Source organism: Peromyscus maniculatus, chromosome 20 (genome assembly GCF_049852395.1).
Source record: "Peromyscus maniculatus bairdii isolate BWxNUB_F1_BW_parent chromosome 20, HU_Pman_BW_mat_3.1, whole genome shotgun sequence".
Taxonomy (NCBI): Eukaryota; Metazoa; Chordata; class Mammalia; order Rodentia; family Cricetidae; genus Peromyscus; species Peromyscus maniculatus.
This window is the reverse complement of record NC_134871.1, coordinates 72,380,771-72,491,168: the sequence shown is the minus strand read 5'-3', so window position 1 is coordinate 72,491,168 and position 110,398 is coordinate 72,380,771. Positions and strand designations below refer to the sequence as shown.

At 41.5% G+C, this 110,398-nt stretch overlaps 1 protein-coding gene across 10 annotated transcripts; it reads left to right on the top strand.

Moving 5' to 3' along the window:
* Positions 1-6,435: 6,435 nt before the first annotated feature.
* On the top strand, positions 6,436-107,981 carry LOC102906308 (cyclic AMP-dependent transcription factor ATF-7). Of its 10 annotated transcripts, none has more exons than XR_013046601.1 (13): positions 6,436-6,562; positions 34,960-35,028; positions 76,373-76,469; positions 81,962-82,080; positions 86,117-86,254; positions 89,743-89,900; positions 90,994-91,093; positions 91,595-91,708; positions 92,289-92,441; positions 95,137-95,334; positions 97,810-97,918; positions 101,960-104,320; positions 107,341-107,981. XR_013046601.1 is itself a non-coding variant. In XM_006981819.4 (12 exons), exons 2-12 carry the CDS (start codon positions 34,981-34,983, stop codon positions 102,175-102,177), a joined length of 1,452 nt encoding a protein of 483 aa, XP_006981881.1. In that variant the 5' UTR covers positions 6,436-6,562; positions 34,960-34,980; the 3' UTR covers positions 102,178-107,981. The 10 variants fall into 10 exon arrangements, 7 of the variants coding, with proteins under 7 accessions (XP_006981881.1, XP_006981882.1, XP_076413034.1 ...); XR_013046600.1 differs by having other exon boundaries at positions 6,461-6,887; positions 101,960-104,304; XR_013046599.1 differs by having other exon boundaries at positions 6,461-6,887.
* Positions 107,982-110,398: the final 2,417 nt, after the last annotated feature.

Here is a 110,398-nt window from a genome sequence, read left to right as displayed (position 1 = left end):
GAGTGAGTACCAGGGCAGCTAGGACTGCTTCACAGAGAAACCCTGTCTCAAAAAACGAAAAATTAAGTTAAATTAATTTAAAAGCTCCATCTTGGAAAAGTCAGGGTCACAGCTGAGAAAGAATTTGACTTGGTATGATGTACATCCCAAAGGTTCTCATCCTTTGGGTTGGTCATGTTTCTGTTGCCATGACAGGATGCCTGAGGTAGACAATGTAAAGAAGGAGTAGTTTGTTTTGACTTCCTACCTCTCAACACTGCTGTACTGGGGACCAAGCCTTCAACACATGAGCATTACAGAGACTGTCCACATTGAAGTGTATGTCTACATGATTCAGATGAGACTCTGAACTTGGAATTTTTGAATAAATGCAGAAACGAGTCATTATTTGAATTGAGTAATTTTGTGAGAAATGTATGAATAGTTGGAGGTCAGGACACAATGCTGTTATTTAGATACTTAGGACATTAAGGTAGGAGGATTATAAATTTGAGGTCATCCTGGGCTATATAGTGAAACCCTGTATGAAAAACCCAGAGAAATAATCACAACCATGAATGGAAACTAGGAAGGTAATTGAAAAGAGTATATTGTGTCCATGTGTAGTTATGTATGCCTATAGACTTGTAACTACTTGGGAAGCTGAAGAAGCAAGATGCTATGAGCCCAGGAGTTTGTGGCCACCCTGGGCAACGTTGCCTATCTCAAAAAAGAAGCACAAGAGTCAGAAGTGGAGCACATGACTGTCATCTTAGCTCTTGGGGAGTAGATGTAAGAGGACCAAGAATTCAAGGTCATTCTCTGCTACAGATAGTGTTCAAGGCTATCCTGGGATAACCGAGGGACCATGTCTCAAAAACCACAATAAAAAGAGTCCACAGGAGCTGGAGAGATTACTCAGTAGTTAAGAATGCTTTCTTCTCTTCCAAAGGATTCAAGTTTGTTTTCCAAAACCCGTATCAACTGCCCTTGACTCCATCTATAGGGGATCAGATGCAGCCTTCTGACCTCTGCAGACACCCTTACATATGTGTTCTTTATTCACACAGACATAAGTAAAAATAACTCTTTCTTTTTTTTAAGACAGAGTTTCTCTGTGTAGCCCTGGCTGTCCTGGAACTTACTCTGTACCTCAGGCTGGCCTCCAACTCAAAGATCCACCTGTCTCTGCCTCCCAAGTGTTGAGAGTAAAGGCATGTGCCACCATGCCCAGCTAAGTAAAAGTAAATCTTAAAAAAGAGTACATAGTAAACAGAAATGGCAAAAGAGTTTAAAGGTAAATAGAAAAAAAATCTAGTACAAAAGACAACAGTATGGTGGACTAAATGTGAAGAAAAATTCAAGAAACAGCGAACACATAGCAGGACCATAGATATAAAATACTGTCTTACCAGCAACTACATTAAATGCCAATGATATTAAAAAAGCAGAGACTGGCTTTTTAGTTGATTCAATGGGTAGATACTTGCTGCCAACCTAGTGACCTGAATTTTGTCCCCAGAACCAAACACACATGGTGGAAGGAGAGAACCAACTCCTGTATCTTGTCTGCTGACCTCCATGAAGGCTGTGGTGCTCACGTGCACACACACACACACACACACACACACACGAAAAAATAAACAAACAAATAAAATATAAAAAGTACTTTGCCGTCTGTGGTGGTTAGAATAGAAATGGCCGCCGGGTGGTGGTGGCACACACCTTTAATCCCAGTACTCGGGAGGCAGAGCCAAGTGGATCTCTGTGAGTTTGAGGCCAGTCTGGTCTACAGAGTGAGATCCAGGAAAGGCATCAAAACTACATGGAGAAACCCTGTCTCAAAAAACAAACAAAAGGAATGGCCCCCATAGGCTCAAATATTTGAACGCTTGGTCATTAGGGAGTGGTGCTACTTGAGATACATTAGGAGGCGTGGCCTTGTTGGAGGAAGAGTGTCACTGGGGGTGGACTTTGGGGTTTCATCTTGATCCACAAGTACCAGGCAGATAAAGCTAACTGGGAATGGTATGGGCTTCTGAAACTTGGCCTGCCTCCAGGGACACATCTTCTTTGACAAGGCCATCCCTCCTAATCCTTCCCAAACAGTTCCACCAAGTGGGGACCAGGTATTCAAACATATGAGCCTATGGGGGTGGAGGGACATTCCCATTTAGACCACTGCAAGTACAGATTTATTATATGACCCAGCAACTATACTCCTAGGTATTAGAAGCAAACATAGTAAGTTGCACATGAATGTTCAAAGCAATGTTCATAATAGGCCAGAAGTGGGAGCAATCCAAAAGTCTATCACCTAGTGAATGAATGAATAGTCAGACTATGGCATATCCATCCAGTGGAATATTATTCAGTCATTAAATAAATGAGATACCAAGAAACACTATCATATGAACTTTCAAATATCATGTCAAGAGAAGTCAACTTCAAAAGGCCACATATTACAAGATTTGATTCATATATAAAAAGTGCTTAAAAGGTAAACAGAGACAGAAAGTAGACTAGTGGTGGCCTGGAGTTGATGGGGCTAAAGAGGAAGTGACTATTAGGTCACTAGGGTTTCCTTTTGAGCAATGAAAATATTTTGGAATGAGAACGTGTAATAAGTTATTGGCTACTTTAAAATGAGGGTCTACCTGAGAGGTAGGTGTTCTTGGTTGTCAAGGTTAGTTTGGGAGGTGCCGAGCTTACTGTAAGGATTCCTGGGGCCATCATTCAGTGAAGTTTCCTCAAGGTAAAAATGATTGCTATCAGTTAGTTCCATGGCACTCTGGAATTTAGTACTAGAAAGAAAGTGTCTTGGAAGACTTCATCCCACTCCATCTTCTGATGCAGAGAATGGCAGTGTTCTCACCAGCACTCCAAAGACAGAGACAGGAGGATCAGATATTCAAGGCCCTCCTTGGACACATAGTGAGTTTGGGGCCAGCCTGGGATACATAAGACTCTGTTTCAGTCAGGTGGTGGTGGCACGTTCCTTTAATCCCAGTACTTGGAAGGTGGAGGCAGGTGGATCTCTGAGTCAGAGGCCAGCCTGGTCTACATAGTGAGCTCCAGGATAGCCAGGGCTACACAGAGAAAACTTGTCTTGAAAAACACAAAACAAAAAACAAGATTCTGTCTTACAAACAAAGAAAGAGCAAATAAAATGGCTTGTTAGGTAAGTATGCTTGCTGCCAAGCCTAATCAGTTCATTTTGAGCTCCAAGACCCACATGGTAGAAGGATAAAATTGATTAGATGTCCTCTGATGTCACATGCATGTAGTGGCATGCATAAACCTGCCAGCACATATGCACATCACATACACTAATAATAAAATTAAAAGAGAACAGTGACTTATTTTTACACCAGCTTTGGGAAAAGGCATGTGTGGGAGGGAAAGGAGGAATTTTGTTTTAGACATGGTAAGTGTGACATAATTGTGGACATCTTCATGGGTTTGTTAAGTGGGCAGTTGGCGATATCAGTCTGCAGTTCAAAGGAGAGCTATAGATTGATGATATAAAATTGGAGGGAAATGAATACACATAAAATATTTAGAATAGGACATGGAACATAGTATTCATAAATGTTAGCTATTATATGTCCAAGTGTTTGAGTACAACTTGTAAAATCCCTTCCCTTCTGATTTGTGATGCCATTTCTGTTATACACAATTTTCCTTATCTAATGAACACCAGTTTCTACATCGGCATTCTGTAATCTAAAGATTAGGAGAGGATAGCTTAGAAGCTAACAATCTCTCGTTTCTCAGTTTACAAGGATAATAGTATTTTTAAAAAACTATTTCCCTGCTTTTGCTGTCTAGGGAGATCACCTGGATTAGTCTGCCATTCTGAGGATGCTAAGAGGCTAGATAAGATCACAGACAGGAAGTTCAGAAAGCCGAGTAACAAAAAAACTGCAGGTCTGGTGAGGAGTGTCTGCAGTCCTAGCACTCTGGACAGAGGCAAGGCATGAGGAGCACATGTTCTAGATCACCTAGATAGCCAGATCCTGTCTCAAAAAATAAGGGTGGGGGGCAGTGCGGTAGATGTCGGGATTCAGCTCCGTGGTATACTGTAAGGCCCTGGGTGCAGTGCCTAGCACTAAGTGGGGGAAAGCATCAAAAGAAGAACAGAGTCCACCACTACCTGACTCTTCTGCCCTGCTCTAGCCACGTGCTGAGCAGACCATGGCCATGATGATGGCACTGTTGACTATAAGGAAGAAAACGCAACTAGTCATCTGTCTGGAGCCCTGGAATCCCTTCACTTGTCAACTCTACTTACAATCTGTTCAATTCTTACGTTTTTTATCTACAGTAAAACACACAAAAAATTACCATCTCAACCATATAATTGTGTGTGTGTGTGTGTTTATGTGTATTCCAGGCTGGTCTCAAACTCACAGAGATCCGTTTGCCTCATGATAATTTTTTTATTATTTATTTTATTTTATTTATTTATTTTTCAAGACAGGGTTTCTCTGTGTAGACTTGGCTGTCCTGGAACTCTCTCTGTACACCAGGCTGGCCTCAAACTCAGAGATCCTCCCGCCTCTGCTCTCTGAGTGCTGGGGTTAAAGGCATGCACCACCACTGCCTGGCTATGATAATTTCCTAATGTAGCTTTTTACATTTGGTATTTTCCTAAAAATCTCCTCAAGGTTGTCTCTTCATAATTAAACTCCTCAGGCTGGAGAGATGGCTCAGCAGTTAACAGGACTGGCTGTTCTTCCACCTGGTTTCTATCGAGGCCTCCACAGGCAGGTGTCAGGTATGTACATGGTGCACAGACAAAACCTGTGGCTCAGTGACTAAGTCAAGTTCTTAGGAGGAGGCTGAAGCAGGAAAATGAGTTCCAGGACCCATCTCAAAACACAGAAACAAAATAAAACAAAAACCCTGCTTTCTCAAGAGGCCTTCTCTTAAAACCAGCAGTAGTTTCTTCCCCTCTTGGAGCTGCTTTCTGCCTATTACCCTGAAGCACTCTTCACTTTCTGAAGTAAGTGCACTTACTGACTTATGACCTATCTCCCCCTCAACTCTAAAATAAAAATTCTGTCAGAGAAGGACCAGGCCTGTCTACACTTCTCCACATGACTGGGGGTGTTTTGTGTGTGTGTTTATATATACATTTATGTATATTGAATTTAAATATATATATTTAAAAATTATATTTTATACACACACAATAGTATGTGCTGATGGTGCTTTAGTAAAAATACTTGCTGGGTGATAAATACAGAATTAAAAGAAAATCTGCCATGCTGTGCAAACTCCAACCGCAGGCTTCCCACTGAGCTACACTGAGTTCTACAGTGCTTTGTGTGTGTGTGTGTGTGTGTGTTGTTCATAGATCCATGTGTGTGTGTGGTTGTCCAAGAGACCAGAGGACAACTTCAGGTGTGGTTCCTCAGAGCTCTCCCCCTTATTTTTGTTGTTCATTTGTTCAACACAGGATTTCTCACTGGCCGGCTGCAAGTAGGCTAGGCCAGTGAGCACCCATGTTTTTAACATGGGCTCTGGAGATGGAATTTAGATCTTATGCTTACGGGATAAGCACTCCACTGGTTGTTATCTTTTCCGTCTTTGCTTTGTGTCATTAGAAATATGAGTAAAATGGAGTTGCTAGCCCATTGTATAGTCTCGGAGAAACAGCTCACCACAGGCATTGACCTGTAGAAGAGAAGCAGCGCTGACAGTGTGGGGCAGGTGGATTGCCTTTTTCCAACGGATTCCCTCCAGTTTCAGGGCTAAGGGCATTTAAACTACTTTGATGTCAAGCAAATACTGACCCTGAAGACTAGTAGTATCAACTGGTACTTTAAAAACTGTTTCTGACCCTACGAGATGGCGCATAACATACCAGTCTTAGCTGGACGACCTAAATTCGATCTCCCGAAGAGGCTCCCCACTCCACCCCCTACTAATGGACAAGCGTAAAAAAATTTTATATGTATTTTTAAAGTCGTCTCTGGAGTTGAACTCTTATCACCAGCTCCCCCTCACACTCCCATCCCATGGCATACAGCCAGACGCCGGACAGAAGTTAGGACCGGTGATGACCCTGTGCAATGTGAAGAAGTCAACCCGAAGGAGCCACCTGCTTGGATCGCTGACACCCGGGTTAACGCGCTCCGGGCAACGCGTCACCGGCGTGGAGCCCTGCAGACCGACCCTGGGTCTGCTTGGCCCCGCCGAGCCCCATGAGCGGGGCGCCGGAGGGCGTCTCGCCGCCTCCCTTTGCCTGGCCGCCGGACCTCCACTCGCTCCCGGACGCGGCCTCCCGCCCTCCCGGCCTCCCCGGCCCCGACTCCGCGGGCGAACACGTGCGGGTCGTGTGTACAGCCCTCGGCCAGCCTTCCACTCACGCCACGCTCGCAGCAGGCCCCGCCCCCGGGGCCCTGTCCAACGCAGCCCCCACGAATCGCGCCCTCACCCCCGCTTCTCGCGAGAAGTGAGCACGCCTGGCCGGACGGGAGGAAAGTGTCTGCTCGGCCGAGGGGGGAAAGGAGGAGCAGGAGGCAGATTGTGGGACCGAGCGCGGGCGGGCGGGAGGCGCCGGAGCTACCAGCGGGTGAGTCCTGTTAACCTTAGCCGGTCCGCGGTCCGACAGGAGGCTCCCCTTCCGCTCCGGCCCGCCCCAGCGTCCCGGGCCGGGGTCTCCCCTCCCAGTCTGTGTTGGACGGGGGCGCTGAGGCGGTGGCCGGGCCTGTCTGAGGAAGAGGGTGGGGCGTAGTCGAAAGACAACCAATAAGCGAGAAGGAAGCCACAATTGGCGGCCATGAGCGCTAATGGGAGATCGCCTTTGCCTTGTGGAGTGCCGCCCCCTTCTCTTCTCCCGCCCCCTTCCTTTTGGAGGGAGGCGGGGCCAGAGGACTGAAGTGTGGGGAGAACTTGGGGTAAGTAGCCCCGGGGGGCGCAGGGCGTGGCGAGGAAAAGGGGGGCTGAATCCTGGGGGAAGCGGAGTCTAGTGCAAGTCCGAGGGAAGGACCCAGGAATAGAAGCAAGAGGAGGACCGCTCAACTAGGTTGAAGACTCGAGATTTCCCTAAAAGTGGGGTTAGGGCTTGGCCCTGCGAAAGGCAGAGGTAATGGGCAGTAGGTAGGTCCGGGTGACCACGGGAGCCCTGCTCAGGTGAAAGCATGCGTGGTGTGGCCGCAAGGCACGGCGAGCTGGAGCATTGGAGCCCAGGGTCCTGGCGTTTCCGTGGAGTTCCTGAGACTTAGCAGAGACCTGGTCTCAGAAAGTCTGAGTTTAGCGAGAGGACAGTGCCAGTGGGCTGGGTTGCTATGCTAGAAGGCATCGCTCCGGTGGTAGTCTGGAAGTCCAGAGGTAAGGGGGCTGTTTGGAGAGGAGACAGCGGCTGGCACACACAGGTCTTTCAGGCTGGTCTTGAGTCGCAAGGCGGTCGGGATATTGCTCGGTGTTTTTGGTGGATATGGCACCTAGACTAGTGACCAGCCAGTCAGAATGCTGGCATAGGGGGCCGAGAAGAAGAAAGTAGTACACTGCTCTTCTTTTCCTTTTTCCAGCATTCCCCTTTCCAAGTTTCATTTCTTTCAAAACACAGGGATGTGGGCCTGGGACTTTGGCCGCCCAAGTTGGAGACCCGTAGGGACTTATATGTTGCTCTGAAATGCTTGTTATGTTCTCTCGCTGGGGTGTTGACTACCCAGGCACCTCCTACCCAGATTCCCGTGTTACTACTTTCCTAACTTTGTGTTCTGCTTAGCAGAGGGTCTTTTAATATCTCTCAGGGTTCATATGAAGTATAGATTTGTGGAGATGTGCAGATTTTTCTCAGAAAACTTGTTTACTATGTTTAAAAATTTTCGGCAGTATGATTTCTGTAGAACCTGTGTAGATCTCTATAAACACTAACAAATAAAGTTTGTTTCCTTAAATGTGGCTTTTCCCTTTCATTCATTAAGAGTTATTTAATGGATGATTGAACTTAGTCTTACTTATCTTTTATATATTCTTAGTTATTAATTGAGATTAGGGTCGCATGCAGCCCAGGTACACCTCAAACTGAGGTAACTGAGGATGACCTTGAACTCCTGATCCTCCTTTGCCCATCTCCCAAGTGCTGGGATTATAGGTGTGTGCCACCACATCCATTGTGTATGGTACTAGGGACTGACTACTCAGGGTCTTCTGTATGCTAGGTAAGCACTCTGTCATCTAGGCTACATGCTTAGCCGGTGTGTGTGTGTGTGTGTGTGTGTGTGTGTGTGTGTGTGTGTGTGTGTGTGTGTGTGTGTGTTATGTAGCCCATACTGGCTTTGAACTCATAACCTTGAATTTCTGATTTCTGGTCCTTCTGTCTCTACCTCCCATGTGTGGGAATTACAGGCATTCACTCCCATGCCCAGTTTATCAGTTTATGTGGTGCTGGGGATTGAACCCAAGGCTTTCTTTGAGCATGCTAGGCAAACACTGTACTAACTGAGCTACACCCCCAGTATCCTCTTAATATTTTAAATGGTGTAAATAAAACAGACTCATAGTGTTTAGGAAATTGAACATTTTCCCATGCTTTCTTTACATCCAGACTTAGAAACTAAAGAACTATCATAATATTTTAAGGCAAGAGTTGAGGAACTCCAACACAATTTGTTTTTAAACATGGGGGATGTAAAGTAAGTGGAAGCTATTGCGAAATTTAACATGACTGTAAGAAAAGAAGCTAAAGAAAAGTTTGGCAGCTGTATGAAGTCGTCTTACCAGTTTGTTCTTAATTCTGTGCAGAAAGGGGACAGGACATTGCCCTTTGTTTAGTAATTGTATATCATTTATAATGAGTTAGACTTATATATTTAACTAATAACTTCTTTGCTAATGCACAGATTACATTCCTTCTGCCTGTCTGTGTCTGTCCCCGCTCCATTTTTGGCACGTGCTCGAAAATATTGTGTGTGTGTGTGTGTGTGTGTGTGTGTGTGTGTGTGTGTGTGTGTTGGGGGGTTGTGAGGTTGCTGGAGTTGGAACTTTGACTTGGGCTTTGTGCATGCCAGGCAAGTACTCTACCACTGAGTTATAACCCAGACTTTTTTTTGGTTTTTGGAGACAAAGTTTCTCTGTGTAGCTTTAGAGCCTGTCTTGGAACTCACTCTGTAGCCCAGATCGGCCTGCCTCTGCCTCCCGAGTGCTGGGGGTAAAGGTGTGTGCGCCAACACTGCCCAGTGCCTCCTTTACTTTTGGGAATTGAAGTACTACTGATGAAGAAAACCCAGACCTGTGCTTTTGTATTGCCCTTTGTTTTTCAGCAAACAGTTGAGGCATTTTCCCTGGTTAGAAATTGTCCCAATAAAAACGTTGAGACCAATTAGCGACCCTTTAGTATTAACTACTGAATAGGGACTGAATTGGGTTCCAGCTGGGAGCATTTGCTACTGGACATTCAGAAGAATTTTCAGGTAGTAGTCTTCCCCTCCCTCCCTCAAAAAAAAAAAAAAAAAAAAAAATCCAGTGAGAAAGCTGAGTCCCGGTCTTCCAGTCTAGAATTTGTGGTGGCTTTAACTTTAACTTGAATACTCTTAGTGCAGGATTTGTTTTTTCTCCCTTGGGCAGTGTTCTCACCTGGGAGAAAGACAGACTTTGGGGCCTGGATATGCAGCTCAGTAGGTAGAATGCTTGCTTAGCATGTGTGAGCCCTGTTACTGCATAAAACTGGGCATGGTAGTGAGCACCTGTAATCCCATCATGAGAAGTGAAGGCAGGAGCCAGAATCATTCTTGTCTGTGTGGCCAGTATAAGGCTAGCTTGGGCAACATGAGACCCTGTCTCAAAGAAAAGAAAAAGAAGAAGAAAAAAATTGATAATAATTTGTTAATTGATAATAAATTGTTAAGTTATGACTTTTAAATTTAAAGTCACACTAGTCAGCAAAATTGAGATTTTTTTTTTCCCCTTAATATTGAACTGGGCAGGTATAGGTGTGTAGAGAAGACGAATTGTTGGATTTAAATGGCTTTTTTTTTTTTCTGGCCTGGAACATTTGATAGAGGCAGAGGAAGTCAACAGTATCTTGAACTTTATAGTGTATCTAAGTTTTTATAATTTATAGAATTTTTTAAAATACTTTTGCTTACCAGGGATAAAACGTTAATGTTGTTGTATCTTGCTCTTTTTCCTTTCCTAACTTATTCTTTTTTTAGTTGTTGTTGGTTTTTGTTTTTTTCAAGACAGGGTTTCTCTGTGTAGCCCTGGCTGTCCTGGAACTTGCTGTGTAGACCACAAACTCACAGAGATCCGCCTGCTTCTGCCTCCCAAGTGCTGGGATTAAAGGCGTGCACCGCCACTTGCTGTTCCTTGCTTAACTTCAAAACAAAAGTCATTTTTTTCAATCAATTCTTAGACTACTCTTTTGCCTTGAGTAAAGTCCCTGGCTCAGCCTGAATGCAGCTGCTCTGAAGCTCTCAGCAGATTGTTTTGTGAATGTTAAGACTGAGTTTTCCCTGGGCTGTGGAGGGGAGAGTCAGTGTTACCACTGTCTCCTACCCAGGCCTGGTAAGGAGGACCTTTCCTTACAAGGAAGTTTTAGGCGGAGCAAATAGCACTGTGTTTCAAGTGTTGAACCAGACAGCTCTTTTCTGGGGACAGCCTAGACTGTAACTGCACCTGCTCCTTGTTGAATGTGCTGACACGAAAGTGCATGTTTTGTTTCTTTGAGAAAAACAAATGAGACTTTTGCCAAAAAAGAAAAATGCTTAATCATTCTTTAAATGTTAACTTCTTTAGATTTTTTTAAATGTTTCTTTGATATCGGAGTTCATGAAAAAGTCCTTTTAATTTAAAAACATGCTGAAGATGGGCTAGTGAGATGTCTTCAGAGGGTAAAGTTGCCTGCTGCCTGGCCATGCAAGCCTGATGGCCTAAGTCACATCAATTCTCAGACCTCACCTTAAGATAAGGCAAAAGGAGAACACTGACTGCACAAAGTTGTCCTCCGACCTCTGTGTGCGCTGTGGCACTTGTGCCTGTGCATACGCCTCACACATCCAGATCACAATAATAATAAATACATACAAAATACCAAAGCAACAATTCTTGAAGATTTACTTTTATTTTTTATAAATTTTAAAAGGTATTTATTTCTGTTTCATATGTGTTGGTGTTTTGCCTGCATGTATGTCTGTGTGAGGGTGTCGGATCCTCCAGAACTGGAGTTACAGACACTTGCGAGTCTTGAGAATTGAACCTAGGTCCTCTGGAAGAGCAGCCAGTGCTCTTAACTGCTGAGCCAACTCTCCAGCCCCAAAGCAACAGTTTTTAAGATTCTCTGATATGTCCTTATTTTTAAATGTTGCCTTCTCCTTAATACACTTGTTTGGTAATATATTCATATGTGAAAACACCTCATATTAGAAATCCTTAATAGGTGATCATTTTTTTTTTTTTTTTGGTTTTTCGAGACAGGGTTTCTCTGTGTAGTTTTGCGCCTTTCCTGGAGCTCACTTGGTAGTCCAGGCTGGCCTCGAACTCACAGCGATTCGCCTGGCTCTGCCTCCCGAGTGCTGGGATTAAAGGCGTGCGCCACCACCGCCCGGCTCATTTTTTAATTTTTAATTTTTTTGTGTATATGTGTGGTGCATGTGTGTATGTGGTGGGGGGTGTGCCCAAGGCCAGAGAGGGGCACTGGGTGTTTGTTCTATCACTTTCTTCTTTATTCCTTTAGACTGGGTCCTCTGAGTCTGGAGATCACCAATTGGTTAGGCTGAGTGGCCAGTGAGCTCCAGGAATCTGACTCTTCTCAGTGCTGGGATTCTAGAGACATGATTCCATATCAGGCCTGTTAAAGGGGTACTGAGAATCTCAACTCAGGTTTATTTGTTTGTTTGGTTGGTTGGCTGGTTGGTTGGTTGGTTTTTTGAGACCGGGTTTCTCTGTGTAATATCCTTGGTTGTTCTGGAACTCACTTTGTAGACCAGGCTGGCCTTGAATTCACAGGCATCCCTCTGTCTCTGCCTCTGGAGAACTGAGATTAAAGGCGTGAGCCACTACTGCCAACTCTCAGCCAGTATTCTTTTTTTTTTTTTTTTAATATTTTATTTATTTACTTATGTGTACATTTGTCTGTGTGAGGGTGTCAGATTCCCTGGAACTGGAGTTACAGACAGCTGTGAACTGCCATGTGGGTGTTGGGAATTGAACCCAGGTCCTCTGGAAGAGCAGCCAGTGCTCTTAATCCACTGCACCATCTCTCCAGCCCAGCCAGTATTCTTAAAGTCTAAGGTGTAGTTGACTTCCTCTGTTCCCCAGCACTGGGAATTGAACCTAGGGCAAATGAAAGCATTTTACCACTGAGCTATATAAATAGCCTTAGACCTCTTGAGTTGATTTTTTTTTTTTAAAGGTTTATTTGTATTTATTATATATACAATATTCTGTCTGCATGTGTCCCTGCAGGCCAGAAGAGGGCACCAGATCTCATTACAGATGGTTGGCAGCCACCATGTGGTTGCTGGGAATTGAACTCAGGACCTCTGGGAGAACAGTCAGTGCTCTTAACCTCTGAGCCATCTTTCCAGCCCCGATTTTTTTTTTTAATGTAAATGAAAACTTTACTTTTTTTTTTTTTTTGTAGCTATCATCCTACTGGTTATGACTTTTTATTTAATAGCTTGAAATATGTTTTAATTTCTTGGCCATTACTCGTGTGTGTGTGTGTGTGTGTGTGTGTGTGTGTGTGTGTGTGCGTGCGCGCGCGCTTTTTGCATGCACTGTCTGCATGTACAGATCCCATTAGAGATTGTTGTAAACTACCATGTGGTTCCTATGAATTGAACTCAGGACTTCTAGAAAAGCAGCCAGTGCTCTTAAACACTGAGCCATCTCACCAGCCGCCACTACTCATTTTCATATTATTGATAAATTTGATAAACATGATGACTATTTTCATTTTAGGTCACTGTTAAAATGTATAAGGATAGGACTGTATTAGGTCATGCAACCTACCCTTTTCTCTTTTCCCTCTTCCTTCTTTTCTCTTCTTTCATTTTTCCCCCTCTTCTTTCTCTCCTTCCCTTCCTCCTTTCCCTTTCTGACTGGAGATTGAATCCAGAGCCTCTGATATGGTAGGCAAGTGAGTAATATCCCCATGAAACCACTGAGTTAACATCCCACCTCATAACCTTTATGTCCTATGAAATATCAAGAAATGTCTTGTTGAAATTCAAATATGTTCTATCTCAGACATCCTTGAATTCCTAGGCTAATGACCATTGGATGGGGGTAGAGAATGAGAATATAAAGTTAGATATTGTAATTATTGTTTACTTTTGTTTGTTAGTTGGTTTTGGTCCCCCACCCCCACCCCCTTTTTGGTCTTTTGAGGCAGGATTTGGCCTCCCAACTCCAATCCTCCTGCCTTTGCCTTCTAACTGCTGGGATTACAGGCACATATACCATCACTCCCGATTTTAACCATCTTACTTTTTTCTTTTTTTGAGACAGGGTCTCAAGATGTAGTTCTGGCTGGCCTGGAACTCATAGAGATCCACCTGCTCTGTGTACTGAGTACTAGGATTAAAGCTGTCTATGTGCCACCATGCCTGGCTTTATACTAGTGTCTGTAGATGACTGTATGACTTGCTGATAGATCGTAAACAATCTATTCAGTTCTTTTTAGACTCTTCCTGGGAAATAGTACCTATTCCGTCAGTCTGCAGTTTCTTTATTTTACCTCCCTTGTGTCAGTTTCTTTTTGATTGTGTAATGATTGAAAGTGTTAATTATAGCAGTTTTTAAAATCCCCCCCTTGTCATTAAATGTAACTCTTGAAGCAAAGATTTCCCCAGACATTTTAAGTTAGAAAGCAGAAAATTAAAACTCTTTGTCTATGGAACAGTTAGTTACTTGCAATTTCTAGTTTAGACCTCTTGTCATCTTTTTTTTTTTTTTTTTGGAATATAAACTAACACCAACTGTGTACACAAACATACATAGTTTCCATTTACAGTTAAAGTTTCAAGGTGTGGTAGTTCTAGAGGAGAATGGTGCTGCACACCAGCTGTGCCATCAGAGGCTACCTAGAGAATAAAATCTTTATATTGGCAGCCAACAACTTTTCTGCTTGTTAATTTTAGATTTGACAGTTGAATTTATGTTTGAGCAATTTTAGTTGATGAATACATCTTTAAAGTACCTTCCTCTTTTGGGTTTTAATTTTCACTTTCATTATTTAAAACTGCAAATGGTACTGGGGAATGTAGCACAGTTGGTAGAGTGCTTGCCTAGCATGCAGGAGTCCCTGAGTTAACTTCCCCACACCTCATGAACTGAGAGTATGGTGGTGCACACCTATGATGATGGTACACACCTATGACGCTAGCACTCGAGGTAGAGCAGGAAGATCTGAAATTCAAGGTTATCTTAACCTACATATCAAGTTCCAGGCCAGCCTGGGCTAGGTAAGACCTTGTCTTTAAAAAAAAAAAAAGTGAACTGAAATGTTTATGCTAATTAAAATAGCATACTACAAGGGATGGGAAAGTTTTCAGAAAATATGCTTCCTTTTCATCCTTTGGATACAGTTAGCTCTGGATTCTCCTGGAAAACATGGTAATCTGGATCACCCTTCAGGTCTTCTCTAATCCAGACATAGAAATAGAAGCTCAGATCAAAGAACTGTTAAAGAATCAGGAAGAAAAATGGATTGTAAAGAAAATGAAATTGACATGGTTCTGCTAATCCAGTGGGAGTGGTTAAAAAAAAGGAACATAAATAATAAGGAATAATCGTGTCTTTGAACTAAAAACAAAACAAACAACAAAGATTTTGCATTGGATCATTTGATGTCTTAAAAATATTTCATCATGATATTTTCTCTTCAGTATTTCCTTGGTGGACATTTTTGTTTTGAAAGGATGTTTGGTGGTTTTATTTTTCTCTTAAATGGTATTTTGTTTCCTTCCCTTACTTGTTCTTTTATTTAAAAACTTGTGATATATGTTATATATATATATATATATATATATATATATATATATACTGCCTGTATATGATAAAGCAAAAACCAGCTCAGTTTTGAAAGTAAACATTTTCTATCTTGCTTCCTTGGGGAGGGATATGATGAATGTTAAAAATTCAAGAAGGATGTTCAGTTAGTAGAGTGTTTACATGCATGCACGAAGTCCTGAGTCCCATCTTCAGCACTGCATGGTACACATGCCTATAATCCCTGAATCTGAGAGGTGTAGGCAGAAGATCAAGGTCATTCTTAGAGAGTACATCCTGGGCTAAATGAGACCCTATGTCAAAACAAAACAGAATTGCTATATGAGAAGATTATCATTTTATTCTTAAAACTTTGTAAACTGGGGCTGGAGAGATGGCTCAACTGGTTAAGAGCACTGACTACTCTTGCAGAGGACCCAGGTTCAATTCCCAGCACCCACATGGCAGCTCACAACTGTCTGTAAGTACAGTTCCAGGGGACACAATAGCCTTCCACAAGCAAAACAAACACCAATGCACATAAAAATAAATAATTAATTAAAAAAAAAAAAAGAGAAAGCTTTGTAAGCTGACGTTTAGGAAAGGTTCCTAACTAAACTCAAGGTCAGTATACTAGTCTTATGAAATGTTGTATTTAGGGCAAAACTCACTACACATTTACAATTCTGTTGCTTTTTCTCATCTTTTGGCAACTTCAACCCTACATGTTATCATATGTTTGAAAGCAGACTTTGGAGAAGTTTTTTTTTTTTTTTTTCTCCTCAGCATTGCATTTCCTCCTAATAAGTGCCTTTTTATGAAACTAATAGAAGCCAAGATTTAGCTTAAGAAGCTAAAAGTTAGTTGTTGAGCTTGTGATTTGGGCCTCTGTGGTAACAATATTCTTCCATAGTGTCTCCTAACAAAACCTAACTTGCCTTTGAGGTGAATTGCTTGCTGTGATCTTCTTGTTAGGTGCAGTGCTTCTTTCTGAGGTAGACAAATAAGGTTTATATGCTAGGCTGGTCACATTTTATTTGGACTATATGATACAGTAGAATCAATGCATTTTTTCCAGATTAAACAAAAAAAGAAAAGGCTGGGAATGTATCTCAGTAGAAGAACCCATTGCTTGGCATATACAAGGCCCCAATCTCTAGCACCAAAAACCACCACCACCACAAGCCATCTTTTAAGTTGTGTGTGCATGATGTATGTGTGTAAGCATCAGATGTCCTCCTCTATGGCTCTTTGCCTTATTCCTTTCAGACAGAGCCTCACTGTACTAGGAGCTCACCAGCAAGCCTTGGGTATCTCCCTGTCTCTCCCTTCTCCAGCCTAGTTTGTCTCCTCACCACTCTCTTTGTATAGGAGTTACAGGCTCATGGCCACACCCAGCTTTTTGCCTGGGTGCCAAAGATCCAAACTTAGGTCCTCATGCTTAAGGAGTTTTTCTTTCTTTCCTCCTGCTCCTCCTCCTCCTTTTTCTTTGTTTTTGTTTGTTTGTTTTGTTTTTTCGAGACAGGGTTTCTCTGTGTAGCTTGGAGCCTGTCCTGGATCTCACGCTGTAGACCAGGCTGGCCTAGAACTCACAGAGATCCGCCTGCCTCTGCCTCCCGAGTGCTGGAATCAAAGGTGTGTGCCACTGCCACCACCACCTGGCTAAAGATTTATTCTTTTATTTTATTTTGTGTCCATTGGTGTTTTGTCTGCATGCATGTTTGTGTGGAGGAGCCAGATCCCGTGGATCTGGAGTTACAGACAGTTGTGAGTTGCCATATAGGTGCTGGGGATTGAACCTAGGAGCATCCAGTGCCCTTAACCAATGAGCCATCTTTCCAGTCTCTCTTCTTTTATATATATATATATATATATAATTTATTTTATTTTATTTTATTTTATGTGCATTGGTGTGAAGGTGTCATCTCTTGGAATTGGAGATATTCGTGAGCTGCCACATGGGTGCTGAGAATTGAACCTGGGTCCTCTGGAAGAGCAGTCAGTGCTCTTAACCACTGAGCCATGTCTTCAGCCCCCGATTATACTGTTCTTATCCACTGAAGCTTCTCAGCTTAACAACCTTTCTTTTTGGAACAAGAACGTGCTTGACTATATAAAATCAAGCTTTATTGAATAAAACATAGGGTTGCTAAAAATGGTTTTATGTTGAAACCAGATTTCCTGCCACTATTATTTATTAAACCATCAAACTGGAGTAATATTTCATTGGTTTTACTTTAATAAATTTCTGGTACCAACATAGATTCAATGACACCATTTTTAATGAACTTACTTTTTAAAGTTTTGCTCAAGGAGTGGTTTGCTAATACTGTGTGAAACTTGTACATGCCAGTCAGTGAGTATTGGAATACCCCCAGATAGACCCTGTGCTACAAATGAGTGTGTAGACTTAGAGACTATTATTAGATCATTTTCTCTAGAACTTCTGATCTTCCCCATAATTATTATTGTGCAATATTATTACTTTTTCCTACCCAGAACAAAACTTATACTGAGGTCTTAAAGTCCAGGCCAGCACGATGGCTCAAGCCTGTAATTTTAACTCAGGAAACAAACAGGAAGAATTCTGTGGGTTTTGAGGCAGCCTGGGCTAGCTGTGTAGTGAGTGCAAAATCATCCTGTGTTACAGATTGGGACCTTGTCATAAAAAAAAAAAGCCCCCCCCCCAAAAAAAAAAACAACTCACAAAGGGCTAGAAAGATGGTAAGCGATTAAGAGCATTGGCTACATGTCCAGAATACCCAGGTTTGATTCCTAGCACCCACATGGCAACTTAAAACAATCTGTAACTCTAGTTTCAGGGGATCTGATGTCCTTTTTTGGCCTCTGTTGACACCGGCACACATGTAGTACACAAACATACATGTAGGGAAAACACCCACATGGGGCTAAAGAGATGGCTCATCTGTTAGGAGCACTTGCTCTTGCAGAGGACCTGGGTTTGATTCCCAGCACCTGGGCTTACAACCAAATGTAACTCCAGTTTTAGGGGATCCAATGGGCCCCTCTGGTGTACATACATACATGCATGCAAAACACACATACACTAAATAAATAGAAATTAAGAAAAACATATATACATAATAATAAATCTTTTTAAAAAAACCCTACATCTGGCAGTGGTGATGCATGTCTTTAATCTCAGCACTTGGGAAGTAGAGGCAGGTGGATCGCTATAAATTTGAAGCTGGCCTAGTCTACAGTGTGAGTTCCAGGACAGTCAGGGCTACACAGAAAAACCCTGTCTTAAAAAAACTAAAAAGAAAACAAAACAAACAAAAACTTTATAAAACAAACAACCCCTACATAAAACAACCCAAAAACTGTTTTTGTTTGTTGTGGTTTTTCAAGTCTGGGCTTCTCTGTGTAGTTTTGGTTGGTGCCTGTCCTGGAACTTGCTCTGTAGACCAGACTGATCTCAAACTCACAGAGATCTGCCTGCCTCTGCCTCCCAAGTGCTAGGATTAAAGGCGTGTGTCTGTTTGTTTTTTCTAAATCATAAGAATTTTAAATTGGCCCTTAAAGATCAATGTTTTGATCCTGGCACAGTGGTCCATGCATATAATCCCAGCTACTTGGGAGGCTGATGCTTCAAGAGGAGGAGCTGATGCTTCAAGAGGAATGGAAGTTCAAGTCTAGTCTAGAAAATATAGCAAAACCCAGTCTAAAAAAGGGAATGGAGGGAGGCATTAGGAATGTAGTTTAGTTGGTGGAGTGATGGTTTATCATGCTTACAGTCCTGGGTTTGGTCTCCAACATGGAATGGTAATGATAACTGTAATCTCAGGTGGTAGAGGCAGGTTTGAGGCCACCCAGGGCTTTGTAATGATTTTGAGGCCAGTATGGGATACATGACCCTGTCATGAACAGATAAACTACTAAATAACTAAAAAGGAAAAAAAAAATCTGTGTTGATCGTTGTTTTAGGGATCATACTTTATCTGAAAATGGGCAGCAAAATAAATTTTACTTGTTTATTATTTATTTAAATAGGATCATGTTGTGGAGCCAGCTCAAGCTAGTCTGGAACCTCCTATGTATTGCAGGCTGGACTCTTCAATTGGGATCCTTCTGCTTTTGTCTCCCTAGTGCTGGGGTTAGTCATGTTCTGCCGTACCTGGACAGGACAAAGCTTCTGTATGGTTTTTATTTGTGTTTTGTCTGTATATGTGGTGTATGTTTATGTTCCTATGTTTGGATATGTGCATGTGGAGGTCAAAAGTCAATGTCCTTTATATATATATATATATATATAAAGGTAATATATACACCCCCCACCCTACCCCCGCTGAGGACCGAACCCAGGGCCTTGCACTTGCTAGGCAAGTGCTCTACCACTGAGCTAAATCCCCAACCTCTTCACTTTATATTTTGAGGAGGAATGTGTCTCACTGAAACTGGAGCTCGACAATTGTCTAGACTGGCTGGCCAGTGAGCTCCAGGAATCTGTTGTCCCCAGTTACCCCTTCTCCCATGCTCCCAGAACTCTGGTTACAGACATGTACTGCTTCATCCTGCTTTTATGTGGGCGCTCAAGTCCACACGCTTGCCCAGCATGTACCTTACCAACTGAGCCATCTCCCCAGCCTGTTTGTTTTTGAGAAGGGATTTCACTGTGTAGCCCAATCTTGCATTGAACTTATGATCCTCTTGCCTCCACCTCCACTTAGGATTATAGGCTGTGCCATCACACTTTGCTTTGTATTTTCTTTATTAACATTTTACCAGTTTCCAGGAATTCTTCTACTTCTCAATGCACATTGAGAGAACTAGAAGTATAGCTAAACAATGGGTACTTGCTGAGTATGCTTGAGACCCTGGGTTTGTACTTTAGCACTGAAAAAAAATTAGAAATTAAAACTGGGAACTGGACAGATGGCTTGGTGGTTAAGAGCACTAGTTCCTCTTCTGGCAGACCTGGGTTTGGTTTCCAGCACTAGCATGGTGGCTCACAACCATCTGTAACTCTAGGTCCAGGGGAGCTGATGCCCTCTTCTGGCTTCTGAAGGCACCAGGCATGCAAATGGTGCACCAAATGTACATGCATGCAAAATACCTATATGCATTAAAAAAAAAGAAAAGTCAAACCACATTTTAAAAAACAAACCCAAAACACTAAAATATACATTGAAATCAAAGATGTGATCATATAACCCTGGCTGGCCTGGAACTTACTATGTAGACAAAGCTGGCCTTGAACTCAAAGAGATTTGCCTTTTTCTGCCTCCCAAGTGCTGGAATTAAAGTGTGTGCCACCACATCATGTTTATTTCTACTTTCGCTTCTTGCTGTTATTTTTAAATTACTATTTTTGAGACGGTCTCACTATATGGTCTGGAACTTGCTATTGCTATGTAGACCACATGTGTGTCACCAGGCCCTGCTGTCACTTTAACAAGGTGTAGCCCCGCTCCCATGATCGTTTCTGAGAATAGCTCAAAGTGGTTTCTTGAATCTTTTAACGTTCTAGTTAGGGCTAGAGAAATGGCTTGGAGGTTAAGAGCACTGGTTCACAACCATCCGTAACACCGGTTCCAGGGAGTCCAGTGACCTCTTCTGATCTTTGCAGATACTAAAGACACATGGGGCACAGACATATACACTCAGACAAAATACTCATATACGTAAAATAAATGTGTTTTTAAAGATTAAATTTGAAAACTTAAAAAAACTAAAAAACCTTGATTCAGGTTGTTGACTTTTATAAACTGCTTCCAGATCAGCTATAAGCATCGGCCATGAATTTTATAACTTCTGATTCAGCCTAGTTCTTGTGAGCATCTGTTTTCTGTCATTTGCTACAAAACTGTTTGGTCCACTTAGCTGGCTGTTGTTGAAACCTGTCCCTTCATGTCTGAAAACCAAATGCAGACATTAACTTAAACATTCTGTTGAGTCTGTCAGTACTGCACTACTCTTGTGTTTTAAAATTACATTTTAATTTATTTAGTGTGTATGTGCCATGGCACAAGTGTGGATGTCAAAGGACAGCTTGGGGAAATCCTCTTCTTCCACCATGCGGGTCCTGGGGATTGAACTCAGCTTGTCAGGCTTGGTGACAAGTACAGTTTCCTGTTGAGCCACCTTGGGAGACTTCTGTATTTTGTATAGCAGTGTATCGGCAACTTTTTTTTTTTTGTCTCAGCACTGTCTGGTAAACTCTCAAAAGTTACTAATTGTTCTTCACTTGGGCATGGTGGTACATGCCTATAATGCTGGCACTTGGGAGACTGAGGCAGTATAAGCCTCAAGAACTAAAGGCTGTCAGTGATGGTGCATGCCTTAAATCCCAGCACTTGGGAGGCAGAGGCAGGCAGATCTCAGGTTCTAGGTCAGCCTGGTCTACATAGTGAATTCTAGGACAGCCAGTACTACACAGAGAAACCCTGTCTTAAAGAACACCCCCTTCCAAAAAAAAAAAAAAAAAAAAAGAGCTGAAGGCTAGCATGGGATATGCAGTAAGTTCCAGGCCATCATGGGCTATAGAGTGAGACTTTGTCTTAGTCATGTCCCCGTCCCTGTCCCTGCCCTCCCCAAAAAAGAGTTATTGAGGATTTTAAACAACTTTGGCTCATCTGAATTAATATCTATTAATGTTAACCTTATTAGAGATTAAAATATAATTTTTAAAAATAATAGCAAACTCATTATATTATAACAAAAATAATTGCATCTGTATTGTCAGAAAAAAAAAAAAGGCTGGAGATGAAGCTCAATAAAGTGCTTGCCTAGCATGCACTAGGCCCTAGGTTAGTTCCATAGCACTGCATAAACCAAGTTGATGGCATATACCTGTAATCTGCACTTGAGAGGTGTCAACCTGGGCTAGAGACTGTCTCAAAAAAAAAGAAAAAGAAAAAGCTGGGCATGGTATCATACATCTTTAATTCCAGCATTTGGGAGGTAGAGGAAGGTGGATCTCTGTGAGTTCAAGACTAGCCTGGTTTACATAGTGAATTCCAGGTCAGCCAGGGTTACATAGAGAGACCCTGTTTCCAAAAAAGGGGGTGAGGCAGAAGATGATTAGACTGGTAAAGGTGCCTACCACAGAAGCTTGATGACCTGAGTGTGATTCCTGGTGCCCACAAGGTAGAAGATTGTCCTCCAACCTCCATCTGCTGCTGTGGCAGATGCATACGCCATATACCCATACACAAAAAGAAAAATCTAAGAGAGAACCTTCAAGTTGCTTTAATATCTAGCTTCACAGAAAACAGTGCATTCAGTCTGTTAAAGATATGTTGTTTTGCTTTAAGTATATGAATGACATGATCTTACATACGTGTGACAGAAAAAGGAAAGATTATTTTTAGGTAGTTGTAACCTCCTTGGATATGGTACCAAAATCTAGAAACTGATTTCTTAAATTTCTTAAAAGTTACAGTGTGTGACCTGAGACCACTTTTGTGAACTTTTAATACTGTTACATTGAAATGTGTTGGTCTGTAAGTAGATCTTTTACTTCTAAGTAATTTTTTTTTTTTTTTAACTTCCATGAGCCCTCTGAAAGGGTCTTGGAGATCTATAAGTGACCCTGGAGCCACTTGGAGAATTGCTGCCGTACAGATTTGAGAATATAGCTGCTTTCTAAAGGGAAAAGTTAGGAGCTTTCCAACTTGCTTAATGATTCTCAAATGGTGGTCATCAGAATTTCCCAAAGTATTTTTTATTTTTATTCTAATGAATTAATTTTTGTTTTTGGGTAATCCCAGGCCATCCTCAAGTCCCCATATGTAGTTGAGGATGAACTTGAACTTTCTGTTCCTCCTGCCTCCAACTCTCAGGGCTGTGCCACCACATCTGGTTTGTGGTTTTATGGGGTTCAAATCCAGGGCTTTTGGTATGCTAGGCAAGCACTTTGCCAGTTGACTATCCCTGTTTCATCTTTTTTTGGGGGGGTGGGGGTGGAGTTGGGTCTTTTTCAAAACAGGGTTTAATGAGCTAGGGCCCATCCTAATTAGAGCTCATTAGCCACATTGAAATCATGTATGATTTTATTTTAATTTGTATGTTGTTGGTGATTGAATTCAGCACCTTATTAGTGCTAGGCAAGTGCAACTGAGTCCCATTTCTCAACAGCACTCCTCACTGTGTGTGTGCATGTAAGAGAGACAGACAGACTCACCAGTTTGGGTTTTGGATATGAAGGTGTATTTATTATGATGCTGTGTATGTACATGCATGTACTAGAGTGCATTTATGAAGGTCAGTGGACAACTTTGGGGAGTTGGTTCTCTCTGTTATGTGTTCTAGGGATTGAACTCAGGTTGTCAAACTTACTCTGTGTTTTAGTTTAATTTCTGTTGCTGTGATAGATACTTTGACTGCATGCAACTTAGGGGAAGATAACATAGTCATTCGTTGAGGTAAGTCAAGGCAGGAACTTGAAGGCAGGCCTGTTTGCTATTTCACAGAGCATTATCTCTAGTCAAGCAACTTACTTCACAGCCAGAGAAGTGAAGCAGGAACCATGGAGAACACTGCTTGCTATCTGGCTTGCAGGCCAGCTTACACTCGGGTAATTTTCTTACGTAGTTCAGGGCTACTTGCCAAGGGATGATACAGCACACAATGAGCTATTTAATTAACAGTTGAGATAACCCCCACCCCAGACATACCCAAAGGCCATTCTGATCTATTCAATTCCTCAGTTAAAGCTGTCTTTTCAGATTATTCTAGGTTCTGTCCAGTTCATAGTTAAAACTAACCAGAATACCTGTCAATTGCTTTTGCCCACAGAAGCATCTCATGGGCCCTGAAGTCTCACTTTGTAATGCAGGCTGGTCTCAAACTTTTAATTCTCCCGCCTCAGGTTCCCTCCTAAATGTTGGAATTGCCATGTAAGTTCTTGGGCTTCAGTGCTAACAGCAATCCGGGAAGCCTAGGAATCTGTATTTCTGTACAAGTTGCTCAAGTGATTCTGCAAGGCTTAAAAGTGATTGCGCTACTGTAACTTTATTTATCTGGTTATTTTTAGATTTATTTTATGTATGTGAGTATTTTCCCTGCATCTATATATGTGCATCATGTGCATGTCTAGCTAGTGCCCATGGAGTTGAGAAAATGGTGTCATCTTATGGCACTGGAGTCACAGATGGCTGTGAGCCACTATGTGGGTGCTGGGAACTGAACCTAGGACCTCTACAAGAGCAGCAAACGCTCTTAACTGCTGAGCCGTATTCCAGCCCCCTTAACCTTACAGAATAAAAACAAACATGGAATTATAAAATTTGGAAATTGAAACAAAAAGAAGTTAATACTTAGATAAATTATAAATGACTTAGTATTTATGTATTAATAATTAACATAAATTCTGATATTCTCCCTAGTTAGACTATGTTACTTAACCATGTATTTTGGGATTGAATGACAAAGGTCAGACAATAAATATGGTAGACTATGTGGCATGAGGTCTGTGTTATACTTACTCAACTCTGCCATTCTAACACAAAAGTAGACATGGATGATATATTGATGAATAAGCACAGATATGTTCTAATATAATTTGTGGGAGGGGCTTCTAGGGATCAAATATAGAGCATTATGTAGGCTGGGCAATTTTCTACCACTAAGATATGTCCCCAGGTCTATGACTTTTTTATAGGCACTAAAATTGAATTTCATATAAATTTCATGTGTTATAAAACAGTCTTTCTTTCTGATTTTTCAACCATTTAAAAATTATTCTTGGCTTACAGGCCATACAAAGGTAGGTGGCAGACTGAAATATTTGGTCCATGAGCTGAAATTTCCTGATGTTTAATATATACTATTGTAGCGGGAATTTTAAAAGTTCTTATTAATAAAATCAAACCTGAGGCGAGTTATTGGGGTCCATGCTGGTAGATCAGAGAGACAGAACAAGCCACAGCTATCTCACCTTGCCAGTTCCTCAGCTGGTCCTGTTTCCTCGGACTGGAAGCTTCTGTGTCCTCATCCCAATGGATCTCAGCTGAACTGCTGCTTCAAAGCTTGAATGCTTAACCAGCCAAGTCTGAACCAGCCCAATGCTTAACCAGCCAAAAGCCTCTAGTTTCTGGTCCTCACGCCTTATATATCTTTCTACTTTCTACCACCACTCCCTGGGATTAAAGGCTGGCTTTCTGGGATTAAAGGCGTGTGTCACCATGCTTGGCTGTTTCCAATGTGGCCTTGAACTCACAGAGATCCAGAGGGATTTCTATCTCTGGAATGCTAGGATTAAAGGTGTGAGTGCCACCATTTTCTAGCCTTTGTATCTAGTGGCTGTCTGTTCTCTGACCCCAGATAAATTTATTAAGGTACACAATATTCTGGGGAACACAATACCACCACATCTCCTCTCTTTTTGTCTAAAATTAAAGAAAGCTTATAACTAATACAAGAAAATAAGTATATCTAATAAGTATATACAATATATACAGACAAAAATTACATTAATGATGTCTAGTCCATTAACATTTGACAGATTCAGATAAAAACTCCATTATATATATTAACAATGTCCTGTCCAGTAACATCTGATAAACTTAGACCAAAAAATTTTCATTACTTATCTTATTTAAAACAAGTACTTCCTTTTTAAAAGTAGATTCCATAATCTCCCTTTTTATCTTATCATACCCATATTTTCTCTTTTTTCTTTTCATAATATATTCATTAGTCTACCTTTTGTCATTTTTATATCTTCCCCTTTTTCTTCAGTGTAGATTCAATGATCTACCTATTTATCCTATTATTTCTTTACCTTTTTTCTCAGAGTAGATTCGATGATCTATCTCATATCTATATTCTCTTTTTCTTTTTGCTTTCTAGGGGTGAAGATATCTTTAGGGAATCTTGAAAAGAAAATTTTTGGGTTAATTATCAAGTCCTGTATCATTTGTCCAGTCTCTGAATAATAGGAAAGTTCAGGGCTTGTTTCAAGTCCTTGTTCAAGTAGTCTGTCAGGCTGGATCATCTCAGCTAGCCATCTCAAAATTGTTCTGACCAGTTTGTAGTCCAAAGTCGATTTTTCCATGGTGTTAATTGGCTTAATGGCTTTATCATAGTCCATGTGGAATCATCGTTGTAGGATCCTGTCATCTTTTTGAAGATTTCAAAGTCACTGTTAGGCGAGATCATGGTTTCCTGCAGACTTTTTTTTTTTGCCTCTGTGGTTTGGAGCAATCATAGTCTGATAAATGTCTGTCTCTCGGAACCATGAACATTCTTCCCTAGAACAGAAAATCTTCACAGCAATTTTTTCCCAACATTTGTCTTGCCAAACGTTTCCAGACTGACCTTTGCCGATGCTTTCTTGTAACACGATGGTCCTGGCAATTCTTCTCTGAAACAGCAGTGGTAAACCCTTCGTCCCAGGTAGCAGCATCACCGCAGTCACAAACATGATGAGAAGGAGCTGGCAATGTGGAGCAGTAGCCACTGCTTCCATGGTCCCACTACTGTTTGTGGCTCAGTCCGGGCCAAAGCTTCTCCCAAGCCTCCTAGGCCGGCCTCAAACTCGGGATCCTCCTGCCTCTGCCTCCTTCAGCAAATCCAACCGGCGTGCGCCACCACAACCGGCTGAGTGTAGCTTAGGCCTGAGCTGGGGCTCACAAGGCAAACAGCTTTTTCATGAATTTGTAACACGAACGTTGGGCGCCAGATGTAGCAGGAATCTTAAAGGTTCTTATTAATAAAATCAAACCCGAGGCCAGTTATTGGGGTCAATGCTGGTAGATCAGAGAGACAGAACAAGCCACAGCTATCTCACCTTGCCAATTCCTCAGCTGGTCCTGTTTCCTCAAACTGGAGGCCTCTGAGTCCTCATCCGGAATGGGTCTCAGCTGAATTACTGCTCAAAAGCCTGAATGCTTAACCAGCCAAAATCTTCTACTTTCTGGTCCTCACGCCTTATATATCTTTTTGCTTTCTACCACCACTCCCTGGGATTAAAGGCTGGCTTTCTGGGATTAAAGGCGTGTGTCACCATGCTTGGCTGTTTCCAATGTGGCCTTGAACTCACAGAGATCCAGAGGGATTTCTATCTCTGGAATGCTAGGATTAAAGGTGTGAGTGCCACCATTTTCTAGCCTTTGTATCTAGTGGCTGTCTGTTCTCTGACCCCAGATAAATTTATTAAGGTACACAATATTCTGGGGAACACAATACCACCACATACTATAGCTGGATTTTGAATTTAAAAATCATTACAAGAAAATATTATGCTTAATCTTAAAGTGGAACATTATGGTATCTGTTTCCTTATTCATAATTTTGATTTTTTGCTGTTTCAGTTACCTCTGTCAACTGAGATTTGAATATATTAAGAAAAATTCCAGAAATAATTTATTAATTTTAAATCACATGCTATTATTAATAGTGTGAGGAAACCTATGCCTGTCCTACTCCATTCCTGTGTAGGACCCTGGGATGTGAATTATCCCTTTGGCTACCCAGTCTTCAATCCCATATTGTATGCTGCCTGTTGGCCAGTCAGTAGCCTTAAATATCGTATTTACGTTGCCATGCTATTGCAATGTAAATGTAAATTTAAATTAAGTAAGCCTTATTTTACTTAATAATAGTCTCAAAGTGCAAGGGGTTTGAAAAAGCTGCAGCAGGACATTACCCACTGAAGAGTGGGCTGAGGCCAAGGCTGAAGCTCACTTGGTAGAATACTTGCCTAGTAAGTCCTGGTTTCCATCCCCAGCACCACATCAGGGTACTCCAAAGGCAGAAGCAGGAGGATAAAAAGTTCAAGGTTATCCTTGGCTACATAGCAAATTTAAGGCCAGCCTGGGATGCTTGAGACCTTGTCTCAAAAGAAAACTACAGGCTAGGTGTGGTGACGCACACCTTTGACTTTAATCCCCAGTACTCTAGGAAGAGTCAGGAAGATATGGGTTCAAGACCAGGCTGATCTACATAGTGAGTTCCAGGCCAGCCAAGACTGTAATGAGACCTTGTCTCAAAAACCAACCACTACCACCACCAGACATGCCCCACCCCAACCCCGTGTGCCCTCCTCCCAAAAAAAGAAACCCAATAAAAACATGGAAGAAAAGGCGCCGCTGGTCCTCTGGCCATGCTGCAGAACATACAGAAAAGCAACGTATGCAGCATTTGGTGCTGTTATAGTTGGGCGTCCTCCACTGTGAGTCTTGGAATCTTTTCCTATAAGGGAGAACGGTTGTATTTAATTTTCTTAATACTTCAAGGTGTTTGGTGGTAGTGGGGCATGGTTGTTATCCTAGCACTTGGTGGGGCTGAGGCAGGGGTAGCAAGAGTTTGAGCTGAACCTGGGCTTCAGAGTAAGTCCAGACCAGCTTGGGTTACATAGTGATATCCTGTCAAAAAAAGAAAAGAAAGGAGGTAGAGAAAAAAGAAATCTAAGAACTTGTCCTCAAATTCATGTTTCTGGATATTCACTTTGTATACCAAGCATATAAGAACCCCTGTTAGGTGCTAAATTGATGAAATACACAATTCAGCTGTAAATAGTTGTATACCATGCACGTTTTATATATCTTTCAGAAGGTATAAATAATTCTGTTCTTGTTTGGAGTGTGTGCAAACAAATAACTAGAATTTATACTAGCCTCAACATCTTTGTTCCTTATTTGCCAATTTCTTTTATAACTCTGCTTCCCCCACTTAGCAAAGAATTTCACAAAACCCTGATATAGGAAGGATGTGGTGGTGCAAGCCTGTAATCCCAGCAAATGGGAGGCAGAGTCAGGACAGATTGCAAGTTTGGGGCCAAATGGGGAGACCCTATCTCAAACAAATACAAGGCTAGGGAGATGGCTCATTTGGTGAAGTGCCTGCTGTGTACCCAGAAACTGAAAAGCCAGGCAAGGCGGCACACATCTGTATCCTGGATGAGGGTGTCGGGGAGGACAGGGACAGAGGGAACTGGTAGATCCCTGGTGTTCACTGGCACTGAAATCTGGCTTCACACATGCGCACACACACCCCACAAGTGCCATACACATACATACACAACTGCCATACACATACATACATACAAATGCAAAACTTTGATATGAAACAATAAGGCTAATTTGTTTAAGATTGTAGTAGTATTTGTGGTTTTACACAATCTGGGTGATTTACCTACTAGTGAGATAATGTATGGTGAACTATGGTAGTGCTAAATAATACAATGGAAAATTGACTTAGAATTAATAAGCTGAGATTCCAACTCCTGAATAATGGACTGTCTGGTAAAACTTAAGTCTACTTTGTTTTTTGAGGTTCACATAACCTGCATTATAATTTCACAGTTTATATATGTTTACTGGAATCTTTTCCTTATACGGTTTTCTAGATACCATGCAAACCAGAGCATCAGTGAGTGTCCTTTTGGAGGATAAATTGTTGAGACTGGAGCTGGAAAGATGGTTCGGTGGGTAGAAAAACTTGCCACCAAGCCTAATAATCTGAGTTCTGTCCTCAGGACCCACGTGGAAGGAGAAGAGAACCTACTCCCAAAAGTTGTCCTCTAACCCCCCACACACATTGTGGCATATGTATGTAATTTAAAAAAGACTGTTGAGACTGGTTGAGAATGTCAGTGTTGTATGCTCTGTTTACTAGCAGCTAAGTTCTCTATTGTCTGAAACGTAGTATACTGTTGTATTTTTCAGAGGACTGTTTGCATATATACTTTTCTGTATTAATGTCATAAAGGGATGGAGGTGCAGAGTTGGAGCCTTTTTTAAAATTTCCATCTTGTTTAAAGCTAAACTAAATGGTGCTCACTCAGTAACTGTTAGGCTTAGTTTTAGCTTCCTTCATTCCCTTAGAGATGCATGTTAGGGACAGTTTCTAATCATTTCTTATTAGTTATTACTATAAATAATATTTCTTGCCAGGGATTCTGAAAATGGGTAATAAAGGGAAGAGCTGCCTGGAACTGCTTGGTTGATTTCTGTATGAAACTGGGAGTATATAATTTTAAACTTTTTTATGGTCCTTTTGAACTTATTTTTCCAGTTGAAACTGATGCTTTATAGAACTTATATGACTCTTTAATTTACTCTTCAGTGCTTTAGAATAGTTTAAAAGGTAACAGCCCTCTTTTTCTTTTTAACTCAAAGACATACTTTTTACTCGGTCATGCAGATCAGCATTCTTTTATTATTAGATTACATTATACATTTTAATTTTATTTCCATTTCACTTACCATTATTATGTGTATGTATGATATGTGTTGAGGGGGCCCATGTGCCATGGTACACATGTGGAGGTCTGAGAACAACTATAAAGTTGGTTTTCTCCTCCCGCCTTTACATGGGTTCCAGGATTCAAACTCAGGTTTCAGGCTTGTGTGGCAAACAGTTTACCTGTTAGCCCATTTTTTTTATTTATTAAAAGCAATTTCTGATCATTATAGACTTGGAATACTAATAGTACAAAGAAGAAAATAAAGTAATCTAGAATACAATGATCTTAGACATAATGATAATTCATTTTGTATTTAGTATTGTGTCGATTCCTTCGTCTTTTTTTGTTGTTGTTGTTTTTTTGTTTGTGTTTTGAGACAGGGTTTCTCTGTGTAGCTTTGGAGCCTGTCCTGGAACTCACTCTGTAGCTCAGGCTAGCCTCAAACTCACAGAGATCCACCTGGCTCTGCCTCCCGAGTGCTGGGATTAAAGGCGTACGCCACCACTGCCCGGCCTTCATCTATTTTTTTAAAGGATTATTTATTTTATATATGTGAATGTTTTCCCTGTGTGTATGTTTGTGTACCATGTACATGCATGCCTAGTGCCTAAGGAGTTCTGAAGGTGTCAGACTATTGGAACTAGAGTTATGGGTGGTTGTGAGGTACCATGTGGATGCTGGGACCTCTGCAAACAAGTCCCCATCCTTTATCTAGTTTTAATCATTATTTTTTTGCTTACTTCTTTTTATACATTTAGAATCACAATTCATATGAAATTTTATTTATCTAAATTTTTATTCATTTATTCATTTTGTGTGTATGTGTGAGTGCTGGCCCTTGCATGTCACAGCACACCGTGGAAGTCAGAGTTTACCTTCAACCTTGTTGAGGCTGATTCTCTTCTGTTGTGTAGGTGTCCTCCAGGCTAGTTGGCCTTTGAGCTTCTGTTTTTCTGTTACTGCTTTCCATCTTATGAAGGGATGGATTATGGATGTGTGCCACCCCCCCTCTTTTTACATGAGTTCTAGGGATTGAACTCAAGTTGTCAAGCTTGTGTGCCAAATACTTTTACCTGCTACAAGCCATATCCCTGGCCCCATAATTTTATATTATTGTTTTTCATTTAATGAGCACTACTTTCTCATGTCATTAAATAGTTGTCAAAATGTTATTCTTAACATCTTCAATATAGTCTGTTGTAACATAGTGTCTTAATTTATATTTCTTTTCCTTCAGCATTTAATTCCTATTCTTTGTTAGTCATAAATATTATTATGACAAACATTTTAGAATGTAAATATCCCAGCACCCATGTTGGGTGGGTTATAACTGCTCATTCCTCCACCTGCAGTGGGATCTAACACCTCTGGTCTCTGAGGACACCTGTACTAACATGCAAACACACACACACACACACACACACACACACATACACACACACACACACACACACACACACACACACACGCACACACACACACACACACACAAAATATTATAAAAATTTAATTCTCTAAACCTTGGCTTTAAAATTTTTTATTTATTTATTTTTTTTACTAACTTGTGTATTTGAGTATGGATGTCCATAGTGTGCATATGGTGGTCAGAGGACAACTTTCAGGAGTTGATTCTTTCCATCTACCTTTGAGTTTTAGGGATTGAGTTCAGATTAAGTACTTCTACTTGCTGGACCATCTCACTGGCCCTAAACCTTGATTTTTCTTAATTAGTCTTCAGCATTCAGATGAGTTTCACTTTTAGGCAAATGCTAATTGTATCATTTACGTATTTGGTTGCTCTGAGTACATGAGCCTTTTCCCTGTAGACCTAGGCATCTAAGGACAGCCTTTTAATGCATCTTTGTTTTCTTGTTTTAGGCATCTCACTTACTCTTGGTAGTATCTCTCATTTTGTATATTCCTCTCATCATTTATCGTTTAGTCCTATAAAGTCCTTACATTTCATCTAAAAAATAGATCAGGAAGGAGACAATACACTGTGAGTGTCATGCCTAGACACATGATCTGCTTGTCAAGCAGTAGAATTACAGATGAGCTATGAGTTAAGTTCACATTGAGTGGCAGCAGCATCATTCAAGATTTCACTTTTTGTCTCCATCTGTTCATACTATAGAAATGTGTTGCTTTTTGTTTGTCATATAGAAATAACCAAAAGCATTCTTTGCGTGTCACAACTGATGTAGCAGATGGAGAATGAAGGAAGAATTAAAAAGGTGTGAGTGGAAATTTTTAAATGGAGAGAGAGATTATTCTTAATTGTTAAATATTTAAATTTTCTTGGATGCAAAAATGATGGAAATGACAAGGGACCTGAGAATAGGAGATGATTTAAGAATAACTAGGCATTTAAAGAAAGACTTCTTCCTCCCATTGTGATCTCTGTTTGGTAAAAATGGTAAAACAAAGGCTTACAAATTGGGACAGAGGCAGGAAATCCTATTAGTGGCTGCCAGTGTAACATTCAAGACCAAAGAAAAGCTTACTTCTGTTAGGTTTTTAATGCTTTTTCTCCCGAAGTTTTTCTTTTTCTTTTTTAGCAAGGCACAATTTTGTTATTATACAATTCTTAATAAAGATTCCAAATTATAATCATCCTCATTTTTTGAAGGTTTGAAATTTATGGCTTGATGAAAATTGTTCCAGAATTTATGTAATCACTTTCTACTCCCCTATCTTACCAGAAAGAACCTTTTCCTTCTAATAATCAATAAAGGAGAAAATTTAGCCCGAAGTACCAGAATCAATATAAAAGTAAGGACTTCTGCCTAATTCTTTTGTCCACGTCTACCTTGATAGAAGTAGACACAAAGAACCCTTCAAGCCAAGTTCTGATCTGTGGTTATGTTAGGAAAACAAGCTCTGGAGGTAGGAGTGAAATTATCAACAGCACAGCAGTTAGGGATTCCCATATAGGAATGATTTGCTTTCCAAAGATGATCTGCGTTTTCAGCCATAATGATCATAGTTTTTATATTTACTTGCTTTTATTTACTTATTTTTGATAATGTGTTATTGTTCTAGAAAGTACTAAAAAATAATTTATTTGTTTGTTTTTTTAAAATGTGTTTAAAACAAACCAACCAACCAGAAAACCTTGTTGTCCTGGGGCTATGTGAGGAAGAATGAAGCTCTCATTTCCCAGTATCCAATCATCGGCTTGAGCTGGCCTCTCCTAGGAGCAGAATTTATTGAAGCAATTTATCCTGGCTAAATGTGGTATAAATCTGTGTATACGTATGTACATACAGCGTCTATTCCATTACAGCAGGACTGAAGCATCAGTTTCCTTCATAGTTAGACCGTGTCCCCATCACACTGAAAGATGACCAAGCAGCCCCTTCTGTTTTATGGGGCACCTCACACCTTTAAACACCGATTAGTTGTGGAATTACTGATTATATAACCAGAAATACTGGTTTCTAACCCAAATGTAATTCCTAAGAGAATAGGAAAGATATTACCTTATTGCCCTCTATTTTAAGCTGGGTTTTCTGTTACTAGATTCATTCTAGCATGTTAGCATTTTATTTTAATGCAGGCCTGACTGAGATTGAGCTGACATTTTGGTTTATCTGCAGTATGAAATTTGAGATTTGGTTACAGTTCTGAAGTTATTTCCAGATGTAGTTCAACGATCATCCCTCACTGATCTTCCTTGTCCACATTCTTTGATGTATTGTTCTGTGTTGTGGATAGTCGTGTGAAATGTCCTTAGAACCTTGTTCTATAAGACTGCTTTTATCCTCCCTCCCACTTTTCTCTTTGACCCTTCCAAAGTATTGTTTATATATTTTTAGGATATTTTTACTGTGATTTGCATTTCTAGTCATTATTCATTTCTGCCTGGTTTTCGTTCTTAGTTGGAATATGAGAAATTTCCCCGACACATTCAGATTGCATTTGTTGTTTGACAAAGAATTTTGATAGACAGTTCAAGAGATTAGCTTTAGTCATTTAAAAAAACAGTATAAATTCTGTTAAATTCTTTAGAGAAATGGGGGGGGGGTGGATGGTGGTGCCTTTAAGTGCATTTCTTTGATCCCCTGCAGCAGCACACATCTGTTGGCTGCAGCAGAGCAGCCCAAGAACTCTGGCCGAGAGCAGCACAAACAGCCGGAACATATTCACCCAGTAAACCCCAAGGAGTCGACATTTGTTTTATTGCTGCTTTTAAAAACCTAGCCATAAATAGAACCAGAGGGGGAAGGGCACTGATATTTCTTCATTTGCCACAGACGATTGGTGGGGGGAGGAAGAAGAGGCTCCCAGTGGGGAGGGGAAGTTTTTATTTTTATTTTTTTATTAATGAAAATAATTTCCCATGTAGTCCAATAGGATGGGTGCTTTGTTTTCTTTGGCAATAATCTGGGATAAATGACCCTTGCCAGCAGTCTCGTAGTTTATACACCAGGGAGCCAGATTATAGCCCTGTAAAATGGAGCACCCCTCCTATAATCCCTTAATTAATTAAATGACAAATTTTGGTCTTCTCTAGTTCAGAAATATGGCTTCCGCATCGAGCGTTCGGTGAATTTATTGACACAGAGAGCCGCGCTGGTTGTAATTCAGTAGACTGGAGAAATGTGTTATATACTGTAACAGAAAGAGGGAAAACCCAGCAAAGGCTTAAAATTCCTGGACTATTTGAGTCTGAATTTTCCTAATTAAAAGTTTCAATTGAGGCACAGTAGATCATATGCCACCTGTCTAATGATTCTCCCCAAAGTAGCCTGTGTTTACAGCTTTGATAGATGGCATTCTTGGAACACCTGTTTCTAGGCTTGATATTTTTGAAGCCCATTTTTTTTCTCCAGCGTATTTAACATAACTTTTCCCCTACTCCTTCCCCCCCTCAGCTCTGCTCTGCTTTATGAAATATGGGAGACGACAGACCGTTTGTGTGCAATGCCCCGGGCTGTGGACAGGTACGTTTACAATATACTTTATTGTGAATGTCTTGTTGTGAATCAAAGTGGCTGTTTTATCACTAAGGCAAAGAGTTTAAAGCTGGTATTTTACGTGATCACTGGAGGTAATCAGATCAGAGGATTTGCAGTGTGTAAATCCAAGTTATGAGGAAGTGTAGGCACTCCACCGTAATGAAATCTGCCTTGCTTTCTTCCATCTTGTTATTCTACTGATGTTTGTTCTCCAACACACAGTGTTAAAGAATACGTGTTACTTGCTCTTCCTTTCTAAAGCTATCCATCTAAACACAAAGCAAGTTTAAAAATACCTTCTTCTTGACCTTCAGGTATATAAAAGTCTGCTTAACATATTTAGACAGTCAGCTAAGAATGTTTCCATTTATTGTAAGCCTCCAGTTCCTGAGTCTCTGTGGATTTCTCAAATATGAAAAAGCAATGTTTCTTTTGATTGCTGATCAGAAAAATCGAGTTAACAGTTAAGGCAGGTGTCACTCCATCAGGAACAGACAAACCCAACACAGACTGGAGACTCTTCCAGTAGTGTCCTCAAACATGTCCCCTGTCTGACACCATCACATGTGTTGTTCTGCAGGTGAGCTCCCACCTAATTGTTTGCATGTGTGTGCTTCCTATGTCAGATGTGTTTCATACACTTTTCATAAAATAATTCTGTTGAAATTGCCTTGTTTTTCATTTTGTATATTAACTTTCCCCCTAGATCTTTTTCTAATGCTTCTACAAATGATGAAAAATGGATAAAAATTTTATTTGCCTTCATTTTATAGAATCTCTACTATATTCAGTTAGGAATATGTCGTGTAACTGTCCAGTGACACTTACTGGTGGTATATGAGATCACAGACTGGTTTCATTACACGTTGTAAATACTTAAAAAAAAAAAAAAAAAAAAAGAGCTAAGTCTTAAGCATTTCTAAGAATTGGGATTTGAGAGGTAGATGAGATGGTGATGGGACAAGACATAGAAGATTCCGGATTTCAAAAAAGGCTGAAATGTTCTGGTAAGATACTTAAACCAAACCGTTGTGTATTAAGTGTATTAAGCGTCCTAAGTGTATTTTCTTCCTTGTTACAATTTTTTAAAATGTGTAGGTGTGCTTCTATTTTCAAATAGCATTAAGGTAGAAAATGTAAAATGATCCCTCTAAATTTATGTGTGGGAATTTAATAATGCTGTTTGCTGTGACTCCTGCAGCTGATAAATAGTAATTCCCTGTAGTATTTGAAAAATCTGATTTTGGGTGAGTTTATTTTCCTCATATGTGACTTTTTTTTTTTTTTTTTTTTTTTTAAGACAAAATCTCACTGTGTAGCCCCGGCTGCCCTGGAACTCCCTATGTAGACCAGGGTGGCCTCAAATTCACAAAGATCTACATTAAAGGTGTGTGGCACCATTTCTGGCCAGCCCAGGCTACATGAGATCTTGCCTCACAAACAAAAAAAAATTTTTTGATCCAGACATGAGGATGCACACTTTTAATAACAGCACTCAGAGGCAGAGAAAAAAGTGATCTTTTAAGGGTGAGGCCAAAATGGTTGAAAGGTTAAAAGTATTTGCTGAACAAACCTGACAATCTAAATTTTATATCGGATCCCATGGGGAAGGGTGAAAAGAAAGAGTGGAGTCTGGAAATTATCCTCTGACCTCCACATGTACACTGGCATGTGTACACCTGCACTTACACATATGTCATATATCTATAACACACACACACACACACACACACACAACTAATAAATAAAAATAAAAAATTTAAAAAGCTTTAAAATGCCTGGTGTCACGGCTCATTCCTTTATTCCCAGTACTTGTGAGGCTGAAGCAGGCAGATCTCTGAGTTCAAGGCCAGCCTGGTCTGCAGAGCTAGTTCCAAGACAACCAGAGTTACACAGAGAAACCCTGTATCCAAAAAAAAAAAAAAAAAAAAAAAAGGAAAATAGTAAGGACTTTTTACTTTGGGTTCTCTGTTTTGTTGGGCTTTGCTTATGAGCCATTTCCCACATTTAAAAATTGTATGTTGATTTTTATGACTCACTGTAAAGTCTTTAGATTTGGATAGCTGTTCTTTAGTGGGAAGTGGGAGGTGGAGCTTGGAACTTGAGGACATCATCACTTCTTTAATAGGTTAGGAAGCTCCATCCTAAGAGTTTGGTGGCGATGTGACTCATCCCTTTACCCCCTTTGCATATCAGAAACTGTTCATTCAAGTAAGATTATAGTTCTCCAGTTATAATTAGTCCTGTCTTTATATTTCTTCTGAGATCTGGTAACAAATAGCTCTGGAATAGGATTTCAGCAGATACATATGATCACCTCATGCTATGTGAAATAGAGAAAGTGTGGCAAAAGATGCAAATTTGGTAAAGCAAACTACCATTTGGCATGCCATTGAACTTCCTTAAATCTTGACAACAGTTTCATTTTGGAACTCCCCAGAGGACTTTAATTTACTTGTAATCTACTTGTTATTGACTCAAATTATTTATTCCAAGTGTAGTAGAAACAAAAAGTCTATGTAAATCCCAGGAATAAACTGTGATAATCTTAGAGAAGTCTCAAAAAACAGTAGTAAGGGGAACGAGTTGGCTCAGAAGTTAAGAGCACTGTTGATCTTGCAGAGGACCCAGGTTTGATTCTGAGTATCTATATGGCAGTTCACAAACATGTGTAATTCCAGTTCCAGGGGGTCCGACACCCTCTTCTGACCTTCATGGGAACTGCGTGCACACAGAGCACAGGCATACATGCAGACAAAACATGCATGCATATAAGAAACAAACAAACGAAACCTTTTTATTGTGGGGTTGGAGGTTTAGCTCAATAGAGCTAAATGTGCACGAGTTTGTGCAAGGCTCTAGGTTCAGTCTTCAGCTCTGGGGAAAAAAAAGCAAAGAGAACTAAAGGAGTTCTACTTTGTTTCTGTATCTGTTCCTTGTGCAGACTCTAACATATACATCTTTAAACTCAGAAATCACCATGTAGTTTAATATTAAGGGAAGGTGAAAGGAAAATTTACCTAAAATAGACTAGTAGATTATACCCTCCACTATATAATCAAAACCACCAGCCTTTCAATGGATGCATAAACATGTTTTGGTTGCTAGGTTTTTAATGGCTGTTATTTTTGGATTGTGTTCATGATCTACTTCCCAACAGTCTGATGTGACACAGCTGAATTCTAAATACACTACATGTACTTAAAAAAAAAAAATGGCTACTGAAGATTGTGCTGTCTGCATTCCTGTGTAAAGAGACAGACGATAAGATTTTTAGTCCCCTTATTCCTATTGGCCTATTGAGACTGTTTCTTCTGAGGCCTTACCACCCTCATGAAGAACTTGGGGAAAACAATATTCTTGCTAAAACCTCTCTATGGAATGTGGTGCAAGCAGTCATTAATAGAACTGAGCTGCCTCCTGAGAATGGGTTAGTGTTGTTAAGGCAACAGTCCCCAGACACCCCTTTGACAGAGGCCTAGTTGAATGGAGTTGTGTGGGCTTTGGAAGCAATTATGAGGTAGCATCTATTTAAGAGCCCTGTGCACTTAAACATACCTGTAATCCCAGCCATTACACTAAGGAAAGAGGATCACAAGTTCAAGGACAGCCTAAGCAACTTTCTGAGACCCTGTCTCAAAAAATAAAAGCCTTCAGATGATGTATCTCTGTGTTGGAGTGCTTGCCTAGTGTTTTGTTTGTTTGTTTGTTTTTGTTTTGTTTTTCAAGACAGGGTTTCTCTGTGTAGTTTTGGTGCCTGTCCTGGTTCTCACTCTGTAGACCAGGCTTGAACTCACAGAGATCCACCTGGCTCTGCCTCCGGAGTGCTGGGATTAAAGGTGTGCGCCACTGCCGCTCGGCCACCTAGTATTCTTGAGACCCTAGTTTAGGGGCTGGAGAAATGGTTCAGGAGTTGAGAACATGTACTTCTCTTGCAGAGGACCTGAGTTTGGTTCCCAGCACCCACATGGTGGTTCACAAGCACTTGTAAGTCCAACTCTAGGGAATCTAACATATTCATATACATATATATGCATGTAAATTAAATTAAATCTTTTTGTTTGTTTGTTTGTTTGTTTCGAGACAGGGTTTCTCTGTGTAACCCTGGCTGTCCTGGAACTCACTCTGTAGATCAGGCCGGCCTCGAACTCGAAGATCCGCCTGCCTCTGCCTCCTGAGTTCTGAGATTAAAGGCATGTGTCACCACTGCCTGACTAAATCTTTAAAAAAAAAATATGAAAAAAAAAATGAGACCCTGGTTCAATCCCCAACATAGAAAAAAAGAAAAGAAAAGAAAAGAAACTTTTGTTTAAAAATACTGTAATTAGCCAGGTGGTATTGGTGCATGCCTTTAATCCCAGCACTTGGGAGACAGAGGCAGATGGATCCCTATGAGTTCGAGGCCAGCCTGTTCTACAGAGCCAGTCCTAGGACAGCCAAGACTACACAGAAAAACCTTGTCTTAAGAAAACAAACAAAAACATTATAATTATACAATGGACTTGCCTTTTTGTTCTTGTTAAAATAATATAGATATAATTTGGTGCTGAATCTAGAAAGTTTTATAAGGAAAAAAAAACTTTTTAAGATGGGTCTTCATAGCTGGGCAGTGGTGGCTCATACCTTTAATCCTAGCACTTGGGAGGCAGAGCCAGGAGCATCTCTGTGAGTTTGAGGACAGCCTGGTCTACAGAGTAAGATCCAGGACAGACACCAAAACTTCACAGAGAAACCCTGTCTCAAAAAAAAAAAGAAGAAAAGAAAAAAAAAGTGGGTCTTCATTATATTGCCCAGGCTAATCTGAAACTTCTGGGCTCGGAGCTGGAGAGATGGCTCAGCAGTTAAGAGCACTGACTGCTCTTCCAGAGGACACAGGTTCAGTTCCTAGCACCTACATGGCAGCTCACAACTGTCTGTAACTCCAAGATCTGACACCTTCACATAGACATACATGCAGGCAAAAGCACCAATTCAGATACAATTAAAATAAATTATTTTAAAAAAAAAAAACTTCTGGGCTCAAGTGATCTTCTTGCCTCACCTCCCAAGTAGCTGGGAGTACATTTATATACCATCATATCCTGCTTATTTCCTTTAAATTTTTAATATTTTGGGGTGCTAGTTTTACTTCAAAGTATATAATAAATCCAATAGAATGGAAGCAACTATTCATACTAGGTCATTGTCAGAAATTCTAAATTTGAGATGTTATTTCATGTGCGAATAGATAACTTACTTTGGGTTGCGAATAGATAACTTACTTTCGGTTGCTTCTGCCCATTTTGGTGTGTGTGTGTGTGTGTGTGTGTGTGTGTGTGTGTGTGTGTGTGTGTGTGTGTAAGTTGTATGTAAGTTGTGTGTATATATGTGTGTGTACATGCATGTATGTGTATTTGCATGTAGAGGCAAGAGATCAGCCTTGGGTGTCATTCATCAGGATCCATGATCCATCTTGTTGTTTTATTGATAATTTCATAATACATGTGCTGTGTTTTGATCAAATCTGTCCTTCATTTCCCTTCCCTTCATTTCCTTCTCTGCCCCCCTTTACCCTCCTAACTTCAAGTACCTCTTTCCCCCCCTTAAATCCATTGAATCTGCTTACTTACTGCTCTCTGTATTCTTGGGTGTAGGACCATCTACTAGAGCACAGGTAGCCTTTCAGGGCCACATTCCCCAAACACTGATTCTCAACCCTGACAGCCGTTAGTTGCCAATAGCTCCTCAGCGAGGGGTGGAACTTGATGAGTCCTTCTCTGTCCAGGCTGGAGCGTTGGGTGGCTTAATCCTGTGCAGATCTTAAGTGTGCAGTATGTGTTTAACAGCTTGATGCAGGATCTCTCACTGGGACCTTGCTGGTTAGGCCAGACTGGCTAGCTGACCAGAAAACCTAGGAATCTGCATTTCTCTGGCTCCTCAGCTCTGGAATTACAAGTGAGAGCCACCACACCTGGCTGTTCATATGGGTGCTGGGGATCAAACTTAGAACCTCATGCCATCATGACAAGCACTTCACCAATGGAGCTGTCCCCCCAACTTTCATTCCCAAGGGATCAACAGATTCTGTACTGTTATGTCACCCTCTCAGAAATGTATGCTGGTTTGCAGAACAAATTATGCAGATTTAAATAGAATTTCTGGATATCATCATCAAGTCTTCAAGTAGAAGCTGGTCATATCTGTTTATTGTGTAGGTTGTTTCTGAAGAAGAGGACACTTCCTCTGAGGACAGTATTTCATTGTCAACCACCAAGCAAAGTTTCTGTTGTAACTATGCTTATCAGTCCTGTCCTTAAGGGAAATGAACATTTCTCTGTCCATTGTGAACCCAGGTATCTACTCTCAAGATCTTCTTTTTTCCTAGAGTACACAGACCTCCAGGGCCTCAGTTGTATAGAAAGTTTGAGATCAGCCTGGGTTAAATAAGAGCTCATCTTGAAGAAGAAAAAAAAAAAAGAGTAACAGTGGCATCCCAGTTGTAGCGGGATTGAGGGCAGCTTCTCGTACCTCCATATCTTGTCATAGCAGGAATGATGTTTATGGTGTTGTAGTCCTGGCTTCACTTGGCATTTAACCAACCTCCAAAGCTGTTTATTGCTTTGTATCCTTTGCCTCCATGAGCATTATCCCTTAAATCTCTATTGCTCTGTAATAGATGAGGCAACAAATAGCTCCTATGATTGGTTAAATGCTGGCATGCTACAAAGGTATATGTTTTATTGTCTATATAACACAAGTCTATAGAGATTATTTCTGTTATCCTAGCTTTCCCATTAAAAGGCCCATACTGGTACTATGAAACTCCGGATCTTTCATCCTATGTCCCTTTGGTAAGTTTCCCTGTTATCTGGAGTGAACACAAAAGAAAAGCAAAGTAGAATGACTTGATGTTGATTACCATGCTTTACATTAGGGAGCAAATAACCAGGAAAGAAATGGATCAGGTAGTCAAATGCCATTGTGGTGGTGTATGCTATGTTTACATGCTACGACAGGTGAAGGCAATTTTAGGCAAACAAATAAGCTTTTTCCTTACTCCCTGCTAAGAGTTTTTTAAAAACTCAAATTTTCATTTAATAATTCATATTTCATTCAATAATTCATCTAGTTCCCATCTGGTAAGAGTGACTGCATGCTGTCACACAGCTGAAAATATACTGCATTATGCACAATTAGGCCAAGTGTTAACCTTATTTTTTGTAAAATGTTGATTTTGTAATAACTTCCAGTCCGCTTTGAGAATTCTGTGGTTTTATGTAACCTGTAATGGAACTAGGGCACAGTTATATATTATATACATAAATTGGGACTAGGATTTAAAAAATGTCCAGAGGTGTTAAGAACAAGGAATTAAACTCAGGTTTCTTAATGTCGGATCTGATCTCTTGACACTTGCCTTAAACACATGTGATTGGTTAATTTTAGCTCTTTGTGTTGCTATTTATTATGCTGTTTATTAAAAGAATATATTAAAGCATCCTTGCTTTAGCCTGTTCCCCCACCAAATAAACAAACAAAAAACAAAAGATTGCTATATGCATCTAATTGGAGCTATAATGAGGAAATTAAAGTGAAATTTTCATTTATTCACTCTTGTTTTTCCTGCATATAACTGAATATTACAAAATGGGAGTGTTGGAATTGTTCTCAGCATATTCCTGGTAGAATAAAATAAAATAAAGTCCTATATCTTCTTATCTCAATAGTTCTTTCCGAGCTTAAACTCCTCCCCAACAACCATTTATTTTACTATTTGTTTATTTATTACTTTTTTAACAAACTGGATCTGATAGTCTCTTCCTTCACCATTGCAAAACCACATATACCTAGGTTTTTGACTGGTAGGATACTGTCACTATATGGAACTCATTGTTCTTTAATCAAATAATATTCCAGCTAATTTGTCATATTAAAAAAGAAAAAGCTGGTGTTCTCTCTCTTTTTGGTTAATGCATTTCTAATGCATATTGACTTGCACAGTAGTCACATTCTATCAGAAGTCCTTGTTAGGGCTTCTCTGTATGTGGATTCATAACACATCTGTGTGTACATCAACTGTGCTGTATAAATAATAATAAGTAATCACCAGATGGTCTGTAACTGCTCCTCTGGACCCGCTGGGTCTCTTGAAGCTGTTAGTAAAGTCTTCTGGCATTTTGCTGGCGAAAACTTGTCATAGATTTATTTCTAAAAAAATTCAAACTCACAACTGGGTGTTTAGGACTAGATATTGCTGTCTGTGTTGTAAATATTTAACAGGCTTTGTACAGTGACAAGTAAAAGTGCCATTACTAACCACACACAGTGACTGTGGAGCTCTTCTTCCCTCCCGGCCATTTAGAGAGGAAAAGAAATGTCGATAAACTATGCATTATGAACAAATGTGAGAGGTGCTTTCTGGAAGATCTTTGTTAAGAGAAAAAAGAAAATGTCAACATTCTGCTCACAGGATTGTAATCCAGCTGATACAAGCTTTTTAGCCGATGACTTCGATAACACACTAAGTTGTTTTGTTTTAATTGAACTTTCTAATTCTTTGAGAAAAGCTCCTTTAAGAGGAGTTTCGTTAGATCCTGGTTTTGGTCTTAATTGAGGTTTCATCAGCAAATGACAAACCTTTTTGAAAGAGTTTCAGTGGCCAATATTGTAGAGATTTAGCTTGGTTTCAGGCCTTAAACTTAAGATATGTATTGTTTTGCTAATATTATTTATAAAACAAAACATCTTTATTTTGATCCTCTTTCCACTAATTTTTATGGAAATATTTTGTATTTTGTTGGGGTAGTCTTGTCCTGCTTTTCTGTGCAGTGTTTCATTATTACTGATCCCTTTGCTTCTGTGACTGTTACAGAATAGTTGTTCAGCACAGTAATGCACATTTAAAAACTTAAAATAGATTTCATTATTACTACATTTATGGTTCCATTTTTCTGTGTCTGTATATTATACATAATCAAAATATTTTTAATCAAAAATTGAATATCTTCCCTCTAAAGCCTCACTTTCTTTCCCCTTTTGATAATTGGATCTGTTTAACCAAAGAAGTATACTGCCCTTTAAATTGTAGCACATGGCTATTATTTTCTAATTAGGGTGTCTGAAAGGAAGTTTTTTCCCCCCCCTTGAATTCTCATCCTGAAGAGATGATAGAAATTGTGAGGGAAAATGTTGTTAATACCTTATTCTAGTGAGATTTTGCTTTTTAATTTTCTCAAACAAAAATTTTATGTTTAAGGATAGGATTTTAAGAAGGGAATTATCATGAAGAAAAAAAATTGAGAACAGCAACATTTGTGTTTTCACTTAGAATTTCTTTGTACAGCAAAATTTGCTATGTAAGATTCTGCTTGGATAAGAATCTGGATTGCTGGTTGGTAGTTGTATGAAGTACAGAGAAATGAGAATGAGTTTTGTGAGATTAGCTCGCTCCCAGTCTGGCATCTCCATGTGCTTTGTGTGGCTGCTAATTTTGCCGGCAGATTGAAGTGCTGAACCGACTTCTGTTCTAAATGCTCAAATTGCCAGCCATCATTCCAGCTTTTAAATCTTGTTCACATCTATGATGCCAGATTTTGAGCAAGCATAGCTGTCTTTAGATACTAGGAAGAATTTATAATTCCCTGGATTAGAAGGAAGAGGTTTTTCCTTTTTGTCTTTGAAAAATCCGAGTGGCTCTGCAGAATAAATCTAGTTTTGCTTTGTCCTTTGAATCATTGTAGAAAACTGAGTGCTCCATTCGGATTTAAGCAGATTGACGGTCAGAATTGCAGCTCTGCTTATGAAAAACACGGTGTCTTGAAGAGTCATTTATACTATTCTAGAAAAAAAAAAAACATACCGTGGCAAAAGGAAGAGCTCCTTATCCTCCCAAGGGCCAGATTTTTTGATACTAAGCAATTATCCCTTGATTTTCCTGAAAAATAGCTCAATCTGCCGTAGAGATTGGCACCAGCACGAGTTACAGTGACAAGCTGATTTCTTAGCACATGGAAAGGCGTCAGGGCGACACCAGGGGCTAACGGTGGTGATTTCCTGCTGAGAACCTCAGTCTCTTGGCTTTTCCCTGGAGGGAATTAAGTTTTCGATGTTTACCCATTAATCACTGTAAGATGTCATTGTGCGAGGTGCTCCTCTCACATTCCTCCTTTCTTCAAGCTTCACTCCTTGTCTTTGGTTGCTGTCCTTTCCAGGTTGAGAACAAGCTATAGTTTTTCTTTTTTGCATTCCTCTTTTCTTGGTTCTTATTAGCCCCTGTACTGGGTGGACATTATAAACTAGTGTTTCCTTTTTTTAAATTAATAGATTTTATTTTTTTAGGGCATTTTGTATATGTGTGGAAACAGTAAATGTGTTTAAAGAATTCCCATATGTCTTTTTCCTCCTCCTCTTCCCTACATTTTCTCATTAGCATCTTAAATTAATATGTCACATTTGTGATAACTGGTTAGAAAATAGTTACATATTGTTACTGACTAAAGTCCATGGATTTCATTAGGATTCATTCTTTCTGTGTACCTTCTGTGGATTTTGACAAATGTATATCTTCCATTACAATATCATACCAAATGGTTTCACTGCCCTAAAAAATCCCTTTTGTCCCACCAATTCACCTCCAATTCCCATTCATCCTGTTTGCCATTCTCCCCCTCACTCCTCCTGTACCCCTAATAACCAGTCATTGTGTGTGTGTGTGTGTGTGTGTGTGTGTGTGTGTGTGTGTGTGTGTGTGTGTGTGTGTGTGTACGTACTTAAGGACCTGAGTTAGATACCTAATATGATAGTATGCACTTGTAATCCAATCTCAGTGTTAAGAGAAGTGGAGACAGGCAGATTTCTGGTCTTAATAGTCAGCCACTATACCCTGCTCAGTGAATTCTCGTCCAGTGGGATACTCGGTCACAAGGGAGAGTAAAGGCATCACACCTAAGGGATGTAAACAGACGTTTCCTGTCCCAACCACCTAGTCCCAAATAACCAACTCAGAGGCTGAATATGAATTTTAAATGCTCGACCAATAGCTCAGGCTTATTACTAACTAGCTCTTACATTTTCAGTTCACCCATATTCTTATTTAAGCTCTGCCTTAAAAGTGGTACCTTTTTTAGCATGGCACGGTCATCTACTGCTCCCTCTGCATCTGGCTGGCAACTCCTCACTACTTCCTGCCTGGCTACTGGCCAGTCAGCATTTTATTAAACCAATACTTGTGACAAATCTTTACAGTGTACAAAAGGATTATCCCACAGCAGAGGAGTGACACCCAAGGTTGTCCATTGGCCTCCACACGTGCACACACACATGTGTAAACCACAGTGCACATGAAGGTCAAAGAATAATTTATAGGAGTTAGTTCTCTCCTTCCACCCTGTGGGCCTGGAGATTGAACTCAGATTGTAGAGCTTGGCAGCAAGTGCCCTTACCCAGTGAGCCATCTTATTTGTTCTTGAAGGGTTTTTTGTTTGGTTGGTTGGTTTTGGTTTTTTGAGACAAGGTTTCTCCATGTAGTTTTGGTGCCTGTCCTGGATCTTGCTCGGTAGACCAGGCTGGCCTTGAACTCACAGAGATCCACTTGGCTCTGCCTCCCGAGTACTGGGATTAAAGGCGTGTGCCACCACCGCCTGGCCTGAAGGCTGTATTTTAAAAATTTGTTTATTTTTATTTTGTTTCCCCTCCACCACCACCACCACCACCACCCCACCCCCCACCCCCCTGGAACTGAGGACGGAACCCAGGGCCTTGCGCCGGCTAGGCAAGCACTCTAGCACTGAGCTAAATCCCCACCCCTATTTTTATTTTTATATTTATGGGTCTTTTGTCTGTATGTGGGTCTGTGTACCACATGCAGAGAGGGCTCTGTATCCCCTGGAGGAGTTACAGAAAGCTGAGCTAAGCTCTCTCCCCAGACCCAAAGGCTCCATTTTAATGCTAAGCCACAGTTACCTTTCTGTGTCTTTGCTCTCAAACTCACTTACACACACACACACACACACACACACACACACACACACACACACAGGTCTTTTTTTTGTGTGTAGTTACTGGAACCCAGTAAAAAGTGTGATCGTTTTAAAGAGCTTGATTGTGGTATATACTCGTAGTTGGTAATCTAATACGAAAGTGGGCAAATTGTGTCTGTCACTCCAGTGGGATCATTTTTTACACAGTGATAATCAGTGTATGTTAATCTTTTCACTGGATATGTTCATAACTTCAGACCTTTGCCATTTTACTTCAGCTTCCTGTGGACTTCTTACAGTTAAGGGAGAGACTATAGTTCCCTTAAGCTGTTTTGAAAAAGGAAGATGGAAGTAGTTTGGTAGCATTTTCCTGAGATCCAAATGCTTGATTGTGTTTGTAGAAGACCACATTAGATTCAGCAGTTCAGCTCTTATCTTCAGTCCTTCAAGTTTACTAGGCAGCTGCAGTAGTAGAGGGAGGCTTTGTTTAGCCTTCTTTCTCTTGTTGTGACTATGAAACCATAGCTAAAGAGGGCTTATGGAGGCTGCTTTCTGTTACACACACGACTGCCCGGAAGGAAGGACTGCGGACACATATGCCCAGCAGCTCCTCACAGAGCAGTGGTTAAAGGTTTGAACATATTGTATCTTGTTGACTATTCTTGTAGTCCTCAGGGACACATTTTGCTGTTCTATAGACAATAACCAGGCTTGTCAGGGTTGAATGGCTTTTTGTTTTTCTTTTATCTAATAAAATGCAGTGGGATAAGCCTTTCTGGGAAGCTATTTCTTCCCACCACATAGACAGAAGGCTGTGAATACTGTCTCTGAAACAAAGGAGAAATGGTGATACAAAAATCAGTGGCTACAGTATGATTTGATTTGGAGCTCTGTCAAGGAAAAAACAGTTCTTTCTTAGAAACTGGTTTTTCTGATGTGCTTTACTTTGTTTGTTTGTTTGTTTGTTTTTGAGCCAGGGTCTGGCTGACCTGCAATTCACTCTGTAACCCAGATATTGACTGACCAATCTACCTATCTTCCTTCCGTCTGTCAGTCCATTCATCCTCCTTCCTATGGTTGTCCTATATGTTTTTGAGATAGGGTTTCCTATACCCAGGTAACCCAGGCTAACTTCAGATTCACAGTGAGACTTTGGCCTCAGTCCTTCAAGTGCTGGGATTGCAGGTGGGTCCTACTACACATGGCAGGAGCTTCATTATCTTTTTAATTATTTTGGGGTGTGTTTTCGTGCAAGTGCGGTGCATACATGCCATTGCACACCAGTGGAGGTCAGAGAATAGTTTGGGGAGTCAGCTCTCATTTTCTGCATTGTTGAGGCAGGGTGTATATTTCTGATCGTTTCTGCTGCTGTGCTGCGTATTCTAGGCTAGCTGGCTCATGAGCTTCTGGGTGATTCTTCTGTCTGCCTCCCATCTTGTGGTAGGGATGCTAGGACTACAGATGTGTACTATTGCAACCAGCTTTTTTTTTTTTTTTTTTTTAGTTTTTTTGAGACAGTGTTTCTCTGTGTAGTTTTGGTGTCTGTCCTGGATCTTGCTCTGTAGACCAGGCTGGCCTCAAACTCACAGAGATCTTCCTGGCTCTGCCTCCCGAGTGCTGGGATTAAAGGCATACACCACTACCGCCTGGCCTGTTTGTTTATTCGTAAACCAAGGACTCATATAATCTAGGCTGGCTTGAACTCTTGGTCCACCTGCCTCAGCTTCCAAATTACTGCATTATGGGCTTGTGCCATTTTGCCTAGCCCCTTCAAGCTTAATTTTCACTTTTCTGGTACTCTGTGAGAATAAATATACAATAATTTATTCACCTCATTTAGTTGGGGTTTTGATAGTGCGAGGGGTCAAATCCAAAGCCTTGGATATGTGAGATCAATTACTCTACTACTGAACTATATCTCCAGTCCTGTTTGCTTTTATTTTGAGACAATCTCACTAAATTATCTGGGCTGGCTTTGAACTGGATATGTAACCCAGTTAGACCCTGATTTTGTTCTTTCTGACTCAGTTTCCTGAATAACTGGGATTATAAGAGTATGCCGCTATATATTTTTTTCTGAACTTGCATTAACTCATATTAGGTTTTTTGGTTTGGTTTGTTTTTTTTTTTTTTTTGTTTTTTTTTTTTTTTTTGTGTGTGTGTGTGTGTGTGTGTGTGTGTGTGTGTGTGTATTTTACTTTTGCTGTGGATATCGCTCTGTATGCTATGAATGTGTTGCTGTGATTGGTCAACAAATAAAATAAAATGCTGATTGGCCAGTAGCCAGGCAGGAAGTATAGGCGGGACAAGCAGAGAGGAGAATTCTGGGAAGAATCAGGAGTCGCCAACCAGACACAAAGGAAACAAGATGTGAAGGCAGAACTGAGAAAAGGTACCAAGTCACGTAGCTAAACATAAATAAGAATTAAGGGTTAATTTAATTCTAAGAGCTAGTCAATAGTTAGCCTGAGCAGTTTTAATTAATATAAGCCTCTGTGTGTTTACTTGGGTCCAAGTGGCTGTAGGACTGGCAGGTGAGAGAGATTGTCCTGACCATGGGCCAGGTGGGACACAGGAAAACTTCAGCTACATACATTTCTTTTCTTTCTTTTTCTCTCTTTTTTTCTTTTTCTTTTGTACTTTGAGATAGGATCTCCTGTAGCGTAGCTGGCTTTGAACTCATGATGTAGTTAACAGTGACCTTGAACTTCTGATCCTCCTACCTCCATTTAGGATTATAAGTGTGCTAGCCAGGCGTGTGTTGCATGCCTTTAATCCCTGCACTGGTAGGAGAGATAGGCTGATCTCTTAGTTCAAGGCCAGCCTGGCCTACAGAGTTTCCAGGACAGCCAGGGCTACACAGGGAATCCCTGTCTCAAAAAATTACAGGTGTGAGACGCCATGTTCCATTTATGCTGTTCTGGAAATTGAACATAGGGCCTCCTGCATGCCAAGCAAACACTGTACCATTTGAGCTAAATCTTCAGCCCTATTAATAAAAAATTTAAAGACAATTTTAGGTTCATACAAAATTAAGTAGGAAGTAGAGTCCTCATATCCCCCCTGTCAGCACAGTGTACAGCCTTCCTCACTGTCGGCACACTGAAGCACTGTACATTGGTGCATTTGATTAACCTTCACTGACACAGCATCACAGTCTGTAATTTACATTAGAGTTCACTCTTGATATTGCACATCCTATAGGTTTTAACAAATGTATAATGACTTGTGTATGTCATTGTCATATCACATGGAAGAGTTTCATTTCAGTGTCCTAAAAATCCTCTGTGCTGTGCTTGTTCACCCCTCCCTCTCCTGACTACCACTGTTCTTTATTATCTTCATGGTTTTATCTTTTTCATCATCATACAGTTGGAGTCATACAGCCTGTAACCTTTTCAGACTAGTTTCTTTTACTTACCAATATACATTTATGTTTCCTCTGTAGCAATTCTTGTCTTGGGTAGCTCCTTCCTTTGTAGTACTGAGTAGTTTCCCAGTTTGGGGATGTCACAGCTTATTTATCCATTCATCTAATGAAGAACATCTTGGTTGCTTCCAGGTTTGTATAATTATGATTTCTAACATGGGCAGGCTTTTTATGGATATATATATATATATATATTTAGGTATATACTCAAGAGCACAATCATGAGATCATTTGGAAAGATTATGTTTAGATTTCTGAGAAATAGCCAAACTGGAGCCTTCAAGAAGGCTCAGCAGGTTAAAGGTGCTTGCTTCTAAGCCTGACAGTCTGAGTCCCACATGATAGGAGAAAAAATGGACTCCCTAAAGTTGTCCTCTAACTTTGACATACCATAGCATTTGTGTGCCTACACACACACACACACACACACACACACACACACACCACGCACTCACATACACACACATAAAAAAAGTGGCCATGCCGTCCTCAAAGTACCATATTGCAATCCTACTTGCAAAGAATGAGAATTCCTGGTGCTCAGCTTCGTCAGTATTTGTTGTTGTTGAGTGTTGGGTTTTGGGCCTGTCTAATGTGTGTGTGTGTTAGTATTTCATTATTGCTTTTAATTTTCTATTTCTTATTTTTAATGATTTACTAATTTTTATTTTATGTGTATTGGTGTTTGGCCTGCATGTATGCCTGTGTGAGGATGTTAGATCCCCTGGAACTGGAGTTACAGACAGTTGTGAGCTGCTGTGTAGGTGCTGGGAATTGAAACCAGGTCCTCTGGAAGAGCAGCCAGTATTCTTAACCAGTGAACCATCTCTGCAGCCCCTGTTTTTAACTTTATGTTCACTGATAGCGTACAATGTTGAACATCTTTTTTCTTCTTTTTCCTCCTCCCACCCTTTTCTTCCTTCCTTCCTTTTGTTGTTTTTGAGACAAGGTCTCAAACTATATAGCCCTGGCTAGCCTGAAACTCACTATGTAGACCAAGACTGGCCTTGAACTCACAGATCCACCTACCTCTACCTCCAAAATGCTGAGGGTTTTTTTTGGGGGGGGGCGGTTAAAGACAGGGTTTCTCTTTGTAACTTTGGTGCCTTTCCTGGAACTCAATCTGTAGACCAGGCTGGCTTCGAACTCACAGAGATCTACCTGCCTCAGCCTCCCGAGTGCTGGGATTAAAGGTGTGCGTCACCTCCGCCTGGCTTGTTTTTTTTTTTTTTTTTTTTTTTTTTTTTAAGATTTATTTTATTTATTATGTATACAGTGTTCTGTCTGCACTTACCCCTGAAGGCCAGAAGAGGGCACCAGATCTCATCCTAGATGGTTGTGAGCTACCATGTGGTTGCTGGGAATTGAACTCAAGACCTCTGGAAGAACAGCCAGTGCTCTTAGACTCTGAGCCATCTCTCCAGCCTTTTTGTTTGTTTGGTTGGTTTTTTTGTTTTGTTTTGGTTTGGTTTTGGTTTTTCGAGACAGGGTTTCTCTGTGTTGCTTTGGAGCCTGTCCTGGAACTTGCTTTGTAGACCAGGCTGGCCTGGAACTTACAGAGATCTGCCTGCCTCTGCCTCCCGAGTGCTGGGATTAAAGGCGTGCGCCACCACCGCCCGGCTTGTTTTGCTTTTAAGACTTACTTTATTTTTAATTGTATGTATGTGTATGTGTCTCTGTGTGTTGTGTGTGTTTGTGTGTGGTTATGTGTGAGTTCGTGTGCCTGCAGAGGCGAGAGGTGTTTGATCTCATGAAGTTGAAGTTACCGGCAGTTGTGAGCCCCCAACATGGGTGCCAGGACTGAGCTCAAGTTCCCAGTAAGAGCTCTTAATTACTGAGCCATCACTCCCTAGCCCCTGTTACAGTTTTTGAGATAATTTCTTGTAGCCCAGGCTGATCTGGTATATATCTGAGGATAACCTTGAATTCTTGATCCTCTTGCCTGTACCTCTAGAGTGCTGGGATATAGATGTGGCACTTCCAACTTGATGTTGGACATCTTTTTATATGCTTGTTTTCTTTGGACAGCTATCTGATCAGGCCCTTCTAAACTTGAGGCTCAGTTCATCTACAGTCACTAGATGACTAGCTGAGATTTTGAGTAGGTTGTGTTGAACCTGTAGATCAAGTTGGGAAGAACTAGCCTAACAGTATTGAGTCTTCCTGTGAATAGACAGAGACTGTCTCTTTGTTCCTTTAGTTTTTTTAAATGTACTTCATTAGTTTTGTGGTTTTCTTCATATAGATAGTGTACATATTTTGCGAGATTTACTCCTGAGCTTTTGTGTATTTAGTGTGTGTGTGCACATGTGTAGAGGACAGCCTTGGGTGTCATTCCTCAGGTGCTGTCTACTTTTCTCAATCCTTGTAGGAAAACTTCAGGTTGCTTAACACTCAGTATGATGTTAATTGTAGGGTTTGGGTAGATTTTAAAAAAATTTATTAATGTTTTTGTTTTGAAAGAGGGTTCTGTTTTGTTACTCTGGTTGTTCTTGAACTATGTAACTCAGGCTAGTATTGAACTTGTGATCCTCCTGTCTCAACCTTCTAAATACAGGAATTACAAGCATATATCACCGTGTCTAGCTATATAGATTTTTAAAAAAAAAAAAATCAGGCCTGGCAGTGGTGGCACACGCCTTTAATCCCAGCACTTGGGAGGCAGAAGCAGGCGGATCTCTGAGTTCGAGGCCAGCCTGATCTACAGAGTGAGATCCAGGACAGGCTCCAAAGCTACACAGAGAAACCCTGTCTTGAAACACCTGCCCCCCAAAAAAGAAAGAAAAAGAAAAATAATCATATTAAGGAAGTTCCATTTTTTTTAGTTTACTGTGTGTGTGTGTGTGTGTGTGTGTGTGTGTGTGTGTGTGTTAATCATGTGTGTGTGTGCCAGGTATAAAACTTACAGCTAAGTATGTGCTAAGCATATACTCCACATCAAGCCTGTATCCTTAGCCTGAGTGTAGTAAGTATTTTTTTATTATTAAAAGGCATTGATCAAATGCTTTTTCTGCATCTGTTGATATGATATGAATTTTCTTGCTTAAATTATTGGTATGCTAGATTATATTCAAGTGTTGAGTCAGCCTTATATACTTAGGATAAATTCCATTTAGTCATCTGTATGATTCTTTTTATGAGCTATTGGATTCAACTTGCTAATAATTTTGTGCCTTTTGAATTTTTGTTCATGAGAGATACTGGCCTATAGTTTCCTTGCAATGTTTTTGTTTAATTTTGGCATTAGGACAATTCTGGTGCCATGGAATGAGTTAAGACGTGGGTTTTTTTGTTTTTTTTTTTTTTTTTTTTTTTTTTTTTGTTGCTTCTATCTTCTGGAAGAGATTGTAAAAAACTATTATGATTTCTTCCTTCAGTATTTAGTGGAGTTTACCTTTGTGCCCTCTGGGCCTGGTACTTTCTGCTTTGACAAAATTAACTGTTCAAGGTCATGTTGTCCATTTCTTCTTATGTGAGTTTTATCAGATTGTATCTCTCAAGAAATTCATTGGTCCATCTCATTTAGATGATCAAGTTTGTGAATGTACTTACACTATCCTGTATTATCCTTTTTGTGTGTATATGTGTACATAAGTGATGTTTATGTGTGTTTATGTGTGTGCACATATGTACATAGCAGCCAGAGGTTGAAATCAGGTAGCTTCCTCTTTTGTACTTCACCTTAGTTTTTGAGTTGTGCTTGAGACTCTCTTTCTCTCTGTCTCTCCCTCCCTTCTCTTCTTTTCTTCCTCTCTCCCAAAACATATATGTACTAAGGAAAGATAATAAAAAAACAAACTCCTGAGAGTGGGAAGGGCTCCATGGAAGTAATACCTGTGATTGTCTTTCACCCAATTTGGATCTCACTAATTTGGCTAGACTTACTGGCCGGCAAGTTCCAGTGATCTACCTGTCACTGCCTCCCAAGCTCTGAGGGAGGTCACAGCCTGGTGCTGCACACCTGGTTTTCACATGGGTGCTGGGGTCCAGACTCGAGTCCTCGTCCTTGCAGGGCAAGCACTTTGTCAGCCGAACCGTCACTTAAGCCGTAACTCAAACATTAGACTCTAGCTGGAGAGATGACTCAGAGGTTAAGAGCATTGACTGCTCTTCCAGAGATCCTGAGTTCAATTCCCAGCAACCACATGATGGCTCACAACCATGTATAATGAGATCCGATGCCCTCTTCTGACATGACATGCAGACAGAACAATGTTTATATAATAAATAAATAAAATTAATCTTTAAAAAAATTTAAACTCAGATCATCAAGCTTAGTGGCAAGCACCTCTTTACTACTGAGCCATCTGACTGGCCCTCAAAATACTTTCTCATTTTTCCAGTGATTTCTTGTGGTATGTATTTGTTTGTATCTTTTTTATTTTGTATGATAGCATGCAAAGTAATATGTAATTTTCACGTGTAATTTTTCTTTGTTGATCCTCCTCCCTATCTCTTTCCCCCATCCCTGTACCCTTCCCTTACAGTCTTTTTATACCCAGTAGTCTGCTTTAATGTTCTATTGCCTTTCTCCTTTTCCTCAAAATCTTTCTTCTGTTTTGTCGTCCCTTTTCTAGTTTCATGACATGTACCCACACTCATATCTACATATATACATATAAATATACAAATTAAAAGTTAGGATCTGTATATGAGAGAGAACATACAGTATTCGTTCGTCTTCTCAAGTCTAGGTTACCTCAATATATTAGTTGCTTGTCTTGTTGTGGTGGATACCTTAACAAAAGCAATTTAAGGAAGAAAGAATTTATTTTAGAGTATAGTTCTAGAGTCTGTCACAGCAAGAGTGAGTCATGGAGACAGGTGTCTGGTCACATTGTATCCACAGTCTGGAAACAGAGCTGATCAGTACTATTGCTCAGCTGACTTTCTCTTTTTATTTGGTCCAGGATCTCAGCCCATGAACTAGTACCAACCATATTTAGAGTGGATCATTCCATTTCAGTTTACCTAATCTAGATAATCCCTTGCAAACATGGCCTAAGATTTTTTTCCTATGATGATTCAAAGCCTTAGCAAATTGATAATATCAAACATCATGCTTACTTAATAAAATAATTTCCAGATTAGTCTACTTTCGTGCAAAGTTCATTTTTCTTTATGACAATAAAATCCCATTGTCTATATGTACTGTATTTTCACTATCTGTTCATTGGTTCTAGAACAATGACTAGAAACATGATTTCACAAGCAGACAAGGTTCTCCATTCTCATTCTCAATGTGTGATGTTAGGAGAGTGGATGTGAGTACAACCTTCAGCTACTCTTATTTCTCTCTTAGTCCCCCACACCTGCAAAAAGAAGATTTGATAGTCACCTAGGCTGACCACTGATTCCATTTCCTGGCTATGCTGAATAGAACAGCGATAAACAAGGATTTTTCATTGGGGCTGGAGAGATGGATCAGTGGTAAACAGCATTGGCTGCTCTTCCAGAGGACCCAGGGTTCTCAGCACTCACATTGCATCTCTCAGTCACCTGAAGGATCCAACATCTTTTGGCCTCCACAGCATACATATGATGCACATATATACATGTAAGCAAAACACCATTATACACATAAAATCTTAAATAATACATTTTTAAAAATGGGGCCTGGAGAGATGGCTCAGAGGTTAAGAGCACAGGCTGTCCTTCCAGAGGTCCTGAGTTCATTTCCCAGCAACCACAAGGTGGCTCACAGCCATCTATAATGAGACCTGGTGCCCTCTTCTGGTGTGCAGGCATACATGCAGGCAGAGCAGTGTACACATAATAAATGAATATTAAAAAAAAAAAAAAAAAAAGCAGAAAATGAGCCTGCTACCTTTAAACAAAACCAGCATGTGCAGGTGTCTTTGTGGTAGGACCTGGAACCCTCAGGGAGTGGTATGGCAAGGTCACACATTAGGGCTATGATGGTAGTTTTCAGTGTCGGCGGCCGGACACAGTAGAATCACTTGGGCAGGAGTCTCAGCTGGCCTGTGGCATGTCTGTGGGTATTGTCTTGGTTGCCTTTATGATGCAGGACCCAGCCTGAGAGCAGACAGCACCATTCCTAGGTCCTGGGCCTTGAACTGTATAAGAGCAGAGAGACTTAGCTGAGCACTAAACCTACCTGCTCTTGTTTTTCTCTGCTTTTGACTATGGATGGGATGTGAGTGTCTGGTTCAGGCTCCAGCTGCTGTGCTTTCCCACATTGATGGGCTATAACCCAAAAGTGTAAGCAAAAATCAACCCTTTATCCCCTAAATTAATTTTTGTCAGGATTTTATCACAGCGGCAAACATGCAGGCAAAACAGTGTATACATAATAAATCATTTTTAAAAAAAGCAAAATATGAGCCTGCTATCTTTAAACAAAGCAAAACCATAGGATACCACTATTCCGATCTCCATAGTGCCTGGATCAGTTTACACTCCTCATCAGTGAAGAAGGTTCTTCCCTTCCCACACTGGTAATTTCTTTGGTCTTTTTTTTCCCCTTCTAATTTGCAGTCCAGTATTTTTATTTAAAGATGTATTTATTTATTATGCATACAGTATTCTGTCTTCATGTATCCCTGCCCACCAGAAGAGGGCACCAGATCTCATTACAGATGGTTGTGAGCCACCATGTGGTTGCTGGGAACTGAACTCAGGACCTCTGGGAGAGATCTCTCTAGCCCCAGGATTTTATTTTTATTTTTTTCAATTGAGCTTCATACTGACCTCAAATTTGCTACACAGCTGAGGCTGACCTTGAACTTCATTGTAGGCCTGTACCACTGCAGATATCTAAGCATTTCTTTTTGATTCTTTTCTCTTTTTAATTATTAATTTTGTTATTTTTTTGTTAAAGATCTTAGTAAATTGGTTGTTTTGGGTTTGTTGTTGTTATTCTTTTAATTGTATGTGTGTGATGTCTGTGAATGTGGGCACTCATGTCATAGCATGTGTGTGGAAGTCAGAGAAGAGCTTTCAAGAGTCAGTCTCTCCTTTAACTATGGTTTCTGAGAACTGAACTTAGGCTCCTCAGGCTTAGACAGCAAATGCCTTGTCCCCCTGGGCTGTCTGATCGACCCAGTCATGGTTTAAAGTGTCTGTTTGTTGCTTTGTGACTCTATTGCAGGGTAGACATAGGGCTACAAGACGGTTTAGTGGGTAAAGGCACTCACCACCAAGCCTAAAACTGGGTTTGTTTCCCGGAACCACATAATAAGAGAGAACCCCACAAGTTGTTCTGTGACCTCCACATGGAGGCCATGATTTGCTCTCTCTCACACACACACACACACACACACACACACACACACGTAAATAATTTTTAAATAATTTAGTTATTTATATTTTATTTGCATTGGTGTTTTGCCTACATGTATGTCTGTGTGAGGGTGTCAGATCTTGGAGTAACAGATAGTTGTTAGCTGCCATGTCGGTGCTGGGATTTGAACCCAGGTCCTCAGGAAGAGCAGTTAGTGCTCTTAACCATTGAGCCATCTCTTCAACCAGAAGTAAGTAATTTTTAAAGCAAAAAGTAGATATAATGTTTCAGATAAAAGGAGCTATAACAAAACATGCCTTTAGTAATACAGTGAGGGCCGGGCAGTGGTGGCACAAGCCTTTAATCCCAGCACTTGGGAGGCAGAGGCAGGTGGATCTGTGAGCTTGAGGCCAGCTCCTGGTCTACAGAGTGAGATCCAGGACAGGCACTAAAACTACACAGAGAAACCCTGTCCTGTAGCTAGAGTTTTCCTGCCTTGCCCACAGTCAGTACAAATCTTTGTCATCCGCCAGTCCCACAGTCACTCAGACCCAACCAAGTAAACACAGAGGCTTATATTGCTTACAAACTGTATGGCCGTGGCAGGCTTCTTGCTAACTGTTCTTACAGCTTAAATTAATCCATTTCCATAAATCTATACTTTGCCACGTGGATCATGGCTTACCGGCATCTTCACATGCTTCTTGTCATGGCGGCGGCTGGAAGTGACTCCTTCCGCCCTCCTGTTCTTTCTTTTCTCCTCTCTGTTAGTCCCACCTATACTTCCTGCTTAACCACTGGCCAGTCAGTGTTTTATTTATTGACCAATCAGAGCAATTTGACATACAGACCATCCCATAGCACTGTCCCAAAAAACAAACAAAAATATACATTGATTTGTGGGTGGGGTGTTCTGCAGCACTATGATTAGATCTCAGTCTTTGGGTGAACCCAGACCCCCAGGATGTTAATGTTACTAATACTCAGTTTTGTTTTGTTTTGCCACATTAGATGGGACAGGATGGACTAGAAAGGGATGAAGTGGAGTATTACCCTTCTTCCAAGAGACAGTTCAGCCAAGCCTGACGATTTGTGTTCAGTCCTTGAGGACCCCATGGCAAAAGAAAAGAATAAACCCCCACAAATTGTCCTTAACACCCACATGCACAATATTGCATATACAATAAGTAAATAAATATAATTAAAAAATTAAGTGTATCGGGCTGGAGAGATGGCTTAGCCATTAAGGGCACTTGCTGCTCTAGAGGATCCTAATTTGGTTCCCAGGACCCCTGTGGCAACTTATAACCACTTGTAACACTAGTTCCAGGGTATCTGATGTCCCTATTCTGGCCTCTCAGGACACCGGACATCTATGTGGTGCTCATACATACTGCGCAAAACACTTACATAGATAAAAGATGAATAGTAAGTCTTTTATTAAATAAAATGAAGACGTATAGACTACGACTTTCCCCTCATTCAGCCTGACAGAAGCTGAGCATCATTCTCTGGTGCTCACTGAAAGGGCCTAGTAGAGCTCCCTCCTGTTCCTGGGTCCTCCTGGAATCGCTGGTTCATACTGAGCCCCAAGCTTCATCAGCTACAGCTCAGGTTTTCCTACCCTAGCAGGGCTTTCAGCCGATGGGTTTCTGATATTTAGCTGGTAGGTTTCTGTTTGTGGGTTAATGTTTAATTTGTGTTTTTCTGTGTTTGCCAGCCTTGGGGGGACAGGGGATAACAGTTTGCCTTATGATTCTACTTCTCGGATAGACCTAAGAATTGTTGAGTTTTCACTTGTTCAGCTTTTTACTTGTTAGGATCGAATGATGATCTGAACTCCTTAGATGTTGGATCACAATCCAGAAATTTCAATCCTTTTGGTTTGTGAATGGAAGAAATACAGTTTAGACCTAGCATAATAGCACATGCCTGTGATCCCAGATGCTGGAAGACTGAATCAGCAGGATCACTGGATTTTACCATTTCTAGAGCAGCTTGGGCAACATAACAAGACTTCCTATCAAAAAGAAAATAAGTCAGAGCTGGTGATATAGCTCAGTTGTTAGAATGCTTACCTAGTATGCATGAAGTCCTAGGTTCATTCCCGAACACTACATAAACTGGGTGTAATTTTGCATGCTTATAATCACAGCACTCAGGGAGGTGGAGGCAGGAAGACCAGAAGTTCAAGAGCACCCTCACTGTAGATGTAATTAATATGAGGTCCTCTTAGAGTAGAGCGGGCCTCAAATCCAGTATGATCTGTATCTGTATGAAAGAGAAAATTGGACACAGATGCAGTCAGGGAGAAGAACATCGTGGGAAGGTTGGGTTTATGCTGTTGCAGCTAAGGCATGTCAGTCACATTGCCAGCAAACCACCAGAAACCCAGCAAGAGAAGCTTGAAAGATATTCTTGACATCCTTAAACATTTTTCTAAATTACATTTTTATGTGTATGGGTTTGTGCACATGAGTACAGTGCCCTCAGAGGCCAGCAGATGGCATGGGATCCTCTGGAGCTGGAGTTGTAAGGTGGTTGTGAGCCAAACAACTTAAGTGCTGGGAACTGAACTCAAGTTCTCTATAAGAGCTGAAGAACTCTTAACCACTGAGCCTTCCTTTGGAAGGGAGCAACCAACTGGGTATGATGGCACATGCCTATAATCCAGGACTTGGGGGACTGAAGCAATAGGATTACTATAAATTGAAGTAAGCCTGGGTTACTTCAGAACAGAACAAACAAAAACAACAACAAAACCAGAAAGGAGCAACCTGTTTAATGCACTTTAATTTCAGACTTCTAGCCTCTAGAACTGTGATATAATAAAACTGTTGTTTAAACCACCCATGTCACGATACTTTGGGATGGTAACTCCAACAAACAAACGGGAGCTTTTATCAGCCTACCAAGATACAGGTGAAATCTGCAATTTGCTATATTGTTACCCAGAAGCAATGGCTAGGAATTCCAAACCCCTTAATTCGGATTCTCAACAGTGTGTTTAATGACATTAGCATTTATTGTTTCCTTTTCTTTCTTCCCCTAGCAGAGGAGATTCTGGTAGTATAATGTAGAGGTTAATAGGATGCAGTTAGCACTTCCTGGTTTGTCCTCTACATAACTGAAACAACTCATTACTTTAGACCAGAGCCAAAACTTGAATATGGGGGCACTGGACAGATAGCTCAGTGATTAAGAGCACTGGCTGCGTTTTCCAGAGAACCTGGGTTTGATTCCTAGCACCCACATGGCAGCTAATGAGTATCTGTAACTCTGGTTCCAAAGGATCCAGTGCCTTCTTCTGACCTCCCTGGGCATCAGATATGCATGTGGTGGATGAATATACATGCATACAAAACATCCATGCACATAAAGCAAAAGTGAATAAGTATCCAAAAGAATCTTTCATTCAGTATGGGATACACAAAGCCCAATGCAGTCTTTTAGATATCTCTAAACTTGAAGAAACCTGGGTATAGACTTCTTAAAACTGACTCATAAATAAATTTTCTCTCTTATTTTTTTAGACAAAAATCTCCTGCAGCCCAGGCTGGCCTTAAACTCACTATATAGCCAAGGATAACCTTAAACTTCTAATCATCTTGCCTCTCCTCTGAGTGTTGTGATTACAGGGATGGCCACCATATTTGGTTTCATGTAGTGCTAAAGTTTGAGTATCTACAATGTGCCAGGGGGTGGCCTTGATCTGGTGGTGGTGGGAATGGGGGGTGGGCTGGGGGGAAGGGGAGGGGGCAGGAAGGGGTGAACAAGGGAATCTGGCTGTTATGTAGAACTGAATAGTATTGTAAAATAAAATAAATATAAAAAAAATAAATATTTATAAAACAATGTGCTCTTATGTCCATTTAACAAAACAAGAAGTACGCTACCCCCCAGGACTTAAGACTCCCCAGATTTGTCCAGGTTTACAGTACCAAGCATAAATTCTCTTTTGTAGAATAAACCTCAAATCCAATCAGAAATGATTGGTTATCCCCATAGCAGTCACACCACTGCTAAAGCAGTGGCACATCTTAATAGCTCATAGGCCTCTCAATTTTCTGCTCCTCTTTCCCCCATCTTCCCGAGTCCTAGGACTACAGAAATAAACCACCCATCACACCTGTTGATGTGGTGCTGGAGATTGAATTAAGAACTTTACATGATAGATACATGTTCTATCAATTAAGATACATTAAAAAATTGCTACATTTGGAACTGAGAGACTGATTTTGTGTGTAGAGGGAGTTGGGGTCTTTGTAAACTTGAGAAAGCCATCTGAAGACTGGCTTTAGAGAATAAGATCTTTGTCTTAGTTATATTCCTATTGCTGTGATAAAACACCATGATCAAGGCAGCTTATAAAAGAAAGCGTTTATTGGGCTTCTAGTTTCAGAGGATTAATCCTTAATGGTGGAATGAAGACATGGCCGCAGAAACAGCTGAGTGCCCACACCTTGATCTCATAAGCAGGAGGCAGAGAGAGTACAGAAATGGAATGGCACTGGTGTGGGCCCCAGGGACACACCTCCTCCAGCAAAGCTACACCTCCTAATCCTTCCCAAACAGTTCCATCAGTGGGGCCATATATTCAAACATAGGAGCCTGTGGGGGGCATTCACATTCAGACCACCACAATCTTTCTCTCCTTTTCCTAGTTTCTTACTTATTTATTTGTTTGTTTATTTGTTTAGTTAATTAGTTGTATGAACACTCAAAGATCAGGCAGTTCTGGTTATTACCTGCTTTCTACGGACTTTGTTCTCTGCTCAGCATATTGCAAGCACCTGCATTTTGAAGAAGTGTTTACAGTATTGTTTCTCCATAGTGCTGCTAAGCACGGTGTACTAGATTTTCCAAGCTTTAATTTTAAAATAGCACTTTATCTCTGTCCTATCTGTCCATTTGTGAGGTACAGGGATTGTAACACACACTATGTGACAAAAAGTAAAATATTTGATGGGCCTTCCAAGAACTGTGGACTTTATAACATCCTAATAAAAATTTGGGATTAGATAAGATTGAAAATAGTTTGAATAATGTCAGTAAGAACTTTTATAGTACTCTGACTAATTTGATTCCAAAAAAAGGGTTTCTTTGGTTTGTTAAAAACTAAAGTTATCCTTTTGGGGGCTCTAATACTATCCCAACTAAATGGCTGCATCTGGAAAGTAGAACACTAAAAGGTCTATCATAAGGCATAACTGTGGAGAATGCAGTTAACCATGTAACTGACACAGGACCAGGCCCTGCTGAATTACTTCAGGGGTTTCTCCACTGCTAGGAACTGGTCCTTTAAAAGTTCTTTAAAGTTGGTTGAGCATCTAATTCATCTCTACGTATAACTGCTACCATCTAAGAATAGATAATAAATAAATAAATCTCTTTAAAAAAAGAATAGATATGGATCTGTCTTTATTAATTCTTAAGTGTAGTTCCCAAGAAGGCTCTATAGCTTAATAAAGAACAAAAAAGACACAACCAGATGCTGTAGTTAATGCTTGTAATCCTAGCCCTTGGGAGACTGACTCAGGAAGAATTTCAAGTTCAAGGCCAGCGTAGGCTACATAGTTCTAGGATTAGGAAGAGAGAAGAGAAGAAAACCAAATTAAGGGAGAGGAATGGCCAAGAATAAGAAAAGATGGGGTTCTAATTTAAAACTCCATTTTAGTGTAGAGTGATCTGTAACAGCCTCAGTTTTAAGAGCAAAGAGCAACATCGTTAACTTGCTCACTCTCTCTCTCTCTCTCTCTCTCTCTCTCTCTCTCTCTCTCTTTCTCTCTCTCTCTCTCTCCCTCTCTCCCTCTCTCTCTCCCTCTCTCTCCCCCCACCATTTTGTTCTTCCCCAAAGTCTAAACAGTTTATAGCCATTGTTTCCAAAGAACCTTGGGGTCATAAGTGATGATGAGATGCTGTCTTCAGTGTGTTATATAGATGTGAAAATGTAATTTCCATTAGTATAAAGTTGATACCCATGAAGATGTAAAATAATATACTTTCTGGCACATCTCATTCCAAGTTCTTTAAATAGAAAATGAAGAAGACTCTATACATCCTGAGAATTACTTTGTATTGGTTAGGGATTATTTTTACCTGTAAGTACTTAACAATAGCTTAAAATTGTGTGAGTATTTATAACACAATAAATCCAGAAGTAGGAGTTTGAGCACCTAAGCAAGTATCAAGAGGTCCATTCTTTCCCCTCTGATGAATCATTTCTTTTCTCTTTTTTCTTTTTTCTTTTTTTCTTTTTTTTTTTTTTTTTTTGGTTTTTCGAGACAGGGTTTCTCTGTGTAGCTTTGCACCTTTCCTGGAACTCACTTGGTAGCCCAGGCTGGCCTCGAACTCACAGAGATCCGCCTGGCTCTGCCTCCCGAGTGCTGGGATTAAAAGCGTGCGCCACCACCGCCCGGCGTGATGAATCATTTCTAACATTCACTTGTTAATACTCGTGCTTATTGCTTCACTGTCAGAGAATGGGAAAATGTGGTCTCAGGACTGCCTGTTTATGAGGGAGTCAAAGTCTTGCCCAGAAATACTATCTTCCATCCCACCCCCACTGAAGTTCTGTGTGGGAGACTGGGAAAGTGAGTATCTAGCTTTTCAACCTTTACAGAAGAGGCAAACAAGAAAGAAAGGTTCAGAAGGGGTCAAGAGACCAATTATATTTTTCTCAAACCTGTTGTCTCACTCTGCCATAGCCCCAGGCAATCCAGTTATGCAAAGCATTGTTGGACAGTAAGTGGTCTTTTCATTGGGCACGTAACTTAGCTTAGGTCCTACTGAAAAATATAACGTTATTAAAGGAGAAGGGAGAGCCGGGCATGGCAGCACACACCTTTAATCCTAGTACATAGAGAAACCTTACCTTAAAAAAAAAAAAACACCAGCAATAACAACCACAAAAAACCTGCCCTCAATCACCAAAGCAAAGGTTCTCTTAGCTGTCACAGTCTTTTCCTTCTTGCTGTCAGGTAACCTTCCACCCACAGACAAACGAATTTACCATCGGGACATCGTAGTGGGGCTGCTCTCTCTAGTTTTTCTCCTTCATTTCTCTGATGCCATTTTCTCTTTGGGTATTTTGGGAAGGAGTTTCCTGTCCTTATTTTTCCTCTATAAATTACCTGCTTACAAAGCCACATATGAGCAGCTGCTGCTGTGGTTGTATTTATTTTTTGAACAGTCCTGTCCTTTGAAATGATTCATTCAAAAGCCACGAAGCATTCAGAGCAGGATGTGTGACTCACTTTGCAAATAGCAGCATCTTGAAGGAGAAAGCAGGCACCTCAGAGTGACTGAGGTGAAAATGAAAGCCATTCTGGCTTCGAGGTGTCTGTGTGTGTATTCAGACCCTTCCCTTCTCTTCTTTCCACACTTCACACACTGTCAGTGTGCACTGGGAAGTGAAGCACTTCAGCAAGAGTGAAAAGCCCTGTCAAAACCATGCTCTAAAAGAGAGCAGTGTGCTTTCTGCTGCTTGCTCAATGCTTGTTCTCCAGTTTCTCAGGGTCTCCAAAGCTTTTCTTACCACTTTCTTTTACCAAAATATGCCCATGTGCAGATACTAGAATAAAATAATAAAACAGAGCTGCTCTATCCATTAGTACCACCAAACCTAGAAACTTCAGAGAAAAAGGTAGTTAGATTTTAGTACAAGTGTAAACTCAATTCATTGCATTATTTCTTGATGGTTTATGTATTCAGGACTCATTTCCTAATTACTAAAAAGCTGTGATTGTCTTCTCCCTTCAGTCTACTTTTCCAAAACTAGGCAGAATGTAGACCTGGTGTCAAACGCCATCTATTCAAGAGTTAGAGGGCCGGGCGGTGGTGGCACATGCCTTGAATCATAGCCCTCAGGAGACACAGCATGAGGATCACTGCAAGTTCAAAGCTGTTCTAGTCTGCATGGCAAATTCCATCCAGGGCTACAAACAAGACAAAAATCTTAAGACTATTCATTGAAATTATCCCTTACAGTTCCCACCATCTTTGTTCTTTAGGCCATTTCACACTCTGCTTCATTCACTGAGTGTCCTAAGAGAGAGAATTCAGATTCTCCTATTACAAGATAGGGGACTAGGAATCTTACTAGAAATGCACAAGGTTTTTAACCAAAAATGTGCCTTGGAAAATTATTAATTATATTTTATTTATTTGGGGGTGTGTGCATGGAGGTCAGAGGACAACTTTCAGGAGTCAGTTATCTGCTTCTACTATGTGGATCTGGGGATCAAACTCAGATTGTCAGGTTTAATGGCAAGCACTTTTACTGACAGAGTCATCTTGTAGTCCTGAAAATTGTTACTAAGGGACATCCAAGGAGCTAAAGAGTTGGCTTAGTGGGTAAAAGTGCTTTTGCTAAAGCCTGAGGTATTCACACAGAGGAGGGTGTGCTTGCACAGGCCTTCAACCCAGTGCTGGAGGGATAGGAACAGGAGGAGCCCAGGATGTCACTGTCCAGCCATTCTATTTGAAACGGCAGACTTCAGGTTTATGGAGAGCTCTTTTCTCAAAAAGAAGGTGGAGAGTGATAGAGAAAGATACCTGAAGTTAGCCTCTGACTTCCACAAAGAAGTGAGTGAGTGCACCTGTGTACACACAAAACAAATAAATAGATAAATAAAATAAGAAATAAAACATGACAGGACTGGAAAAATGGCTCAGCACTTAGCTGTATCCTAGAAGACCAGAGTTAAGTTCCTATAATCTATAATTACCTGTAACTCCAGCTTCAAGAAATCCAGTGCTTTCTTCTGAACATACACACACACCCTTCCCCCCGCCCCAAGAAAAGAACAACAGTCAGAGCTGGGCTGGCATTAATTAACCCTTAATCCCAACACTTGGGAGACAGAGGCAGGCAAATCTCTATAGGTTCAAGGCCAGCCTGATATATAGAGCAAGTTCCAGGACAGCCAGGGCTGTGTAGAGAGACCCTGTCTCAAAACAAACAAGCAGAAACCAGCCAAAGCTGTTTAGGCGGTGTAAGCTTGTAGTCCCAGCACTCTGGAAGCTGAGGAGGAAGATTGCCACTAGTTCAAGGCCAGCCTTGGCTACATAGTTCAAGACCAGCCTGATATAAAGAATAAGACACTGTCTTAAAAAAAGAGGGGAAGGTGTGTGGCGGGGGAAGAAACAGGTATAGTGGCAGCACACACCTGCAGTTCCAGGATTCAGAATGCTAAGACAAAGTTCAAAGCCAGCCTAAACTACATAGTCCTTGTTTCAAAAGAAGAAAAGAGAAAGACAAAAAAGGAAGAAACAGTTTTCTTGTCTATTCTGTGTCTACTGTCAGTTTTAAGATTGGCCTCATGACAGTGTTTCTTGACTTTGCATTTTATGCCCATTACTTTTTTTTTTTTTTCTTCAAAACTCGGTTTCTCTGTGTAACAGCCCTGACTGTCCTAGAACTTGCTTTGGAGACCACGCTGGCCTTGAAACTCACTGAGATCTACCTGCCTCTGCCTCCCAAGTGCTGGATTAAAAGCGTGCACCACCACTGTCCAGCTGCCTATCACTTTTTAACAATAGTCTTGTTTAAAATTAAAATTTATATATTTTATTTTAAGTGCATGAATGTTTTGCTGACATGTACATGCCTGCAGAGTTAAGAGAAATTATGGATGGATAGGATCCAATATGTGGATACTAGGAACTAAAACTGGGTCCTCTACAAGAGCAACAAGTATCCTTAAAACTTAAAAAAGTATCCTTAAACTAAGAAAAAAAACTTCTCTTTTGCTTTTTATTTTTTTAAAATCCATTAGAAAGGGGAAAAAAATCAAAAGCAGCCAAAACTGTTTTGACTTTGTGTTATCTCTGTTACTAACAAGGCCATGAATGAGAATCCCATTTAATCTGTTTTCCTAATTACTGTCCCTTCTATCCATCGTCCCAGTTTCTCTACCCTAAGTGTTTGAAGATTACAAAATTAATTTGGGAGGTTTTTGCATATACTTTTTTTTCTTCTAAGTTTCATATCCAAAAATATATATTGGCAGTTTGTTCAGACAAACTAAAAAATAGCCTTCTTCTCTTTTCTTTACTACTTTGGAATAGAATTTTTTTTAATATTTTTGTGTGTATGAGTGTTTTGCCTCATGTATGTCTTTGTACCACAAACATTTATTTCTTTTTTTTCTTTCTTCCTTCCTTCATTTCTTCCTTTCTCTCTTCCTTCCTTTTTTTTTTTTTTTTTTTGTTTGTTTTTGTTTTTATTTTGTTTTGTTTTCAAGACAAGGTTTCTCTGTGTAGCTCTGGCTATTCTGGAACTCTCTCTGTAGACCAGGCTGGCCTGGAACACAGAGATCTCCCTGCCTTTGCCTCCTGAGTGCTGGGATCAAAGGCATGCACCGCCACAGACTGGTTAGCCTTAGAATTTTTCAACAGAGACACAAAAGATATCTGAAGTTAGATCATTCTTTGGGATGCTGTCTTGTGCAGTGTACAGTATACAGTATATATCAACATCCCAGACCTCTATCCTTTAGAGCTAATTGCATCCTGTAAGTTGTGACAAGCAAATATGTCTCCAAACATTACTGTTTTTTTTTTTTTCTAGGAAGCATAATCAGTTGCTAGTAGAGAAGCACTGTCATATATAAGCTGCATTTAAAGAAAAAGGATTTAAAAGAAAAGAGTGAAGATTGGCATGTAATTAGAATTCCTATGGTTGGTTGGTTGGTTTTTGCAGTGCTGGGGTTTGAACCCAAGGTCTAGTGTATACAAGGGTTTTCACTGTGCTGCCTGGACTAGCATCAAATCCTGGTCTCATGCAGTCATGTAACACAAATTGCTAAATGATCTTATTAATTAAAAAAAAAATGGAGCCAGATATAGGGGTGAAAGCAGAAAGATCAGAGAAGCAGAACAAGCCACAGCCAACATCACCTCGCCAACTCCTCAGCCAATCCTGTTTCCACGAATCCTTAGACTGAAAGCTTCTGAGTCCTCACCTTCTGAGTGTCTCAGTTGAACTGCTGCTTAGTTCCTGTCTCCTCACGCCTTTTTGCTGTGGGATGGTCTGTATGTCAAATTGCTCTGATTGGTCAATAAATAAAACACTGATTGGCCAGTGGCCAGGCAGGAAGTAGGCGGGACAAGGAGAGAGGAGAATTCTGGGAAGTGGAAGGCTGAGTGAGGGAGACACTGCCAGCCGCCACCATGACTAACAGCATGTAAAGATGCCGGCTGTCGTACTGCTGGGGCTCGGCGGGACCCAGGGAGAAGCTCTCCAGCTATAAATGGAGCCCAACGTGGGGCAAGAGTTCCCACCTAAAACCTGAAAAAAAAAAAAAGATTCTAAAAGGAACTAAAAACAGTTCCTAGTTGTCTCTCTCAAGTTAGCGGCAGGCAGTCTGTGTGTTTGAGCTACTATGGCGGGCTCCTGGCCTGTGTGCTCGACCTGCAGTATGGCGGGAATGAGGTCTCTGCAAGTGGAACATTAAACTGCATGGTGGATTTAGCCTTTGCTAGTACAAAACAAAAAAAGAGGTTTCTGAGCTACACGTTACTTTGATAGAAACATAGACCCACTATTTCTGAGAGTTGATGGCTCCCAGAGCTGGCAGAAAACGTACCACTGCCATATTGAAAAGCTGAAGTGGGTGGAGCCAACAGCCACAACAGCCATTTCAGTCTTAAAATGGTACAGTTTAAAACAATAGGCTGGCTGGGTGGTGGTGGTGGTGGTGGTGGTGGTGGTGGTGGTGGTGGTGGTGGTGGTGGTGCACGCCTTTAATCCCAGCACTCGGGAGGCAGAGGCAGGTGGATCTCTGTGAGTTCGAGGCCAGCCTGGTCTCCAAAGCAAGTTCCAGGAAAGGCGCAAAGCTACACAGAGAAACCCTGTCTCGAGAGAAAAAAAAAAAAAATAGGCTCAAGGTAATATAAAAAATAAGCCACGTAAAGATGGCTATCTCACAGAAAATCTGAATTTTGTTCTCTTTGATATTCGTAATTGAAAAAAACATTTGGTTACAAAAGCTGTTGAGCCATGCCAAAATGTATATTTTAAAGGTACCTTGACTTCAAAATTTGGATATAAGGATATGTTGCTTTGGAAAGGAGGCTCTGCTTTTGTTTCCACAAAAAAGCCAGAGGCTATGTATTTGTTCCAGATTAAGATACATCAGGTTTGACCAGCCAAGACCCCCTGAAAGGTCTCTGATGACACCAAGGCCCAGATGATCTAACATCCAGAATCGTTTCAAGGCAACTGGCTCAGACGATACAGTCTCACGGACTACTCCATAATCCTAAAATTTTCTTTGTGTCCCCATAAGATACAGCGCCCCCTTCCAACAAAAAGTAGTAGGAGAAGCTATACCCAAATTCCCAAATATACCAAGCTGACTTTAGAGCTATGTAAAAGTTAAAACCTTCCTCTTTTTTTTTTTTTAAAAAAAAAAAAAGGGAAAGTGCTGTGGGATGGTCTGTATGTCAAATTGCTCTGATTGGTCAATAAATAAAACACTGATTGGCCAGTAGCCAGGCAGGAAGTAGGCAGGACAAGGAGAGAGGAGAATTCTGGGAAGTGGAAGGCTGAGCGAGGGAGACACTGCCAGCCACCGCCATGACTAACAGCATGTAAAGATGCCGGCTGTAGTACTGCTGGGGCTCGGTGGGACCCAGAGAGAAGCTCTCCAGCTACATTTTTATACCTTTTTTCTGCCCTCCCACCTTACTTCCTGGGCTTAAAGGTGTGTGTGCTTCCCAAGCAAAGGCATGAGATCTCAAGTGTTGGGATTAAAGGTGTGTGCCACCATGCCTGGCTCGGTAGTCTTGAACTCACAGAGATGCAGATGGATAGGATTATGGGTGTGTGCCATCACTATCTGGCCTCTGTCTAATCTAGTGGCTGGCTCTGTCCTCTGATCCCCAGATAAGTCTTATTGGGGTGCATAGTATATCACCACACAGTCCTCCTTCTACAGCCTCCCTGCTAGCTGGGACTACAAGAGCGTCCCGTCTTGTCATGGTGTCTTTGGGCATATTATCTACAGCAGAGCTGTCAGAAAGTACAGTGAACTGATGGTGACTCAGCAGTGGAGAGCACATGCTGCTCTTGTAGAGGTCCCTAGTTTGGTTCCCAAGACCCACTTCAGCCAGATGCCAACTTCGTGTAACTCCAGCTTCTGGCTTCCACAGGCACCTGCACTCACATACACATACCCACACACAGACATACACACATATATGTAGTTAAAAATAGTAAAAATAAATATATATGTATATTGTTTTAAAAAGAAAGAAATGCAAGGCAAACCACAAAAGTGATTCACACATGTAATTTTAAGTGACCTAGTGGCAATGTTAAAAGTACATTAAACAAGTAAAATTAATTTTAATGTAGTTTTTAACCCATTATATACAAAAGAGTATCATTTCAGGGACTGGAGAGAAGGCTCCATATTAAGACCACTGACTGTTCTTCTAGAGGACCAGGGTTGAATTCCTAGTACCCCCGTGGCAGCTCATAACCAGTTACAACCATCTTTAACTCCCATTCTAGAGGATCCAATGCCTTCTGGCCTCCAAGGGCACTCAATGCATGCATATGATACACAGACATACATATATGCAGGCAAAATACCTATACACATAAAATAAGAATAAATATAGTCTTAAAAAATTTTAAAGAGTATAATTTCAACATGTAATTAAGGGGCTATAGAGGTGACTCGGTGTTAAGGGTACATACTGCTCTAGCAAAGGACCTGAATTGAGTTTCCCAGAACCCATGTAACCAGTATAAAAATCATGGGCTGCAGAGTGAGTTCCAGGAAAGACGCCAAAGCTACACAGAGAAACCCTGTCTCAAAAAAAGAAAGAAAAAAAAAAAACAATACTGTGGTATTACATATTGAATAACAGCACATTTGATTCAGATTAACAACATTGCAAAGCCAGGTGTGATAGCATACACCTGTGGTTCCAGCACTCAAGATTCTGAGGCAAAGGGCTTGGGAATTTGAAGCCAGCCTGTGCTACACAGTGAGACACTTTCTAAAAAAAAAATTAGAAATTAAGTCACACTGCAAGTGTTCAGTAACCATGTATTATATTGCATAGTACATATCAGATCTAAAGGATCTTGGTCTCTGGATGGGGTGCAAATTAGCATATAATGCCCTCCTTGTTTTTACCAACAAACTGCTCTCATTCATTACTTAAGCAGGTAAGACTTAAGTCTATACTTTCACACAGATCATATACTAAGCAAATAAATTGCCTTCCTAATCCAGTATGATTCAAATTCTTCCAACCCCATTTTGAACAATATCAGCTCTCTACTGCCTAGGAGATACTTATAGTACATTTATTGAAAATAATTATCCTACAGTCAAAGTGTTTCCTGAGTAGCTATTTACTGAAACCTTAATCAAAGGAACAAAGGAAGACTACTAAGAGTATTAACAATAGGAATAGGGAGTAGATTTTTAAATAATTTTAAAAGAAAATCTTTTAGGGAACTTGTCAACTTGTTTTAAATTCAGTGGAATAATCAGCATTTTCATTAATCTCAAAAAATTTTTAAATCAGGCCGGGCGTGGTGGCGCACGCCTTTAATCCCAGCACTCGGGAGGCAGAGCCAGGCGGATCTTTGTGAGTTCGAGGCCAGCCTGGGCTACCAAGTGAGCTCCAGGAAAGGCGCAAAGCTACACAGAGAAACCCTGTCTCGAAAAAAAAACCAAAAAAAAAAAAAAAAAAAAAAAAAAAATTTTTAAATCACTCAATAGTTTTTACTATTCTATTTGAGAAATTGCTTTCAGAAAGATTATTTCCTAAGTATGAAGTTCAGAATTCAGTCCCTGGGACAGGGGTGGGCTTTGGTTGACAAACTGATCTAGAAATTTTTTTTCATTGGTGGAGAAAACCCAAGGATTCATGCATTCTAGACAAATACTCTACCACAAGCTATATCCTGTAGCCTGTGGTTTAAAGAATTGTTAAAGTATTAACTTGTAATAAATGAAAGGAAATAGAGCTAGAGAGAAGTTTCAGTGGTTAAGAACACTGGCTGCTCTTGCAGAGGATTTCCATTCCCACCCCCCATGTGGCAGTTCACAGCCATCTCTAACTCCAGTTTCAGAGAAGCCTTCTTCTGACCCCCAGGAGCACCAGAGACACAGGTCACACACAGACACACACACACACACACACACACACACACACACACACACACACACGCAGCCAATCACTTACACACATAAAATAGAAACATTTAAACTTTTTGGAAAAGTGAGAGGGCCTGGAGAGATGGCTCAATGGTTAAGAGCAGTGGCTGCTCTTGCAAAGGATTCAGGTTCAGTTCCCAGAACTCAGATGGCAGTTTACAACCATCTGTAATTTCAGTCCCAGGGCACGTAATGTCATTTTCTGGCCTCTGCAGGCATCACCCATACATATGATGCACAGACATACATGGAGGCAAAATACCCATATGTGTAAAAATTAAGTAATTAGAAATGAGAGAAAATAAAAGAACCGTGATGGTGGAGACTGGGTCTCACTGTGCAGCCCTAGCTGGCCTGGAACTCGATAAATAAACCAGGCTGGCTTCAGACAGAGATCTGTCCTCCTTTGATTCCCAGGTGCTGGGATTAAAGGCATATACCACTGTGCTCAGCTAAAGAATATTTAAAACAATATCCAGGCCAGGCAGCGGTGGCACACTCCTTTAATCCCAGCACTGGGGAGGCAAAGGTGAGCAGATCTCCAAGAGATGGAGACCAGCTGGTCTCATCACAAGTTCCAGAGCAGCCAGAAGTACACAGTAAGAACCTGTCTCAAAAAATAAATAAATAAAGTAAAACAATAGCCAGATTGACACTCACTTTCAAGAAGCTTCAGTCAGCTGCTGCTCCTGCCTTTACCATAATTGACAAGAACTATATCAGAAACAGCAGAAGGTAGGTTAATCAGCCGGGTGGTGGCGGTGGCGGCGCGGCGGCGCACGCCTTTAGTCCCAGCACTTGGGAAGTAGAGCCAGGTGAATTTCTGTGAGTTTGAGGCCAGCCTGGTTTACAGAGCGAGATCCAGGACAGGCACCAAAACTACACGATGAAACCCTGTCTTAAAAAAACAAACAAACAAAAAAGAAGGTAGGTAATCAGAGTCAACATCAAGCTAGTTCTGCTTCTTAAAATTAACCCCAAAGATTGCTTTTCCTGAAGTGTACTATATTTTGTCAGGGTTTTGCTTTGTTTGGTTTTTGTTTGTTTGTTTGTTTGTTACTCTTTCAGTAGTTTGGTGAAGATGACAAACCGTCTCTCGGAGTATGTGAGTTAAGGGTTTTCATCAGAGCAGTGGCGTCTGTCTCTCAGAGTATGTAAGTTAAGGGTTTTCATCAGAGCAGTGGCATCTGTCCCTCAGAGTATGTAAGTTGAGTGTTTTCATCAGAGCAGTGGCATCTGTGTCTCGGAGTATGTGAGTTGAGTGTTTTCATCAGAGCAGTGGCGTCTGTCTCTCAGAGTATGTGAGTTAAGGGTTTTCATCAGAGCCGTGGCATCTGTTTTGGCCTGCAGTGTCAGAGTTTCCCGTCCTTGGTCAGCTGATCTCTTCACTGTGGTTCTGCAGTGAGGCCGAGAATCATGGCCGAGAAGACATAGTGGAGGGCACCATAGAGTAGAGCTGCTCACCTCAACCGTGGCTGGGAGACAGAAGGACGGAGAAGTGTGTGACGTGATAAAAAGTCCAGTAACATGCCTCCTTTCTCCAGTGATACCTTACTGCTGGAAGTTTCAGCCACTTCTCAGAAATGTCATCAAATTATGAATCTATCAGTGGGTTAATTCACTGATTAAGCCAGAGCCTCTCCCTTCACTGCATTCATGAGCCTGCTGGGGGATACTTCATATCCACACTGTACACAGAAGAATGTTTTGTTTGTATGCCTTTATTGCCTCCTGAGTGTTATGATCAAAGGCGTGCACTACCACACCCAGCTTATAAAAATACTTTTTAAATGATTATTATAGTATAACATTACTTCTACCTACAAGCCTATTTAATGTTACTCTTCATACCCACCATAAAAGAATGCTGTTTTCTCTATTGCCAACTAGATTTGACTGATTCTCTTTTTCAAATACGTGGCAGGCCCAGATCCTTACAGTGACTTTTTTAACCCAGTTAACAAACTATTGCTCTCCTACCCTATCCCTTAGGGGCAAATCTATAATTGAAAAAGCTGATGCACAGAGCTTCTTTAGGGGACTTTCTATGTCCATTTTGTCCTGGATCTCTTTTACTTGAATCATGCTCCTTAGGCTGATATGCTTTATCTGGGAAAGGATCTTAGTTGTTAATGCTGGATTTAGGTATACACACACACACACACACACACACACACACACACACACACACACACACACACAAAATAAAATTTTAAAAAGCTTTAAAATTTGGGTAAAATGAGGAAGCCAAGACCAGTTTGATGTTGTTACCTGACCATATGGGAGCTAGGATGGGACCGACTCCTTTATGTTTATAAAGGGCTATAGGTGTGCTGTTTAGTGGTACGTTATGTATCTAATGAAAAAAGTAAAAACAAGAGACTAAGCAGTCACTATTTTTAGAAACAAGACAACTAGAACCATGTTTCAGAGCCTTTCTGCTAAGGGGCTGTGGAAACCTGCAGCGTCCAGGCGGTTTCTGTGGCACGGATGTTCTAATGAAAGAACGGCCAGTGGCCTCAAAGGGACTTTGAATTACTGCTGTTCATCTGTTCCTTTTACCTCTTCCTTTAAAAGAGTAGCACCATAAATTATTGTCCAGTAACCTTGCCTTAGTCATAAACGGGGTAGACTTTGTCTTACCTCTTCATTGTTCTGTCACTGAAACCTCTACACAAAAATCGGTATAACGTCTCCTTTTTTTTCATCCTGCCTACAGGCTCCTCTCTACCCTTATTTTTTTTTCTTTTTTGCTTGCACTTTTATTTTGTCATTATACAGCCAGCAGCATTGTACTGGCCCCTTTATGGCTTCTGGAGCCCAGGCAGACTGCCTGATGAAGGAAGACAGCATTTGGCCAATGGGGCTGGTGTGTGCCATTATTGCTGGCCATTGGGCCTCTGTCATCTACAGTTCCGTCCTGGCTCATTAAAACTGTGAGCCAAATAGCCGCAAAGGCGCCTGCTGCAGCACTGTGGGGGCCAGGAAGTTAAATGGTTCTCCTAATCCTGCATAATTTATCTCCCTGTTAGTCCCCTCATAAAATACTACAATTCAGCTCCACCACAGAGAGCTTCGTTCTGAAATTTCCTGTTTTTTGTGATGACCACTGAGTTCCCAGTCTTTCTCTTCTTCTCTCTTTATTGTTATTATTAAAAATTTTTTGCCCTTGTTCACAAGTTTACCTTAATGTTTTTTCATACTTACACTGTACCTCACCAACAATCTGTCCACTCTCCTTGTTTGTGCCTGAGGAGAGAAAGCAGTTGATACTGGGATCTCTCTCTCCTCTCTTCCCTGCCTTCAGTGCCATTATTTTTCATCTCTTCTATCATTCCATCATCTTTCCTCTTTCTGTCTTTTTCCATTCGCTCTTTGCAGGACCAGTGTCTCTGTAACATGTTTCTGTTTGGCAGGCCCTTTGGAAAGAGCACTGAATGCAGGAGGGGTTGGTTTGTTCTGTTGTTTTCCCCCTTCCCTTTTTCACATCTCCATTTCTGTTTCATTTCAGAGATTTACAAACGAGGACCACCTGGCAGTTCATAAACACAAGCATGAGATGACCCTGAAATTTGGCCCAGCCCGGACCGACTCAGTCATCATTGCAGGTATTTGCTGCCCTCAAAAGTCACATGCTTTGCTGTCACCAAACAGTTCAGATGAACCCCAGGGCCCAGATAGCCTGGGGGCTGCACTCCCTTTCTCCCATCCAGACCCCCTTTGTGATCTGCATTTAATTGAGAATCAGTAACACTAACAGATCCCTGGTTCCTACTACACCTTCATTCTATTTTTAATAGTATGTTTGTGTTCTGTGGCCTTCGAGGATAGGTGTTTTGAGATTTTTGTCTTCCCTTCTTTTCAGTCTATTCTCACCTTGCCTTCTATTTATGAAGGGTTTGGAAGAGCTACAGACAAAAGACACCATTGACATATCTTCTTACGCACAGTGGAAGAGGTGAACAAAAGAAGGCAAAAAAGCTGCTAGCCTGGCTGGTTCTCTTCCACTGGATATCAGTTTTCCTCTAGCAGGCAGATTATCAGTTCAGAAATCAACTTCCCTTGTGAACTCAGACACCATTGAAGGCACATTTCCAAAACACAAATAAGACATTTAGTCACTGGGACTTTCCTAAACCAGTTTGGATGACCTGGAACCTCTTTCCAGTTGCAGATATTGTTTGCACCGTACTCAAGGGAGCATTCTTAGCACTTTTCTAAGCCCTGCAGTAGTTCTTTTGTACAGTTTGCAGATAGATACATGTGCAAAGTACAGTAGGCTTTTTCTTTTGCTGCTATAAGAGCTTCTAGTTTAACCTGTGCCTAACAGATTTAGCTTAATAGTTAATCAGTAGTGTATTTAGTTGATGGTTATTACATCAGTCAGTAAACTAGTTAAAGTATTTTAATTACTTACTACTCACAAAAATGTTACCTTAGACATGGAAAAGAAGACAGAAATATGATGAAAAAGACTTGCCCTTTTACATCTCCAACTCCTTATTAATTCAGCACATATTGAATAGCTACTCATCTGCTATATGGGCTAGTTACTTTTCTAGGAGCTTATAGATTTGTAATTTGTAAGCCCTGGGAAAAGGATATGAGCAGGAACAATATCAATGATTTTTTTAAAGACAGAGTCTCACTACAAAGCTTTGGCTAGCCTGGAATTCAGTATGTAGATGAGGTTAGCCTGGAACTCATAGAGAGCCACTTGCCTCTGCCTTCTGGATGCTAGAATTAAAGGCGTGCACCACCACAACCTGCTGTATTTATTTTATATTGTGAGGAAGGGGAGTGAGTGTGAGTAGGTACCTGTGGAAGCTAGAGAGGGAATCAGATCCCCTGGAGCTGGAGTTACAGTTGTTTGTGAGCCGCCTGCTGTGGGTGTAGGGAACCAAACTGGGGTCCTCTTAACTACTGAGTCACCTAGCCATCCACCCCTTTTTGAAACTGGATCTCACTGTGTAGCGCAGGCTCAGTTGGAATTTGAAATTGTCTTTCATTTACTTCCTGGAAGCTGGGATTATAAGTGTGAGCCACTGTATTTGACAGAGAAAATGTTTTCTACTCTTTGCATTCAGTTCTGGAGTGCTCAAACCAATGCATGGGACTTCAACTTTCCTGTGTAGGCAGGTGATTCTCTCTCCTGTTAAGACACAGTATAGGTATGCCATATATACTCCAGCCCCTTATTGGACACCTTGAATTGGCTGTAACTCAGATCTTCATTGCAGTGACTGAACATGTCTCCTAAAGCAGCCCCTCTCTCTGTTACTCACTGGTACCAACTCTCAGTCTTGAGTTGTTTTAGTTTTTCTCTCAATCTTTTCTCTTCTAGTCCTTCCATTTATCAGCCAGCATTCTATCACTGAGCCAAACTTGAGAAAAATCAACTTGTAAGTAGAAAAAGTTTGAACAGGGTGTGGTGGTACATGCCTGTAACCTTAAGCACTTGGGAAGTAGAAGCAAGAAAAGCTAAAGTTGAAGACCATACTCAGCTACATAGCAAGTTAAAGGCTGGCCTGGTCTATATCAAAAAGGAGAGAGAGAAAGAAAATGAGAGACAGAGAGATGGGAGATTACTTTGGCTCAGTTTTGGAGGCTTCTGTCCGTGGTCAGTTGGCACATTACAGTGTTGAGTGTGTGGAAGAAAAAGCTGTTTTTTGGGCTAGGCCATCAAAGAGACAAAAGAGAACAGAAGCCCACAGAACATTCCTAATGACCTAAAGTTTCCCATTGGGTTCTATCTCTTACAGGTCCCATACCACCAAAGACTTGAGACCCAGCAGTTTACGCATGGATATTTGGGCAGCATACAAACCATAGTAGTCCTCTTCTTCCTGACACCAATCCCATTATGCTTGTATTCCTTTGATGTTGCCTCACTGGCCTTAATGGTCTCATTCTTCTCCATCTGGCAAGCTTTTAAAAAGCTAATCTTTACATTCTGTTCTTATGGTCACAATCTCTGATTATGCTTTCTCTTTAAGGTTAACTTACACCTGGCTTTTCAATATTCCCATAACCTAGCCCCATGGTACTTACCGATTTTTTTTTTTTTTTTTTGAGACAGGGTTTCTCTGTATAGCTTTGGAGCCTTTCCTCACTCTGTAGCCTAGACTGGCCTCAAACTCATATAGATCTGCCTGCCTCTGCCTCCCAAGCGCTGGGATCAAAGGCATACGCCACTACCACCTGGCATACTTTCCCAATTTTATAGGCAAGTTATATGCATAAAATGACAGTCTTGAGCCAGATGGTGATGGCACATGCCTTTAATCCCAGCACTCAGGAGGCAGAGCCAGGCAGATCTCTGTTAATTTGAGGTCAGCCTGGTCTACAGAGCGAGTTCCAGGACAGGCTCCAGAGTTACATAGAGAAACCTTGTCTCAGGGAAAAAAAAAAAAATGTGGGGGGTTGGAGAGATGGCTCAGAGGTTAAGAGCACTGTCTGTTCTTCCAAAGGTCCTGAGTTCAATTCCCAGCATCCACATGGTGGCTCACAACCATCTGTAATGAGATCTGGCGCCCCCTTCTGGCCTGTAGGGATAGATGCAGGCAGAACACTGTATGCATAATAAATAAACAAATCTTTAAAAAAAAAATGTGAACTTTACCACCTAAACATACTGTTTTCTCCTAATCATGTGTGATGACCATTTCTTGACTTTCTCTATGCCTTCACCAGCATTATTCTTCTTAGCTCTTAAAATTGCTCTTCCCTCTATAGTTCCAAAACCATTTTCCAAGACTTACCTCAAGTCTTGCTTGAAATCTTGCCTAACAACCCTAGTAGTTAATGTGTACTTGTTTTTATAATAATTTCATTCTGCATCTCAAATAGCACTTACTTTAGCAGTATATTGCTAGCTGCATATGTTAGTTTTGTTTCCTTAACTAAGAAGCATTCTCTTAAATCTCTATAGAAAGATCCATGTCTTATGTTTGGCCTATTCCTTTATCTCCTCCAAATATGCATCCAAGTTTATGGATGTAACACTAAAACATACAGAAGTGTTCAGTAAACACTTGAGAATCATCAGAACAGACTAGGTTTGTTTATATATTTTTAGATTGTTTAGGAACCAGAAGCGGTTGAAGGTTAGAAGCTACCTGGAAGATGAGGAATTAGGTTTAGTACACAGGAGATTTTTCTTTCTTTCTTTCTTTCTTTCTTTCTTTCTTTCTTTCTTTCTTTCTTTCTTTCTTTCTTTCTTTCTTTTTTTTGTTTTGTTTTGTTTTGTTTTGTTTTTCAAGACAGGGTTTCTCTGTATAGCTTTGCGCCTTTCCTGGAACTCACTCTGTAGACCAGGCTGGCCTCGAACTCACAGAGATTCACCTGTCTCTGCTTCCCAAGTGCTGGGATTAAAGGTGTGCACCACCACCACCCAGCCAGGGGAGATTTTAAAATTAAGCCAAGAAACGAGCCTGGGCAGCAGAGTATAAGAGAAGTTTGTGTGACTCACACCAGAAGCGTCAGAGTTCTTCTTCTGTCAGCACTCTACCTCAAGTTGCCCCTTGTGTTCCGTGTGAGCTGTGCTGTATGTGTGTGCCCTTGCTGAGGATGACACCACCTCTCCTCACTCTGATGTGGAAAGTGGCTTTATCTTTAGCCAACCAAAGTGGACAAAGAACCTTTTAAAACTATTTTAGGTGGTAGTGATAATTTTTCTAAACACTGATTCAGAAGAGGTTTTATTTAAGTTTTTTTTTTTAAAAAAAAATGTTTCCATGGAAAAATCACACTGAACATTTCCAATTAATCATGCTAAAAGGAACAATTTTAACCCCTAGGTCTTTCCTTAAAATATAACTGAAACATTATCTATCAGTCAGTCTAGTTGTTTGGAATAGATGAATTCTTAAGGTAATAAACACATCAAAGAAAAACATCATAATCAAATTAGGGGCCCAGGGAACAAGGCTCGACTTTATCAAAGCAGGGGAGAGAGAGACAAGCTAAGATCTGAAGTTTGAGTTACTTGAAAAATTCCTGTAGTTTATGAAGAGGTTTCACCTCCTCAAGAGCAGTGAAGCCAGTCTTTGTGGTACATTCCTGTAATCCCAGCACTTGGGAGGTAGAGGCAAGAAAACTGTAAATTCCAGGATAACCTGGGCTTTTCTCCAAAAAAAAAAAAAGAAAAAGCAGAGGCAGTGTGTTGAGAAAAAGTTTTGCACAGCCCCTGTGGGGATATTTTGACCAGCAAATCTAAACCAAATAGCCTGGTTTCCGGAATTTGCTCTGGGCCTATGTCTCTATGAAATAAGCCCTATTGTTTGTCATTTCCTTTTGTAACTCATGATATTACTGTCTTGCTCCCTAGTCCCTAGATTTGCTTAGAATGGCTTCAGAAAGGAACAGACCTCAGTGAAAGGCAGACACCATTCCTTATTAGGTAGCTTTAGTGAGCAAACTCAGCAGTCTGATCCTCAGTTTGTTCTCTGTCAGATTTTAACACCCATCTGATTCTATATACTCACTGCAGACCTGGCAGGGTGTGTGTTTAGAAGGGAAACAGTACTTAACTTGGCTTAACTTTAATTTTCAAATCTAGAGGTTTCATGAATCTTTACTTTTTTTTTTTTTTTTTTTTTTTTTTTTTTTTTTTTTGATTTTTCAAGACAGGGCTTCTCTGTGTAGCTTTGCACCTTTCCTGGATCTCACTCAGTAGCCCAGGCTGGCCTCAAACTCACAGAGATCTGCCTGGCTCTGCCTCCCGAGTGCTGGGATTAAAGGTGTGCGCCACCGCTGCCCGCCCCAAATCTTTACTTTGATGAGTGGTTTGTTTGATTGGGGTTGTGTTTTCATTGAGGGTGAAAGATACAAACCCACCGTTAAGAGAACGCGAGCGTGCGGCTGGTCACACAGCACATTGTCCTGTCTTTCCCCGGCTAGCCCCGAGACAACACAACACAGACACCCTCTGGTAGCTTAGAACCACCATCCATCCACTAAAACTCAAAAAAAAGCCCATTTACCCCAACATAGACTCTTCATCTCCATACAGAAGAATAAAAATACAATCTCTGTGTACTGTCGTTTTAATCTTATATTAAAACTAAAACACATTTTCCTTTTCTTTTTATGTCTACAGATCAAACGCCTACTCCGACTAGATTCCTGAAGAACTGTGAGGAGGTGGGGCTCTTCAATGAACTAGCTAGTTCCTTTGAACATGAATTTAAGAAAGCTGCAGATGAAGATGAAAAAAAGGTAAGTATGACTGAAAAAAATACTGGTAGTGGTTAGACTTAGGCTATTTTCGTTGTGCCTTGAGATAATTTGCTTGACTGGTTAAAATCCCAAATCATGGAATTAGTTCTATAAAATTAGACAGTACTCAGTAAGCCTAGCCACTCATCCAGGTCTTAGGGGCAAAGGTAAGACAGGTCTCACCATGTAGTTGGGGATAGCCTCTATGTCACTTTGTAGCCAGGAAAACCTCAAGCTCATGGTGATCCCCTTGCTTCATTTTATCGAGGCCTGGGCTGACAAGCATGTGCTACCACATTTAACACCTAGCGTCAGGGAGATGCTAACATCTACCATCAGTTGTGGGTGCTGGGGTCTTAACTCAGATCATAATTACTTTTCTGACAGTCCTCTAAGTAATCTCTTTGTTTCCCTTGTAAATATGTGGACGATGTTAAAAGAATATGACAGGGCTAGAGAGATAGCTCAGTGGTTAAAAGTGCTTGTTGCTCTTACAGAGTACCCAGATTCAGTTCCCAACACCCATGCTGGCAGCTCACAACCACTCCAGGAGATCTGGCACACACTTCTGGCTTCCTGTAGCATGAATATACACATATTGTACACATAAAAAATAACAAAAGTTTTGAAGAAGATGAATTGGGAGGTTGAGGCAGAGGTTTACAAAAGATTCAAAGTCAGACCGTGCTATATAGTAAGTTCCAGCTTAAACTACAGAGACACTGACTCAAACAACCAGACAAAAGTATGAGTTACTCAGGTTTTATTAGGTAATTTTTTATTCAAATTATCTTTGGGAGTGGCTAGAGTGCTAACACATGCAAGGGCCTGAGCTCACACACCGCCACCCCAGTATAAGAAAACAAGTACCACTGTTTATAAACTGATTGGGCAGTTTTTTATTCATTCATTCATTCATTGATTTATTCACTTTTTTTGAGGCAGGGTCTCATTGCTATGTAGCCCTGGCTGGCCTCAAATTCATAGACATCTACCTGCCTCTGCCTCCTGAGTGCTGGGATTAAAGACTTACTTGTGGCTGGAGAGATGGCTCAGAGGTTAAGAGCACTGACTGCTCTTCCAGAGGTCCTGAGTTCAATTCCCAGCAACCACATGGTGGCTCACAACCACCTGTAATGAGATCTGGTGCCCTCTTCTGGCCTGCAGTCATATACGCTGTATACATAATAAATAAATAAATCTTTAAAAAAAAAAAAAAAAAGACTTACTTGTGTTATTTTTATTCAGTTTTCCAGCCAACTAATGTGTTGAATTTCCTCTCTTTTTTGTTTCCCTGTGTGTGGTTTTGCATTCAAGTAGCTTCCTAGTGCTACTTGATAATACCTGGGGCAGTGGTTCTCAACCTTCCTAATGCTGTGACCCTTTAGTACAGTTCCTCCTGTTGTGGTGACCCCCAACCATAAAATTATTTCCATTGCTACTTCATAACTAATTTGCTACTATTATGAAATGTAATGTAAATATCTAGTATGCAGGATATCTGATATGCAACCCCTATGAAAGGGTTGGTCAATCCCCAAACGATCCACAGGGTGAGAACCACTGACCTAGTGCATTAAAGAAAAATGTTTTTAGCTGAGTGTGATGGCACACATCTATATTTGCCACACTTAAGAGGCTAAGGCAGGAGGATCACAAGTTTGAGACTGTCTCAAAATAAAATAAGGTTGTTCTTATAACCTTGCAAAGAAGATCAGTCAGGATGATGAAAGAAGTTAGGTCACTTTGGGAACATTTCAAGAAATTGAGAAAGTTTTTGCTTAGAATAGAGATTTAATATGAACAAAAGTACAGTCTTGAAAGACTTCAAAGTTGGTTTTTTGTGTTTGTTTGTTTGTTTGTTTTTAATAAAAGAGGGATTACATGCCAGGAATGGTTGTATATAGTTGTAATCCCAGCACTTAGCAAGCTGAGGCAGGATTATCTTAAATTTGGCTGCATAACGAGTTCTAGGCTACATAGTAAAACTCTGTTTCAAGCTGAGCAGTGGTGGCACATACTTTTAATCCCAGCACTCGAGAGGCAGAGGCAGGCAGATCTCTGTGATTTTGAGGACAGCCTGGTCTACAGAGTTAGTTCCAGGACAGCCAGGGCTACACAGAGAAAAACCCTGCCTCAACTCCTGGTCTTTATATGTCAGCCTTCCAAGTGCTGGAACTACATTTATACATCACACCTGGTATATCAAGCTCAATAGGCAAATTCAAGAAAAATAACTTCCCTGGGTTGGCAAGATGCAGATAAAGCACTCACCACCAAACGATGATCGGAGTTTGATCTCAGGACCCACACAGTGAAAGGGGATGATTGGAACTAGAGAGACGGCTTAGCAGGTAAAAGCACTTGCTGCTGGATGTGATTCCCAGCACCCACCTGGTGGCTTAAAACCATCTGTAACTCCGGTTCCAGGGGATCTGACACCCTCTTCTGGCCTCCTTGGGCACCGGGCACACAAGTGGTGCACAAACATGCATGCAAGCAAAGCATACATACACATAAAATAAGAAACAAAGGAGAGAACTGGCTCTCAAAAGTTGTCCTACAACTTTCACATGCACACTGTAGCACACACGTGATCACAGACATGTACACACACTAAATAAATAAGATGAAGAAAGAAATAGAATTTAAAAATTTTGAAGTTTTCCTGCTTCACTGCTTTATCTTTCCTGCTGACATTTTCAGCTCACTTGACACTTTCCTTAGTGTCCTTCGGTGTTTCTCTCTGTCTATTCAGGGGTGGTCTTTACTTCCCCTTGATGAGAAGCACAGATGGAGTTGAGTATTATCTCCAGGGGTATTTAATGATCCTGAAACTTGCCTAAACCACAATTTTTATAGGAGATGCCTCTTGGGAATTCTAAAGGAAGTTGTTTTTTCTTTGCAGCTTCCCTTCCCATCACTGTCTCAGAATGAGCTGAATTGGCTCTGACATTTAGCAATGTAGAAAAAGTGAAGCAGAAATAAAACCCTTTGGTGTTTCTCACCCTTGTCAAGTGGAGCAGAACCATTGCCACCTCTTTATTACAACCCACTGGATTAGTTTGCTGCTGAGGCTTCAGGGGTCAAGGTAGGGAGTAATGGTGTACACCTGTCATCCTAGCACTTGGGACATGGAGGTGGAAAGATCATAAGTTCAAGGCTAGCCTAAGATACATAGTTGAGACCATGTCTGGGGTTGGGTAAGGAAGGGGTAGGAACAAACTCCCCTTTCACCAAGAAACCTAGGATACAGGAAGAAGAGAATAAAGACTCTACTTTGACATGAAACTGAACTGCAAGGCCAACCTTTTTGTCATGGTACAATGTCAGGCTTGTTATCTCAGATGGTATACGATCTCCTGCAAAGCCGTTTATAGCTCCAGTTAAGTCAGGCAGTCGTACCTCTGCCAGGAAAGTTCTTTACTTTCTGGTTTCTCTGGTACTGCCTCTAAGACCAAGTTCTAATTTTTTTCATTGATGAGATGACCAGCCTTTCCTTTCTTGGTTATCCCCAAACCCTCTATGCCTGAAGTTTCTAGCCTCCAGCCCTAAACAGATTGTGATCACCGTCTAGCATGGCAGGTTCCTCCAGAAAAGATCTTTTCTATCTTGTTTGCAATAGTTTAATAGGTAGTTTGTCTTCTGTTGCTTTTGGTAACTGGTTAACTAAGGCATTCTGATTGGCAGAGATAGTGTTCACAGCTTTCCAATGACCAGCAAAGCTGGTTGGAAATTGATAGGTAATTGATTCAGGAGTCTTTATACTTTGCTGGGGAAAAATATTATAAATGTAATATTTGCATGGATTTAAGTGGCATTTATTTTACATGTTTTTAGGCATTATAAGTACTTGCTTGCAGCTGATCTTCTCTTCATTTTGTGACTTGGCCAGAGTCTACATGAAGCATGAGTCCATGTTTCTTTGGCATTTGCAGTTCAGTGCTTTGACCAAGAGCTGAACTCGGTGAGGCAAATGCCCTTATCTGCTTACAAGCATCCTGAAACTGAATTCCATTTACTGTTTTCCCAACAGGGTGCTGCTGGGCCTCTTGACATGTCTCTGCCTTCTACACCAGACATCAAAATCAAGGAGGAGGAGCCGGTGGAGGTAGACTCATCGCCCCCCGACAGCCCTGCCTCTAGCCCCTGTTCCCCACCACTGAAGGAGAAGGTAAAATTGTCTCCCAGAAGTCATCCCCAATGTTCATTTTGATCCATAAATGGTATAAGGAGGATTGATTGGATTCAAAAGAATGAATGTTTTTTTCTTTTCCTCTTTTCATTTCTTCTCCCCCCCCCCCACCCCTGCCATTTTTTAACAGCATCTCATTGATGTAGCCCAGGCTGGATGTGAACTTAACCCTCCTGCCCTAGTCTCCAAAGTGCTAGGATTATGGATGCGTATTTCTATACATAGTTTGAAAAGAATCTTAAATATTTAAGCAATGTAAATAAATTACACCTATTCAGTCATTCATCAATCATACTTCCAACTCTAAATTGAAGAGAGTTTAGTTTGTATGTGTACCAGTAGAAATAAGTAAGAATGTTCATAGAAATTTTATTCATTTTTTTTAAAAGTGTCTGGGAGCTGGAAAGATAGCTTAGTAGGTAAAAGTGCTTGTTACACAAGCATGTGAACTCAAGTTCACATCCAGAACTTCCAGGTAAACATACTCCCCAGGTATGTGCCCATGATTCAAGTGCTCCTGCTATGAGATGGCAGGTACAGATAGATAGAAAAATACCCTTGGAAGCTACCTAGCCTGGTGTTTATAGTGGTAAAAGAAGAGCCCCTGTCTCAAAATAAGAATGAAGGGGAGGACCAAACCCAGTAGTTGTTCCCTGACTTCCACATGACCACATTCACACACAAACATACATATACCACATACATACTTGTAGGAAGAAGTTTCTGTGCCACCACTTCCCAAATAACCAACATGGAGACTTAATACTAATTACAGATGTTCAGCCAATAGCTCAGGCTTGTTACTAGTTAGCTCTTACATTTATGTTAACCCATATTTCTTATCTATGCTTTGCCACATGGCTTGGTACCTTTTTTCAGTGTGGCATTCCCATCTTGTTTCTCTCTCTGCATCTCTGGCGACTCCCCTGACTCCACCCTTCTTCATCCCAGAATTCTCCTATTCTGGCTCTCCTGCCTAAACTTATTTTGTTCAGCTATTGGCCAGTCAGCTTCTTTATTAAACCAATCACAGTGACATATATTCACACAGTGTAAAGGAATATTTCACAGTACATACTAAGATTTTCTAAAGTAGAATATGATATAGCATTGGATGAACTAGGCTGAGGATGAAATTTAGTGGTAGAGCATCTGCCTATCCTGTGTAAGGCTGTGGGCTCAATCCTGAGTACCACAGAAAGAAAGAGGAGAGAGGGGCAGGAGGAATGAAGGGAAGGTGGGCAGATAGATGGTTGGAAGGAATACATACCAATATGCTAAATTTCACAAACATTGAATAACAAAAAAGACACAAAAGTACATACTGCATGGTTCCATTTACAGGAGGTCCAAGAAGATGTAAAATTATTTGATGGAAGATCTCAGAATAGTGTGGTGGTGTATACCTGCAGTGCCAGCTGCTAACAAGGGTGAGATGGGAGGATTACTTGAGCCTCAGGAATTTGAGACCAGCCTGGGGAACACAGCAAGATGCTATCACAAAGAGGATCCCATGAAGGGGACAAAAAGGGAAAGAGGATAAATAGAGTAGTGAGCACCTCTCATGATGGAAGAGTGTGAATTAGGAAAAGACACAGGGACATCTTCTCGGGTGCTGGAAATGGTCTCCATCCTGATTTTGCTTATGCAAAAGTAGTTTCACTGTAATGACTTGAGAGTAGTTGTACTTCAGTAAGTAAAAAAGAAGTCAGGTATGGTGGCACATGCTTTTAACTACAGCACTTGAGGGTCAAAGGTAGGTGGATCTCTGTGAATTTAAGGCCAGCCTGTTTTATATAGTGAATTCTGAGTCAGGGGTACGTAGTAAGACCCTGCATTTTTGTTTTTTAAAAAGAAAATAAAAAAAGAGAAGCTAGGCATGGTGGTACACACCTAACATCCAAACACTTGGAAGGTGGAGACAGAAAGATCAGGAGTTCTGGGTTATGGTTGGTTACTTGGTGAGTTCAAAGCCAGCCTAAATTGGCCTGCATAAGAGCTTGTCTCAAAGAAAAAATAAAAAGGCCAGCTGGATGGCTCAGCAGGTAAAGGTATCTTCTGACAACCTGAGTTTGAGCCCCAGGACCTGCATGATGGAAGGAAAGAACTGACTTCTTGTAAGTTGCCTTCTGATTTCCACAAGCCTCCAACCACAAAGAAATAAGTAAAAAAGATAAAACCATGTAATTCATTGATTGCACATGTCTTTTAGTTAGGGTGACTATTGCTGTGAGGAAGCACTGTGACCAAAGCAACTTAGGGAGGAAAGGGTGTGTTTGGCTTACACTCCACACCACAGTTCATCATCAGAGGAAGTCAAGACAGGAACTCACACAGGGCAGGAACCTGGAGGCAGGGGCTGATGCAGAAGCCATGGAGGATGCTGCTTACTGGCTTGCTCCTCATGACTTACTCTTGTAGAATCCAGAACCACCACCAGCTCAGGGATGGCCCCACCCACAATGGGACGGAGAGTATTTATAGTGTGTCAAGTTGTCATAAAAGTATCCAGCACAAGACATTAAACTATTAGGAAAAAAAATCCTCCCAGAGGGAAATAACTTAAAGGGATTATTTGTTAGAGTATTTACTTTTGGTTGTTATTTTGTTTTAAACTTTTTTTTTTTTTGAGATAGTCTCATAATATAGCCCAGGCTGCACTTCAACTCACAATAATACTCCTGCCTCAGCTTTCCAAGTGCTGCAATACAGGCGTCCTCCACCACACCTGGCTCATTTTGTTTTGGTTTGGTTTAGTTTCTCTGTGTAACAGCCCTGGCTGTCCTGGAACTCACTCTGTAGACCAGGCTGGCCTCAAACTCAGAGATCTGCCTGCCTCTGCCTCTACTGGGATTACAGGTGTGCACCACCATACAGAGTATCTATACATTGTCTTGCTTGTCTTCAAATTTGACTTAAGTTCTCAAAACTACCTTCTTCATAAACATTAGCTATCTCCTTCCCTCCCCTTTCTATAGGCAGCTAATTTCTGGAGAGATGCTCTCAAGACCAGTATGGCCACTGACAGTCTTAAGATCCTTACTGATTAACAGTGAGAAGCCTTGTGTTTTATTTCGGTCTGATAGCTGTGTAAGTTTCTCAAGACCCTGTTTAATGAAGTCTGTTGGAAACACTGGATTGTCCCACCACCAGTATACCTTCTGTTCTCATTGAAGGTCACAGGACACTTCAGTACTATTTAAAATGAGAGTATTTATAGTGTAGAAAATCCCTAGGATTTACATGATACTGTAGTGTTATATGGTATAGCATTCTTCAAAAATTTCAAATGACTGTCCAAATGATCTTAAATCATCATTCCTGAGCGGGTGAAGTATGGGTACATGACGGTGATGGAATTGGGTCATGATTATTTATAACTAATGCTCTTTCAATGAAAGTACCAACTGTGTATCCCTATACACAGTTCTTAAAGCATTTTGAAATTTGTTTTCTCCTCTCCCTAGGAAGTTGCCACAAAACCTGTTGTGATTTCTACCCCTACACCCACCATTGTGCGTCCTGGCTCCCTGCCTCTTCACTTAGGTTATGATCCACTTCATCCAACTCTTCCTTCCCCAACCTCTGTCATCACACAGGCTCCACCATCTAACAGGCAAATGGGGTAAGTAGGAGAGAAAGAGAAACTGTGGAACCTGGATTTCCTTTGGTGTTTGGAAACAATTTTTCTGTGTAGCCCTGGCTTTCCTGAAACTGGCTCTGTAGACTGACCTGGCTTTGAACTCAGAGATCCGCCCTCCTTGGCCTCCTGAGTGCTGAGATTAAAGTGTGTGCCACCACCACTTGGCTTTTTTTTTTTAACATAGATTTATTTTTAATTATCTTTTAAAATTATGTGTAGATGTGTATGACTTCCTCTGGGTATGTTCACATAAGTACAGGTGCCCCTCAGAGACCAGAGGCATTGTCAGATCCCTAGGAGCTGGAGTTGTGAGCTGCCCGACGTGGATGCTGTAAACTGAACTTAATCTCTTTTGTAATATATGAAGAACCATCTCCAGCCCTTCTGAATCTCTATGTTTTGAAAGATTTTGATAAAAATAGAAACTGTTCTATTGTTGTTCTCAGATTTGTTGTTGTTTTGAGACACAGTCTTTCTAAGTAGCCAATCATCCTGCTTCTGCCTCCTGGTTGCCAGGGTTAGAGGTAAATGCTACTGAAGCTGGCTCCAGGGATTTATTTGTACATGTCCAAGAGAATGCGTTATTAAGATTGTTTCCAAAAATAAAACATCTTCAAAAAACTTATTTGCTGGAGCAGATGTTTGTTTAATCTTCCCAAATTCCTAATTGAGTTACCTCCCAGCCATTAAATGTGATTAACTTGAAAGGTGTAAGGTTTTCGCCAGACTGTGGGACTGGAAATGTAGCTCAGTAGTAGAACACTTCCTCAGCATGTCTAAGGCCCTATTAATCCCAGCACCAAAAAAACCACCAAATCTTTTCAGGCTAAGGCAAGTAGACTAGGACTTGTCTAACATGTTCTAAGGTAATTTTGTTAAAACCTTGGGGGGGGGAGCGGACCACACTGCCATTTTCCTCTGTTTTTCCCATGTTCAATAGGATGTCAAGATTTTATAGTGCTGCTCTATACCTTCCCTAATGAAAAGACTATTAAAAAAAAAATCTTCTAATTATAGGAGGAAGACCAATAGGCAAAAGGTCAAGACTGTGACATTTCCCTTCCTGTCCCTACAGATCTCCTACTGGCTCCCTCCCTCTCGTCATGCATCTTGCTAATGGACAGACCATGCCTGTGCTGCCAGGGCCTCCAGTACAGATGCCTTCTGTTATTTCGGTAAGCTTTGTAGTTGGGGTAGCCAAACCTACCAGCACACTGATCCCTCCTTTCTACATGAATGGTCATAACCAGAGGATCCCCAGGGAAATGTGGGCCTGGACTGTATTAGTTGTGTATGGCAGTCTGCCCAAACTCTTCACTCCGCTCTGCCAGTCCAGCACTGTGAGACACTAGACAAAGACTCATCTGGACAGTTGGCTGCTAGTCAAGGAGTTAATCTGGTCAACATGCTGATTGGCTGATTTCACTTGGCGCATAGTTTCTCCAGCATTGCTCACCACTTTCCTGAAGATATACCCTCAGCCTTTCCCACAGAAAATGTCTCCACACTAAAGAATGAGACTCTTTACTCTGTTACACTCCTTAGGGAACGTATTTCCCAGGCTGTTCCTGCATATCCTGTGAGCAGATTACATAGGACAGACCCTGACATGCCAATCTCAAAAACACTTCATTTGGGGAAAACCAATACTACCATGTCTCCTTCTCTTGATTTAGCTGGCCAGACCTGTGTCCATGGTGCCCAACATTCCTGGTATACCTGGCCCACCAGTTAACAGTAGTGGCTCCATTTCTCCATCTGGTCACCCTATGCCATCAGAAGCCAAGATGGTGAGTATATCCCAGCCCAGAGCAATGTTGGCCTTCTAAAAGAAGTGTCAGTCTGGGTTTTTCAAGTGAACTGAGCAAAGGAGCCTTCTGAAACTGCATACCTAAAGACGTCCTGCTGTGGGGCTGGGAAAAGAAAAGACCCCGATTCCTAAGTCTCCTGTCCCCACCCATGCAGCTTGGCACAGGTCATGGCCCAGGACGGAGCAGCACAGATTGTTTGGAATGGAACACTTGTCATTTCAGTTCCAGGGTGACAGATGGAGGGGACGAGTGGGCAGGGGAGCTGGCCAAGTGAGTAGCTGTGTAACCAGCATCTGGCCAGGTTCCAAGAGAGAGCTTTCCTCGGGGTCCTATTGCTTCCACAAGCCCCATCCCCAGCTGTGCCCAGGATGGTAGCCAGGGGACAGAGCAGGCTCCTCAAGCAGCCAGGTGCGCACTTTCTCTCCCTGTCATTGTCTTTTAGTTCCTCTGTTAAGAGAGAATGAGAGTGAGAATTTTAAGTATAAGGTCAGTAATAAAATACAAGTTCATCCTTTCTATCCTTGATAGAATCTCACCCTTAAACAATCTTTCCACACAGAGACTAAAAGCCACTCTGACCCACCAAGTCTCTTCAGTCAATGGAGGTTGCGGAATGGTGGTGGGTACTGCCAGCACCATGGTGACAGCCCGTCCAGAGCAGAACCAGATCCTCATCCAGCACCCTGATACCCCATCCCCTGCCCAGCCACAGGTCAGTTGTGCCCTTGGATGGGAGAAGAGATGTGTTGCCCTTATTCTTTATGTTGTATCTGTCTTTCAAGAAGCATGAACTGAGAGAAGAATAAATTTAACTTTCTGGATATCCTGCTACCTTGGATGTTTTTGGTAGGTTGACTGTAGTGAAACAAACTATTTTTTATCTACCTTTGTATTAGACATAAAAGCAGCATGAATTATGCAGAGCTGTTGCCAAGAATTTTTTCCCATATATGAATGATAGCTTAATGTAGATTCTGAGCTGATGGAGACTTGCATTAAAGCCACATCATGCACTAAACAAAGGAGACTTCTGTATCTCTTGCAAGACTGTTAAGTCTTAACAAAAAATGTTATCAGTTGCCTGACTAGATTTTATAACACAAAGCATATTATAAAAATATATTAATACAATATGATGTTATAGTAGTAAAATATAGTTCATTAAAAGTAAGAAAACCTCATTACCAATCCAATAGTCCCTTTTTATCACAAAGAAATGAAAATTTAAAAAAAATTTAAAAGTCAAGAGAAGGTGCCATTTAGTTGCCCGATGTCTTCTCAAAGAAGTCTCCATTTTAATGCAATTCTTTAGGAACTGAATAGCTTTAGTTTTCATAATTGTCTGCACTGGACAGGTGACAATGACCTGGGATTGGTTTCTAGAGTTGCATTCATTGCCCAGTCTCTCTTTTACTGATGTCACCACCTGCTTCATCAGTACTGCCACATGTCCAGACATTTCATGGCCATATGCTGCCTTAAACCTTGGCCAACAACACGAGCTTTCATTTGTGTTTTCTTCTTAAAAGCTAAGGCTTCCCACCATTCTGACCCCTCACTCCCCAAAGCCAGCCAGCCCTGGAGATAAAGTAGTAACCCTTACCTGAGCTAGACTTTTCCTCTTGGAGAAAGGATGTGGCTTCTTGTCAGTCACTGCTGAGTTCTCTTCTCTCCTTTTTTATATCTAAGACAAGATTTCTCTGTGCTTCCCTGGCCGTCCTGGAAATCACTTTGTAGACCAGGCTACCCTCAGCCTCGACCTCCTAAGTGCTGGGATTAAAGGTGTGCTAACCCACTGCCTGACCTGCCTCAGCCTCCTGATCGCTGAGATTAAACCCAGCTGGGTTTCTTGAAAAAAAAAAAAAAAAAAAAGGCTCTCCTTGGTACTAGGATCCAAGCAGTCTTGGATCTTGTCTTAATTACTGATATTACTGGAGAACATAATTCAGTAGAGCCTAAAGTAGATTTCCTTTTGTTGGTTTTTGGTTTTTTGAAACAGGGTCTCACTATGTAACTGAGTCCTAAAACTCACTCTGTAGACCAGGCTGGCCTTGAACTCACAGAGATCCTCCTGCCTCTGCCTCCCAGGTGCTGGGATTAAAGGCGTGCGCCTTTCTTCTTGTTGTCGCTCCAGCTTATCTTTATGCAGGTGATTACTAGCACTGGAAAAATACTAATATAGGTATTCAAACTAAAAATTAGTTTGGGGATAGCAAGATGGATCAGTGACTAGAGATGCTTACCACCAAGGCTAAACCTGAGTTCTATCTTCTGAACTCCCATGAAGGTGAAAGGAGAGAACTGACTCTACTTGAACTTGTACTCGGACCTCTACAGACACCATGGCATACACACATGTGATAATAACAGTATGATTTTTAACTTTAAAAAAGAACTTACTTTTGGCATGAAGTCGATGTACCTTCTCTGTATGTGTGTCAACTATAGAGTGGAAAGATAATCCACAGTGCTTTCCTGCAAAGGGTTTCACTGGGAGCTTAAAAACCAAAGACCACCCAGTGGTGGTGGTGGCAGTTGGTGGTGGTGGTGGTGGTGGTGGTGGTGGTGGTGGTGGTGGTGGTGGCTGTGGCAGCAGCACACACCTTTAATCCCAGCACTTGGGAGAAAGAAGCAGGTGGATCTCTGTGAGTTCGAGGCCAGCCTGGTCTACAGAGCGAGTTCCAAAGACAGCCAAGGCTACACAGAGAAACCCTGTCTCAAAAAACAAAAACAAAAAAAGATGCTGTGTTGAAAAAGGAAAGAAGGGAAAGAGGGAGGGGAGAGAGAGTAAGTGGGCCTCGTGGCACAGCACTGTCATCCAGGCTGTTTAGCGTAATCTCAAGAGTTCCAGCATTTGGGGATAGAGCCAGGAGGAGCAGGAGTTTAAGGTTTTCCAGGGCTCCGTAGTGAGCGGAGGCCAGCATGGACTGTGCAAGGCCCTGTGTCAGCCAACAAAGGAGGAGGAGCTTTGCAGCTCAAACCCTAGGTTCAGTCCCAGACCCCAAAGAAGGAAACAAAGCCAAACAAACTCCTAAGTGATCCTAGTTTCATGTCTGTCTCAGAAACAGTCAGTTTCCATAAGAACTGTGACTTTTCTGTATGTGTACTGAGAGGACTGGGAGATGAAAGGCAGGACAGGAAGCTAGGAGACACAGTGATGAGACTTGGTGTGGCTACCAGACCTTACTAATCTACCTAACTCAGCTTTGATTTGGAAAGAAAAAATTATTTTCCCATCAAGTACTTCTCTGCTCTGCCAAGTGACGAGTTAGAAATTGGTGCCTGTGAATCCCAACACTCTGGATGCCTAAACAGAAAGACCAAAATTCAGGGTCTACCTGAGCTGTTCAAAGACAGACCAGAAAAAGGAAAAGAAAAAAGTATTCTTCTTCTTTTCTGGGCAACAGGTCTCTCCAGCCCAGCCCACCCCTAGCACTGGGGGACGGCGGCGGCGTACAGTAGATGAAGATCCAGATGAGCGACGGCAGCGATTTTTAGAGCGAAACCGAGCTGCAGCCTCCCGATGCCGCCAAAAGCGGAAGCTGTGGGTGTCCTCCCTGGAAAAGAAGGCAGAAGAACTTACTTCTCAGAACATTCAGCTGAGTGTGAGTGGGTGACTGTTAGGACTGTAGAATCTGGAGACAGTGCAGCAGCAGAACAGGGGATGGGTGTTACTAATTAGGTTAGATCTGGAAGTGTGGTGGGAACTGTACAGAGCCCCATAACCGTCAGGATTGAAACCCTTCTCCTAGCAATTGAGATGAGACTGTCTCCTTCCAGATCTTCCCCTAGCACAAGTCATTCAGAGACCCAGACAAAACGCTCAGCAGTCAGAAGGCAGGAGTGGAGACAGACCCGTCTGGATGAAGGAAGTCAGGTTAAGCACCCCATGTTGTGTTCTCTATCTTAAGTAGAACCTGACTGGACTTAGAGACTACCTAATGAGAAATGTATTTACTTCAGCTATTGTAGGTGTCTTAGCATTTCTGTTGCTGTGAAGAGACACCATGACCACAGCAACTCATAAAGGAAAACATTTAATTGGGGCTGGCTTATAGGTTTCAGAGATTTAGCCTATTATTGTCATGGTGGGAAGCGTGGCAGCACCCAGGCAGACATGGTGCTGAGAAGGAGCCGAGAGTTCTGCATCTGGATTGGCAGGCAGGAGGAAGAGAGTGAGCCACTGGGCCTGGCTTGAGCTTCTGAACCTCAAAGCCCAGCCCCACGGAAGTACTTCCTCCAACGAGACCACACCTTCTAATGATGCCACTCCCTATGGGCCTGTGGGGTCCATTTTTATTCAAAACACCACAATAGGTTAGTTAATAAAATAAAATAAAATAAAAAAACTTGAACACAAACAGAATAATTATAGTCCAAGCATTCTCTTATTATTTTCCCTTCTTTGGTTCTGTTTTTAAAAGTATCTTTTATGGGCCAGTGAGATGGCTCAGTAGATAATGTCACTGCCTGCCACCAAGCCTGACAACCCAAGTTCTACCCTTGGGACCCACACAGTAAAATGAGAGAGTCTACCCCCAAAAGTTGTCCTTTGATCTTCACACATGCCCACCCATATACATATACACATTAAATAAAATAAATTTAAGAAGGGGTCAGTGGGATACCTCAATGGTAAAGTGCTTATCACCAGGTCTGATGACTTGAATGTGATTTTCAGATCCCACTGCTTGTCCTCTGACACACACACATATACACTCTATGATATGCACATGTCTACACACATACACACAAAGTAAACTGTGTTTAAAAAAGAATACCTTATGTTTATGCTTTGACAATTTTATACATGTATATAGTGGGGGGTTTTTTTGGTTTTTTTTTTTTTTTTTTGGTTTGGGTTGTGTGTTTTGTTTTGTTTTTTGGGGAGGGCGGTTGTAGATGTAAATGTCTTATTAAATAAGAAACACAGAGCCAAATACAGAGTTAAAAGCCTAAAAGGTCAGAGCAATAGCTAAGAGCTGAGACTTAAAACTGCCTTTCTTACCCTTCACCGCCCCTGCCGTCCTTCCCCTCAGAAAGAGACCTACTTCCTGTGTATCTGTCTTTTTATTGACTTTCTGTTCTGCCTTCTCATTGGTTGTAAACCAATGAGACCTCCTCACTGCCTGTCTATACAGACCTCCAGGTCTTCTATGGTTGGTATTGAGATTAAAGGCATGTGTCTCCATGCTGGCTGTATCCTTGAACACACGGAGATCTGTCTGTCATGTGATCTGGATTAAAGGTGTGTGCCACTACCACCTGGCTTCTGCTATGGCTTGCTATTAGCTCTGACTCCCAGGCAACTTTATTTATTAACATACAATTAAAATCACATTTTGGCCGGGCGGTGGTGGCGCACGCCTTTAATCCCAGCACTCGGAAGGCAGAGCCAGATGGATCTCTGTGAGTTCAAGGCCAGCCTGGGCTACCAAGTGAGTCCCAGGAAAGGCGCAAAGCTACACAGAGAAACCCTGTCTCGAAAAACCAAAAAAAAAAAAAAAATCACATTTCAGTACAAATAAAATATCACCGTAGTGGGTTCCCCCTTCCCTCAAGACAGAGTTTCTCTGTGAGTTCCAAACCAGCCTGGTCTACATAGGTTATTCTAGGCCAGCCAAGGTTACAAAGAGAGACATTGTCAAAACAGACAGATTTCCAGAAGCATACTTTCTTCTTGGTCAGATAACCTTACAATATTAGTTTGAGGATAGCCAGATTTATCCCATATAGCAGTCATTTGTCTTTTCCTGTTAGGAGTCCTTACTTTTCATTGTAGACAGTTTCTGTCATTGACTTCATGACTATCCTGGCCCTGAGCTCTCTGAAGACTTGCCAGATCACGTCCCAATTTGGGGAAGAAAATCTAGACAACATTCTGCCCTCACACTATTAGGATAGTCACAACATTATGCTCAACAGAAGAACAGTTCTAAAGTTAATATTACAATAAATGGTTTGTTGTAGACACCAAAAAAAAATCTAGGAAGTCCATATAAATGTTTGCTGTAATGTTTTAGGAGTTTAAGACTAGAAGATGAATATTTTTAATATTCTTTTCTTCCTTCCCCCTTCAGAATGAAGTCACATTACTACGGAATGAGGTGGCTCAGCTGAAGCAGCTCCTGTTAGCTCATAAAGACTGTCCTGTCACTGCACTGCAGAAAAAGACACAAGGCTACCTAGGTGAGTGGTTCACAGCCTAAGCAAAACCAGTCCGTTCATAACCACAGGAACTGAGTGTCTTGGCTGCTTAGAATGCCATTCTTTGTGGCATATCAGTCCTACCAAGAAATAAATACATAAGTAAAAAATTTTTTTCCTTATCTATAATCTTAGCAAGCAGGAGGATCAGTTCAAGGTCCTCAATTTAGCCAAAGTTTGAGGCAAGCCTGAGCTACATGAAACTTTCTTTCAGATAAACAAATAAAAAAAAATAAAACTTTGACAGTAATGCAGAGTTATCATAATCACCTATAATAGTTGGAGAGAAGGAGTAGCAGTATTTCCTGGGCCTGTTTTATCTAAGCACTCGACCAACCTCACAGTTCTCCCTAGAAGCAGCCATTCCCTTTGTAAGGGAGAAAACTCAGATCATTTACCAGAAGTCACACACAGTAGGAAAGCGGTAGAGGTCTTCTGGTCCCAAAGATAGTCTTGGCCTGGAGAAAAGATGAACAGCTGACAGTGCCTAGGAATTGAAGAATAGGGACTTAGGGCAGATTTCATCTTTATAATGATCATGGTTTCAGTTTGTAATCAAAAATACCCACAGAATTATGTTCAGCATTAGCGCTATTATAAAGTAAATATTACAATGAATAGTTTGTTATAGATAATAAAAACTAAAAATTGCTAATTTTCCTTTATAGATTAAATAAATGCTTAGAAATGGTGGATATAGCAAATAGTTTTTCCACTGATTGTCTTTATCATTTCAGAAACGCATTCTGAGAAAAATTTTAAGAATCTTTATTGAATTATTTATTTAAATTTTATTATGTACTCCAGGGTGCATTGATTTATTAAGCAGGTACTGACTAAGTTCCTGTTCTGTGCCAGGCACATACTGGGAATAACTGGAACCAAACCGATCAGGTTAGATCCTGTCCTTGAAAAACTTATATTTAGTAGGTAAGACAAGTAAAAGAAGTAAATTATGTGGTATATAGTAAATGTAAACCAAAAAATAATACAGCTGGGGACTAGAGAGATTGCTCAGTGGGTAAGAGCATTTTCTGCCCTTGCTGAAGACCTGGGTTCAGTTTCCAACACTCAGTGTGGCAGCTCATAACTGCTTGTAACTCCAGTTCCATTTGATCTGATGCCTTCTTTTGGATGCCTCAGACACCAAGCATATACATGGTTTATGGATGTATGTGTATCTCTGGTTGCCCTTGAAAATGCTATGTAGACCAGGCTGCCCTTGAACTCACAGAGAGACCTGCCTGCCTCTGCCTCAAAAGTGCTGGGATTAAAAGCGTGCACCACCATACCCGGCATCTTAAAATAATAACAACAATAATAATATAGCTGGAAATGGTGCTACAAGAATGTGATCCCACCACCGAGGAAGCTGAGACAAGAGCTACACAGTGAGAGACCGTGTCTCAAAAACACAAAGAAAGATGGGATGGAAGGGTCAGGCATTGCGGTCCACACCTGTCGTCCCAGTACTCAGGAGGCAGAGGTGGGAATACTACTGCTGCAAGTTCAAGGCCAGCCTGTCAGACAGATTTGAATACAGACAAAGAGGCTGGTGTGGCTGGATGGGTACAACGTCATTGGAATGAGATGGAGAAATATTAGGAGCATTTCACATTCAGTCTTGGTGATAACAAGGGCTTCAGCTTTTATATTGCAAACAGTGAAAGTGCAACATGAAAGATCTGATCCTCTACTAGGGACATCAGGGGTGCCCAGGCTGACTACCTAGATCAGCTGTTTCAGATCCTCTTCATGGGCTAACAAGGATAAAGACTGAGTGTTCTTCTGTAGGCAGTCAATACGTAGTTTTCTACACAATCCCTGTAGTAACTCTGACTGGCAGTTAGTCCACTAAACTACTTATTTATTACAACAAAAATGTGTTTAATTATTACTTTGTGGCATCCACATTATATAGGTACTTAACATAAGATAAGGCATCGTCCTTACCTCTCAGAGACTCATTGAGTCACTGTGAACCTATGAATGAGATAAGGACAGATATCCCAGTAAATGGGCTCCTAGATTTGGAGCTTCTGCTGTATACTCACTCCATTGCCCTCACATGCGGAAGATGCTCAGTAAATGCCTGATAAATAAATGAATGTGTGCTCTGAAAGCTCTGAAGACAAGACAGTTTCCTGGGGGTGGCAAGGAAGTGTTTACAGAAGCGGTATTTGAATCCCCTTGAATCCATTGGAACAATGACTCAGGCATTCGTCAAGAAGTCAGAGACACCAAACCCAGACATGCTGGTACACAACTATAATTAGAGCTCTAGAGGCAGAGGCAAGACTGAGAGTTTGAGGCCATCTTGAGCTACAAGAGACAATGTCACTAAAAAAAAAAAAAAAAAAAAAAAAATGGAAATTTTCTGTAATTTCATATATCTGTTTAGTCAGCTATAGAGATTTAATAATTTAATGGGGTGTTTGTTTGTTTGTTTGTTTGTTTGTTTGTTTTTCGAGACAGGGTTTCTCTGTGTAGCTTTGCGCCTTTCCTGGAACTCGCTTTGGAGACCAGGCTGGCCTCGAACTCACAGAGATCCGCCTGGCTCTGCCTCCCGAGTGCTGGGATTAAAGGCGTGCGCCACCACCGCCCGGCACTTAATAATTTAATTATTAAAATATTAAACTAGCATTTAATAAAACTCTTTGACTAGTTATCATACCTCTGCATGCAGCTCAGATATTATGTACACTGCCACTTTAGATGGAATGGTATAGTCCATAATAAAACATCACCAGTGTGTAGCTAATTGATAGGAGACTCTGACAGACTTCTTGTACTTTACCTGTTAACTTAATCTTGGCTGTTTATAGCATCATTTGATTGTAAATTGGTATTTAGCAGCCTTAGATGTGGTGCCAACTACATGCTAGAGGAACATTTTTTAAAATGAAATGATTTAATGCCTTTGAGAATTAATGAGAGCAGATTAAGGAAGCTATTTTAAATTGCTTTTGCGGCTGGTGAGGTGGCTCAGCAGGTGAAGGCACTCGATGCCTGATGACCTGAGTCTGATCTCAGGGACCCACGTGGTGGAGGAGAACAGACTCCTGACAGTGTCCTTTGACCTCCACATGTGTGCTTTGGCATGTGTGTGAGCATACTCATAACAAACATGTATATACACAAAATAAATGTAAAATTTTAAAAAGTAATGGAAGAGAGATTCATTTTCTTCTATAAACAGAACAAGTTCAAAGATAATTTTAGATAATTCAGAATACCTTTAGCTTCTCTTCACCAAAAGTGATTTGTTAATCTGACAGTGGGGGTGTACACCTTTAATCCCAGCACTCAGGAGGCAGAAGCTGGCGAATCTCCTAGTTTGAAGCCAGCCTAGTCTACAGAGCAATTTCCAGGACAGCAAGGGATACACAGAGAAACCCTGTGATTTGTTGATTTTTTTTTTTTTTTTTTTTTTTTTTTAGCTGAGGACCGAATCCCGGGCCTTGTGCTTGCTAGGCAAGCGCTCTACCACTAAGCTAAATTCCCAACCCCGATTTGTTGATTTCTGTAGCCAGTGAATCCACATCCCTTTAAAAGTTTTTCTTGGAGGAAACAGGTGGCTTTCACTGTGGTAATAGATGGAGGACAGGCTTTAGAAAGGAGCTTTTACCCACCTAGGAATGAAAACACAGGAACCTCCTCTATCGGAGCATATTAAATGTGATGCTGTGTCCGGCTCAGTTCTTGCTTCTTGTGTCTTCTTGTTCTCCGAGTCATTCATGACTTGAGGTCAGGATTCTCCAAGAAGAAATATAAGATTCATTTTCTTTTTTCTTTTTTTTTTTTTTTTTTTTTTGGTTTTTTTGTTTTTCGAGACAGGGTTTCTCTGTGTAGCTTTGCACCTTTCTTGGATCTTGCTCTGTAGACCAGGCTGGCCTCGAACTCACAGAGATCCGCCTGGCTCTGCCTTTTGTATTTGTAATTATGACAAAAGATGGTCCTTTCTGGCATTTTGTGCTGTGTTCTGACCACTTGCTCTCTCCTGTTTGCCCTCCTTCCTGACAGAGAGTCCCAAGGAAAGCTCAGAGCCAACGGGTTCTCCAGCCCCAGTGATTCAGCACAGTTCTGCAACAGCCCCCAGCAATGGCCTCAGTGTTCGATCTGCAGCTGAAGCTGTGGCCACCTCGGTCCTCACACAGATGGCCAGCCAAAGGACAGAACTGAGCATGCCCATACAGTCACATGTGATCATGACCCCACAGTCGCAGTCTGCGGGCAGATGATGCCTCCCATGATGGAGAGATCCCCAGCCAGAGCTCGCCCGCCTGAGCCAAGAGAGAGATCAACTTACCCCTCCCATCTGCCTTGGATGTGGCAGTATGGGAGAGGAGGAAATTGTGTGTTGTGAGTATGGACAGATGTGGGGCTTTTCTCTTTAGCCACATGATCATGTACGCTTGACACCTGTGCTAGGGGCTTCTGGCCCCAAAGCCACATAGATCGTCCCCCAAGAGTGGGGTTTCTTATGTACCTACAGCCAAAGGCCTTTCCGTATGGTCCGAGCAGTCAACCCTGGCCCTGATGCATGTGTACCTGTCTCTTAACACTAACCCTTGCACTTGTAGGTTTGGGGTTTTTCAGTGTCCTCTCCTCCCAGTTGAGCTGTGGCTGTTATCTTCTTATTCCTTACTAGCATGCCACTTCCTGCCAGATAGAGGGAGACTAGATTTGATGGCGTATTACTTGCTGTCTCAACCCCAGCCACCCCATGCACTCAGGACTTTGTCTCCCAAGAGCTGCTTATTTATCTCTTCCCCCTCTTCCTAATTGCAGTGAAAACATTCACTTACTGAGAATGTAATACCTTTGATGTATGAAGTAGCAGTATTTTCCACCTCTTCCCTGTGCTTTATTTCTTATTCCCATCTGCTACCAAAAGCAAACAAACAAAAAAAGCAAAACTCTGAGAGTTGGAATCATTTTCATTTCCACATCTATTGGGTACCTCATTTTGTCTCTTGACTTCCTTAGTCTAGTGGTGGGGTCTTTCTGACCACCCCACTATGGCTTGGGAACCTCATCTTGTGGCCTTATTGTTAGTGGCAATGCAAAGGGAGAGAGCCTGGGGTCTAACTGGGCTTCCCTGTCTCCTTCCCTACCCTCCAGTTCTAATCATCAGGGCAGACAGGAACAGTGTAGTTTAAAACTTGTTCCATCAGGTTACTGGATTAACTAATTCTCTGGTGTTTTACAATAGTTTACTGGCTGAAGTCTACGTATTGTCATCTTTGGTCGTCTGTGTGCCCCCTCCTCTCCACTTTGTTCCCCTCTCCACATCACTGCCTTTCCCACCATAACTGCTTTAGATCAGCCCCCTGGAGGTTCTCTTGTTCCGCGTTCCTCCTACAGCTCTCAGCCCCCTTCTCCTCTGAGGTGTGTCTCCCACCGGTGTCAGTTACCCTTCTCAGAATCTCCACCTGCTTTCTCTCACCAGGTTCCTAGCCTCGACACTAGGTGTCTCTAGTCTGAAATTTCTTTGAACTCGTTTTTGTTGTTGTTGTTGTTCTGTGCCCCGCAAATATAGTGCTTGTCCAAGGCACAGGCTCCAGGGCTCTGAAACATTGTGGTCAAGGTCCTGAGTGGCTTTTGAGTATGAGTGAGTGGAGAGAGAAGAGGAAAATGTGTACACTCAACAAAGCGCTCAGGATATGGCCTGTTTGTCTGGGAGATTGCTGACCGTGGCTGTTGGCTACCCTTATTTGGTGGGATACAGGGAAAGAAATACACCCCTCCTCTTCCTCGTCTCTTCCAGAGCCAGAGGCCTGTGGATAGATAGGTCAGCTTTAATAGCTCTGAGTAGAGAGCCGTCCCAGTTGTCCCAGAGCCACCTTCTGCCATCTGCTCAAGCCGGGAGTCTTCTTTCTGCCTCGATCTTAAATGTACAGAATAACTGCTTGCATTCTTTTTTATCTTCCAAAACTCGTTGTCATGGAGGAATGAGAAAATGTTCTGTCTTATATGATTATCTCTTCAGTTTAGACTAGTGAGCCCATCCTGTGACATGTTTATGTCAGTTTTCCCTCCCCTTCTACCACCAGGAACGGCCCCTGAGGTGACAAGGCTAGCAGATGTCACCAGACGGTCAGGGCAGGCCACCATCTCCACGGATTTCACTTGGCTTCAGAACTTCACAGCCATAGTTTGTGCTCAGGACTTATTCAGGTGGCTGCTTCCTGGTTTTTTGGGTTTTTTTTTTTTTTTTTTTTTTCCTGTTTATAAATTTTGTTTCTTTTCTTTCTTTCTTTTTTCTTTTTTTAATGGCTTTTCAAGTCGGGATTTCTCTGTGTAGCCCTGGCTGTCCTGGAACTCACTCTGTAGACCAGGCTGAACTTGAACTCAGAGACCCACCTGCCTCTGCGTCCCCGAGTGCTGGGATTAAAGGTGTGCGCCATCACCGCCCGGCATCTTTTTTTTTGTTTTTTGTTTTTTTTTTTTTTTTTTTTTTTGTCTTAACTTCCCACTAGCAGCCTTGCACTAAAGCATGAAAGAGTTTATGGCTCCTGAGGAGCCTTCACAGACCCTTGGCTATTTTTCTTCCTCCATCAGCTGAGGGTTTTTAAAGTTACGAATCGGTGTCACTTTGTAAGTACCCAAACAGTCTGCCCTGTGTGGATGTCTAGTGTATGTGGGGCTTCTTTGTCACTTTCTGACTCTCATGTCTGCTTCTCTTGAGTCTTTGTTTTCCTAGCAGGAAGTTAGTGATGCAGGGCACCGTCAGAACGGCAGTAGGGAAGCAGCACTGAGATCAAGGGGCAGGACAACCCCGACACCGCTGTAGTTGGTTCCCAGTTCTACTCTAAGAAAGCAGAGCAACTGATTACAGTGACACTTGTCTTATAGTCCAGGGGTATCACTTACATTATCGCTGCCAGTGGTCACTACCCTGAACTTTGCCTTCCAGACTTATCTTGAACTAGAACCAGATATCATAGAGGGTGTCAATAAACCCTTCTTGACATCCTATGATGTGTCATAGAGGAGTCTCTGATCATGGCTATTTGGGGTTCTGAATGCTTCTTGTATTTGGATATCAATTTCTGTCGAGAGGTTTAGGAAATTTTGTGCTAAAATTTCATTAAATAATTTGACTATTACTTTTTAATTTATCTCAGGTCCTCCTTCTACCCCATGGGTTCTGAGGTTTGTTTGATCTTTTAAGTATATCCCAAGCTTTTTGGAAATGCTGCTCATGTTAATTTATATATTTGTGTGTGTGTGTGTGTGTGTGTGTTACTGTCTCAACTTTGTCCTCCATTCCCAAACTGCTTGATCTTATCTCTTGGTGATGCTCTGGTGAGGTTTTTTACTTGATTGTTTCTTTCATGTTAATTCCTATTTGGTTCCTTTTCCATGTTTGAATGCCCTCACTAAAATTTCCCTCCATTTCTGACTTTCTCCTCCAGCTTACCCACTATTTAGTTCACTTTGGAGGTTTTGTATATAATTCCTTAGTTCATTCATGTGTATTTGAGATGTCTATACAGTCATGCATCCTTTTTTAAACTGAGACTCTGAATTCTTTCTCAGACATTTCAGCCATCTCAGTACTTTCGGTTTCCATTAAGGAGAGGTCTGGAGTGTGTCCTGGTGGGTTGTTGACTCACAGTCTTGTGTCTCTCTGTGGCATTTTATGCATCGGTCGAGATGGATAGGTCCTCTGGCTTTAACTCATCTTTTTCCAACTCTGTTTTGTCTTACATAAGTCCACTGAGCCCTTCTTAAGAACCTATCAGAAAAGAGCTGAGAATGTGATGTCTGAGGACTCTTCTGAGCGATCACAACCTGCTGTGTCCTAGCTGTCCCACTCCCACATAACAAAGCTTGTTCAGAGTTGGGAAGGCTGAGAAGCCTCCCAGCACCAAGAGAACTAGAAAAGACATGGCTCCTTACTTCTTCTCCATTGGTTGAACACCCTAAATCTGCCTGCCTCCTTCCTCCACTCCTGTCCATGCTGTAAGCACGGACATACTAAAGGGAGCTGTGCTGGCGGACCTCCCCTTGCTGCCTGCCTTCCCTCTCCATTCTGTAGCTCTTGACTCCTTTTCTTGATTCACTTCGTCCATCTCCTCAGGGACCTGCCCTCCAGTACCATCATCCTGAGAGATGGAGTGCTTCACTGAAACCTTCCTATTGACAGCCTGAACCACGAAAAAGACACACACACACACACACACACACACACACACACACACACACACACACACACACACACACACACACACGCTCTTCCTCTGGCTCCCTGAGAGGCTCCGTAAAGGTGCTAACTCCTGAGATTGCTCTCCCCACTTTGTCCCTTTCATAACTTTCTTCCCATCCCCAGATCACATTTTCATTAATGTTGTCTGTTATATCCACAAAAAATAAGTATGTTACCCTCAGACTGTTTACACTCCAGTCTTCCTGCCGTGTCTCACGTGCCTTTGTTGACGAGCTCCTCCCACTTTCTTTAGACGTGTCTGTCCAGAGTTAGAGGTGTGGAGGAGCAGGACAGACGAGGACCCGAAGGCCTATTAGAAGACCCCACCCCACTACAGTCCAGCTAGACATTCTTCTTACGAATTCTGTTTCTCTCAGTACACATGCATGTGCATAGACAGATCCTCCTCCTCCGACCAGAGTGGTGACCCCACAGCACAGCGCCTCTGGCCAACATTTCCAGCTTCCGCACTGTCACTGTGAGGTAAAATCCACTCCAGAACGAGCAAGGGCTGGTGAGGGTAGGGCAGGTTAAGGCAGCTTAGGTCCTTGTAGATGCACAGTTTCTATTTTAGCTACTAGGTGTTTTCTTTGTTTTTTTTTTTTTTATTGTTTTTTAATGTGGACCTGGTAGGCTACCCTATACCCCAGCTACTGGAGAGTAAGGGTTTAGCTGGTAAGTGGCTGTGAGCACTAGTTTAATTGACTTACCTCAGGGCAGTGGTTCTCAGAACATGGTCCAAGAGCAGCGTCAGCAGCACCATCATCTGGAGCTTGCTGGAAGTGCACACTCTTGGCCATTCCAACCTCCCGAGTTGGACACCCTGAAGGTGAGCTTTAAGAAGCACTCTGTGCTTCTAGTACACACTAATGCATGAGTCCCTGGGGGACAGGCTGGGAGCATCTTAGCTCTGGGATGACAAGGATTACTTTAAATGTGTACTCTGCCTTAGCATTGACTTTTTTATTTCCCCCAGTCCCTTCCTCCACTCCCATTAAAACAGCCACCACCACATCACTCATCTCAAATTCTAGGCTTCTCTTCCTTCTAGTCTTAGTTCTAAAGCCTTTTCCTGCATTGTTCTGGGCAGGACTTACCCATATTTCCTTGCAGGCTTCTCACTCTGCATTTTTGGTTACATTAAGAACCAGCAGGAAAGCCGGGCGGTGGCGCACACCTTTGATCCCAGCACTTGGGAGGCAAAGGCAGGTGGATCTCTGTGAGTTCAGGGCCAACCTGGTCTACATAGGGAGTTCAAAGCTACACAATGAGACCCTGTCTCAAAACAAACAACCAAATCATCAGGAGCCATAGTTGTCCAGTTTCTCCTTGTGCACAGACACACACCTCTTGCAGGCAGGGAGATTGGCCTCCACTCCCACAGTGGAGCCTGCTACATCCTGATAGAGTATCTGTTGAGAAGAAAGAAATGTGTATCTATGAATATATCTCTGTTCACCTATATATTTTTGACATGTAGCAATACCTCTCCATCCTCAAGGAACTCAACCCAGTCTGGGTCTCCCCAGGCTCCAGTGGTAGACCCTGACAGGTGGGAGGATACAGTGCTATGGGCTGTTTTGTTACAAAACTGTCTTTTCTCTTTTCCCTCCACCCAGTTCAGCATGACCCCTGTGAGCAGGCTCTCACAATCTCCTGGGGCGGGGCTGAGGCAGGGGCTTTGAGCTCATCCCTAACCGTCCCTTCTTATTTCCCCCATGCCATTTAGTAGTCATCACCCAGCCTTGCCTTCCCGCTCCGTCCTGCGCCCTGACATATACTGTGCCTTATTTATGCTGCAAATATAACATTAAACTATCAAGAGAATCACTGGTATGTTTGGTGCTTCCCTTCTCAGACCCACGAGACCCACTGGACTTTGATGTTTGATCATCCTACCCCTTCCATTGCTTAGGGCAGAAAGAACAGGGTTCTCATCTCTGCTTTCTGTAAGTAACATGGTGTTACAGAAGGCACAGAGTTCAGATCTTTGAACTGCCTCAGAGACAAGGCATCACCAGAGTACTGACTGGAGAACTTAATGTGTGCTTCATTTAAATGGGGAGTGGGATTGCCTGAAGACCAGGAACCTCTTCTCTTCAGTGTTTTGTCCTCACCCCCTTCCAACAATTGAAAAGAAAGAGACCGGGGAGTGTACACAGAGACAAAGTCAAGCTTTCTATAGAGGGGGGGAAGAGCTGGAGAGATGACTCAGTGGTTAGGAACACACACTGCTCTTTCAGAGGATCCAAGTTTGGTTCCCACATCCATGTTGGTTGCCTCATAGATACCTATAACTCCAGCACCAGGGGATCTGATGCCCTCTTCTGGCCTCCACAAGCACTGCACTTACCTGCACAACCCCCTCCCCAACACACACACACACACACACACACACACACACACACACACACACACACACACACAATTAAAAAGAAAAGAAAGAAATGAAAAAGAGGAAAAGCCTGGAACTATGAAGCAGACTTTGTTTAGAAGCAGGTAAAAGTTGATAGGAAAACAAGCTATGCTCAAGGGACAGGTGAACCACTGATTCTTGTGTCTGTATATTCTTTTATAATTACCACTGAAAGTGAGAACGGTGAGACAGACTGAAGAACTTGACAAAAGACAGAACAGGAACCTCTGAGGCTCCTGGTGGGACAGATCCACCAGGTTGGTGTTTGGGGAGGGATCGGAGCCTCCTTTGGGAGTGGAAACACTCTTGTTGGCCTTCACTGTGTAGGGGTAGCAAGATGGCTCAGCAGTGAAGGTCCTTACTGCCAAGCCTAAAGGCCTGAGTTCGATCTCTGGACCCATGTGGTAAAAGGAGAGGACAGGGTGTTCTCTGACCACCACATAATGCTCTGTGGGGCATGTGTCTCCCCAACCCACCCAAATAAATGAACAAAGTGGGGAAAAAAAGGGAGGGAGCATGTAGGGGTTCAAGAACATTTGGAAGAGGAGCTCAAGAGATGGCTCGATGGTTAGGTGCTGCTCTTCTAGAGGATCAGGCTGCTCACAACTGTCTGGAACTCCTAGTCCAGGGGGTCTGATTCTAGACTGGACTCCCCAAATACCTGCACTCACATACATGAGTGCAGACAGCCACACAACTAAAATTAATAAGTTTTGAAAAAAGCCATAAGCCAGTCTGGTCTACATATTAAGTTCCAGGCCAGAGCTACAAAGTGAGACCCTGTGTTTATTTATTTGTTGGTTGGTTGGTTGGTTGGTTTTTCCAGACAGGGTTTCTCTGTGTATCCTTGGCTGCCTTGGAACTCACTCTGTAGACCAGGCTGACGTCAAACTCAGAGATCTGCCTGCCTCTGCCTCCTCAGTGCTGGGACTGAAAGCGTGTGCCACTACTACCCAGCTGAGAGCCTGTATTTAAATAAATCAAGCAAGCAAGCAAGCCTGGGAGTTGGGAATCCTAAGGCAAGACAATGTAACAGGGTAGAAGGATTAACTTATGTTGTAGTGGAGGTGCTTGCTCCAGTTGGAAGTCAGCTAGCTTCTTTCTGAATGCAGCTCCTGCCCTGTATCACAGCGGTGTGGTAGACAGAGTGCCTGCTCTGTTGTGGTCCAGTGGGGCTGCTGTGCATTCACTCCGTTTACTGCTCCCAGCAGCCTCTGATGGCAGAAGCAGTTGTGTGTGGTTTGAATGCTGACGATTGTACTTCAGGCCTCCAGCATGCAAGCTGTTCCTTTTATTGAGGATGAATTGAAGTTTACAGAAGTCACAGAGGAATTACAAGAGCAAAGAGAAAATGCTGAATTCCTGTTTGGCTGGAATTTAATCCTTTAATCCCAGCACTGGGGAGATAGAGGCAGGCCAGTCTCTGTAAGTTCAAGTTCAGCCTGGTCTACATAATGAGTTCCAAGACAGCCAGGGATACATAGTGAGACCCTGTCCTGAGGGAAAAAAAACAAAACAAAAACAAAACCTGAACTCCTGCCAGGGGTTGGTGGCACACAACTGTATCCCAGCACTTGGGAGACTGAGAACAGAGGCCAGCATACTAGGCTACATACAGTGTCCCAATCTTAGAAAACCATAAACAAGCTGGGTATGGTGGCACAAACCGTCAGTCCCAGCACTAGGGAGCCAGAGACAGGCAGACTACACAGCAAGGTCTAGGCCAGCCAAGGCTAAATAGTGAGACCCTGTTTCAGACACACAGACAGACAGACAGACAGAAAACCCAAAACAAAAAGCAGCAGTGAGCTGTTAAGACGGTAATGAATGT

Coding starts and splice junctions, on each gene's coding strand:
- LOC102906308 (XM_006981819.4), top strand. CDS start 34,981: ATGGGAGACGACAGACCGTTTGTGTGCAATGCCCCGGGCTGTGGACAG. Junction 35,029..76,372: donor ATGCCCCGGGCTGTGGACAG/GTACGTTTACAA, acceptor GTTTCATTTCAG/AGATTTACAAACGAGGACCA. Junction 92,442..95,136: donor CATCCCCTGCCCAGCCACAG/GTCAGTTGTGCC, acceptor TCTGGGCAACAG/GTCTCTCCAGCCCAGCCCAC.